The sequence below is a fragment of the Epinephelus fuscoguttatus genome, linkage group LG22 (genome assembly GCF_011397635.1).
Source record: "Epinephelus fuscoguttatus linkage group LG22, E.fuscoguttatus.final_Chr_v1".
Lineage (NCBI taxonomy): Eukaryota > Metazoa > Chordata > Actinopteri > Perciformes > Serranidae > Epinephelus > Epinephelus fuscoguttatus.
Genome location: NC_064773.1, coordinates 2282080 through 2424486, shown reverse-complemented (window position 1 = coordinate 2424486; position 142407 = coordinate 2282080). Strand labels below are relative to the sequence as shown.

At 41.5% G+C, this 142407-nt stretch overlaps 6 protein-coding genes, 1 long non-coding RNA gene and 1 pseudogene across 17 annotated transcripts; 6 read left to right on the top strand and 2 right to left on the bottom strand.

Annotated features, from left to right (window-relative positions):
- The first annotated feature begins 6261 nt into the window (after positions 1–6261).
- Positions 6262–16504, top strand: LOC125883231 (E3 ubiquitin-protein ligase TRIM21-like). 3 transcript variants are annotated; one of them, XM_049567466.1, is made up of 4 exons: positions 6262–6387; positions 9588–9668; positions 10861–11146; positions 12478–16504. In XM_049567466.1, the coding sequence occupies exons 3-4, from the start codon at positions 10870–10872 to the stop codon at positions 13566–13568; spliced, it is 1368 nt and encodes a 455-aa protein (XP_049423423.1). In that variant the 5' UTR covers positions 6262–6387; positions 9588–9668; positions 10861–10869; the 3' UTR covers positions 13569–16504. The 3 variants fall into 3 exon arrangements, with proteins under 3 accessions (XP_049423423.1, XP_049423424.1, XP_049423425.1); XM_049567467.1 differs by lacking the exon at positions 6262–6387 and adding an exon at positions 7890–8028; XM_049567468.1 differs by lacking the exons at positions 6262–6387; positions 9588–9668 and having other exon boundaries at positions 10982–11156.
- Positions 16505–17750: 1246 nt separating this feature from the next.
- LOC125883217 (uncharacterized) lies at positions 17751–27500 on the top strand. Of its 4 annotated transcripts, none has more exons than XM_049567434.1 (5): positions 17751–17905; positions 17984–18099; positions 19149–19296; positions 19477–19768; positions 21717–27500. In XM_049567434.1, exons 4-5 carry the CDS (start codon positions 19489–19491, stop codon positions 25406–25408), a joined length of 3972 nt encoding a protein of 1323 aa, XP_049423391.1. In that variant the 5' UTR covers positions 17751–17905; positions 17984–18099; positions 19149–19296; positions 19477–19488; the 3' UTR covers positions 25409–27500. The 4 variants fall into 4 exon arrangements, with proteins under 4 accessions (XP_049423391.1, XP_049423393.1, XP_049423392.1 ...); XM_049567435.1 differs by having other exon boundaries at positions 17752–17905; positions 18069–18099; XM_049567436.1 differs by lacking the exon at positions 17984–18099 and having other exon boundaries at positions 19480–19768.
- Positions 27501–31333: 3833 nt separating this feature from the next.
- LOC125883178 (uncharacterized) lies at positions 31334–38772 on the top strand (annotated as a pseudogene).
- Positions 38773–41896: 3124 nt separating this feature from the next.
- Positions 41897–53517, top strand: LOC125883223 (uncharacterized). Of its 4 annotated transcripts, none has more exons than XM_049567454.1 (5): positions 41897–42076; positions 44251–44291; positions 46386–46459; positions 47548–47836; positions 48347–53517. In XM_049567454.1, exons 4-5 carry the CDS (start codon positions 47557–47559, stop codon positions 51079–51081), a joined length of 3015 nt encoding a protein of 1004 aa, XP_049423411.1. In that variant the 5' UTR covers positions 41897–42076; positions 44251–44291; positions 46386–46459; positions 47548–47556; the 3' UTR covers positions 51082–53517. The 4 variants fall into 4 exon arrangements, with proteins under 4 accessions (XP_049423411.1, XP_049423410.1, XP_049423413.1 ...); XM_049567453.1 differs by having other exon boundaries at positions 47545–47836; XM_049567456.1 differs by lacking the exon at positions 44251–44291.
- A 3597-nt stretch (positions 53518–57114) lies between these two features.
- LOC125883248 (uncharacterized) lies at positions 57115–59486 on the bottom strand. Its single transcript, XR_007448476.1, has 4 exons — positions 59377–59486; positions 59042–59190; positions 58699–58943; positions 57115–58524 (listed from the first exon to the last, which is right to left on the bottom strand). It is a non-coding gene; the product is annotated as an uncharacterized LOC125883248 (long non-coding RNA).
- A 3371-nt stretch (positions 59487–62857) lies between these two features.
- Positions 62858–71479, top strand: LOC125883243 (uncharacterized). Of its 2 annotated transcripts, XM_049567493.1 has the most exons (3): positions 62858–63083; positions 65506–65773; positions 68934–71479. In XM_049567493.1, the coding sequence occupies exons 2-3, from the start codon at positions 65515–65517 to the stop codon at positions 69185–69187; spliced, it is 513 nt and encodes a 170-aa protein (XP_049423450.1). In that variant the 5' UTR covers positions 62858–63083; positions 65506–65514; the 3' UTR covers positions 69188–71479. The 2 variants fall into 2 exon arrangements, with proteins under 2 accessions (XP_049423450.1, XP_049423449.1); XM_049567492.1 differs by lacking the exon at positions 62858–63083 and having other exon boundaries at positions 64719–65773.
- Positions 71480–74577: 3098 nt separating this feature from the next.
- Positions 74578–89577, bottom strand: LOC125883230 (F-box only protein 15-like). Of its 2 annotated transcripts, XM_049567465.1 has the most exons (11): positions 89430–89577; positions 85874–85968; positions 83955–84038; positions 81165–81269; positions 80800–81027; positions 78343–78531; positions 78144–78267; positions 76975–77057; positions 76248–76393; positions 76030–76154; positions 74578–75672 (listed from the first exon to the last, which is right to left on the bottom strand). In XM_049567465.1, exons 2-11 carry the CDS (start codon positions 85876–85878, stop codon positions 75406–75408), a joined length of 1356 nt encoding a protein of 451 aa, XP_049423422.1. In that variant the 5' UTR covers positions 85879–85968; positions 89430–89577; the 3' UTR covers positions 74578–75405. The 2 variants fall into 2 exon arrangements, with proteins under 2 accessions (XP_049423422.1, XP_049423421.1); XM_049567464.1 differs by lacking the exons at positions 85874–85968; positions 89430–89577 and adding an exon at positions 84130–84566.
- Positions 89578–93742: 4165 nt separating this feature from the next.
- On the top strand, positions 93743–124904 carry dyrk2 (dual-specificity tyrosine-(Y)-phosphorylation regulated kinase 2). Its single transcript, XM_049567462.1, has 7 exons — positions 93743–93853; positions 108182–108285; positions 112829–113171; positions 113259–113422; positions 114514–114903; positions 115161–115251; positions 115799–124904. The coding sequence occupies exons 1-7, from the start codon at positions 93814–93816 to the stop codon at positions 116443–116445; spliced, it is 1779 nt and encodes a 592-aa protein (XP_049423419.1). The 5' UTR covers positions 93743–93813; the 3' UTR covers positions 116446–124904.
- The last annotated feature ends 17503 nt before the right edge of the window (positions 124905–142407 follow it).

The following is a 142407-nucleotide window of genomic DNA, read 5'->3' as shown; positions in this document are numbered from 1 at the left end:
GTCCAAAACACAAACTCAAAACAAAACCAGGGGGGTATTCCATCAAGCAGGCTGAAGGCAAATCCAGGCTTAAATGGCCAAGTCTGGTTAATGTGAGCCAGAGTTCTGTTCCATCAAAGTGGCTAAGATTAGCCTCACATCGGTAACCGTGGAAACCATGGTTCTGGCTAAGCCTGATACATCGAGCTAAACTCCGGTTTCCGTTCCATCAAGGTGGTTAACCTGAATCCCAGCCTAGTCACCATGGTAACTTATGCTGCCAGGCAATCCTGGTCTGTAGCAGGATAAAGGTGAGGATTAGCTCCATCTATGATCAACAAATGTTCAATAGACAAAAACAGACACCTAAAAGACGATAACATAATATGTAGATCATAAAATATGTAACATAATTAATAAAAAAAATTAACCATTAAAAAACAAATTAAAATGTAATAACAATAAGATAATTAAAAAAAACACACTTACAACAGTAAAGCCAAAATCAATTTAATAAAAACAAAACTATAATAAAATGAAACTGAGGCATTAAAAAAAAGATTGTACATGAACATGTGATTGCCCTCTATCCCCACCCCACTGTGTTTCCAACTGGCTAGCAAATGCACAGCCAATTAAGGTCAACTGACAACGGCCAGAGAAGGAGAGGGACACACCCAGAGAGACACAGAGAGAGTAAATTAGGAAATAATGGCATGCCCCTTCATCGAGGATCCTGTTGATGAGGAGGCCCACATTGTCCAGAGGGCCTTCCAACCACCACCAGCCCCAAGGGTCATCCAGGACAGGACCAGCCCACTGATACAGACAGACTCCTGTCTGTGGAGAGGTACCGGGTCAGCAGGCAGAGCATAGTGTATCTATGCAGTTTGCTGGAACCACAGTCAGTCTCTGACCACTGTGCAGTCAGTCTGTACTGCACTGAGGTTCTTTGCTAGCGGTACATTCCTGTGTAGTGTTGGTGTTGCTGAGAGGCTAAGTAAGGTAACTGTTTGCAGAGGTAAAAAGGGTGTATTTTCCAGGGCGTCGGTAGCGTAGTGGATAGTGCCAGCGCCCCATGTACAGAGGCATCGCCTCGCTGCAGCGGCTGCGGGTTCGGATCCGGCTTGCGGCCCTTTGCTGCATGTCAGTCCCCACTCTCTCTCTGTCTCCCCATTTCACTCTCTGTCCTGTCAATAAAGGCAAAAAGCCCATAAAAATAATCTTTAAAAAAGGGTGTATTTTCTATTCATTTTGATTATTTCTAGCATCACCATACATCATGCAAAGGGCTTGATTTGTCCACATTAACATATGGTTATCTTTTATATTAATGAATTAACCATGACACAAAGCAGCCACATTCAAATGGGACACACACCACTGAGGTCTGTCTGTTCCTCATCGTATAGCACATGCCATACATTTAAGGGGGTTTTCCTTATTTTGATATAATAAAGGATAGAGCTCACAGTTGACTCCCACATGATGAGGAATAGATCATTGATTCACTCTCACCTGCATTCACTTAATAGTTTTCCTCATCTCCACTGAACTGATGGATTTGCTAAATGGAATTTTCTACAATCAATAGATAAATGTCATGTGATTATTTCCTATAAACTGATCATTTCAGAAATGTCATAATCAACAATCAATTATATGATAAATGTGATGACTGACTTAAAACAGTTTGATTAAATGCATCAACTGAACTTTACATCAGTAGATAAATGTGATAAACAGTCTATCACTAATATTAATTTACACATTTGGTGAATTTCATTAGGCAGACTTGAATTGTTAGATTTAACAGGTGTTCTTATAGACATATATTTTGTGCCTTTGATGTGGGATTTATAGAACATGATATTATGCTGAAATGCTGAATTTTCTTTGTCACTTGCGCATTAAGCCTGTCGGCAATATTCCGCCACGCCACCTCCCTTGCTTTATTAATCGCTGTAGTATTGCCTTTTTCTTAATCATGTCCTTATAGTCCTCATACACTTCCATAAGGAGCGTTTGCTCTGCCGTAGAAAAAGCCTCAGCTCACTCCTTTCCTTTGCTTTTTGACATTTTGCAACATGTTCGGCACTCGACTAGTGTGGGCTTTTTATTTTCCCTGGGCGCGTGCATGAGTTGAGGCTTAACAGGTGAGGCTTGAATTAGCGTCAATTGGAGCCAGCTGATTTCACTTGATGGAACGGGTTGGAGCTAGACTGGGAGTTGGCGTTAAGTCAAACTTCAAGATTGCACCTTAGTCTGGATATTCTTAGCTACGTTGATGGAATACCCCCCAGGTCTCAGCTGCGCTCAGTAGAATTGTCCCTCCCGGCTGCCTACAGTCAAGATGGCGGCGAAAATTACAAAAAATTAGGACCTATTCGTCTCATATTGTACCTAACTTTAGTGCGTCATAACGTATCAGGTATGGAATTAATCTGCAGATGCCCCAGTTCAAAATGAGACCAAACTTTTCTGCAGATGTCAGCTTTTGAGCCACGACGGAGCCAAAATGTGTCCTGCAACAGACGGTAAGGCTCGTTGTTTCCAGCCAAAATGATTTCTGGAAAACTTGTCGCCCTGACCGGCGGGTTAAGAGGAGTGAGGAATCATCAGTCAGCGACGGTATCAAATAGTCAGTACAACATGTGTTTCAACAATTATGAATTGCAGGTGTCCCACTTATAAAGGCAGTGTCCTTGCTGCAGCAGCCGCGGATTCGATTCCAGCCGGTGGCCCTTTGCTGCACATCATCCCCTCTCTCTTTCCTCCTTTCACGCTTTGACTGTCTTCTCTAAAAAAGCCAATAAATAAATGAAAAATAGGAATCACCCCAACCATGACAGGTCCTTGAGCATACAGTCACATATGTGTACACAAAATATTAGGCTGACTGGTCCAGCAGTTTGCCAGATTAGCTACAAACACACAGATACACACACTCACAGCGATAATAATAAAGCAGGAAGGAGTCCACAGGCTTTAAAAACCAAATCTGCAAATCTCTCTTGTCTCTTCAAACAATCTATAGCTCATTGTCTTAAGTGCATTTAGCGAGTGTCACACTCCACTTTGCTAGCTCAACAGTCCATAATCTGAGTGCAGAGTAAAGTGCAAGCAGCTAAGGGGTTGTATTTAGTCCCTTAATTGATCGTAGGTATGTTTTGGGCGTCACATGAATTCAAACAATCAGTGTCATCTCCCATTTCCTTTAAAAGCGTGCTCTGCTATCTACACAGTGGGTTTGGCAAATATGTAGCAGCATGCAGCGCGTAATGCAGTCAGAGCAGTGATGTCTCTGCAGAACATATCGTGGGAAATTTAAGCAGCAAAACTAAAAACTAGTTTTAAACTTAACGGAAGAAACAGAACTAAACTTTTAGCTTCTGTAATGATTAATGAAGTGACGCTGCTCCTTGTGTGTAAATGTGCACAGCGTCTCTTAATGTGGAGTCTGACAGCGTCTCTGCAGCTCCTGCTGCCTCAAAATAGCAGTTTACCAACAATTAGACCGACAAGCACAGATGTGCTGCTTTGTGCCAGGTAAGAAATATGGCTCTTTATCTGTAAAGTTTTGTTTTAGCGAGACAACCCTACATATTTGATGTTATTGTCCAAATGGCTGTTGATTGGCTCAAGAGAATTGTCTTAGAGAAACACTTCACCCATCAAACTATTAAAATATCAGTTAGTGGTGTTACCTCGAACTCATCAGGAAAACTTTGTTTTTCTAGCATACCTGCATGGATAATGGCATACATATTAATTTACTGACTGATTATGTATCACGTTTAACAGCAAAAATATATCAAAACATCTGTTTACAAATGCAAAGTTTGGGAAGTACTAAGCTTATACGACTGGATAAATGAGACTTAGATTATTCGGCATGAGTCATGTGAGAGTTTGTTAACGGATGTTTTGGTATCGTTTTGCTGTTAATGAACGTGGACCCCAATTAATCAACAAATTAAAGTTCGCTGTTTTCTGTGGAGGCATGCGAAAAAAACAAACTAGCGCAATTTACAAACGGTCATTTTGAAGGTACTAGGAAGGAAGTATTCCTTTAAAAAAAATGGCAGAGCATGTAATCTGTTAAATTATTTCAAAACATAAAAATACTCAAAATACAACACAGAGGATATTTTCATCCTGAATGGTGGAGGAAGTGTTTTAGAGCAGTGGTTGGTCGTGGTCCAAAAGTGGCTCACTGGCCCATTCTGAATGGACTGCAAGTTTTCAAAAAACATTATTTATTTCTAAGTGAATTTCCACCTTTTTTTCCAGCTTTTATTTTAATGTTTTTTAGTGCTGTTTCCGGGTTAGGAGAGAGTGACTAAGAGACAGCTGCTTGACAGACACAGCCTGCTACGACATGTATGACGCTGATGTATCACATTTTGTGGATCTTGAACTAATGACTGAGGAGAAAACTGGACCGTACCGGCTGGACCAGTTGGGGACCACTGTTCTAGATCCTTTACTTGAGTAAAAGTACGAATACCACACAGTAACAATACTCTGTTACAAGTCCTGCATGGAAAATGTTCCTTAAGTAAATGTATGAGTATAATCAGTAAAGTGTAGTGATAGAAGTATCAAACTGTGACTGATATATTATTATATCTGGACACACATTCAAGTTCAAAACACTTTACTTGTTATTCAAAGTGAATTTTTTTTTTGTTCATGTTTCTTGAGTGTGAACAACTACAAACACGTCTGACATAATCTCACATGTCAGCATGTCTGTTAGCATGATATTAGCTCTGTTTTGCAGGGTGATGCACGTTTTTAAAAATGGCAGGAGTGGGGTGATTTGAGCCAAAAGGCACTTGTGATTTTTATCAAAGTATTATTTTACTGTAATATTACGTTGCATTCGTAACACTGAACTGATGTTATTTTATATAACGTTAATTTTAGACCTAAAATCATCACTCCACGTGTCTATAGAACAGTGACTATGATTGTTCAGAAGATGACCTGAGTGATGTGATGATGATGATGGTGACAAGAATCTGTCTGCTACAACTACACTGGATCTCTGAAGTCTGAGAGCTCTGAAGTCTTGGGGGGTACTGCAGATGGAAAGCCAGTCTTCACACTCAAAGACAATGGTGAAGGACTGAGAGCTGATGCGCTCAAGAGACTACTGAAACCGGAAAAACTCGGTGTTGCAGCCAGACGGGAGCAGATGTTCATATTCCCCTGCAGCACTGACAGGTGGGACGTTGAGTATGAGACCGGATTTGTGAGAATTACAGGAATTTGTTCTTCATTTTGAACACGTTTGGAAAATTTTGGCTTTGTTGAAGGAATCTGGCCTCTGAAGTTGGACTTTATCTTTAAATTAAAACTTCAAGAAGTTATTTAGTATTGGTTTCAGCTTGTTTTGTACGAGGTAAACAGGTTTCATTTTACCTTAACATAATCGGTGGAGAAGTTTACACCCTGGCAGAGTTGAGCCAAGACACCACTTTTCTGTGGGTAGTCATATTTTAAAAATGGTTTAGTTTAGATCCAAAGTGATTCCCAGGGATGGTGGAGTCATTACTGTCATACCCTCACTTAAAAATCACCAGAAGTAAAAACTGGCTCAACTCGCCCCGCTCTCCCCTCGGTTAAATATCAAACTGTAAGATAAGAATTACGACACTATGATCACTTTATGCTGATCACAGACTACGAATGTGCTCTCGTCACAGAAAACGTACATATCATATTTTAATGTGTCACATAAAAACATGCAGCGACGCTTCATATAAAACAGCATCAACACAGGAAGTGCTCTGAATCACATACTTCTTTTTACGTTCAGTACTGCAGCTGCCCTTAAAAAGTATGTACTGTTCCATGCAGTGTGTGCACAATCAGAGCACGCTACTGTCTCATAACATCACACCCTGAACTTTGACCCTCCTGCTTTCATATCCGTCACTTTGGAGATAAAACAAACAGCATGCACTTTCAAGTTCACCAGAGACGGAGTCAGTCAATGTGACGTATCATCCGCTGTGCAGAGGATTGTGGGTCAGAGGAGCCAGTAAAGCAGAACATGTAGAACATCCTGGTATTTTACTACACTGAACGCACAGTGTCCTCGCACACACTAAATCTTTTCCTAACAGACCCTACAGTATGTTGGTGTGGGGACAGGAATGCACAGATTATGTCATGGTCATTTAAGGTACAGTTAGTGAAATATCACCATCTTGTGGCAGCTGTACAAAACTACAACACAGTCAGAAGACACTCCTCTTCCTCCTCTTAATCCTCCTCCTTGACAGTCCCCTTCCTTATTTAATGAATTACAAATGTTTCTCCTCACCACCACTCAGCAAGCTGAGACTACATGAGGGCGATGTTCAGTGTTTCCACCCAACATCTCATCTGACACTGGTAAGCTCCCAGTCCAGCTGGGTAATACTTAACTTTTATTTCAGCTGAGTGTTTGTCCAGCTGCTGACTATCAAACAGCAGTTCTGTTTGCTCTTCTTCCACAACATTTTTGAGTTTGGAGTGGAGTTAGCTTATTATCAGTGTATTGCTTCAAATACGTCGGCTGATATTATTTGGATTTGAAAAGGAGAAAAGAAAAAAGAAGGTTTTATGTCAGTGTTGTTTGGAACAGCTGGAGACCACACATTGCTCGCTGTGCTTTCCCCGGGCATTGTGCCACAAAAAAATGTTATTTTAAGCCACAATGTGTTTTTTTTCCAAACCACGACCAAGTGTTTTTGTACCTAAACCCAAATCAAGTTAACCACAGTGTAACATATCTGCTACATAATAAGGTATGAATATAACGGATCCGTGGTTTGCAGAAACATACGACAAAAAACTAAAATATTCAATAAACAGCTGTTTTCTGTGGAGTGGTGGATGCTTATGTTGTTGAGTAACGTTGTGTTCAAGGCTTTTTTACTTACTGAGGTCAATGCAAACATCAGCATGACTTAGAATGGGCTATTCTCACTTCTGGAACAGGGCTGTCAGTTTTAGTTTCATTTCAGCTCTCTAATCCTCTCATTAAGGTTTTTGTTCTGTCTTGAATCAGCATTCAGGTGTTAGTATGTGCAGCGAAACTGGTTTTGCATGTTGAAATCATTCATGGTATTCACACTGGACCTGAAGAGATGCCAGTTTAAAGGTCAAGGTCACTGTGACCTTGTCTTTCTCATTCTCGTGAAATCTCATCAACGTCTTGAGGGAATTTCCTCAAATTTGACACAAACGTTCACATCAGCTCAACAATGAACTGACTGGAATTCAATGGTCAAAGGTCAAGGTCAGTGTGACCTTGCATCTGTCTCATTCTCTTTAACACGATATCTTAAGAACACCTGGTGGGAATTTCTTGAAATTTGACACAAACGTCCACGTGGATGGAACAATAAACTGATTAGAATTGTGTGGTCAAAGGTCACTGTGACCTCACTAAACTTGTTTTTGGCCAGAACCCAAGAATTCATTGGCTAATTATGACAGAACTTGACACAAATGACAAGATAAAAAAAAATGAAGGTGAAAAGGTCAAAGGTCAGCTTGACTGTGACATCATCATGTTTTAACGTCATATCTCAGGAACAGAAGGGGAGACATTTGGTCAGATACTGAATTGGTGACTCTAATCCTTATCAAGTATTTGTTGATGTTAATGACTGGTTTGTAAACTGTCTATGAGTATTAATAAAATTATAAAGTTGCAAGTGATGATTATAAGACTTTGTTAAATAGTTAATGAATACTGGGTAGTGCATTTACAAACATTGCAACTTTAAAATGACCATCTAAATACTGTTTATAGATGGTTTACATCCAAATTATGAACCATTAACAAATTCCTAATATAGTATTTAATGTTAACAATAAACTATTAAAGATGTGACGCTGTCCTTGAAGCTTTAAGCGCACTGTGTGTATCAGCCACTCTTCCTCTCCCCTGTGCGAGCTCTTGGATGTGATGTCATCAGAGGCTTCAAGTTATTGTGGCCAGTGTCCTCTTCCTGTTCCTGACTCTGCTCTGCAACCACGCAACAGGTAGTCTGCCACCTGCTTCCTGCCTGCTGGATTTGTTTATTTGGACTGATATCTAGTTACCACACTGTGAGCCTGTTCTGACCACACTCTCTTTACTTCCACCTGCTCTGCCTGCACACGTCACCTTCAGCTTGTTGTCTTTTGTGTCGGAGCTGTGACAGTTTGGGGTAAATTTTAAGTAAATCATACAGTTTATCATTATCAGATTATTTACTCTATCGGTAATGATATCAGCTTTGAAAATCTAACAACAGTCGGCTGTTGACTCCAAGGACAGTCATTACGTTTCCATGCACGGTGAAGTGGAGCTCCAGTCCCAGCTGGACGAGGACATCTAACTGGCCTACTGTCCTTGTCCCAGTATACAGGCACGGGAGGGGAATCCATTTATTGAGCCAAGTATGTGCGACTCCTCTACGATAGGTGGAGATATGCCCCCTTTCAGCTTGTTAGTATTGGACCTTTTTCCTGTTGACCTATTACGTCACAGACCAAACAATGGACAAACAAGTTAGCTACGGTTAGCTAGCAGCTAACTGCTACCATGGTGGACAACTTTACAGCTCTGTACATTTGGTCCGTCCAAAAAGTCACGGCTCTGGATGTAGATTTCTCCATGTTGTTACCGGCTTCTTCTTCTCTTACACATTTAATGCTATTGGACTTCTGGGTCAAAGCCCGGGGCGGAAACTGTGGAGCATGCTCAGAGCGCCTCGGCCAGTTTGGCTCTGATTGACTGTATACATGCAGGGGTCACATGATCTGGGTGTGTTAGTCCCACTGTGACAAATTCACTGCAGGACCATTTCACTCACACTAACACAATGAATTGATTTCCTCAATGTCATGTTAACGCACTGACTGTATTAACTACAGTAGATGGCGGTCGTCACGCCCCCAGTTTGGAGAAACAGGCAGGAGTACAGTCATGGAAGCTCAGCAATGTACTGCCATGGACGGGGTCAGCAACAAAATATATTTAGCCACCAAAAAAAAAATCAATATCAGTTAAAGTGTATGCTATATTAAGAATATTTTCACATCTCGCTGCAGACTGCATGTTACTATGGGGAAGCCTTTAACGGCCTCAGTTCCCAGTCACTGCTCTCGTCAAAGTCACCAGACTCTACTGAGAAAAACAGTAACTTTAGCCTGCTGGACACAGGAGCTGCTGGTCTACCACCTCTTAAATCAGTTGTTTAGTTTGTGTTATTGTGTGACTCTTATGAATCTGAACTAACCCCTTTAAACCCCAAAGTCACACAGTAACACGAACAGTTACTGATGGAGGCAGCGGTAGATCAGCAGCTCCTGTGATCACAGATGTTAAATTATTGTTTTTCTCAATGCAGTCTGACTCAAAAGCTACACAATTTTGGGATTTTCAGTGGGAACTGAAACTGTTACATCACCCTCTTTAAAGCCAGACTCCAGCCTGCCAACTGACATCAACTGTAAAAGATCTGAACTATCCCTTTAATGTCTCTATTAGTATGTAGCAGGAAGTACAGCTCATAGGTCAGTCTGCTCTGATGTCATATTGATGTTTTTTTCTTTAGGTTGGGAAGGTTTGAGGATTTGACTTTCAAACACGAGGGGTTGAGAAGGAGCAGCGTGTGTCATCTGGAAGAGTTTAACAGGTAAGATTACTTTCAGGAAACGTGAATAAAGAATTATGGTGTACTCGTGCAGAACATACCTAGACGTGATAAATGTGTTGAATTTTGAATATCCGTTAATGAATAAGTATGTGCAGTAGAGACGTGATCTGAACTGTTGTTAGATTTAATCACAAACATTTGTCCTGGGTGAGATAGGGCGTGTCTGGACTAGCCTCACGGTACTATTTTAAAGCAGGGAGGTTTTCTTTTCTTTTTATTCAGTCTTGGTGCAAAATCGCATGAACACTGGTAATTCGAAACAACTGAGATCGTTTTTAATCCCTCCAGAGACTTATTTTGTCAGTTAAAAGAGTATTTCAGTGCTGGAAAGACGGCCTTTTGATAAAACTAGGATGTCTCTGCAGCAGAAAGATCCTAATACTTCTGACACTGGTGCTACATGACCAGAGAAAACAGAGAAAATGGATGCGTCTGCTCAAGAGGGAGAAAACCTACAACTACCAGAATGCACTGCGCTGCACCAGACCAATAAATGCTCCTGCTGGTGGGCGATGTAATGAAAAAGCAATGCAGTCAATAATCTTGATATAAATTCGATCAACACTGCCTGGTTTTACTGTTTGATCAGTATTCAGTCTGAGTCTGAGAGAGACGGGGCGGGTCTGTCTCTTGATCCACTCCTATACTCTGTGTCCGTGGTGGCGGGCAATACAAGGATGTGGAAGTACAGGCTGTTATTCAAGCAACAGCCCAAGAACCAGGGATACATAATTCACGCCACTGACCATCATCCAGGCGAAGCTCCTTGACCAACTGGTGGTACTCCCTGTGATTACTCCTTTCTCTGAGGGTCTCATGTACCCACCAGATCTCTATTGTCCTTGTGTCCAATTTACTTTTTTGAAACAGCTTCTCACCTTCAATCAAGGCAAGCGCTCACTGCTTGTGCATTTTTTAATGCAGAGTTTAAGGTACAAATTTAGGAGTTTACTTCATAGCAATTAAGCTATAGGAACTGAGCTTAAGGGAAGGTGATTCAGTGGTTGCCAGCAACGACTTAAAAAATGTCAAATGTTCGGGGTTCTTTAGAACAGGAATGGCTCCTGGTTAAGTTCCTGTGACTCTGAGGTTAGTGGAGCTATTTGGTCAAAGACGGGTCTTTGATGATCCCATTAGAAAAATATAATATCTGTGTTCTCTGTTTCACCAGAAAACCACAATGGCAACCCCTGAAGATCTTTGGAACACTCTGCTGCACCTGAAAGGTGAAGAGTTCAAGCAGTTCAAGTGGCTCCTGAAGCAAGAGGACATCTGTAAAGGTTTCTCAGCCATCTTTGAGGCCAAGCTGGAAGAGGCAGACAGACAGGACGTGGTGGATCTGATGGTGCAAAAATATAAGATTCCTGGAGCTTTGGAGATAACCATGAAGATTTTAGAAAAGATCAGCAGGAATGACCTGGTTCAGCGTTTGTCACACACCAGCTCAAGACCAAAAGGTAGGCAGAGGTAAGGTAAAAACATAAAGATCTGAGAAGTTTCACATGTATCTTATCAATGATTATATTCATTAGATATTATGTATAGTTCTTAAACAGTAATCAAGTTTTAATTTAAATCAAAGATGGCCCAAACTGATCCAAAGCATTCACATATTTTAATGGGCTGAATCTGACAAAATATAACCGGGGAAAAACCTGATCCTTTTCTTTACTGAATGTACTGTGTTTTGTTCTCCTCAGCCCGCTCTCTGCAGCCAATGTCTTTACTCAGCCAAAGATAATTTCTGAGGGAAGAAGCTTCACTCTGTAACACCACTGAGTGTTTCTGTAGTTCCTCTCTTTAGCAGACTGTGTCACATCAATTTCATGAGTCATATTCATATTAAATCAATAACTGAAGCTCATGAACGTTTTGAACCATGACGAGTCAATCATTTTCCAAACCACTGTAGATGAAACCCCGCCCACTCCCACATGACAAAAGCAAGCTGCCAGACATCAAGGCCTGATGATTGGCTGCCAGCTTACTGCTAGCCGGCACCCTTGAAAGACAATGCTGCTAGCTAGCTAGCTAACCCTCCCGGGAGTCCCTCAGTCTCATTCCCTGCCAACAGGAGACCACAGGAGCTCTTATGGGCAGGGTGTGTTTGGCTTCCTCCGGTGCCGCAATAGCTCCACATGACGATAAGAGCTGGTTGAAAATTAGAAATAAATTTTCCTTTAACAGCTGAAACAACTCCAATACAGCTAGCTACCGCCAGTAAAAACACATAGACACAGCAGAGGTATACACATGTAGACAAGACATAATTCATAAGAGAGGTAGAGGGACGTCGAAACCAAACGTCATGCCTCTAAGGAGAGGAATGAAAGGGGTAAGATTTCCTCAGTGTTTTTTGGCAAAGGTGGTGTTCACAGCCACTGATGAACTCCAGCTGCTTCACAGGGCAGCCATTATATGCATGCCAAAGCAACAGGCTAACAAACAAAAATCAGTTGTGACATCTGGCAGCCTGCTTCTGTCATGCAGAAGTGGACGTGGTTTCATCAGACCATGGGTGGAGAAAACGATAGATGCCACAAGGACATCCAGTTTTTGGATTACCATGAAAAATAAGGCTGGCCAAATTTATTAGTCTTCAGCTGTTTTTTTATATTTTATCTACGTTTAAGTGAATACAAATATTGTATCAGACAATATTAAAAAATGACTTGGATCACAGCCGTAAGAAGTTGATTGGGACGTCCCGAATTAAAATACCAATTGACACAGTAAACAACAGTTCTGTAAGACTGACCAGATGTGTTTGTGTTCTTCCTTGTTTTAGACCTCAAGAACCACGACACTGTTCCTTTTAACTGTGATTATGAAAGGAAGAAGGCCAAGCTGAAGGCTGAAATTAAGCTGATGATCCAGGAGAGACAGATGAAGATCTTGGAGATCAATCGCTCAGCAGAGTTCAGCAGTCAATCTGCAGACAGTCATATTGAAGACAGTAAGCAGGTGTTTGCTGTTTTGCGGCAGTCTGTTGAGAGAAGTTTGGCTAATCTCATCAAGGCAATTGAAGAAAAGCGAGAAACGACACAGAAACAGGCCCAAGGATTCATCCGAGAGCTGGAGAAAGAAATCTCTGTGCTGACAAAGAAAGACGCCGAGATGGAGCAGCTCTCACACAATGAAGACCACCCTAACTTCCCGCAAAGCTTATCATCCCTGAATGCAATTCCAGCCACCAAGAGCTGGACAGAAGTCAGCGTCACTCCACCAACATATGGGGGAAGTGTGGGCACAGCTATGAATCAGCTGGAGGAAATACTAAAGAAAGAGAAGGAGAAATTGTTTGCCAAGGCCAAGCTGAAGAGGGTCCAGCAGTATGCAAAGGATGTGACTCTAGATCCTGATACAGCAAATTCCTACCTCATTTTGTCTGACGATGGGAAACAAGTTTATTGTGGTGATGTATCACAAAACCTTCCAGACAACCCAGAAAGATTTAATCCTGGTGTAAATGTCTTAGGAAAGCAAAGTTTCTCTTCAGGAAGACTTTACTACGAGGTGCAGGTTAAAGGTAAGACTTCCTGGGATTTAGGTGTCGTCAGAGAGTCGATCAACAGGAAGGGGTCGATCACAGCAAGCCCCAAAAACGGCTACTGGACAATATGTTTAAGGGAAGGAGATAAGTACATAGCCTCTGCTGTCCAGCTCAGTGTAAAACATCAGCCGAAGAAAGTGGGAGTGTTTGTGGATTATGAGAAGGGCTCAGTCTCGTTTTTTGATGTAGATTCTGCTGATCTTATCCACAGCATTACTGACTGTTCCTTCACTGAGAAACTCTTCCCATTCTTTAGTCCCAGTCGTCATTATGATGGCAAAAACGCCACCCCTCTGATCATCTGTCCTGTTAATTACACAGGTTAGATTTGATCAATCATCAGAGGGTTTCATCATAACCGTAGCCACAAAAAGTTACTCTGTGGCCAGCAAATATCCCCTGTGACCAATGAATGTAATCACGTCTCTCTTGAGAAAGAGTGTGTCTCAAATCGTAAATTTTTTTTCTTTTTTTTAAAAAGCGAATAGCAAATGGACGGTAGAGCATTATCGCCAATATTTGACTGTGACGATAAAGGCTTTGGGGGTGAGGACCAATATCTTTGGCAGACCTGGTGAAGCCAGCGGACATCTCAACCAAGTCTTTCTCTTCCGTGTGCCGGCCATTATGGTGAATCTCTGTTAGCACATATTGGAATATGAATGCTGATACATTTTTAAAAAGCTAACTCCACGATAGCTGATCAGTTCTGAGATTGCATTTCGGCCAATGTGTGCCTCTGGACTGTTTACCTGCCATTCAAATGTGATTGATCAATAATACTTGGAGTGCAAACGGACTACCGAGGCACCTTATGGAAACCAGAACACTTTCAATACTAAAATCTTGTTCAGTTGCCCACAGATCCCTTCTTAGGTTACAGTTTCACAAACATTGCGATTCATTTGCTCCTTTTAGATCAACATTCTACGAGAACAGCGAACAGTACTTGACGCCAGCTAGCCAGGACTCAAGACCAATGGCATCCTGTTGTCCCGCTGATGAGGGAGGGCGCATTTAAGTTGAACAGAAATCTTCCCTCGATCCAGGACAAAAGTACTTTCTGTATATATGTTTAAGGCTGCTGTGAAAGTGGCAACAAAAAAAATTTGCCTTGGGTGCATCGGTACAACAGGCAAACAAAAAAAGGACGGCAGAAGAGATACCCTCACACAAACTGGGCTAACTAACTGGGCTGGAGAGCCACAAAAAGGTCCACGGATCAATACAAAAATAGTACTGTTTATTTAAAACATCTGTGCACAAAAAAAGGTGCTCAAAGTGCAAAAAAGAAGATAAAAAGTGAGTAAAAACAGCAAACATTTCAGACTTTAAGCACCGATGATAGTGACGACTAAAACGTTTGCTGTTTTTACTCACTTTTTATCACTGTTTTTTCACTTTGAGCACCTTTTTTGTGCATAGATGTCTTAAATAAACAGAATATTTTTACATTGGTGTGCAGGAATCTCCTCTGCCGTCCTTTCTTGTATACATGTGTAATGATCGCTTAGCCAATGACAAACTGAGTGACTATAATGAAGCGTGTCTTCATGCTGTTATCACTGGGAGAAGAGTAGTTAGCTGTTAGCAGCAGATGGGCAGCAGGGTTTGGTGGTGTTTGGCTGAGCCAACAGCTAATGGGGCGAAACACAGCATGACTGAGAGCTTCTGGTCAGATGAAAGGGTTTATAATTATGATTTCTGCCTGGTTACTTTATTAACTTGTTTTTGTATATTACTGCTTTGCTTGATTTTTTTATGAATGGATACATCGTTCTTGTTTTTTTAGTAGCATATTTTAACAGTGTTTTGTAAGGTGTCCTTGGGTGCTCTGAAAAGCACCTATAAATAAAAAGCATTATTATTAATAAACAGTGAAGCTCAGTTTAATGTGACAGCAAGACAAGTTTACTGTAAATAAATGTTAATGTTAGTGAAGTACTTCAGCTGTGTGTAGTTTGGAGGCAACATTAAAGGTACTTTGAGTTTGCAGTTAGACACTTTGAGTTAGTGTATCTCACCAAACTTCTGCCAGAGATAAAAGTAACCAGATACATTTACTCGATTCTATACTTAAGTACACTGCGTGTATGTAGCTGTTATAGATTATTAATTGTTTTACCTAAAATCAATGCAAAACAATCAGAAAGAGAAGTTTAATTAAATATAATCAAAATCAATCCTGTATCTTTTTGCATGACTTTTTTTTTTTTTGAAAAGCTTGCAAAACAAACATGATTATCTATTTAGAAAAAGAGAGAGATGACTAGTCGCTCTGTGAAATCGAATGTAGATCAAAGTAGAAAACGAGGAAAGAAGAATTAAAAAGCTTTTATTGTAGCGGCTAAATCATTAAAAGAGCCAACATGTTTCAACCACTGCAGGTCTTCATCAGGGCTTTAAAACACTTTTTTTTATTTTATTTTATTAACTAGTTATTTTCTAATTATTTTGCATTTGTTTCACATGTCATGTCATTATCTGGGTCATGTGATGGGCTCCAATTGGTTCCTGATACAGGTGGGGCCACACCTGTATAGCAGCTTTTTAAGGCTAGGCTTTTTAATATTTCCTTCCTCATTTTTATATTTTTGGAGTATCTTACTTGTCTTACTGTGTATCCCTTATTAATCTATTTCCTTAACATTGTGTTTTTATTATGCAGCTAAAAGTAAAGATCATATTAATGAAGTGAAAGACTGAACTAAGAGACTGTGAGAAAACATAAGTTTACAACAATATTTTATTCTGTTGATGTCTTGTCGTTTATTGGAGTATCACAGTTAAGAAAGGCAGTGTTTAGTTGTGTTAAATTTCCTTTTCTGTAGGCTTTTAGATATGTTTACATTTAGGTAATCAAAAATGTTCTTTGGCCACCAAATTTAGGGGCTTGGTTGCCCGTGAGGCCAGTGCTTGAAGATATTGGCGTATATCCCTGATAATAATCTCAAAAATGACTCTACAATTTAAGAAACATCACAAATTGCAGCCTAAAGCAGTTGTGAGGTTCATTCAATTAGTTTATAATTTGATAATGTTAAACAAGAATGTAGGAGGTGAGGGAAACACCCTCAAACTGTCAGATAATGTATTAGGGTTTGGGTGTAGTACCAGTGTATGGCCACTACATGGTGCCACTCTTTTACAGGTGTGTGCGTGCTGCATTGATCAGCAGCTGGCTGCAGTTATTTCTCCAGAGGAAGGAGCTGATATGTGCATATGATGAATACTGTCAAATAAACAAACAATGTTAAAAGCTCTTCCTTTTTGTCTGTTGACTTTCCAAGTTAGCAAGTATTACAGAAACAATGCTCAACTTCAAAGGAACTAAAATCTTCATTCATGAGGACTACACTGACTCAGTCAGGCAAAAAAGGAAAGAACTCACGACAAAGTTGAGAGCAGCACGAGAGAGAGGAGACATTGCCTTCCTCAGACATGATAAACTGGTCATCCACCCTTACAGCAGCACTCCCAAGCCGTCTAGAGACACTTAATGGCATGACTGATCAGGGATTCTCTCTCAGATCTCTGTCTCACATCCTATGGCTGAAACCGGACAAAGGACTAAAAATTGCACATGTAAACATAAATAGCATCAGGAACAAATTACATGAAACAACTGAAATTCTCTATAATGATAATATACAAATACTAGCAATATCTGAAACACACTAAGACATTTGAAGACAGTGCTTCAAACATCAAGGGATACAACATATACAGAAGAGACAGGTGTCGCATTCTTCAATCAAGAATGCATACCTACAAAAATTAGATTAGAAAAATCAAAGATCCTGTCGCTGTCTGTCATTTGATGCATGTTTGGATATTAATTTTAACAAGTTTGTACATTTTTCATGGACAAGTCTAATAATTGTTTTGCAACCCTGACTGAACCTAAGTGTTTGCAAAACCTTGATAAATTAAATGTAATTGCTGTCATGTCCCATGAAATTTGTACATTACATTGAATCAAATATTCATGACATAATGACGATGTGCTTAATGTGCATCATGTGATTCGAGTGACGTTTTGATGGTCAGGCAGCTCAGCACCAGATTTTACACTAGTAAAACTATGAACGTGTTTCATGCAACATTGATACATGTTTTTTTTTAACATATTTTAAACAATAACCAAAACAATCTATTTTAAAAACTTTTCAAAATTATTTTCTTAATTCCAAATCCTGCCCAGGCCTGGACAACAAATTTTAGTTCAATAACTTTTCCAGTAATTTAACGACCATGGGAACCCCACCAATCTCTTTCTGTCGTGACGTCTGAAGAGAAGCTCTGCTGAAGTTAATTCCAGCTTGTTAAAAGTATTATTGTGCATCTGGAAGTGAAACAGGAACATTTTCCTCTTTTAATCTGCACACGTTTTGATGCTAAACTTTCAGTTTCCTGTACACATAACTGTGACAGATATAAGGAAACGTTTAACAGGGGGAGGAGGAGACCCACTCACTCGCTCTCCACCCCACTTCCTGTGACAGGGAGCGGAGTAGATAGGCCAAACAATAACTGCATCTCATCGACTACATGACGCAAACGCACAAGGCCATTTTAGCACGGTACACTAGAACCGTTAGAAAACTCTTCATCTGTTGTTCATCTTTCTGAATGTGACGGACTCTGTGCTGAATTCAGCTGGGTGAGTTTTTGATAACTACTTTTTTTTTGCCAAATTGTTTGAATGGATATTAGATGTTTACTTTCTGCTACGTTTCAGGTTGTATCTTTAGTCATCATCTCTACTGTTTACTTTGTATTTTGGGGAAATGACGGTCTCCACTTTATTTCTGCCCTACAATCAGCAGTGTAAAATCACCCCAGCCTAGACAACAGGTAATAATTTCATATTATTGTGAGCTTTAAACACCAACTCATCAGACAGTGGTGCTACAGACACAGAATTCAAGTTGTACAAGAGAATAATTCTGCATGAGTTGTTGAAACATTTTCACGTCGGCTGATTGTTTCCAGTAAATCAGATCATGTTGCAGTTTTAGTTGGTTACTTTCACGTTTAAACACACATTAAAATGTGACAAAAAAAGATGTTACATAATGTCTTGGCCTATCATTGGACCCTGCAGTAGGTATCAGACTGAGTCATAATTCATAACAGATTACAAAAAAGGTTGGGACGCTGTCGCTGTGCAAAACAAACAGAAACAATTAAATTATTAGCAAATCCTGCACTCAACTGAATACAGTCCAAAGACAAGACATGTATTGTGTAATTGTAAAAATACTTTATACACTCATTCTGAATTTGATGCCAGCAACATGTTATAATAAAGTTCGGGTTGGCACATGTTCACCACTGTGTCAATAAGCATTTGGGAACTGAGGACCCTCATTACTAAAGTTCTTTCAGCTGCCGACGGGCCAGGCAGCCCACAGGAACTGTAGAAACAGGAAGCAACTAGCGTTTCGAAAGTGGTCTCAGCCACTTCTGTGTGGGGCTGCAATGACAAGGAGAGGTCTCAGTGAAGTTCAGTGACATTACCAAAGATTTCAACATATTCAGACAATTTACCAGTGAAATGACTGGAGGCGTCGAGTTTCAGCTCAGGAGTGTAAAAACAGCTTTTCTCATTAATACGTTTCAATAAATTCTGTAAAGCATTTTATGTTTGAAATGTGCAATATAAATAAATTTGCACTGCCTGTCTGGTTTTATCAGATAGCTCAACCAGAGGAAACTGGATGCTCTTCTAATACTCATACTGAAAAACATCTTCTGTGCTGAATTGTCTTTACGAAAGACACTGAATACCTGATGCTCTCCTGATCAGCAGCTGACCTCTGTCCTCTGAATTTTATATCCAGGAGTGAAAATGTCATAGTGCATCATCTAACCATTATTACTTTCATGTCTGGTTTTCACAGGCTTAACTGTACCCCGCAGTGTCCAGTGTCATCAACTGGCCATTCATGACCTCCATTTTTTGATGACGTCTAGCTCTTGTTCCTTTGGAGTTTGAAGCCACGAACTGTAAATTGCTTTGGAAAAAAGTTTCTGCCAAATAAATTTAATGTAAGTAGGATGAACGTGTGGATTGGCACAAGTTTTACATCAGTAAAATGTAAAAAAAAACCAAACAAACAAACAAACAAAACCTAACCCTAACCCTGTGAAGTGAAATAAGATGGGATAAATAAATCATTCCCAAAAAACAGAACATATTCCTTTGATTGAAAATTTCCCTTTTTTCAGTAGGTAGCCATAATGGCGAAACTTAAAGAGGAGCTCTGGAAAACTCTGCATGATTTGAAGGAAGATGAGTTTGAGAATTTCAAGTGGTTCCTGAAGGAGGATGGCATCCTGGAGGGCTTGTCAGGCATTCCTGTGTATCAGCTGGAGAAGGCAAAAAGGCAGGACACGGTGGATCTCATGGTACAAAAATATCCAGGTTCTGGAGCTCTGAAGGTAACCTTGAAGATTTTAGGAAACATCGACAGGAATGATCTGGTGCAGCGCCTTCAAAACTTCCGCTTGGAGCCGAGAAGTGAGTTGGGGGAAGGTGAAAATAAGAACATCTGAAACACAGACATGTCAAATTCATCTAATAAATTTGATTACGGTGCTCTGATACCAAGTAGATTCATGAACTGCCTTATGAACAGTCAGTGTTTTTCATTAACTAGTCCGTGGCTTCCAAACAAGTCCAGTAACAAAGCGCTTCTCAGGTTTGGATTGCAAAAGCCGTTCCTCCCAGTCAACCAAACCACTAAGTTTCATTGTTGTCACCCACAGAAGTTTTAATTCCCTTGCAGGATATGTGTGCCTTACTCTGTCCAATGTAGCACCCTTTCCAAGGCAGAGTACTCTGAACTGTTGTACAATAAGTAGAGACATTTATCAGTATCTTTGCGCGTGACTTCCACTCAGAGAAAATCCTCTTGTTCAAAAACTTAATGATCTCCCACATAATACCTCCCATCGCAGGCAACTCGCTGGGCGCACCTGACTCCGTCTTAATTAGCACCTCTCTAAGGCTGTGTAATCTGAATTGCTGTCGGATGAACAGACAAACAGGCACAGATATCAGTGTCTTATTTCCTTCTCTTGCTCTCTGGGTAAAACTTAACCATCTCCCACCCAATACCTCCTACCTCAGGCAACTCCAGAGAGAAGAGTGTAGCCTCATCCAAACATTTATTTCCAGCACTGTGTGTAGAAGCCAGCCCATCCAGATCTAATTGCTGTCACTTTATCTCCAGCAACATGTCCGAGTCCTTTCCCACCAGAAAGGTTACATAACAAACACCAAAAGTGGTTTTCCAAAGCTGAACGTCTACATGCCAAGACCTCTACTTTTGTCTGGCAATGCACCAAACCCTTCACACCCTTCTTGTGAGTGGTGAGCCTGCAAAGCTGCGACCCCCAAGACCTGTCGATGCAGGTGCAGGTCCCGGTGCCCAGGCCTCTGCTAGTCCAGCACAAGCTTGTTTTGTCACTTACAAACCAATCAATAAAGGCTCTTGAATCACTCATGATCGGGCCCTTGAAAGTCCTTGAAAGACACAAAAACCCTACCACAACAATGTGGTGGTGATTCTCTGAGGTGACCCAAAGTGTGATTTATGATGAATAATTTCCAGCACCTTGAGCAGACGGAGTATTGCACATGATTATGCATCAATGGCAGCACCTCAAATTAAGAGTTAACCAAGCTTATCAGGCCTCTGTCGTCAGACTGATGGATGCTTTTAATGCTCAGGAATTTGGTTTGCCACAATGATAGGCACCAACAACCTCCTGCCCAAAGCTCCAAACAGCGGCCGCCAATGGAGGCTTTAAAGGGGGGGGCCACATGAGGTTTATGTCACCAACAGTCCATGAAAGCAGGAAAAGTTCCTGTGGAAATGGTTGTTTTAGTTTTTTGATGTGGGGTCTGGGTGTTTTTAAAACCTGCACCCACCCATTGGTGTGAGAGCCAATTCACACTGCACAACCCACAAAAATATGCATTGACCAAGACATCAGTCAGCCTCTAGAGTACTGTATATATACTTGGTAACACAAAACAAACAGGATAAAGGAGCCCACCAGCAGATGGAGACATGAATACCATTCAATGTATATAATATTCATTCATTGTGCAAAATAAGAAAAAACACATTGGCTAATTCTGATAGCTCATTTTAAAACCAATATCGGCCCATACCGATGACGTGCCGACATTATCATGCATCCGTAGCTTTTATACTACTGAAGTGTCCCATTTTCCTGGATTTGCTTTGTGGGGAAAAAAGAATATATACTCTTTTTGAGGCAGGAAAATCAACCACATTTTAGAGCAAGATAAATACATCTGTGTTTTCTTTTAAACTCTACAGTATATCCTTAGCATGTCTAGCCTACCATGAAAAGTGTACAAGATACAATTAGGTAAGAACTTTACATTTTATTAATAAGTCTGTGTGTCTGTTTGCTCTCTGTCTTTCTTTTAGATGTTGCTAAGAAAGAAGAGTATAAGGGAGAGAAGCCCAAGCTCCAGTGGGTGCAGCAGTTTGCAGTGGATGTGACTCTGGATCCTGATACAGCACATCCTCACCTCATCATGTCTGGTAACAGGAAACAAGTACACCATGGTGACGTGAGGAAGAAACTCCCAAACAACCCTGAGAGATTTACCAGATGTGTGAACATCTTAGGAAAGCAGAGTTTCTCTTCAGGAAAATTTTACTACGAGGTTCAGGTTAAAGGGAAGACTGCCTGGGCTTTGGGAGTGGCCAAAGAATCAATCAAGAGGAAAGTCCAGATCACAGCAAGTCCAGAGAATGGCTATTGGACCATAATGCTGACAAATGAAGATGTGTATGAAGCTAATGATGATGATCCTGTCTGTCTGTCTCTGACTCAGCCTCCTCAGAAGGTGGGAGTGTTTGTGGACATTGACGAGAGTCTGGTCTGCTTTTATGATGTAGATTCTGCAGATCTTATCTACTCCTTCACTGGCTGCTCCTTCACTGAGAAACTCTACCCATTCTTTACTCCTTTCACTAATGATGGTGGTGTAAACTCTGCCCCTCTGATCATCTCTCCTGTCAATCAGGAGACACATGACACTGGTGACCAAAAAGAACTTGAAAGAAAAGCGCCTGAGCTGAAGAGCGCCCAACAGTTTGCAGTGGACGTGACTCTGGATCCTGATACAGCCCATCCTCACCTCATCCTGTCTCGTGATGGGAAACAAGTGCGTCATGGTGATGTGAAGAAGAAACTACCAAACAACCCTGAGAGATTTAAGAAATGTGTGAGCATCTTAGGGAAGCAAGGTTTCGCTTCAGGAAAATTTTACTTTGAGGTTCAGGTTAAAGGGAAGACTGCCTGGACTTTGGGGGTGGCAGAGCAGTCAATCAAGAGGAAAGTCCAGATCACAACAAGCCCTCAGCATGGCTACTGGACTATCAGGCTGAGAAATGAAAATGACTATGAAGCTAATGATGATGATCCTGTCTGTCTGTCTCTGAATCAGCCTCCTCAGAAGGTGGGAGTGTTTGTGGACATTGACGAGGGTCTGGTCTGCTTTTATGATGTAGATTCTGCAGATCTCCTCCACTCCTTCACTGGCTGCTATTTTACTGAGAAACTCTACCCATACTTCAGTCCCTGTACTAATGATGGTGGTGTAAACTCTGCCCCTTTGATCATCTCTCCTGTCAATCAGGAGACACATGACACTGGTGACCAAAAGGAACTTGAAAGAAAAGCGCCCGAGCTGAAGAGCGTCCAACAGTTTGCAGTGGACGTGACTCTGGATCCTGATACAGCCCATCCTCACCTCATCCTGTCTCGTGATGGGAAACAAGTGCGTCATGGTGATGTGAAGAAGAAACTACCAAACAACCCTGAGAGATTTAAGAAATGTGTGAGCATCTTAGGGAAGCAAGGTTTCGCTTCAGGAAAATTTTACTTTGAGGTTCAGGTTAAAGGGAAGACTGCCTGGGATTTGGGGGTGGCAGAGCAGTCAATCAAGAGGAAAGTCCAGATCACAACAAGCCCTCAGCATGGCTACTGGACTATCAGGCTGAGAAATGAAAATGACTATGAAGTTAATGATGATGATCCTGTCTGTCTGTCTCTGAATCAGCCTCCTCAGAAGGTGGGAGTGTTTGTGGACATTGACGAGGGTCTGGTCTGCTTTTATGATGTAGATTCTGCAGATCTCCTCCACTCCTTCACTGGCTGCTATTTTACTGGGAAACTCTACCCATACTTCAGTCCCTGTACTAATGATGGTGGTGTAAACTCTGCCCCTTTGATCATCTCTCCTGTCAATCAGGAGACACATGACACTGGTGACCAAAAAGAACTTGAAAGAAAAGCGCCTGAGCTGAAGAGCGTCCAACAGTTTGCAGTGGATGTGACTCTGGATCCTGACACAGCAAATCCTCACCTCATCCTGTCTGATGATGGGAAACAAGTACACCACAGTGATGTGAAAAAGACATTACCAAACAACCCTGAGAGATTTTACAGTTTTGTGAACGTCTTAGGAAAGCAGAGTTTCTCTTCAGGAAAATTTTACTACGAGGTTCAGGTTAAAGGGAAGACTGCCTGGACTGTGGGAGTGGCCAAACAGTCGATCAAGAGGAAAATCAAGATCGCAGCATGCCCACAGAATGGTTTCTGGACCATAATGTTGACAAATGAAGATGTGTATGAAGCCAATGATGATGATCCTGTCTGTCTGTCTCTGAATCAGCCTCCTCAGAAGGTGGGAGTGTTTGTGGACTATGACGAAGACCTGGTCTGCTTTTATGATGTAGATTCTGCAGATCTTATCTACTCCTTCACTGGCTGCTATTTTACTGGGAAACTCTACCCATTCTTCAGCCCCTGTACTAATGATGGTGGTGTAAACTCTGCCCCTCTGATCATCTCTCCTGTCAATCACCCACTGAGCCATAAGACACATGACTTTGATTGTCAAACAGAAGAACATGAAAAAAAGAAGACTGAGCTGAAGAGCCTCCAGCGGTTTGCAGTGGACGTGACTCTGGATCCTGATACAGCACACCGTGCGCTCTTCTTATCTGCTGACGGGAAACAAGTGCATGATGGTGATGTATGGAAGGAATTGCCAGACAACCCAGAGAGATTTAACAGATGTGTGAACGTCTTAGGAAAGCAGAGTTTTTCATCTGGAAAATTTTACTTTGAGGTTCAGGTTAAAGGGAAGACTGCCTGGACTATAGGAGTCGCCAAGGAGTCGATCCAAAGGAAGGGACGCATCACACTGGATCCTAATAATGGTTTCTGGACTATTTGTCTGGAGGATAGAGATGATTACCAGGCTGTTGATGACCCTTTCGTTCATCTCTCTCTGAATCAGCCTCCTCAGAAGGTGGGAGTGTTTGTGAACTATGATGAGGGTCTGGTCTCCTTTTATGATGTAGATTCTGCAGATCTTCTCTACTGTTTTACCGGCTGCTCCTTCACTGAGAAACTCTACCCATTCTTCAGTCCCTGTACTGATGATGGTGGTATAAATTCTGCCCCCTTGATCATTTGTCCTGTCAATGACTTCAGTGATCAGGAAGAACATGAAAGAAAGAAGGCTGAGCTGATGAGCGTCCAACAGTTTGCAGTGGACGTGACTCTGGATCCTGATACAGCCCATCCTAATCTCATCCTGTCCGATGATGGGAAACAAGTACATCATGGTGATGTGAGGAAGAACCTACCAGACAACCCTAACAGATTTGACAAGCGTGTGAACGTCTTAGGAAAGCAGAGTTTCTCCTCAGGAAGATTTTACTACGAGGTTCAGGTTAAAGGGAAGACTGCCTGGACTGTGGGAGTCGCCAAGGAGTCCATGGAAAGGAAAGAAAGTATTACAGTGAGTCCTGAAGGCGGTTTCTGGACCATGTGGTTGAGGGATGGCAACAGGTATGAAGCTAATGATAACCCGTCAGTGCATCTCTCTCTGAAGTCTAATCCTCAGAAGGTGGGAGTGTTTGTAGATTATGACGAAGGTCTGGTCTCCTTCTATGATGTAGATGCTGCAGATCTTCTTTACTCCTTTACAAGCTGCTCCTTCACTGAGAAACTCCTTCCATACTTCAGTCCCTGTACTAATGACAATGGAACAAACTCTGCCCCTCTGATCATTTGTCCTGTTAGTCACAGTGATTAATCACACTTGCAGGTGTTTCAGTTATTCTAGTTGGAGTTCTGCTCAGCTTGGCCAGAGTTAAGCTGCAAATCACAGCAAGTCACTGAGCCGATCATACAGCAGATATAAGAATAATAAATGTCTACATTGTCTCATCTTAAAGCACATTGTAAAGGTTTTAAATTGTTTTGATACCACATTTTGAAGAGAAGGACTGACTTTGGAGTATCTTGTACTCCATTAGTACAAAGGCACAGATGGACGCACTAGACTGCAGCTCAGGCTGCAACCCCAACTGGACCCAAGTCAGAGAGAGTTGTAACCAAGCTTGACCTGAACGCGACAGGCGTTCTGTTTTCTGTGTCTGAACTGAACCTGAGTGGGACACAGTTACTGGAATGAATTTTCAAAACTTTTCCGTAATATTTGACCTCATTGCCATGACTCCATTAAAGTAGTTTAAAATGGATAAGCCTATATAGTGATACATCTTTTCCAGCTTTACCCACTTGTTAGACATTCCCGCTGCCAACTAGTTGCATTGCCTAAAGGCCAGACAGGCACATCAGGGTACACAGGAAGTCAATCCAGGCACTCAAAAAATATAGAAAACAAGGAAGGAAGTATTAAAAAGCCTTTATTATAGTGGCTAAATCATTGACAGAGTTCTTTAAATAATTTAGTCAGCACAATAAAAGCTTTTTAATACGTCTGGACTATCTTCTTGTGTATGCTGTTGATTTCCGCTCTCCATGAGCACCTGGCAGGTTTTGATCTCCGTTTGATCACACAGAGCAATCAGTCGTCTCTTTCTGATTCCAGACGCGTAAGGGTACAAAATGTCAAGGACATGTCCCTTTTTGGGAGACAGAAAACCAAAGATCCTGGAGCTGTCAATGTCATTTAACGTGTTTGGATTTTAATTTTGATAAGTATCTATGCTTTTATTCCTGTTAAACATTTGTTTGACGTACATGTCTAATAAATGTTTTGCAACCCTGCCGAAACCTGAGCGTTCGCAATACCTTATTTAATATGACTGCTCTCATGTTCCTTTAGTCTCACTACGTCCAAGTGGATCTATGACCTAACACTGTAGTCATAATGATGTGATCTGGACATTCACATACATGTTTGGATCATGATACCTGGTGATTCAATAATTTAATTAAATCAAATACGGCGATGACACAACACTGATGTGGTCTGTGTGTATCAAGTGATACTAGTGACGTTTCAGTGGTCGCAAAGCACAGCACTTGATTTTAAACTAGGAATGCTCAGATGTTGCATATTGTTAAGACGTTTTGGGATTTTTACTTCAAACAATTGCTAGAACAATGTATTTTCAAAACTATTTCCAGGCCTGGAAAACAGTTTTTTTAAATGTCATAACTTTAACAGAGGTTTCATGACCGGTGGAACCCTGAAAATCACTCTGGTCCTGCTGCTCTTTACACTGCAGAGTCCATTGTCTCGTGTCACTTTAACAAACTAAAAGCGACACAGCGAGGAAGCGGATATTCACTGGGAAGCGAAGCATGAAACACCATGTCAAGTAGGCCCAACCCAACTCGAACATCATTGGTAAACAGTTGTTTGAACTCGGCTCAACTGTCAGGTTCTGTCGCGTCATTCTAGTATGCACGCCATTTCTATCAACTGAAAAGGGAAATCCAGTATGACGTCCCTGGTCCACAGCTGGTGGCACTAATGTTTAAGGTAACATGGCAATGCACGATGAAAAATGCAGTCTATGTTTGAGAGAAACAGGTGCAACACAAGTGTGATGAAGATGTTCGCATTAACATGGAAACGATGTCTCATGTGGCAAATGTTAAGGTGAAAACACCTCTCGGAGTGTTTCATGGGTGTGAAGGGCCTTTAAAATAGAATCTATGGGAGGGAAAAAAACCTGTACAGCTCTTAATTATATATATATATATATATATCGTCCATATTTTTATATATATTTTTAACATTTAATTGTCATTTTTTTTCATGCTTCTGACTCCTGCTGTGCTTGATTTTATCTTTAATATTCTCTCACTATGTGTATTGTTTTGTACTAAACACCAAAGTGAATTCCCTGCATGTAAAAATCTACTTGGCAATAAACAAAATTCTGATTCTGAAGACTTCTATGTATTTCATTACATAATAAATCAAGTCTGGTGAATTTTTGTTTCTTCATTCATTTATTCTTAATTTTGATGTATTTAGCGAGCAGTATGTGCTCCAAATATAAACCACTGCTCCACTGTTGAACTGCGGAAACATTTAAACTGAATGTAAAATGTTGTCTTTAATTTAGCTCTCAGGCTTGTACATACAATGTACATGTAATTGTGTATTTAATCATTGAAACCTGAGCAAATTGGCTTAATGTCTTTCTAAAACATGGACAGAAGGCAGTGAGCAAATGAGAAACTGACCCAAATATTAGCAAGATATTTGTAAAAAGTTACCAAAAAAGTGATAATTAGCACAAAAAAAGTAAAACAAAACAAACAGCAAATGACCTGAAAAATGAGCTAAAATAAAATAACAATAACAAATAAACTCTACATGTATAATTATAATCATTATAAATATAATTTTGTGGGCATTTTCCCCTAATATTTTTGTTTTTAATTTTCTAATTCTCTCCCTCTCTTTCTTACTCACTCTGTTAGCTAATTTTCAGGTAATTTTCTTGTCACCTTTTAGTAATGTCTTGCAGTTTGCAAGACATTTTGCTGATTGTCTTTTTTTATTTAAAGTAATTAAACCAATTTGCTGCAGAATCAAAGGTTTAAATACTTGTGAAAAGTGTCTGAAAGCAGCACAAGAAAAGTGATGTGGCTCCAGGTTGAAAGGGTTAAATTAAACGAGGCTGACTGAATACAGGGACTGATGGTGATGTTTGTTTGGTAATAAATGCAGGAAAAGCAGGCTTCTGATTTCAACTGTATTAAGGAGAGTGTTCACATTTTGCAACGGAAACGTTTCATTTATGTGGATCCAGTTTTTCATTGTTATCTACTATGATCTATTATTATTGCTAGATATGGGATTGATATAAACAGTCTGTGCGGGCGAAATCATTTGATGTCCAATATTAACAAGCCTAAGCAGGTCACAGAGAACCATTGAAAAGAAGCTGCAGAGACGCCACGATTCAGTCAGGACTAACTGTGGTTTGTGTCTGAAGACAATTGAATTGAGGTGAGTACTTTTGGTTACACTTGTTGAGCAAGAGTAATATACAACAAGAGGTGGAAACAGCCAAAGTTTATACCTGTTCATTTCTGTTGTAATCACAATTTTGCATTTTCTGATTAGTGCAGGTGGGATAGGCCGATAGCATTCTGTTAAACATGTATAAAGCACAACTGGAATATTTACCTTAGAGTTTTTAAAGTAGTTTGTGACACAGGGTCTCTTGTCTGTTTTCAGTCAGCTCTGTGCAATGTCATGTACATGATGTACACAAACCAGCTCACCAACAGTTTGCAAGGCTGGGTCGGATATACACGCCAAAACAAAACAGACCGAACTGCCACTTTAAATATACTGAGTTAAAAATACTGACTAGAGTTGGGCGATATGTTAAAGTTTCCAACCGGCCGCCGTCAGCCCATCAACCGCCGGTTGCTGATATATTCGGCAGTTGTGTGTGTGGCGGAGAAAAAAAGAGGGGGATGTTGCATTCAAGTGATGTCGGAAAGAATCGAAAAATGACTTTCAGAATGAGATATTTCACATGAACGCCAACTCATGTCAGAAAAACAACTCGGCAACTCGGATCTCCTGACACCACATGAATGCAGCAAAAAATGCAGCGTGCTTTGCGAGCCCAATCATGTCCAACATGGCACGGAAATATCTGTGCATACCGGCAACAAGCACGCTGTCAGAGAGGGTGTTTAGCACGGCTGGTAACACTGTTAACCATATGCGCACTTTGCTTCAGCCAGATAAGGTTAGCATGCTCGTTTTCCTCTCCAAAAACATGTTAAACACTGTGTTTTTGAGTTAAAGACAGCGCAAAGGGATTTTATTATTTTATGTGATTTTTGCACTTTATTTTTACATTGTTCTTTGTTTAGCCTATATTTATTAGCCTATTATTTGTATTTATTTATTCAAGCATTAAGCCTACGAGAGGCTTTTACAACAGCTATAACAGCTTCAGTTTTTCTGCCACGTCCGCAAAGGCATTGTTATAAAGACGGAGTAGACATAATTATTTTATGTGATTGTGATTTTTGCACTTTATTTTTCCAGTGTCCTTCGTTTATATTTACTTAGCCTATTTGTTACCATAGGCTGCTGTTACTGTGTAACTTTTGTGGACCGACCAACTGTTTATTCTGTTTGAATCAATTTACCTGCGCCTTATCCTCTGACTGTGGTCTTTAATGTCAAAATTATTGAATTGAAATTTTACTGAAACATACAGCCTACAGGCTATACTCTGATTCATTTAAAAAATCACCTTGAGATCTCTGCTGAGTAATAAGCTGTAAAGACGACTGTCCGACACCATTTTAAAGAGTCTGACGGCTGCAGAAGGACGCATTCGCTCACAGCCTGTAAATGAGCAAACAGGTGGGAGACAGGCATAACACACCTGTCCTGCTATAACGATCAGGGTGCACAACTGCACATCTTTTCTGATGCAGTTCTCAAATATGGTTTATGAATTCACGTTACGGCCGGGATCCACCGGCTGCAAACCTAAGCGTCACGTCAAGCGTCTTGTTCACCGTTTGCTGAGCCATGATAGTTAAAGCATTTCCCACCTAAGTTATTACATATATTTGAGTCATCTACAAGTTTACTGTACTGTTTGTCATCTACTCGCTTTCAAATGTCCGCCACGGACATTTACACAATGTCACGGATAAACATGGGTAAATGCATGAGAACAAATCATCACATATCACCTCTGATAATGGTTTATTCATTTAAAAACACAGTGTGCTCGCTTAGCACACTACTTCATGTAGTTTTTATCTGCTGGAGGGTCGCGTAGGGGAGCGTAGCGCGACAAAAACAGAAGAGCCGCCTACAACAGAGGGTTGTCGCGCCGCTGCCGCTGCAGCCGCTGTAATTGATTAACGAGCTGCTACGGGACTCGCGCTGCAGACGTGCCCGTTGAACCCCGCCGTAACTTTCAGCTCCGCCATCACTGACGTGTTTTGTGAAAGACTTGTCGGAAATCAGTGTGAAGCTGCCAGTTCCAATATGCACACACTTTGAATTGTGCTCTACATAGTAGGCCTAATTATGGACTATATGCACCGAGTTGAATTCTGTGGAGACAGACCATTAATTTAGCAAAATAAAATGACAAAAATCGCCCAAAAAATCGTCAAAAATGAAACCAACCGTGATGGACTCAGCCGATGGGCGACTGGGGATATATTCGCCCAATCACCCAAGCCTAATACTGACTTAGTGCATTTTTCACTGGGCCCTCTGGTTAGATTGAATATGTTTGAACTATGATTTGTCAGCCCATATCATGTTCAGCTGATATTCCAACAGTGCTCATCCTGGACTAACCTGCTGTGTCTGTTGTGAAGTTTGAAGATCTATTTGTAAAGATGACTTTCTACAACCTAAAAGAATTAAAGACCACTCAAACACACAGAGTCGTCCTCTCCCTCCTCTGACTGGACCCAGTCCAGCTTTAGTGTCAGGAGAACCTTTGAGCAGTGGTGTTTGTTCAGATGGAGAAGTCAATGTCATTTTGAAATCCTGCTGTATTCTCTACACTGTGTGTTTGGCCTCCGTATCTTTTGGGAGCTGGTCTGACGCTGTGAGCATTGGGCCTCCTGTGTACAGTCAAAAGATAAAAAAAAGATCACATGTTGCTGATGTGAGCGAGCTCTTCAAGGGGGGATGTGGAGTCTCACTCACTCAGCTAAGCAACAAACAGGAAGTTGGGCTAAGAGAGCTGAGGCCCAGATGGTACCGCCCTCTCATAAACTGAGGCTTATAACCATATAAGGCCACTGTTTACTGAAAGTGTTAGAAGATTCTCGATGTGTTCATCTTTCTAAAGCTGAAGGATTCTGATGAATTCAGCTGGGTGAGTTTTTGATGAACTGTTTTCCTTTGCTACATTTTTTTAATAAATATTAGATGTCTAGTTTCTGGTGGGTTTTTTTTTTAGGTGTATACTTACTCATTGTCTCTGCCGTCTACGTCATATTTTGGGAAGATGACATTCTCTGGTTTATTTCTGCCCTACAATCAGCAGTGTAAAATCATCCCTGACCAAAAAACTTCTATAATATTGTTTAATATTATTGTTCTCATCAAACAGTGGTGCTATGACATGTTGAAAGGTTTACACATCAGCTGCTTGTTTCCAGTAAGTTAGAGCATGTTGTGGTTGTAGTTGGTTACTTTCACTTTTAAACACACATTAAAATGTGACAAAAGTTGTGTTAGTGTGTCAGTGGAAGCCCAGTTGTCATGATAAATATGGTCTTGACCTATCGTTCTGCCCTGCAGTAGGTATCAGACTGTGTCATCATACAAGTCTGATTCCAAAAAGTTGGGACGCTGTAAAAAACATAAAAGAAAACAATGCAATGATTTGTGAATGCTTTCAATTGAATAGAGCATCATCTGTGCCAAACTGTCTCTGAGGGAAACAGTGAATACAGAATGTGCTCTCTGACGGCCAGTTTAATATCCAGGGCCCAGTATTTCAAAGTGATCTGACAGGATTATCCTGGCCGGATTGGATTAAATCCTGATCTGATCTGAAAACTGGGTATTTCAACACAGATCAAAAGGATTCTGATCCTGAGGATCAGGATTCAGTTCTGGTAATCCAGTCCTCCCTTTAATCCAGATAAAGGCTGCATTTAGGTGTTTCAAAAGTTAAGGCAGAGATCTGGATCAATTTGATACCAAATTTCAGGATTATTTGGATCCCACCTCAGAGGTGGATTTGACAAAGCCTCAGCTCCACTTCTCCTAGATATTGTTACTCAAGTTGTTCATTACACTTAATCTGAATTTGTGTTTTAGTTTTAAGTAATTTCAAGCATAGAAAAATATTGTTTGGCTATACTTCCTGAAACTGCTGTAAATAAGAGGAACAAATACAGACCTATTTCTCAACGTCTAGTTTCACCTAACATTGTAACTAAATGCAATGCAAAGCAAATTTGTAAAGACATTCTTGTCTTTACACAGAGTGCAAGAAACAACACAGGGACTGACATAATAAACACATGGCTATTCAAACAAAGTATTAAAAAAGCAATTAGATTCATTCAATTCATACTAGTACTGTGTATTTTTCCTATACAGTCCGCTCTGTACACATGTAAAAAAATTTTTTTTAAAACAGTCCGCTGTGTTGGCAATAACATAATGTTAAACTTTGAACAGGTTGGCGTTTAAAGAGTTCATGTATGACGTACTTCAGATTTATTCCCTTTTAATTTAAACCATAGAGTGCAAAATACATCAACAAAGCCAGCTACCTCGCTAGCCTGCTAGCTACTTAACATGCAAGTGAATGGAGCCGCGCTAGCTACCGTTAGCATGACCTCGGCTCAATTAGAAATCGGTACGCCCACGTTTTAAATAGGTGACAATTCAAATAGCTGGCTCACATGAGATGGTGGGTGGCCTTTGTATGGTCTTAAAAACGCTACACATTAGGTAATGGTAAACTTACATTTTGATGTGAAAGCTGTGCTACCAACTGTTCCTTTCGTGAAGTATTTCATTATCCGGATTATTCTGATCCAGATTACAAGTTTTGAAATATTGGGCCCAGGAGTGAAAATAGTGGTGTGCAGTGCCTTATCATTATTACCTCATTTCTGCTTTTCAAAGGTTTACCTGCTCCCCTCAACGTCTGCCGTTATCAACTCATAATTCATGAGTTTTATTTTTTGATGATATGTAGCTCTTGTTTCTTTAGAGTTTGAATCCACTCATTGTACACTGCTTTAGACAAAATGTCTGCCAAATGAATTTAATGTACTTAACTTGAATGTGTAGATTATCACAAGTTTCACAACAGTAACCTCTCAGTTAAATATCCAGGGCCCAGTTGTGCGGAGGTAATCTGATCTGATTTCAATTATCGGATTGGTTCAGATCTCGGAAATCGATTGTTCAAAAGAAAAAAAGGATTCAGTCGTAATTCAGTCGTAGGACATGTTTACACGAAAAACCTAATCGTTTCTCATTTTTGTTTTCAAAAAAGGTCTGCATTCACACAACATTGATAACAATCACTGTGCACACGGATCCACAAAAATTACCAAAAACGCAGTAGTATACATGCCAGGCCAGTAGTTGGCGGTGTGACTTTGTAATGAAACAACACATGCGCTTCGTTGTTCTGCAGAGTGGTGATGTATAAACAAACAAAATGGCAACTGCACTAATGTTTGGATGGACGACGAGGTGGAGTTGCTACTAGGGATGCACCGAAATGAAAATTTGTGGCCGAAGCCGAATAATATTAAACGCTTGGCCGAATACCGAATACCAAATATCGTAGTTTAATTTTTCAGATTCCAGATTAGTGTTGTCACGGTACCAAAATTGGGACCCACAGTACGATACCAGTGAAATTATTGGAGCCGACTTTTCTGTCACCGGTAAACCGATGGCCGCCGTATTTGACAGGAATACATTACTGTCTGTGTCTGTGACCCCTGTTTAACCCACAATCGGTGGGATTCGCCTTTCGTTTCTGCTGCTGGTTGAAATCTGTAGGCTGCTCGCACAGCGTGCTGAATGATTTAAGCCTATTTTGCTTGCTCAAAACTATTTTTAGTCGCAAATGCGAGTGTGGTGACGGACAGATCGCCACACTGCCAACATTTTACTCCTCCCGTCACGGCACGTTGTTTGATTGCGTTATCAAAACACGCCGCTATTATTCGGCCTTGCTTTTAACTTATTCCACCAAATACCGAATGTGTGGGTTTTTTTGCAATATTTGGCCGAATATATTCGGTTACCGAATATTCAGTGCATCCCCAGTTGCTACAGTAAATCTACACTTTGCTGGAGAAGTGTTGATAAATTCAACAAGGTGAGCAGCACAAACAGAGCTCGGGAATCCGCCATTGTTGTTGTGATGGTCGACTACCCCGCACATGCCTCGTGACTGAAACCGTGATGCACATGTGCGAAAAGTCTCCGTTTTCAGAGGAACTGCATATTGTGAGTTTACATGACAACGGAAATGGTGCTGTTTCCAAAAACTGCACTCTGGAATGCATTCTCAAAACATTGCGTTCTCAGGCACCCAAAATGCCTCCATCATGTGAACGATCAGCCAAAACGCAACTTAAGTTCACCATTTTCGGTTGAAATCGTTGTCGTATAAACGGGACCTTAGATTTGATCTGAATCAAACATTTGGTATGTATTGTTCAAAACTTTGTGTAGGACTGGGATACCTTTGATCCCCCCCCCCCCCCCCCCCAAAAAATCAGGATTATCCTGATCCCAGCAGAGAGCTGGATTCAGGCTGGATTTCAGGGACAAAAAGTAATAAACTTTTTAAACTGGTCAAATACATATACATTTATTTATATTTTACACTTCATTTGTTGAACAGTTTCTTTGATAAAGTAGACAAAGTAGACATTAGGCTGCCTATTACTACTACTGTTAATTAGGAAAAAAGGATGTTGGCCCCATAAAATAACCAAATAACCATCAAAATAAAATCAAATCATTTAAACGTATAATCTCAAAGATCTCTGTTACCTTCTCTTTGGCGGCACCAGTGGCAATAAGTGATAATTGCATTGTGTTAGTTGGCAGACTGCCTACACAGTGATGTGTAGTCCCATTCAGAGTACTGGTTAACTGGATTTTGGTAATCTTTAAAAGTTCGTATCTGGATCAGGGTGATCCAGTCCAGTGTTGCTTTGAAAAACTGGCACATAAGTAAGATGGCCCATCTGATCCTGGACAGCAAAACATGGGATTTCCAGATCTGGATCAGATCCAGTTACAATTTTTTGAACAACTGGGCCCAGAAATGAAGATGGTAGTGTGCAGCATCTAATCATTATAACTTTCATGTTTTCACAGGCTTAGCTGCTCATCACAGCATCCAGTGTTATAGACTGACCATTCATGAACTCCATTTTTTATGACATCTGGCTCCGGCTCCTTTGAGCCCATGAACTGTAAGTTGCTTTGGACAAAAGTGTCTGATCAAATTTAATGTATTTAACTTGAATGTGTGGATTGTCACAAGTTAAAAAAAGACTGAATGGATGAAATAAATAAATAATTCCATAAAAAATAGTGTATACTCTCTGATATAAATTTTCTGTTTTATTTAAAGAGGAAGCCATAATGGCAAAACTGAAAGAAGAACTCTGGAAAACCCTGCGGGACCTGAAAGAAGAGGAGTTTGAGAATTTCAAGTGGTTTCTGAAGGACGATGGAATCTTGGAGGGCTTGTCAGGCATCCCAGTGGCTCAGCTGGAGAAGGCAAAAAGGCAGGACACGGTGGATCTAATGGTACAGAAATATCCAGGTTCTGGAGCTCTGAAGGTAACCTTGAAGATTTTAGGAAACATCCACAGGAATGATCTGGTGCAGCGCCTTCAAAACCTCCGCTTAGGACCAAAATGTAAGTTGGGGTAAAGTTCTGATATGCAGAAGTGTCACATTCATCTTATAAATTACTGCGTGAGTTATGAACATTCTGTCAGAAGAAATATATTAACAAAAAATGTAAAGATTAAGTTATCATTTATTATGGTATGCCACCATATGGTCATGACCATAGGTAACACGAGATGGCGATCACTCTGACAACTCTGCTCCTCTCTTCATCTGAGTGTTCAACAAACACCGATGAGCCACATCCTTAAAGGGATAGTGCACCCAAAAATGTAAATTCAGCCATTATCTACTCACCCATATACCGATGGAGGCCCTGGTGAAGTTTTAGAGTCCTCACATCCCTTGCGGAGATCGGTGGGGGCAGCGGCCAGCACACCTAATGGCATACGGCGCCCCACACTAACGTCCAAGAACACAAAACTGAATCCACAAAGTATCTCCATACGGCTCATCCGTAGTGATCCAAGTGTGTTGCAGCCCCGACATAAAAAGTTGTTTGGAAAACGTGATGTGAACTTTTTATCCTCACTGTAGCCTGTAGCTCTGACTGCCTCTGTGCTCCGCGTTGACATGTGCGCACTCAGGGTGATCGGTGATCTCTGAAGAGCAGCAGTCTCGTCAGTACTGATGTCCAGAGTGCAGGCATCACCAATTCCCAGCCTGAGCAGCAAAGACTTCCCTCATCCGAATAACTTTAATTATTTTGTTCCAATACAATGTTCTGCTGGGAAACCTTTGGTTCTGGCATTATTGTGGACGCCATCTGACATGTTCCACCCACTCAAACACTGTTGCAGACCAAGCATCCAAATTCCCCAGCTGTTGCATTTTGGTGTGAATTAACTGTAAATAGGTTTCACAAAAAATGATCCAAGACATGAGGTGACTGTTTTGCTTCTTTACCACAAGTATCGCATTTTCCTGAAGTTGCTTCAGCCCCCCCTTCCTTTTTTGAACTCTAAAATATATGCTTAGTGTTGTGGCTTACCATGACACGAGTATAAGGCCTGAGGTCAGACCTTTATTTAACATCTTATTAATAAGTCTGTGTGTCTGTTTGCTCTCTGTCTTGTTTTAGATGTTGCTAAGAAAGAAGAGTATAAGGGAGAGAAGCCCAAGCTCCAGTGGGTGCAGCAGTTTGCAGTGGATGTGACTCTGGATCCTGATACAGCACATCCTCACCTCATCCTGTCTGCTGATGGGAAAGAAGTACGTCACGGTGACGTGAGGAAGAAACTACCAAACAACCCTGAGAGATTTCACAGATGTGTGAACGTCTTAGGAAAGCAGAGTTTCTCTTCAGGAAAATTTTACTTTGAGGTTCAGGTTAAAGGGAAGACTGCCTGGACTATAGGAGTCGCCAAGGAGTCGATCGAAAGGAAGAGAGGTATCACACTGGATCCTAAATATGGTTTCTGGACTATTCATTTAGAGAATGAAGATGATTACATGGCGATTGATGACCCTTTAGTTGATCTCCCTCTGAATCACCATCCTCAGAAAGTGGGAGTGTTTGTGGACTATGACAAGGATCTGGTCTGCTTTTATGATGTAGACGCTGCAGATCTTCTCTACTCCTTCACTGGCTGCTCCTTTACTGAGAAACTCTACCCATTTTTCAGTCCCTGTACTAATGATGGTGGTGTAAACTCTGCCCCTTTGATCATCTCTCCTGTCAATCACCCACTGAGCCTTAAGACACATGACTTAAGTGATCAGAAGGTAGACTACGAAAGAAAGAAGGCTGAGCTGAAGAGCGTCCAACAGTTTGCAGTGGACGTGACTCTGGATCCTGATACAGCACATCCTGCTCTCATCCTCTGTCATGATAGAAAGCAAGTCAACTGTGGTGATGTATTTAAGAAACTCCCAAACAACCCTAAAAGGTTTACGAAATGTGTGAACATCTTAGGAAAGCAAAGTTTCTCATCTGGAAAATTTTACTACGAGGTTCAGGTTAAAGGGAAGACTGCCTGGGATTTGGGAGTGGCCAAAGAGTCGATCGAGAGGAAAGCCCACATCACAACAAGCCCAGAAAATGGTTTCTGGACTATAATGTTGAGAGATGGAGATGACTACGGAGCAATTGATGACGATCTTGTTTTCCTCTCTCTGAATCAGCCTCCTCAGAAGGTGGGAGTGTTTGTGAACTATGATGAGGGTCTGGTCTGCTTTTATGATGTAGATTCTGCAGATCTTCTCTACTGTTTTACCGGCTGCTCCTTCACTGAGAAACTCTACCCATTCTTCAGTCCCTGTACTGATGATGGTGGTATAAATTCTGCCCCCTTGATCATTTGTCCTGTCAGTGACTTCAGTGATCAGGAAGAACATGAAAGAAAGAAGGCTGAGCTGATGAGCGTCCAACAGTTTGCAGTGGACGTGACTCTGGATCCTGATACAGCCCATCCTAATCTCATCCTGTCCGATGATGGGAAACAAGTACATCATGGTGATGTGAGGAAGAACCTACCAGACAACCCTAACAGATTTGACAAGCGTGTGAACGTCTTAGGAAAGCAGAGTTTCTCCTCAGGAAGATTTTACTACGAGGTTCAGGTTAAAGGGAAGACTGCCTGGACTGTGGGAGTCGCCAAGGAGTCCATGGAAAGGAAAGAAAGTATTACAGTGAGTCCTGAAGGCGGTTTCTGGACCATGTGGTTGAGGATGGCAACAGGTATGAAGCTAATGATAACCCGTCAGTGCATCTCTCTCTGAAGTCTAATCCTCAGAAGGTGGGAGTGTTTGTAGATTAAGGTCTGGTCTCCTTCTATGATGTAGATGCTGCAGATCTTCTTTACTCCTTTACAAGCTGCTCCTTCACTGAGAAACTCCTTCCATACTTCAGTCCCTGTACTAATGACAATGGAACAAACTCTGCCCCTCTGATCATTTGTCCTGTTAGTCACAGTGATTAATCACACTTGCAGGTGTTTCAGTTATTCTAGTTGGAGTTCTGCTCAGCTTGGCCAGAGTTAAGCTGCAAATCACAGCAAGTCACTGAGCCGATCATACAGCAGATATAAGAATAATAAATGTCTACATTGTCTCATCTTAAAGCACATTGTAAAGGTTTTAAATTGTTTTGATACCACATTTTGAAGAGAAGGACTGACTTTGGAGTATCTTGTACTCCATTAGTACAAAGGCACAGATGGACGCACTAGACTGCAGCTCAGGCTGCAACCCCAACTGGACCCAAGTCAGAGAGAGTAGTAACCGAGCCTGACCTGAACGCGACAGGCGTTCTGTTTTCTATGTCCAAACCTCACTCGAGCCCCACACAGGTACTGTAAGGGAAAGGCTCCACTCTGGTGCTGCTGCTGAAACACACAGCCAGCTCTCCTTTCAGCGCTGTGTCCATTTTCTTGTGTCTCTTTTAAAACAAATGGAAAGACAACATAGTGAGGACGTCCAAATCCAGTCCAGCTGTCCCATTGGATCCCGTTGGGTGCCGATGGGTCCCGTCGGATCCCCTCAGGTGTGGGTATCCAAAGTTGAGTCTGCTTGCCATGTCTATCAAATGCAAAAGGGGCTATACAGTATGACATCCTTGGATTTCTGATGATTTCCCATATCCACAGTTGGTGGTAGTCATGTACGGTAACGAAGCAATGCTTCAAGAAAAACAGTTTTTCTTCTACTTCAATAGGTGCAACACGAGAGTAAGAAAGATGTTAATTAAATAAGAAAGACCTAAGACGAAGTCTCATATAGCAAAAGTTCAAATGATAACACCTCTTGGGATGTACCATGGCTGGGAGGGGCCTTATAAATTTAATCTGTGGTAAAAACTGTACAGCTCTTGATTTTTTAAAAACAGATACATTATATATTTTGGGTATTTTTTAAAAAATGTATTATTGTTTTATTTTTGATATTTTTCCAAATTTTATTATTTTTTCATGCTTCTGACTGCTGCAATGTTTGATTTTATCTTTTCTTTTCTCTTACTATGTTTATTGTTGCGTAGCAAACATCAAAGTGAATAAACACAATCCTGATGGTGATGACTTATTTTAATCACAAATTCTGGTTAATTTCTTTATTGCTTCACTTTCTTTTTATTTGCTCTGTATTCATTTACTACTTTTACTACTGGAGCACAACTTTGACCTGTCTACACGACCAGTATGTGCTCTAAATGTAAACCACTGTTCCCCTACCTACCAGTAAACTGAAATATAAAGTTGGACAGTGGAAACACCAAAAACTGAGTGAGAAATGTCGTCTTTATTTTAGCTTTCAGACTTGTACATGGATGTAAATGTGTATTAAATAAAATTAGGCTGATTGATGGATGGATTGATTAATTGATTGACTGATACAGGGGCTGATGGTGATGTTTGTTTGGTAATAAATGTACGCAGCAGGAAGACAGGCTTTTGATTTAAGTTGTGTTGAAAAACAAGAGAATTCATTTTGCAACTCCAACATGTCACTAATGTGGATCCAGTTTTGCATTGTGAACTAACATTATCAAATAATCAATCGAATATAATGTATTGGTTGTTTTTTTTGCCTGAGCATTGCTAAGTAAAAGAAATGTTGGACTGACATGACATTTTGCCTGCTCATTGTCATTTACACTGCAGTAATTCAGTGATCTCCATAGGACGTGGCTTTAGACCAGGGTATGATTCAAGCTGTGCCCATTATTAACCACAGCATCACAGTTAATAGATAACGTATACAATAAAAAAGGCGTAACAGCATTCATATTCAAGATCTTGACAAACACAATCATAAAATATTTATTGCTAGATATGGGATTGATATAAACAGTCTGTGCGGGCAAAATCATTTGATGTCCAATATTAACAAGCCTAAGCAGATTACAGAGAACCATTGAAAAGAAGCTGCAGAGAAAATGAAGACGAGAAAGTCATTCAGCGCCACGATTCTCAGACAAAGTAGCTCAGAGAGCTGGCAAAGCTTCAGTCAGGACTAACTGTGGTTTGTGTCTGAAGACAATTGAAACTTCTCTGATCTCTCTAAATAACCTCAGCATACACAGGTGAGTACTTTTGGTTACACTTGTTGAGCAAGTTTAAGAGTAATATACATCAAGAGGTGGAAACAGCCAAAGTTTATACCTGTTCATTTCTGTTGTAATCACAATTTTGCATTTTTTGATTAGTGCAGGTGGGATAGGCCGATAGCATTCTGTTAAACATGTATAAAGCACAACTGGAATATTTACCTAAATTAGAGTTTTTAAAGTAGTTTGTGACACAGGGTCTCTTGTCTGTTTTCAGTCAGCTCTGTGCAATGTCATGTACATGATGTACACAAACCAGCTCACCAACAGTTTGCAAGGCTGGGTCGGATATACACGCCAAAACAAAACAGACCGAACTGCCACTTTAAATATACTGAGTTAAAAATACTGACTTAGTGCATTTTTCACTGGGCCCTCTGGTTAGATTGAATATGTTTGAACTATGATTTGTCAGCCCATATCATGTTCAGCTGATATTCCAACAGTGCTCATCCTGGACTAACCTGCTGTCTCTGTTGTGAAGTTTGAAGATCTATTTGTAAAGATGACTTTCTACAACCTAAAAGAATTAAAGACCACTCAAACACACAGAGTCGTCCTCTCCCTCCTCTGACTGGACCCAGTCCAGCTTTAGTGTCAGGAGAACCTTTGAGCAGTGGTGTTTGTTCAGATGGAGAAGTCAATGTCATTTTGAAATCCTGCTGTATTCTCTACACTGTGTGTTTGGCCTCCGTATCTTTTGGGAGCTGGTCTGACGCTGTGAGCATTGGGCCTCCTGTGTACAGTCAAAAGATAAAAAAAAAAAAAAGGTCACGTGCAGCAGCTTTTCGGGGAGGATGGGGGGGATGGGTGGTTGGGTGGTTGGGTGGAGACTCACTCACTCACTCTGCTAAACAAGATGTTGAGCGGAGAGAGCCAAGACCAGGACGGTAACCATTGGCTGAAGCTCATGGCCTTATGAGGTCATTTTCGCATGAATCACCAAGACTGATAAAGAATAATTTACATGTGTTGATCATCTTTCTAAATCTGAAGAAATCTGTGCTGAATTCGGCTGGGTGAGTTTCTAACAACTGTTTTCTCTGTGGCACATTTTTGGAATGGATATTAGATGTCTAGTTTCTGGTGGGTTTTTAAGGGGTTTACCTCATCATTGTCTCTGTCGTCTACTTTGTATTTCGGGGAAATGGCGGTCTGTGTGGGGTCCTGCAGACCACCTTCTCGCCCCAGCCTGGAAAACTGGTTAATGATATACTACCGTGTGAGGTTTTATTGGTTGTCAGCAGAAGCTGTGCCACAGCAACAGACTTCAGGTTGAAGCAGAGAAAGAGTCTGCATGACATGTTAAAGCGTGTACACAGCAGCTGCTGGTTTTGTGTAGATAAGAGCAGGGTGTGGTTACAGTGGGTTACTTTTACTTTTCAACATACATGAAAATGTAAAAAAAAATAAAATAATAAAGTTTTTGTGGTAAATAATGTCTCGGCCTGTCATTAGGACCTGCACTATATCAGGCTATGCCATCATAAATCTCCTGAGCCCTCTGAGAGGCACCAACATTCTCCAGCTCTGACCTGACATGCCTTCCAGATGCCTTTAAAACTCCCACATAAGCAAAGCGCAGATACTCGGCAGCTTGACCCGGTCACATATCTACACTGTGTCTGTTTAAGTTAAACGACAGTGGTTGGTCCAACTGGCTTGTGTGGCAATGTTATGTGAATACTGTGGCCCTAAAAAAAGATAACTGAAAAACGAACTCTAATCACAACCAAGAAAACTTCCTCTTATATGCCTCCCTTCCTTTCTCTCTTCCTCTTAAATACTTCAACCGCAAAATAATCATCTGTACATGAATTTCTCAATGTGTTCATTCTTTTTTTATTGCACTTTCACACTTAAATAAACACAGCACTGCTTTCACTTTCATATTGCGCTACATTCCGGCTAATGTTCTAAATTTCACATCAACTAAGACTTCAAAATAACAGTCCTGTTCACCTGAATACACTGCATCTCCTATGGATCTATGATTACATCTGCTGCTATTTTTTTGTTTGTTTTATTTTTTAACAGCAGTCACAGTACCATGATGTATTGTGGCGTTGCTGACATGGACGTCTGATTTGACGCTGGACAAGCACAGACATTATTAAGACATTATTTGTCTCAGCCTTCATGCATTCATTGTACTGCAGATTGTGGGTTATTTTCAGGTGGTATAACAAGTGTCACGCACTCTCTGCATGTTATTTGTGTTCTCCTAATTCCAAAACTTCAAAGAATTTGCGTTGCCCGTCTGTGGTGGCAACATTTAGGAACGTTTGTCAGAGGCTGCTGCTGTAGAGTGCACTTGTAGCGCCATGACAGCTCTTCAAACGTGGAGGCTTGCCTTTAATGAAGTGCTCGTTTTTAACATGCGGAGGAGTTTCCTCTGAGTGGAGCAGCATTTTAAACTTCAATACCGCGGTCATTTAATTGTGGGAAGCCAAAATCTTGATCATGATTAATATTCGATAAAATGTTCAGCCCTAGCATGCGCATGCTCAGGCACGTTAAGGACGCACTACTCTTAAATGGAAGTGTTGTTTTAGCAAAAATGCATCTGTTTGGGATGCACTGAGCATTCGACTGGATAAATGAGACTTGGATTATACTGCATGAGTTTCGTGAGAGCTTGAAAACTTGCATCCATCCCCCTCTCCAGCAACGGCTCCTCCTGGAGGATCCCGAGGTGTTCCCAGGCCAGATGAGATATGTTCTGGGTCCATCCCGGGGCCTCCTACTAGCTGGACGTACCCGGGTCACCTCTAACAGGCTGTTTGTAAACGTTAAACGCAGTCCTCGCGTATTTGAATTCATAAACAATGTTCCCCTTTTTGGACTCACCATGGAGGCATGGTGGCATTCTCTTTCAATTTTGTGTATGTGTCCCAACAAGCCCTCTAAATAGGGGCTGGGCGATTCATCAACGTAATTGATGTCACTCACTCTCTACGGAAATACATTGATTTACAAAACGTGCCTTGGCATGTTGGAATACAGTAGACTGCACCCAGTCAAAGCACAGATTCATTCAGCTAACAAGCTGTGCCTGAAAACCTCTCCTACAAAGTAAAAATGACTTCTGACAGGAGTGTAACTGCAGCACTCAGAGTGAAAGCATCCCAGAGCTGTTTGTTAACACGGCAGCAAGACAATCCCATCCTGTTTGCTTTTTGTTCCCGCCCAGGTATGACATATCAGGACTATCAACACGTGGAACATCTCTCGGTTAGTAATACTACTGTTGTTATTCTGCTGTTTTATATTTCCTGTTTACTTTAACGGGCACGCACAAGCAAGAAAACGGATTAAACTACCAGACTGCTGTTAAGTTTATATGTAATAATAATAATAATAATAATAATAACTTTATTTATATGGCACCTTTAAAAACAAAAGTTTACAAAGTGCTTTGACAAACAAAGCAAATGCAGGATATCTATAGCAACAGAGAGTCAAAACAGTGAGGGCAAACAAAAGCAGGACAAAATTAAGCTAAAATTGAGGTGGAGTTAAGCAAAACACAGACAGAATGATAAAGACAGAATGTTAAAAGAGATAACAATAAAGGCAATAAAACTATTATTTCTAAATACTAGAAAGAAACGAACAGAAGGATAAAAAGACAACATTGCATAATGACAATAACAAAGAATAAACAATTAAAAGGAACAGAATATAATAAATAAAAAGAAACAAAGAATAAATAAAAAGATGACATCACATAAAGGCAAGTCTATAAAAATGGGTTTTAAGAAGAGATTTAAAAGATGTTACTGATGTTGCAAGCCTCATCTCTTCAGGCAGGTCGAGGGGCCCTGATGGAAAAAGCGCAGTTGCATTTTGATAGCCTGTTACTGTCCTCGTTCCACACTGATGCAACATATTTTGAGTGCAGACCTAGCTACTGCTGGTGTGCAGTGTCAACCAATCAGGGGTCACTAGGAAAATCTTAACATATTACACACAAACATCAGTTGAGCTAAGTGTCCTCTTTCGACTAAATAACACTAAATATCAAAAACTTCAGCCAACCATTGCTACTTTACACAAGACGAACAAAACACGTAATCAAATAAATGATGATGCACCCAGGTCACTTTTATTCCTACAGACCATTTCATTGCTACTCTGTTGCTAGGGCAACAGCTTTGGTCCCTGTTTACTTCCTGTCAGTGACTGCATTAAGAAAATAAAAGGAAATAAAAAAGGGACCTATTCACATTGTTCGTGTTGTCAAGTTTGAAACAGTTTGGCAAATAACCAAACTTACAGATGATGCCTTGTATAAACTGAAGGAGCGGGTGACATTAGATTGAAGCCAGCAGTAACATGTGGCTGCCTCAAGCAACACCTGCAAAGGAAGTGAAGCACTTCCTGTTTCCAGGGTAGACAAGATAAACCACACAGAATAACCACCAGGGGTGGGGTCAACGGTCAAGGGAAGATAGTGGCCGTGGCTAAAAGAAAACAACTGTAGGAAACGAGAAACACTGGTTGTTTGCTGGAACAACTCACTCTGCCCTCTGTGAACATTACACGTCTGTCAGTCTCCTTCATGATGGATTTAGCTTTCCTCATGAGCCACAACTTGGCCACAAAATGAGCAGCACTGGTGGCCCTACACACCCAAGAGCTTTCTCTGAGCCAAACAAAAGCCATGTCAAGAAATGAAGACGAGTAGTTTTCCAGTAGGTTTGTCAGAGCGCTTCATAAAAGAGCATGAAACCATGTGGAGCTGCCAGAGTGTGTTTTTGGCGGACAGCTGTTAGATAGCAGAAGCTTTGAAACAGGGTTTCAGAGTCCCATTAAATGTGCGTCGTTTTATTTATATTATATAATGTGCGTGTGACGTTTTTATGTTGTTTATGTTTTTGACAAGAAAATGTATTGTGGAGGATCAGAACAAGGAAAACAGTAAGAAGGGAATGCCTTAAAACAGTTCAGAGAGTTGCTGTGAAATGGAACCACAGTTGATTCCCTTCAGGAATGTTCAGCCTATAGGAAGAGGCCAAGCAAACTCCAGGAAGTGTGGAAACAGGAAGCAGCTATTGTGCTGTATTTCTGGTTTAACTATACATTACCTAAAGCACTTGTGTATGAAATGTGCAACATAAATAAACTTGCCTGGCTTTTAGCTCAACCAGAGGAAACAGTGCGAGTGCTCATCAACAACTGTAGCAGCAGATAGGTGATACAGGAGGCCGTTCTTCTGATCCTAATGTTGACAAGCATCTTCCCTGCAGAACTTAGCTGTCGGCTCCTGACCAGCAGCTGACCATGGTGAAGTGCAGTATCTAATCTTTATTACTTTCATCCCAGGTTTTCATTGGGAACTGCTCCGCTCCCTTCAGCATCCAGCGGTATCAACGGACTTGCCATGAACTCCTGCAGAGGTACGTAGGGAAAAAAAATCAAAATGTTTTTAATAGTTTATTGTTCACTGTAAAGCAGTGGTTCCCAACTGGTGGGTTGCGGTCTAAAAGTGGGTTGCGGGGTCATTCTGTCAAACATATAAAGTTTGTGAAAAAAAAAACCCCACACTTTTAAGTACAGTGAATTTCTGGCTATAGAGTGTGTGGTTAACCGACAGCTACTTGACAGAGTCAGCAAACTAGCTCAACGACATGGCCTAATGCAAGTATGATGCTGAATGTATTAAATTGTGGGACCTCAAACTAATGACCTGGACCAGCCAGGCACCACTGCTGTAAACTGTGCTGAAAGAGCCCGGACAAATCAAGCCGACATCAAATAACAGTGGCGGACTGTTGTGTCGCCTCACATCCCCTCTGCCAAAAAGTTGCACTTGAACAAACGCTAAAGAATCTCACTCCCTTTTGACTTCAGTAATTTGTTTGCTTACCTCACTTTTGTTTCTTAACTCGTGCACTGAGCGGTAAATAAGAATGTTTTTTTCCTCACTGACGGTCTCCGCTGCTGATTCAACATACTAAATCAGCTGAAAAGCCCCCAACAAGGACCGACGAGTGCGGAACACTCTGCAAAACCTAGGGTGACAGACGCTCACCTACAGCCTGACAGTCATAAAAACCTGGATCAGCACTGGAAATGTGAAACATGCTACTAAAGCCTCTATTCTGAATATCTGATACCTGTTAATGGCTATTTATTTGAAAGTTACACTTCCATTTTTTGATAACATCTATTTCTTGTTCGTTAGGAGTTTAAAATCCACTAACTGTAACAGTCAGTTACTTTGGACTTAAGTGTCGGTCAAATGAATTTAATATCATGTAATATATTAAGCTTGAATTCTTGTGTGGATTATCACAAGATTCACAACAGTTCAAAGGGTCAGAAAATAAAACTTGAACTTTGAAGTATTCAAATGTGTGTGATCGATTTGTCAAGTCGCAGATGATTTGAATTTAAGATGCACATTTAAAACAGTTGTACTGGTGTAGTGGAATGAGATTAGTCTATCATTCCCCCAGTTGAAAATGTCCCTTATTTCCAGCAGGGAGCCATAATGGCGAAACTTAAAGAGGAGCTCTGGAAAACTCTGCAGGACCTGAAAGAAGAGGAGTTTGAGAATTTCAAGTGGTTCTTGGAGCAGGATGGGCTCCTGGAGGGCTTGTCAGGCATCCCAGTGTCTCAGCTCGAGAAGGCAAAAAGGCAGCACACTGTCAATCTAATGGTACAGAAATATCCAGGTTCTGAAGCTCTGAAGGTAACCTTGAAGATTTTAGAAAACATCCACAGGAATGATCTGAAGCAGCATCTTCAAAACCTCCCCTTGGGACACAACAGTAAGTTGTGGAAAAGTAAAAATATGAACATGTTAAGTGTCACATTCATCTCATGAATTACTGCATGAATTATGAACATCGTATTAATAGAAATGTGCTTTAAAAAAAGGTAAAGACTAATTTACCATTTACTATGGTACACCACCATATGGGCAAGGCCATAGGCAAGATGAGATGGAGATCTGAGAACTTTGCTCAGCTATTAGTGGCTTAGTGGTTAGAGCAGGCACCCCATATACACTCAGTCCTTGCTGCAGTGGCCGTGGGTTTGCTTCCAACCTGTGGCCCTTTGCGCAAACAAACACATTGCAATCCTATTTTTCAGGGGAGGCCAACCAACTGAAATTCAGTGCAAGATAAATACATCTGTGTTCTCTTTTAAACTCTACAGTCCATGCTTAGCAGGTGTAACCTACCATGAAAGAAGGCAAGATATAATTAGGTTTAAACTTTTTTTAAGTTTCACATTATGACTTATGTCTGCATGTCTCTCTTGCTCTCTTGTTTTAGATGTTGCTAAGAAAGAAGAGTATAAGGGAGAGAAGCCCAAGCTCCAGTGGGTGCAGCAGTTTGCAGTGGATGTGACTCTGGATCCTGATACAGCAAATCCTCACCTCATCCTGTCTGGTAACAGGAAACAAGTACGCCATGGTGACGTGAGGAGGAATCTGCCAAACAACCCTGAGAGATTTTACAGATGTGTGAACGTTTTAGGAAAGCAGAGTTTCTCTTCAGGAAAATTTTACTTCCAGGTTCAGGTTGAGGGGAAGACTGCCTGGGATTTGGGAGTTGCCAAAGAGTCGATTGAGAGGAAAGTCCAGATTACAGCAAGCCCACAGAATGGCTACTGGGCTCTCATGATGAGGAATGGATGTGACTACGGGACGATGGATGGTGAGCCAGTCATTCTCTCTCTGACAAAGAATCCTAAAAAGGTGGGAGTGTTTGTGAACTATGACGAGGGTCTGGTCTTCTTCTATGACGTGGATACTGCAGATATTCTCTACTTCTTCAGCGGCTGTTCCTTCACTGAGAAACTCTACCCATTCTTCAGCCCCTGTACTAATGATGGTGGTACAAACTCTGCCCCTCTGATCATCTCTTCTGTCAATGACCCACTGAGCCTCGAGACACGTGACACTGGTGATCAAAAAGAAGAACATGAAAAAAAGAAGGCTGAGCTGAAGAGTGCCCAGCAGTTTGCAGTGGAGGTGACTCTGGATCCTGATACAGCAAATCCTCACCTCATCCTGTCTCGTGATGGGAAACAAGTGCGTCACGGTGATGTGAAGAAGAAACTACCGGACAACCCTGAGAGATTTAAGAAATGTGTGAGCATCTTAGGAAAGCAAGGTTTTGCTTCAGGAAAATTTTACTTTGAGGTTCAGGTTAAAGGGAAGACTGCCTGGGATTTGGGGGTGGCAGAGCAGTCAATCAAGAGGAAAGTCCAGATCACAACAAGCCCTCAGCATGGCTACTGGACTATCGTGCTGAGAAATGAAAATGACTATGAAGCTATTGATGATGATGATCCTGTCTGTCTGTCTCTGAATCAGCCTCCTCAAAAAGTGGGAGTGTTTGTGGACATTGACGAGGGTCTGGTCTGCTTTTATGATGTAGATTCTGCAGATCTCCTCCACTCCTTCACTGGCTGCTATTTTACTGAGAAACTCTACCCATACTTCAGTCCCTGTACTAATGATGGTGGTGTAAACTCTGCCCCTCTGATCATCTCTCCTGTCAATCAGGAGACACATGACACTGGTGACCAAAAAGAACTTGAAAGAAAAGCGCCCGAGCTGAAGAGCGTCCAACAGTTTGCAGTGGACGTGACTCTGGATCCTGATACAGCCCATCCTCACCTCATCCTGTCTGATGATGGGAAACAAGTACACCACAGTGATGTGAGGAACAAACTACCGGACAAGCCCCAGAGGTTTACCAAATATGAAAGCATTTTAGGAAAGCCGAGTCTCTCTTCAGGAAAATATTACTACGAGGTTCAGGTTAAAGGGAAGACTGCCTGGGATTTGGGAGTGGCCAATCAGGCAATCAAGAGGAAAGTCCAGATCTCAACAAACCCTGAGAATGGCTTCTGGACTATAAAGCTGAGAAATCAAAATGAGTATGAAGCTAATGATGATGATCCAGTCCAGCTGTCTCTGAAGTCACATCTTCAGATGGTGGGAGTGTTTGTGGACTATGATGAGGGTGTGGTCTGCTTTTATGATGTAGATTCTGCAGATCTTATCTACTCCTTCACTGGCTGCTATTTTACTGGGAAACTCTACCCATTCTTCAGTCCCTGTACTAATAATGGTGGTGTAAACTCTGCCCCTCTGATCATCTCTTCTGTCAATCACCCACTGAGCCATAAGACACATGACACCAGTGATGAGAAGGCAGAATACAAAAGAAAGAAGGCCGAGCTGAAAAGGATACAGCAGTTTGCAGTGGATGTGACTCTGGATCCTGACACAGCAAATCCTCACCTCATCCTGTCTGATGATGGGAAACAAGTATACCACAGTGATGTGAAAAAGACATTACCAAACAACCCTGAGAGATTTTACAGTTTTGTGAACGTCTTAGGAAAGCAGAGTTTCTCTTCAGGAAAATTTTACTACGAGGTTCAGGTTGAGGGAAAGACTGCCTGGGCTTTGGGAGTGGCCAAACAGTCGATCAAGAGGAAACTCCAGATCGCAGCATGCCCACAGAATGGTTTCTGGACCATAATGTTGACAAATGAAGATGTGTATGAAGCCAATGATGATGATCCTGTCCAACTGTCTCTGAACCATCCTCTTCAGAAGGTGGGAGTGTTTGTGGACTATGAAGAGGATCTGGTCTCCTTCTATAACGTAGATTCTGCAGATCTTCTCTACTCCTTCACTGGCTGCTCCTTCACTGAGAAGCTCTACCCATACTTCAGTCCTTTCACTAATGACGGAGGTGTAAACTCTGCCCCCCTCATTATCTCTCCTGTCAGTGAGCCACTGAGCCTTAACACATGTGACTTTGGTGGTGAGAAAGGAGAACCTGAGAAAAATAAGACTGAGCTGAAGAGTGTGGAGGAGCTCACAGTGGAAATAACGGCGGATCAAGATAGTGCACGTTCTAATCTCATCCTTTCTGGTGATGCGAAACAAGTACACAATGATGATGTGAGGGAGAAACTCCCAAGTAACTTTGTGAGGACCATATTTTGTTGCAAGTGTTGTCTCTCTCCAACAGACAAAGAGTAAAGTGTTAGTAGTAAAAAAGGTGTGTCCCGGGACGAGGAGGCACTTGGTTCACTAGTTATCTGTAAAATTATCAACTCCGTTTGGATTGGCCAAGATGTCGTTGGGTCTGCTCAGGGTGCAATACTCATCTCCTTTTTCTCCCAAACTGAGGCCCCACCTTCATCCTAACCTTGATAACATGCAGCCTTTGCCATGTCGATGTCTATGGTTTTTCTGGAGGTAATAGAGGTGGGCTGTCCACTTTTGTAAACATTGTTATGCCCTGTTTATCTCGGTTAGGGAAATCAGTGACTGTTATTTGGTTTCTCTTAATGTCTTCAGGTTATATGTTTTGCCGTTCTATTTAGTTTTGGTAAGTTTTGTTGGCCTTTGCCCACCATGAAGTTAAATCATGCTCATCAACAGTTATTTATACTGACTGAATGAATGAATGAACTTTATTCATATAGCACCTTTCATGCATAGAATGTAGCACAAAATGTTTTACAACTCAGCAGCAAATACAAGCAGCAAAGACATAAAACCATACAATTACACAACACCCATTCAAGGAGAAATTAGAAAAAATAATTCATGAATTAATCAATCAATTAAGAAAAATATACAAATATTAAAACAGATAACTTCTAGCTATAAGCTTTATTAAAATGATATGTTTTGAGTCCTCATTTAAAACTGTCCACTGAGCCAGCATGTCTTATATTTAAAGGTGGGGTGTATTTTGGGGGCGTAGTAGCTAAAAGAAGCATCCCCAAAGGTTTTTGTCATTTCTGACATTAGGAACAGTTAAAAGAGCAGCTGTCGAGAATCTCAGGGTTCGTTGTGGAGGGACATAAAATGATAGGGAGTCTGTGATATAGAAGGGGGCAAGGCCATTAAGAGCCTTAAAAACCAAAAAAAAAAAAAAAGATTTTAAAAATCAATTCTAAAAGATACTGGGAGCTGGTGATGGTCACGCAAAACAGGAGTTATATGGTCTCTCTTTTTAGTTTTTGTCAAAACCTGGCGGCAGCAGCAGCAGTCTGAATGCTCTGTGGTTTTGCAATGGCAGTTTTAAATAGGCCAGTGTAAAGAGTATCACAATAGTCAAGACAACTGGAAACAAGAGCATGAATAAGCTTCTCAGCATCTCACTGGCTCAGTAGAGGTCGTACCTTAGCTATATTGCATAAATGATAAAATACAGTTTTGGTTAATGAATTAAAATGAGCTTTAAAATCGAAATCAGAAGCTAAAATTATGCTGAGGTTTCTTACTTGAGGTCACCTCCGTGTGGCCAGATGACCCAGTTTAGTGAGAACCGGATCCCTTTTTATTTTTTGGGCCAACTAGGAGGATCTCAGTCTTATCTTCATTTAGCTTGAAGTTCTGGCTCATCCATTCATGAATGGCTAACACATGGTCAGAGTGTTTGGGTCATCTGGCTTAACATAGAGCTGTGGGCCATCAGCATAGCTGAGGAAACTCACACCAAACTGACGGATGATGGATCCCAATGACAAAACACAATGTGATTCGTTAATTTATTACAAATATTATTAAGATTAAAGAAAAACTTCAAAGTTGCAAATTTTATTATCAAAAATTAATTTGGTGAGTTGCCGGTTTACAAACAAACAGAAGCATGACAGCTTGTACCACAGTGATGGCTGAAATTAAAGGATTTGCTTTTAAAATGAAGCTTCTTTACATATCACACACAAAGTGTCCTTTCCTCTGGACACCAGGAGGCTTTAAATAAATATCACTTTGCATTTAGATAATCTCTTCAAAGAAACCTTAAACCATCTTTCAGATAAGATCAAAATGGATTTGTGCAAATGGTCTACTCTATTATTATCTCGATTAGGAAGAATAAATGTTTTAAGAGTAAATGTTCTCCTAATATTTAATTTTCATGTTATGTATCCGCAGCATTTTTAAAACTCTTAACAAATATATTTTAAGATATATGCCTTTGGACTCTCTTATATTTATAAAGCATCACTCAATACATGCAAATTAACAAACATGGTTATAAAACAATTCAAAGGTTTGCTTCACAAAAACATGCAGTTAAAGTTGTTCAATAATCTAATCTAGGTTGGTTTTAGATTTAAATACCTGGCAAAACATTTGTAGGTATACGTGGCTTATTTACAAGTAGCAAAATCAAAGAAATTCATTGTCGGGTTATCCCTAAACTATCTCACTCCTGTAAATATGCACACAATTCAAAGACTACTCACCAAACTGCCCTAACTAAAGACGGAAAATGTATGCATCTGTTTTAGCAGTGTGATCTGCTGGAAAGTTTCACTTAAAGCTTCACTAACTCAGCTTTTGCTACTAATTAAATGCCTGATTTTCAATTTGTTTAAAAAAAAAAATCTGAGTATTTTTGCAATAACATAATTTGCTAAGAAATGTATACTTTGGAAAATATGGAAAATAAATCTTAAACTTTTCAGCCATTTCTGGACCAAATATCACAATGTCCTCTCTTAAAAGACATGCCTGAGGTTATATTTATCTATAGTCCTTTGGTTTCTGTCATTTTTTTTGTTTGGAAAACTTCAAGAGGTGATCAATAATGTACTTGGAACTTCTGGCTGTGAGCCCTTATGAATATGAATGCCATAAATGAAGGACACACGGTGAGGTTTTTAACATTGTTGTTGCTTTTGTACATTTTTTTTGTTTGATGTTTGTCATGTTTTTTTTCCATTTATTTGTCTGCTTAATGATGACTGCCGATTATGTCAAATTTTATGAAATAAAAAGATGCAGAAAACAAAAGAGCTTCCAATCTTTCGATTAAATAATTAAAGATGTATAAATTATTTGATAACATTTATAATTTTAAGGTTTCTCTTCAAGGAAGGACTAATGCTAATGGAAAATATTTTTTTAAATGACTCATTGTTATCATTATGAAATTAAAAGTAACTGACTATTATTTTAAGTTGGGTAACAGAGTGATAACATTTCTGAATTTGAAACTAGAGATAAAGGGAAGTGGTCTGTGGACACTGTAAGATCTGTCTCAGGCATGTTGGTGCTGTACAAACTGTCTCCACACTTGGTTTATAGCAGAATCTAAACGAATATATATAATCTTTAAGGAATATTTGAGGTGACAAACTTTTCCAAAAGCATTTCCTGAAGAAGGGACTGATGCTAATGGAAATTTTTTTTAATGATTTATTACTATGATCATTATTATTGAATTAAAAGTATCTGACTTTGTTATGTTAAGCTGGGTAATAGAGTACTAAACTTGCAACTAGAGATAAAGGGATGTGGTCTGTAAGATCCAGGAACTTTCCAGGAGCCTTGGTGCTGTTCTTGCTTTATGTTGTTTCTGTCTCCACACTTGGTTTACAACAGAATCTGAGCGAGCATTCAGAGAAGATTAACGATAAAGCTAAAAAGGTTGAACAAACAGACGAGAGGTGGGGTTGGCTAGTACAGATATTGCTAACCAACAGGGTGTGAAGAGGGAACGTTAACTCTTGAAACGAGTGATAGTTTCCAACCGTCGTGAGGCGCGTCCTGCATCTGTGGATTGATCTGTTAACTTTGTGCATGTTCCACTCTTTATCCTCTGCAAATTTTATCCACATAAAGTTTGCCTTTGCATTTACAGGAATACAGTCTCAGTGCAATGCTGAGAAGGAGAGAGAGGAAGGATGACAGTGAAGTCACATTTCCTCACGAGTGGTCTCATGTTTAACCCTGCAGAAGGAAGTGAGACTTGTATCTGCACATAGTCAGCATCTGTTGTGCGGTTTTCAAAAAGCACTGTAGCAGACACTTTGACTTTATGACCTAGAGTGGCTTTGACCTTTTTCCTCTGAACTATAGAGTTATTATCGTTTTGTAATTTTTTAATTGTTTTAAATTTTATTTTATTTATTTATTTGTTCTTCAGTTTAGTTTCATTTAGTTTCCAGGGTGGGTTTGCTTGTTTCAGTTTAGGTTTCATCGCTGAAAAATGTTTATTTTAACTTTATTGGTTTTAGTGTTTTTGTGTGTAATATGGGGGTGGTATTTGTCAGAGGCAAGATTAAAGACATGTGTAACAGGTGTAACACCACAACACTTTGGAAAGCGATTGGCTCCTAGTCTTGCACAGTAGACATCCTAGGCTGCTTTCACACCTGCCCTGTTTGGTTCAGTTCAATCAAACTCAGTTGGTTTGCCCCCTCAGTGCGGTTGGTTTGGGCAGGTGTGAACACACCAAGGTCTCAGTCTGGTTCCAAAGGAACCCTAGTGCGGTTGGTTTGTGGTGAGAAGGTGTTCCGACCTGGATGTGAAGCAACTGCAGTCACATGACACATTGTTTGGGTTAAACATGAGCATGTTACAGTCCTGGAGGATTATTAATGTGCACCTCCTCCTGTACTGCCTTAATATGCACATTCAGCACATCCAATGCATCAAAACATTGTTTTCTAGTTGGAGCCGCGCCTCGTTTTCAAACTGTATGCTTTGACTAAAATGAGCAATGACAGCAATATAGTCCACGATGAGCAGCGCTAAAAAAGTAAAGAAAGTGTCACATTTATCTTGCAAGTGTACTCTTCAACGTTTTGTAACACTGTTTCAGATATATATTTTTTTTAATCTCAATTTCTTATTTTTATTTCAGAGAACTCAACCTAGTTTTATTTAACTAAAGTAACTTTAAAGCCTTTGGAAACACACCTTGAAATAGTAAAAATGCACATATCATATCAAAGTCGAGTGTCTCATTAATCATCCACAAATGTCTGAGTGAAAATAACCATTCATAACTATTAGAAAACCTGGTTTAAAAACAGCTCATTTTGCTGTTTAGACAACTTGCCAGGACAGAGTGGGCGTGGCAGATAACTCTGATTGACATCTCCCTGGCTCAGCAATGGCTGCCACAAATTTCATCCAGCCCTATATGTTTGAGCCCTCTGATGACTCAGAGGACGAAGCAGAAGCCCTGCCAGCTAAAAATGATTCTTTTCAGGTGGTCACTGAATGGTAAGTTTCAAAATGTTTTGTGATTCATATTAATGTTACTTCGTAGAACAGTTAGCATAACTTTTACATGCAATGTTAGCTGAGATGAATGACAACGTGAGGCTAGCGCTTTGCCTTTCTTCATTGAGATACGTTTTCATTGAAAACATAAATCTGCTCCGTTTTTCTGATAATGACCTTTTTCCATTCAGACACATCCAGTCTTAATAGATTAAATATGCATTTACTCTGACACACACACTGACCCTCAAAGTGGGAGAGACTGGTGCCGGCCGGCCGCCTCTCTGGCGTTGTGTAGAAGTATTTGCCCACCTCGAATAATGTTCCCCTCCGGCTAAAATTGTGTTGTTTCCCGCAGCATCACCTCTGCGATTGGGGATATGTTTATGCGTAGCAAAGCTAACTGCTTGGGGTTGGGGTTAGGGGTGAGGAAGGGTGCACATTACGTCCCCTCCCCGCGAGCCGGCACCGGGCCCGGTGTCCTGAGCTCTATAAAATCTGTCATCTGACGTCTTCATTCTGGTGAATAAAAGTTTTAGTTTAGATAATCAAGATATTTTTCTGTCATGTCACCTTGATTATTCCAGTGAGCTTTCAGTTTTGCCACTCAGTCAAGTCTCAAAATATTTGCAGGAGTCAGTTTTGCGCTTGGACGTGTATTCATACAATCAGCGTGTACTGTGTGTAGCCTACTGTAAAATGCTGATGTGCCCGGCTAAGTCTTACTTACCATGCTATTTGAGTTACAATTTAGATATTATCATTGATGACTGACTTAGGGTGAATATTGTGAAGTCAGTACTGACTAATCGAACCATATTTGTAATTGCAGGTGTTCGTGTGGAGAGTGCCAGATGATGCCGACAATGGCAGAAAACATTTGCTGCCAGGTGGTTACAGCGGTGTGTAGCATAATATAATACAATAAACAATAATAAACAAATTCATTCTTTATTTCATTCTCATTTCATTCATTCATTGTCAAATCTCATAGTCAATGTTCTGTTATAACTAACTCAAGTAATTGGGCATAGGGACAGAAAACATTTATACAGTGTTGAGGAAAAAACAGTAATAGTACAGTAATTAAACTAGTAGTTTAACTACATTTTGCAATTGATTGTTGGTAGTTCAACTACATTCATATATGCAGTGATTAAAGTAGTTAAATAACTTTTTTGTTGCTATTTTTGGTGTAGTTAATTACTGAAACCACTAACAGTTTTGGGCCTTAAGAGAAAAGGAATGATTTGGCTATACAGTAGTTTGAATCTGAATTTGTAAAACTAAACTTGACTATATAGATGTCAATTAGTCATGAATATTGATCATTTCTATTGTTCACAAAAAGTTGTGATATTTTAGAATTTCACTGGAAAACTGAGCAATCCTGCAAGGTGCAATAAATCCACCTGGATTCTAGTTTGTGGAAGGCAAGTGTCTGACTGGTGAACATTAATGTACACAAAACCAAAAGCTGAAATGTTTTACACTTAAGCATTTGGTTTTTTTGTTCATACCAAAACAATAAAGGTCAGGAATAGGTGTGAGGAGCTTCCAGAGCCTCCAAGATGCATGACCCTTCATCCAGGGCTTGAACCTGTGTGCCTCAACCCCTACACCCTACAAAATGCCCTAAATATGTATAGGGCAAATTATGGACCCCCACCCAATAGAGAGAGAGAGCAGCGTAAGTATTGGATAATTCAATGTCTGACATAATATAATACAGGAATTGATACTGCATTCACCTTGTTCATAACTCCTTATTAAAAAAAAAAATGCAAATACTGCTTTTATCATGTGTGCACAACTACACACACAGCATTAAACAGGGTTCCCACACATTTTTATCAGCGAATTTTCAAAACTTTTCCATATTGTTTCCATAATATTTTATCCCACTTCAATTACTTCATTTAAGTTGTATTAGTAGGGGAGGAGAGGAGGAGGACAAGAAACAGTAGCCCCAAAACAATGTATTCAAAACTTCCATTCAAAATTTCCTAAACATTCTGTTAATTCCAAACAATTTCCAGGCCCGGAAAACTGTTTTTCTGATTTCAACTTTTCGAGAAACATAAAAAATTAAGATAAAACAATAAAAACTAGAATCAGCTTTGTCTCCCTTAGTCTTCAGCTGAGAGTCTGCAACAGACAGAAGCCAGTGTAAAGAGGCTAAAACCGGGATGATGTGTTTTTTTCTGGTTAAAAGCCTGACCGCTGTGTTCTGTGCAGTCTGCAGCTGCTCTACAGTTTACAGCTTAATCAATTTGGCCAGTAGATGGCAGTATTTGAATGTTTGTATTGCTGGAGGTAGCAAGAGCTTGTTCATCCGGCTGCCATCTGGCAAAAATGATAAATAAATGTTATATCAACTAAGCAGCGAAGCAGCCAGGGCAGATAAGTAGTGGTCCATCCTCCAGCAGCCTAGGTGATGTCAGACTATGAGACAAAACAGAGAAGGAGGGAGGGAGAGGAGGTGGGTTACAATATGTTTTATGTTTTCTGATACAAGATTTATACTTGTTTATTACAGGCGAGCCCGCTACCTGGCCTACAGGCAGTTTGTGAGCTGGCGCTGGGGCTATTTAGGAAGACGGAATATGGTGGTCATACCTTCCTGTGTGGTGCTCAGAATCTACCGCGAGTACCCAGATGAGGAGGATGAATATGTGGGCTTCAGGCCATCCCTGGACAACTGAAGCGGGAGACATAGTTGGCGATAACTTCTCCCTTCTCTGGCCTCTCGTACTGGCTGCACAGGGGCTCTGGGACTGACACTGCCTTCAGTTGTTCCACGAAGGGAGCAGGGTCATGGAGCACTTCGTTGAACAGGAGGTTCAGGAGTTCATCAACACAGCCTAAATAAAATGATGTTTTTGTAAAATGTTCATGACAGTTATTTGTTATTATTATTTGATTGTTAATAAACATTTATTAATAAACATTTTCTACTCACGACAAGTTTGTGGCGTTTTCACTTGCTCAACGGAGGGTGCACCCTTCTTGGCCTTGGGAAAGAAGACTCTGTATCTAAGGTCTCCTTGAGCAGTCTTCGCCTGGCAGCGGCCAGCACTTTCATTAAAATGAAATGCAGTCAGGTAAAGCCTGAAATGAAGGCATTTTATTGAGTAGCTCACACAGCAGTGCAGTAGCTCCTAGCCCTTGTCCTTGTCCAATCAGGTGTGTTGGAAGAGGAACACATTTAAAACATGCAGGACAGTGGGTCCCCAAGTCTAGGATTAGGAACCACTGGCTTAGTGGACATTGTAACATTTGTATATTTATATCTACCTGCACAATGGTATGAAAAGGCCACATTCTTGGGTGCAAACTTCAGGATGACACTGTGGAACACCTCCAGGTTAGATGTCTGTTGCAGTGGGCTGAGCTTGGAGATGTCTTTGAGAAGACGCTTGTTCTCCAGCACTTTTTCTAGCCTGTAGTATGGTTTGGTGGCTAGATTTTTGTAAAGACATGAAAACAAGAGAAATATTGAAAACATGCATAGAAACACATAAAATATAAGCATGTGCTAAATACTTAATTTCTGAAGTGAATTGTCATTCAGTGCATACCCGGCTTTAGCCACTTTGAGGTGCTTGTGGTAGGTCCATGCAGGCAGGCAGGGAACAGAGGATCTTCATGCACGTGGATATTTTGGATGTGGTTCATCAGGGACGTCCACTTGGCCACAGTCTCTCCCCCACTTGAGGAGTTTGCAGCTGACCAGTAAAGGTGGTTCTTGATGCTTGCCTGCCATTTCTTTACTTTCTCACATCCATTCTCCTTCGCGACTCCCTCCACTTTTTTGTTAATGCCTGTGGGATGCATTCATGACACATGTAAAAATAAATTATGTAAACTATGATAAATATAAACCTATCAATAACAATTCTTTATTGTTTATGATACCTTTTGCAACGTGCCATACGTCATAATAGTGTATGATGTCTGGTCTCTGCTCCCTAAGGTACTTCTGAACTTGTGGGTGTCGGTCAGTCACAAGAGAAGCCGCCTTCACACCTTCCTTTTTTTCTCCAAGGTTCCTTTGGACAGCTGTGTGCTCACAGACTTGCTTCGCTGGGCTATATCAGTCTGGCATCCAATCTCCCGGCTAGTGATCCAAGGTTCAGGCTGAACCTCATACTGGCAGCCAACACTCATTTTGGTGCGGGGTGGTACGGCCGCAGAGGCAATCTGTGCAGGTGGAAGATAATTCTGAAATTAGGCTAACTTCAGTATACACAACATGCTTGACGTTATCATAGTTAACACAGACTACCTACAAAGTTAATTTCAGCTGAGATATGTGTAAAGTTGCATCAAAAATACCCAGAGGTAAAGAGGTAGCACACACAGAAAGTTAACAAATCTCCATTTCACCAATTTATTTCGGCCATGTCAAATAAACATGCTAACGTTTCGGGCCTAGTGGCCTTCATAAGAGCATGAAAGACAGTGGAGGTCATGTCATGCAAATAGGAGTTGACAGGTGTGTCCGATTAGTGTCACTGATTACTCAGAGTCACATGATTAACTTTCTAAGGTCTCACATCTTTAAACCAACATGAAAATGACAGCAAAAAGACGTGAAATGGCAACTTTGTCTGAAGATCTGTGTGTGCTACCTCCTTACTTCTGGGTATTTTTGATGCAATTACATGAAGTTTTTGTTTAGCACCATACACCAACATTGAGAGAGCGCATCTTACACTATATGTGTAATGTTATTATGACAGATTGTTATGTTAAGTACAAATCACTGGGGCTAAATGTTAATGCAATTTGTAATAATTGTGGAGGACGTCTGTGATCATCAGTAGCTTTGGTACATTTCTCAAATCATCCTTTTGCAAAACATCTGCAAAACACTAAGTGCATTTCTAACAACAATTTGCACAAACAGTACCAAAATTGATTACCTGCAAAAGCCTGTAACTTGCTCCAAATCATTAGTTTATCTCTCAAAAGTGATGTCAACTAGAGCCCTGCGTGGGACTGTTTTCTTCAACCCGCTCCTGCCGAATTTCTGACCATTACCGCCCGCAACCCCGTGTGTATTACACTCCCGCTGCACCAGCAATGTGTATGTCCACTCCTGCAAAACTCTGAGAATTTATGCCCGCACAATAATAAAGATCGATGATTTTGTGTTTTCTCCCGTCCCGCAGGAGAAAACACGTCATTTTATAGGCAATTAATAAAGAGATTCATGGGGTTGTTTGTTTCGTTTCCCTGGCCTGCATGTCTTTTGACGCACTGGTCAGGAATAGCACTCCTATTCGGTTGTTTTCATTTAGTTTTTAATGAAATAAAGGCTGTTTCATATTCTATTCTCCTCCTCTGTATTTATTTATTTACTTTTCTACCTTTATATAATCATGCAGTGATTGAGGTTAGGGCAAGCCCGGCGCCAGGATGAAGTTACTGAGGGGGCGGTTAAAAATTACGAGGGGGCAAATCTTTATTATGCAACATAGGTTCACAGTGAGTTATAAAGAGCGCGCAGCCGTGCGTAATAGTCGCCCATAATGACAGCTCGTCGCCGGTGAAACACAATAAACTGCACGTCTTCTTTCATGTTTGTCTCATGACAGATGGAGCTTACAGACAGACAGGTGGAGCAAGCGGCAAATTGGTATGAAAGCTGGTTCAGGGTATATTTGTCCATTTATGAATAAATATAGAGTGGAAACGCCCATGCACGTGCACCAAGATCCCGCAGTGGGTTTTTTTTAGCCGCCCGTTCTCGCCCACAGCAAAGTCCAAACTGCCCGCTCCCGCAATATTTGTCCCAATGCAGCCCTCTAAAATGACCATGTCAGTGTCATCAGAATAACAAGTCCTTGTGTTATTGTTTACAGACAAGATAGGCAAGATGCTTAACCATGTTGTCAGTATAACAGTGTACTTAGAGACTTACCTTATCAGTCTCCATGTTCGCCGCATGTGATGTCTGTGGCGGCAGAGAGGGTACAGCTCCAGGTGCCAGACGCAGCCTTTTTGCAAAACCCATAGTTTTCTGGGTGAAATTATCGAACCGGTCTTGGGTAAAATGAGCGCTGCATATGCGGGAGTTTTGTTGGACGACTCCACCACGGCTCACTAAAAACGCGGTCCAGTTTCCCCCTAACTCCTCCTCGGTTGGAAAATAAAAAAATGACCTGTCCTCACCAGAGGGTGTGCATCCGGGGACGGCAGAAACGGGTATGATTGATCAATAGATAGATCGATGGATAGCTAGATGGAAAGATAGATAACGTTAGCTAGTTAGATCGCTAACGATAGCTAGCTAGCTAGCTAGATACGCTATATAAAGTTAGTTGGGTAGCTAATCGCAAAGGCTATGTAGAGACGAGTTGGCTCAGACTCAAAGAAGCAGATTTAGCTGGAGCAGAAAGGTTTTGTTGCGCTGCCACTGGGGGGCGGGATGAGACAACTGACAGATGATTTATGATTGGTTTGGAATTTATTGCGTAATAAATCTGAGAAATAACCACTGCCCAATCAAACCCAATTTCAAGAATGTACAAAAACGTAAAAGACAGATATTTCGAATTTGGATGGAAACTGATTTCTAATTGTTTTACATGTTTAATATTATGTAAATAAGACCCTAAATTACATAGTTAGAAGGCTATTGTGGATTTGGGTTTCCAGAGGCTTTAAACTATCGTAGTAAGTTAGTTGACGAAGGTATAATTCTATTAAAGAAGAGGAAGAATATCTTCCAGCAAGTCTTATTCATGAGCTGGTCTGATGACTTGTGTATGAGCTCACGTGGAGTCCACCTCAATGAGGAACCAGAGAAAAACAGTGCAAAACCAAAAGATGATGAGAAGCTTGTGAGAAAAGCAAATCAGAGTTTTTAAGTGGAGGCAGACTGAAAGTTCCACAGGAAGAAGAGGAAGTGAAGGAAAAGACAACTTTCACTTCTCCCTGACTGAGGATCACAAACTCATTGTTCTGCACTTGAAGAACTCGGTGCTGAATTCTTGGTGAGTTGTATCAGTGTTTCTTTATTAAAGAGAGAGAACAGAAGTTTACTCAGGACTGCTGGTCTTAGGTGTAGACGTGTTCTGACAGGTGTAGACGTGTTCTGACAGGTGTAGATGTGGTCCTCTTTGACTCTTAATTTTGGAGGAGTATTTTTTTCTAGTTTTGTCTCCTTAAATAATAAAAATAACTATTAATATTATGACAACTGCTACTACCCACAAGGTTTCTTATATTTTCAGTGTTTAAATCTAAAATCTAACAGTACAACACAATGAATGTAAAGAGGGAGGGTGCATTAAACTAAAGCTTCAACCTGCACCTTTTTGTCTCTGCTTTACAAGTTATGACTTAATATTGTTTGTTTTGTTTTCCTTGTGTGTATTTGAGTTGTTGAATTTAGAAAAAGACTAAATTAAAACTAAACTAAAACTAAATGAGATGTTTACATCTTAAGAAGAAAACTTTATTGATAAAAAGAAATCAGAAGATCGAAAAAATGGTAGATAACTTATAATTTCACTGGGATAATCAGACCATCATTACACTGTAAAGAGCAGTAAAGATAGTAAAGATTTAACTGTTGAGAGACATCTCCCTTTCTCTTAATAAGCATTCTAACAAGTATCAAAACAGTGAAAATTAGGGGTGTAACTGTTCACACAGTTCAGTTTCATATGACACAGTGGTGTCACGGTTCAGTAGGAATTTCACTGATTTCTAAAATTTTTAATTTAAAGATTTTTTTGGGGCATTTTTAAGCCTTTATTTGATAGGACAGACAAGTGTGAAAGGGGGAGAGAGAGAGGGAGTGACATGCAGCAAAGGGCCACAGGCTGGAGTCGAACCCGGGCCGCTGCGGCAACAGCCTTGTACATGGGGCGCCTGCTCTACCACTAAGCCACCAACGCCCCTAAAATTTTTAATTTATAAAAACTACCATCATTAAATATGATGTTTTTGACTTTAGCAATGATGGAGCTGTACCTGAGTGACACATCCTCTGATGAGCTCCTTTAAAAATATTAAAGTTAGTAAAATAGTTATAAACAAATTCAAACAAAGAAACAGTTCTGGTTCTGAAATGAAAGAAAGATTTACTTCTTTTTTCAGTTTCTAAATGTGTAAGAACCATTACACTTAGGTGGAATCATGGTATTACGATATACCGGGGTTTTTAGAAATCCCAATGGCATGATTTTAAATAGTGTCACAGAAACAGGTGCTCCTCCTTCTGTTAAAGGGGAACTAATGTTTTTTTCAACCTGGGCCCTATTTTCCAATCTACTTTTGTCTAAATGAGTGATAGGATGTTCAATATGTGACATTTCTCCAGTATGAAGCTCGGGCTGACCTGCCTGCAGCCCGTGAGCACATGCTATATTAAATAATAGGGCACTCAGACAGCGTCAAACAACGTCAAAATACGTCCACTAAAGTGCTTTTTTTTCCCACACAGATAGGCTCGGATTGTTAGTATAATTATCCGATGACATAACGGAAAGGAGAAATGAACGTCCGTCTTTACCTTAAGCTGGATTCAGACATGTTTCTCTGCCTGTTGCTGCTCCCTCTCTCTCCTCGTCTGCTCCTCAGTTACAATGAGCTCTGCGTCCATGTACGTCCGTGTACTCCGTGTTCACATAAATACGGGCAGTCATTCAAATGGCTCATCCAGATCCAGTTGGTCAAAATCGGGTAAAAATTCGGACATGTTTGTTGTGGCGAGTCAAAACACACTGAAATCTCACGTCTTGCGAGATTTGAGTTGTTGCAGAAAGTTACCGCTGGAGTGACCTCACAAACGCGAGGAGTTACTCTGTTTGGAGTAGTTATGGCTGAATTTTTGGTGTGCACATATAACCAAACAGAGTTAAGCCTCGCTATAACTGCTGGTGAGCAACCCTTGGAAACTGTGTTGTGTGGTCAATAATGAGGAGGCTCGTTGTCCTTTTACACCGCCATTTATTCTCTGAACCGGAACAGGATATGTAGTGGTCAGTCATACATTTGGCTCATTACAGGCAGCTCACAGAACAGCATGTTATGTTAGCATAAAGCTAGCTGTTTCACAAAGTGCATAGAGTCGATATCTGGACACTCTATCCCTCAAAGTCGTAACACATAAACTCGTAACTCACTGCAGTTACATTTTCATAATACAGTCCATATATGTTCATTAATGTCTGTATGTGTTCACAGTCCACATACAGACATTAATACACGATATTTGTTCACAGTCTTGTAAAAAGCCAATGTACATGACCTGATCTGCACAAAACAGCAGACAGACACAGTTAGAGACTTACTGGTGAACACAGTGGAGCATATAAGGTAATGATGTATCAGTGTTGTGTCCGCAGCTTGTTGGGCCAACAGACATTAACGACCTCAAGACTGAACATTTCACTGAATTTTTATCAGGGAGCCAAAATGGCGAATTTTCCAGTGAAGCTCTGGAAAGCTCTAGAGGAATTAAAAGACGATGAGTTCAAGAAATTCAAGTGGTTCCTGAAGCAGGATAACATCTCAGCGGCTCAGCTGGAGAAGGCGGACAGGCAGGACACAGTGGATCTGATGGCACAAAAATATGGCGGCAATGGAGCCGTGAAGGAAACCATGACGGTCTTAGAGAAGATCAGCAGGATTGATCTGGTGCAGGGTTTGAAAAACTCCTGCCTGAGCTCAAAAGGTAAGCTGGGGGAAGGTAAAGAGATGAAAATCTATAAAATACAACTATCAGGAGGTAATGGTCCACAAACTGTGACAAAGGTGACAAAGACTGACAGCACCGAGACAATAATTTGGACGTTCCAGGAGAGGTTCGTCCCAAACGGACACCTCCAGTGTTGCAAAATGAAGCTGAAGTGCCAAAAACTGCAGTTCCTCTAATGTCCACTTGAGGCTGGCTCAGAAAGTGAGTCAGTCCCCACAGACCTCCATGTTAACATGCCAAACTTTACAGCAGAAATAAGCATGTTCACAGCCCGGAACAAGAAACTGTTTTGATCTCTTTAACATATTTGTGAAAACTGTATGGGTGATTAATGTTTATATAACTCACCCGTTTACATTTTAGTAAGGCTTACACATAATTTACATCCTGGCCGCTTTGAGTGACAGGTGAGTGCAGTCTGTTGACAAGTCACTACGACTGCAATAACAGTGGTTAGGTGCCGTAACCATGACGTAACCCCATATTCACAGATTATAAGCGTAGCTGTCACTATTTCAGCGTGTTTTCAGTTCATTAAAGTTAATTCTAACTTTCTGGTTGTCTGAATAAGTCTTGTTCAGTGTTCAGTTTGGTTGTACTAAAATACCCTCTAAGGCAGTGGTTCTCAACCAGGGGTCCAGAAACCCTCTGGGGTTCTTGAGGTAGATCCAGGGGGTCCCCAGAAAAATGGGGAATGGTTTATTTTCACAATTTGATTCAGCACAGTATCAAAGTAGGGGTCTACTACATGAAAACGTTGACAACCACTGCTCTCAAGAGTCAGATGTTCAGTTTACCGGTACGAAGTAGGGCTGCAACTAACGATTATTTTCACTGTCGACTAATCTGTTGATTATTTTGTCGATTAGTCCACTAATCATTTTATCAAAAAATGTTAAAATGTTGAAAAATGTTGGTCTGTCTCTCCCAAACCCCAAAATTATGCCATCTAATGTCTTGTTTCGTACTCATGCCAAAGGGTTTTAGTTTACCGTCATAGAAGAGTGTGTAAAGCTGCCAGTATTTGAACTTAAGAAGCTTCAATAAGAGTATTTTGGGTACTTTTGTAGTACTTTTCTATGAAAAGACTCAAACGGATTAGTCGACTACTAAAAGAGTCACCGATTATTTTAAAAGCCAATTAGTCACCGATTAGTCGACTAATCATTACAGCCCTAGTATGAAGACTGTTTTAATGTTTTTTTGCTAACAAAAATTAGCATTAGCATGATCACAGTAAACCATAGGGTGTAAATGCACCAAGTTAACAAAGTTAACAGCTAGCAGTAGGGTTAGCTCCAACCTCACTTACAAATATGTTCAAATCTAGCTCCAAAAATCCAAGATGGTGATCTCCTAAATGCCAAACTCTTCAAAACAAAAGTTGGCCACACCCATTATTTTATACAGTTTATGGTTTCTTCAAATGCAAAGATGTAATCAGTGGAAAAAATTGGCTTATGGGGGAGTTAAGCTTTGAGGTCAAAGGTCAAACCACAGGCAGAGTTTGAGATTCGTGCAAAAAAAAAATAAATAAATCCAACTATAGGCCTAGACAGTTTCGAGGTCTGACCCTACCACACTGGGTGAAGCATAACAATTTTACATACAACGGTGCATTACGACTCATAAATACTAAATAAACACCACAGGCCTTAAATTGCAAAGCAGATTTTAACTTACATTGCGAAATGTCCTAGTGGAGAAGTAAACGTCTGTTTTCGCCCTGCGTATACGTCCACTATGGTCTCAGGTGACAGCTGCGCTGTGATGTCGCTCTCAATGTGAAGTAGCGCAAGGGACGAAAATCTTGTCGCCCCCATAGTTGATCGCTACTCTTCAGTAGAGTGACGCTGCTCCAGAGCTGCTCGAAGTTGGCTGCGAGCTTGCTGCTGTCTCTGTTGGCCTGTCATTGAGGGTGTTCGTTGTTACAGTGTTGGATCCTGATTGCTGTCCGTCTGTGTCCTTTGGAACGTTTAAAAACCTCCTAATGTCCATATTTTTACATTTATGTCACGACTAGCTTCCCATCACACTATGACTAGCAGAATTGCTGCAGGAAGATGGAAACGGAAGAAGACTTGTCACATGACTAAGTAAAAATATCTATTATTTTTTGGCGCTCCAGTCACATGAATTCAGGGATATTATCTGCCGTCACTGTATATGCTTTGTGTCACTTAAAATATTTAACTCCAAGGGTCAAACCCTTCTTTACATCGTAGGAAGAGTTTGTTCAATCTGTACAAAAACACTGAACCACTGGTTGCCTGGCAACCTCACCCAGACAACAAGATTCCAGGAAGTTGCTGTACGCAGGCCAAGCCCCCCAAAAACAGCGCTGAGCTTTGAGGCCAATTTGACATAGTGGCAAAACCGTGGAAATACAACTTCCAGGTCCATCAGGTGATACCATGGGGCCCAAAAAGACAGTTTCTCATAGACATACATTGTAAAAGAGACGTCTGTATATCAGCGGAGCATCTCAACCCTCACTATTGGGATTTGATCCATTCAACCCGATATCATTTAAAAAGTCTAGGAGAGCCAATTTAATCATTTTATCCCAATTCAAGTTAGCAGAGGGCTAAACCTGGATGTCAGACACTCGGCCAGCAAAAGTCTCTACACCTGCTCTATGGCCCCGACAATGCAGAAGCAAGGTGGAAGATCGGGTAATTTTACACAAAGAAGTCAGACTTTTTGGCGTCACGCATCACTGAGCAACTTTTATAAGACTGAACAGGGCTCCGCCTCCAACGCTGTGTCCAGTTCTCTTTATACATTCATGACCAGGGCCAAGAAGTCCTGAACATAACCCCCAGTTCCCTTCGGACATAGCCAGGCCACTGTTTAGTTTGTAATGCTAAGCTAAGCTAAGGCTGCTGACTGTAGCGTTATATTTAAGACAGGTATGAAAGTGGTGTTGATCTCATCTAACTCTCAGCAAGAAAGAAAGTCCCCAAAATGTCAAACTATTGCTTTAAGCTTACAAATGATACAATTATAACCTCTGCTGAAGTTATAAACACACAAAACTAACCTAAAACTTGAGATTTCTTTTAGATAAAGCTTTAACATTTAACTTTATTATATTTATCATCGTGTGTGTGTGTCTCTGTGTGCCTTGTTTTAGACCTCAGGCCGACAGATTTTGGTGCTCTCAAAGACGATCATGAAAGAAAGCAAGCCGAGCTGAAGGGTGCCCAGCAGTTTGCAGTGGACGTGACTCTGGATCCTAACTTCACCCGGCCTGGTGATCGAGAACACGTCCGCTGTGGTGATGTGAGAAGGACGCTACTACTCAACCCTGAGATAATTTACAGATGTGTGTGTTGGAATGGCCAAAGAGTTGATCAAAAGGAAGAGACCAATCACAACAAGTCCTGAGAATCACTACTGGACTTCATGGTTGAGGGACGGAGATGAGCATAGTGCCAATGATAAAAACCCTGTCTAGGGATGCACAATAATATCAGCACGTCATTGGTTATCAGTCGATATTGGCTTTATAATGAACTATCAGAATCAGCCAACATGATTTTTCCTATTTTGCACAATGAATGAATATTACGTTCACTGAAAAGTATTTCATGTCGCCATCTGCTGGAGGGCCGTCATGTCAAGAGTATGTCTGTATAACATGATGTTAATGCCACTACAGAAGAGACTTGATGATCCCTGAAATTAGGTGGGGAAAAAGTGGATATATCGATATAGGTATCAGTAAATGAGTTGTCACATATCGCCATATTGAGTATCTGCAAAAAATCCAATATCATGCATCCCTGGTGTGATCCGTCCCAACTGGCGCCCTCAGAAGGTGGGACTGTTTGTGGAGTACGACAAGGGAGTGGTCTCCTTTCATGCTCCTCTGATTATTGCTCATATTAAACACACTGATTAGATTCATCCTTTGTTTTCCCAGAATAAATGATAATGCATGACTGAAATTCTACTTTATTCTGTTTCCTTAAAGTCAGTGGTGGAAATGGACAGTTTTTACTAGTGGAACCCTTGGATGTGGGTGGATGGGCTCCGGACAACGGACGCGGACCCCACCTGCATCCCCATGTTCGGAAAATTAAGATAATCATTAGAGATATAAACAAATGATGCTTTTCTGCATTGCACAATAATGTAGGATACACTTTGTTCAGATTAACTCAGTTGATTTTACGCATTACCATGAAAGCTACACTAAAAAAAAGATTACCAAGATCTACTGATTATGTACTAAACACGTTTTCCAAGCAAATACAACATGCTAACGTTATTAGCGCCAGCCTATGGCATTTTACATTGTATACATTAGCCTAGCGATGAGCGGAGATTTCCTCTGCTCACATGAAACCAGGATAAATCCCAAAGTATAAATCCCTGAAGGATAAATCACACACAAGACTTAAAATGCTATCTATTTTAGTGGAGGCTTTATTGTCTTCACAATTTAATGTTACTTATCTGTGAAATTAAAGTAAATACAAGATTCATTTCCACTGAGGGAAATGGTCTCAGCTTACAGAAACTGACAGGAGGTCTGCGTCACCGCAACGCTGAGCGTGAGGGTGGGCGAGTTCAACTTTCTGTCAACAAAGGGGGTGTTTTCACAGGTAACTTAGCCACAGCGATTATTCGACTAATGAAAATTTGGTCAGACGAGAGCATAGCAACCAAATAATTGACGAGTCGACCAGGAGACTACAGCCATACAACTGTGAAGCTATTCCTGTAATTATCCGCAGCATTCTCTATTCACTATAATAGACTGTGCATACAGACATGAGAACAAGCTAGCTAATGAAAATAACACTAGGTAGCGTTAGCTAGTCTAAAGCTTTCAATCCTCTGTCAGAAGTTAGTTCATCTCATGTAAAACCTTCACATAGAGTAACTGGCTAATATCTCTGACTAAATTAAACCAGCAAGGCTTGCTAATCTATGTCTATAACGGCTAGCTAACACCTTGGCTGGTATACTAGCTACCATATCAGGCTGTTACCAAGGCTAGCTGGTAAGCTAACATTAACATTACTAACAAGCTAGCAAGCGTGTTAGCTAGCTAGCTTTAACACACAGTACACAATGCTATAATAAACACAAAATCATCAAACAATCAAGATTAATGTTATTTTAACAAGACTAGATATGTCAAAGACACCACCAATGTTTGAGGAAATTCAAGCGAACTGAACTCCCACCATCAACAGCTTCATAACTTAGCAGCTACCGTTGCTGTTCGTGTGTCAGTCTTTCAAGTTCTCCTCAGACAACGCACTTTGGCAAAAAATGTAGCTGTCTCGAGCTGGCAGGGATGAATTCCCATTGGCTGTTGGGGCTGCAGATGGATTCAGTGCGCTTAGGTGCTTTCGGCAAAAGGAGCGTGCAGTTTAGAAACACTGTAAAACCTAGAGTTGTACCGATACCAGTATCGAAGATGCCTCTGATACTGCCTAAAATGTGGTATTGGATATCGGCGAGTACAGCCTATGACCAATCCGATATCACGTAATGCCTCACGTCATTACGCATACGCACGCTACAGGCAAACACAACAGAAACGGAGTGGAGTTTAAAAAGCATTCTACTGTAGCCTTTAAAATGTCTTTTTTACTAAATTGTGTGGCTGCACTTTAACCTGTGTCTTGATCTGTGTCAACACTGGATAATAATAAAATAAAAAGTTTTATGGCATTCTTTCTACTATTATGTATTTATTTCTTAATATTTTACACAGAGTTTTAGGAGTTGAGACATACAACAGTTCATATCTTATCCATTTTTTTTTATGTGCTGATATCGGATCGGTACTCAGTATCGGCAGAGACCTAAGGTTCAGGGATCGGAATTGGTATCGGGAAGGAAAAAGTGGTATTGGTACATCTCTGGTAAAACCCTTATATAAAACATTGAATACTCTGTATTTTCTAAATCTACTGAGAGGGGACAGGCTTTCCCTCTTGACTTTTACTCCTGAAACTCCGTTACAGTACGTATTTTTTACACTTTAAACCACATCTCAAGCGAGAAAAGTGTCTCCTTTGGATAAAGTTGTGTGGTAACGTTAGACCACAACATCAACTCAACGTGAATAAGATTAACAATGATGTCTACATCTGTTCTAAGGTAAGTCAACATTGTGTTTGAGGCAACATATTGTCACTTTGCTGGAAAGAAATATAAAGTTATCTTTAACATCTCTAGCTAACGTTAGCTAAAGTTAGCCTAACGTTAGCTCCTAGCTGCGTTGTTCATCATGTCACCTTGTTTGCTGTTAGCTGTTGTCCAAAGGGCTCTAGTTAAGCTAACGTTAACTTCTGGAGCTTAGCTTCATTAACTTATCTGTAATGGCAGAGATAACAAAGGTTGGCAAACGTTATGCTGAATGATTCAGTGTAAATACTGTAGCACCAAACTAACGGAGAGACACTCTTGGTAAAGATGGTAAAAAGGCCGTTATCCTTTTCTCATATTCTGAGCCAAAAACCTTAACTTCAGTGGCACTTTAACTTGTTGTCTTTGATGGTGACAGCAACCAGATGCGGTTCACAAGCGTACACTGTGACCTGTAAATGTTGGCTTGTAATTTAAGCTTTTCATCGACCTTCTCAACAATAAAATGATGAATATATCCCTCCAATGCGTAGTTTAGGCCCTTTTGGGTACTTCTCAATGACATCTGATCGTTATGTCCCCAAAAATCATCAGTTGCCTACTGTGAAATGCCGTGTACTGTGACACCTGCCATAGCGCCGGGCACTGAATGCTGATAGTTTGTCTGAGTGAGTGGAGGGGGCGTGGCTTAGCCATAGGTCAATTCCGCCTAGCAACACCATAGGAGCGGACCATAGTCTGTCTGTAAAAATACGTACAATGTCCGCAGTTTGAGGATTTCTTTAAGATAAATGTAAAACTATGCTCTGCTAAACTGTCAAGAGGAGGGACAACACTCCGTCAACACAAGTGATCTGACAAAGGATCTGAAGAACCAACACCACAACAAGTTCAAGGAGTTTGCTAATGCTAACGCTAACACTAGCAGCGGGAAACAGCAACAGCCCACTTTGCATCAGATGCTGGGAAGTGGGAGAAAATGTCCAGAGACAGTAACAGAGGCACTCACCCAGTGCTTGACCAGCCATTGTCAGTTGATGATGATACGGGATGTCGAGGTCTTCTCAGTGTGCTGAAGCCCAGGTATGAGACTCCCAGCCGTCACCATGTCACAGACACCGTGTTACCAAAGTTGCACCACTTTGTGGAAAAAGCACATCAGCAGCCTGTTGCAGGACATTTGGGCCATCAGCTTCACCACTGATACTTAGACCAGCAGTGTCAGCCCAGTGTCTCTCATCAGCTGAACTGCACAGTGGATCCAAGAGCAGACAGTGGTCCTACATGCATAACAGTTTCAGGTTCACACACTAGCCAAGCCATCGCAGGTGTGTTTGGGCATGTGCTTCAAACGTGGGGCATCCCCAAAACTAATTCACTAATTCACCATAAGTGATTAGGAGGTAAAGTACTCACACTCACTATAATAATTTAAGACGAGCTCATGTTCTACCAGTGTAAGATTATTGTTTTCACTGTTTAAGGTATAAAGATTGTTTTGTCTCGCACATCACTGCTGCAGAGACCGAGAACATGGTGATGATGGAGCTGCAGGAGGTGTTTAGAGGAGAGGCAGACAAGCAGGAGGATCTGGGGGAGCCACCTGCCAGAAAGCTACACAAGGTCCAGGGACAAACCTTGGAGAGCTGACAACTGCGCGGGAAGACAACCCGGTGTAATACTGGGGGGTTAACAAAGTGTGCTTTCCCACTCAGATGTCACACAGATGCCTGTCGTGATGACATCATTTCAGTTGTTCTGCTACAGTTGTGTGTTGTATGTTGGTACTGAAATCCACTGAATGAGTTACATTTAATAAGGTGTGTGGCAAGGCCATGATTGTTAAGAAAGACATACCGTGCAATGTTAAAATCTCAGTACTGACAATTTATTTCAGTCAAAAGGGAAGTAACATCGTAGTGAAATATGTGGCAGTGGCACACAGCTAAAAGGTTAGTCAATAACCACAATCTCTGACAGTCAGAAACTCAACATCTCACGAAAATCAGACATTTTTTCAAAGTAAATTAAGAAGAACCCCAACAGCAATTTAAGAACTCAGATCTGTGCTCAAAATAGAAAAATATTGTTCATAAAATAATCGAAAAATGATCAATAAAATGTCTGAAAAAATTAATAAAATGTCTGAAAAAATATTAAATATCCGAAAAATTCTCAATTAAATGTTCCAACATATTTATAAAATGTCCTGAAATATTATCAATAATATGTCTGACAGATATAAAATGTCCAACTGACCGAAATATTGGTAAAATCTCCAAAAAAATGTTGATAAATAATTCGACAATCATTCATAAAATGTCCAACCAATGAATATAAATTGTCTGAAATTATTTTGATAAAATTTCCCAAATATCATTAATAAAATGTCCAAAGAATTATTTCTATGTCTGAAAAGTTTTTATAAAATGACATTTTTAACAATATATTTTCGAATATTTAATTGTTATCTGTCGTACATTTAATTAATATAATTTCGGACATTTTATTTATATTTTTTCCGACATTTTATTAATATTTGTCGGACATTTTTAATAATATATTTTCGGATATTTTACTTATAAATTTTCCCACATTTTATTGTTATTTGTCAGACATTTTAATAATATATTTTTGGACATTTTATTTATATTTTTCCCAACATTTTATCAATATTTGTCCAACATTTAACATAATTTTGGACATTCTATTTATTTTTTTCCAAAATTTTATTAATATTTGTCAGACATTTTTAACAATATATTTTCGATTATGTTACTAATATTTCTTCCCACATTTTATTAATATTTGTCGGACATTTTAACAATATATTTTCGGATATTTAATTGTTATTTGTCGTACATTTTATTAATATAATTTCGGACATTTTATTTATAATTTTTCCGAAATTTTATTAATATTTGTCGGACATTTTTAATAATGTATTTTCGGTCATTTTATTTATATTTTTACGACATTTTATGAACATAATTTTGGACATTTTAATAACATTTAAGTTTTGAAATTGCTGTGGTGATTTCTTCTGCTGTAATTTCTGCTGTCAAGGCCGTGTTTTGTCTTTCTACTCTCACAGAAGGCTCGCTTAATTGACTTAATGAAATTCAGATGTTCTCAGTAAATACTGAAATTTAAGGTGAACTTGAAGTTTTATGTTTTTTCAGGATCTTGTCACTAATGTATTTACATACTACATTTTGTATTTTACTCTACAAATGTAACAGAAACAGTGACACTTTCTGTATTATGAACAAAATTCAAATAAAGAATTTTAAAAGCCTTTCTTCTGAAATTAAATCTAATTATTTTTTTTCTCCTGAAACTCGTCAGACAAACATGAGGCTGACAATTCTTTTTTTTTTTTTTTTTTTACTCAATATTTTTATAAAATAAACACATGAACAAACAACTGATGGAACGCTGATTGAAACCAAGGAAACTGAATTAGAAATAAACACGTGAACTCAAACTGAACTTCAGAAGGCAGAGCTGAAACGTTTGTTAACTCTATGAACAGGAATAAAAAGGTTGAAGCCAATAAGAAAAAACTGCCTCTTCTCCTTTAACCACACCAGCTTTAACTCCACCCTGCCGTCTGTGCGGTAGAGCACCATCACAAAGTGCTCACCATCGTAGTCAAACGACAGCCGCCTCTCTGCCGGCGTGATGACGATGGGCGAGCTGAGGCACCAGAAGGGTTTCTGGAACTCGTCCAGCAGAGTCAACGTCATGATGCAGCATTTCTATACGGCGTAAGAAAGAACCATCAGAGCTCACGTAAAAAGGTGCGAGGTGCGACTGTTCATATCGCGATAAACAACACGTGTCTTGATATTCTAAAGTGCCATCGATCTTCTCGTCTGACTCGGCAGGAAAGTAAACAGGCCAAAAAACTGTTCTTTAAGTTTCAATGTAAATATCTGTAGTTTTGATGGTCAGCTGGTTCATGTAGATGTTTCACCTCGCTCAGGGCTGAGCAGACGATGGGTTGTGGCAGTAAACCGGATTATTTTTTAAATAAAGGGCAGCAATTCAAACACACTGCCTGGTCTGGTTATGTGTGTTCCTCCTCATGTCTGTATAGTGTTGAGCAGATGTACCTCCACTGAGCCCTCCACTGTGCCGCTCACCCAGGGCAGTGTGATGTTTCCAGACAGCGGCCTGTGATGGAACAAGTCAGTAGTGTTGATGACCCTCATCTCCAACAGTCCACGCTGGAGACGACCTGCTCGCAGCAACACACTTTTAGTCTTAACAACTTTATCAGGACAGTCATCACAGTGCCTGTTAATCAGACTGCATTTTGTAATCACATTACCCGCGTTAAAGGACAGATTGCCAAAGTTTTCTGACATGATCTCAGCGCCGGGTTTGTGCAGGAGGACGTGCAGACTGTAGCCGTGCAGACCAAACTCAGGGTCGGAGTTATCCACATGTGGAGGGTCGTCAGGCTCAGAGAACGGGCTGCAGGAAGGACAGGATAAAGACATGAAGCAAAAATAATTCATCATTCTGTTTTTATAGAAGTGTTTGTGACATCTCAAATGTGTCTTTGACTTGAAACTGAACATGTAGAAAGTACACAGATACAGAGAGTGTCAGGTGGACAAACCACCATTTTTTTTTAATTCACAATGAAAATAAATTGATTTACACTGGGAATTGTGTGTACTTTGTGTGTAGATGAGGAGCTAGAGTGCATAAAAAAAGCATCGATGTGTGTTTATGAACTGGCCCCCAGCCTCCTGTCACTTTGTAAAAGTGGCCCCAAGGAAAACAAACTGAGTATCCCTGCGTTGACTTACACACTGATTATTTCCATTATTGCTATTTTTATAGAAATAACCAAACACTTGAAAATGTTGCTCACATGTGATCAGCTGGTTAATGAAGCTGCAGTGGTGACTCGTGACCAGCAGAGGGAGCGCTCAACTTGCTGGATAAAATTCAGCAGTTTGAGTTCACATCTGGATACACATCTAGACGTCTGTCAGTTTAAGCAGCAGCAGCAGCAGCAGCAGAGAGTTAATGACAGCTGAACGTACCAGACTGGAGATCCCAGCAGACTCCTCTCCACCAGCCTGTGGAGGTGCAGGCTGACCATGATGAAGGCCACACCGCCGTCAACCTACACACACACACACTTATATTTATCTCTGTTTGTGTTCACATTAAAGAAACATGGGAAACTGGAGGTTTGTTCAGGGTAAAAAACAAACACAACACTTTCTTTTACACACAACTATCCTGTGATGCTGAGGCCGTCTGCACAAAGCACCTTAACTTTGCTCCTTAACGTTTAGTTTTTCCTTAGCTGAGGAAATTACTTAAGGGTGTTGCACAGAATCTCTTAAAAGACTTCCTTAGTCAAGGTCAGACATTAAAGCCCTGTTTCCATCGAGCAGTTCAGTTCAGTTTATTGTTTCTGTTTCCACAGTGAAAATATTTATTTTGACAGCCCTAGTTTATTTGTCCTTGTTTCCTAAGGTCCTCTGTGCATCGCTTCAATAAACTGAGCAATTCCCAAAGTATAAGACCAAGATAAGGACAGAAACTTTAGGCCACCTTAAAGGGATATTGCACCCAAAAATGTAAATTCAGCCATTATCTACTCACCCATATGCCGAGGGAGGCTCAGGTGAAGTTTTAGAGTCCTCACATCACTTGCAGAGATCCAAGGGGAGAGGAGGTAGCAACACAACTCCACCTAATGGAGGCTGACGGCGCCCCAGATTCAAACGTCCAAAAACACATCATTGAAACCACAAAATATCTCCATACTGCTCGTCTGCAGTGACCCAAGTGTCCTGAAGACACTTGCGTGCGAGACCAGCGAAAGCACGTGAACACACGTGAAGGCGGTGCCCATGTCTCATGGTGAGTAGATAATGGCTGAATTTTCATTTTTGGGTGCACTATCCCTTTAAGGAGAAGACTTAATGTTTTGTGTGACTGAAACCTTAACTGGGTTTTAAGGAAAACCTTAAAGTGCTTTATACACCTGGCCTCTGGTCGTCTTCTGCACATTAACACATCAGTATGTGTGCACAACCCTCAGTCTCACGACCTCTTCAACTATTTGCACTTTAACGTGCATGTGACTAATGTTAGGTTCAGAACACAGATATGTCACGCTGACTTTTTATGAGTGTGAATAAAATGCTGAATATTTCCATTTGTGTTGCAGCCATTCAAACATGTGCTCAACACTCACCCTCCAGACGCCTACGATGAAGCCTGGCTGGTGATGCATCACTTTGACTGCTTTGTCTCTGTCAATGAACCGAGGGGGCCGAGTCCTCATGTCGAGCTTTAAGATCAGAGAGCGCCAGCCGGGCCTGATGGAGAGGAAGAGGAGGGAGTGGTGAAGGAAGGGATGAGGCCTTGTACAAGAGGAAAGAAGTGTATCTCACCTGGTCTTCAGCGTCTCCTTCCTGACTCCGTACAGCTTCATGTCTCTGATGTGATGGTATTTGGGGAACCTTCCTTCACTCCAGCGGACGATCACGGAGGACTGGAAGAACAACGCTTTGCTCTGCTTCATCGTGACCTCCTGCCCCCGCCAATCACACACCGTCAGTTCCCAGCTCACACGCAGTTCCCTGGAAAAACACACAACATAAGATGTGAGTGAGATGTATTGTTTCCCAAGTTCTCATGTGTTTTAGGGAGCTACTTGGATTTACAGCCCTGAGAAGCCAAATGTAGATGTGACAGTCTGTTCCTTTATCATGAGCACTCGTCTAAAGCAGGTGAGAGTGGCTTTAGAAAAAGAAGAGCTGTGGTAACACACAATCTGACTAAAGTTACTGAGGTCTGTGAATTAACCTGTGACCTTTCAGATGTGGCTGCTGGACAAACTTTTAAACACACACAAAAACAACAAACAAACACACTGTTCTTTTCCCAACATCCACACTGGCTTAACGTGGGCTTCAAAAATTATTATTTTTTAATCATCATCATCAATCTGCCTTATTTTAATTAATCGTTTGGTCAATAAATGTCAGATAGTAGCTGCTGATGTCTTCACAAACCATTTACAAAGATATAAAACATTTATATCCCACGTCACTGACATTTTACTGTCTCATTGTTTCATCTCATATGATATAAAGCAGCCTACTTTATTAATGGTTCTGATGATGTCACTCATTATTAACAGCCTGCCTCTTTCACATGAACACGCTGGTGGCTGGACATGAAAACCCAGAGTTGACTCAACTAGTTGACAACCAGCTTTGTAGAATCTGTTATCAGACGGCCAATGTGACGGGTTAGTCAGGCCAGATAATGAGATGATATCCCGGGTAAGTTGAACTGGCTTCATAGTACAGGCCTCAGCTCTGATCAGATCTACTGATCAATTGACCTATAGCTAAGCCACGCCCCCTCCACTCACTCGGACAAACTATCAACATTCAGTGCCCGGCGCTATGGCAGGTGTCACAGTACACGGCATTTCACAGGAGGCAACTGATGATTTTTGGGGACATAACGATCAGATGTCATTGAGAAGTAACCAAAAGGGCCTAAACTACGCATTGGAGGGATATATTCATCATTTTATTGTTGAGAAGGTCGATGAAAAGCTTAAATTACAAGCCAAAATTTACAGGTCACAGTGTACGCTTGTGAACCGCATCTGGTTGCCGTCACCATCAAAGACAACAAGTTAAAGTGCCACTGAAGTTAAGGTTTTTGGCTCAGAATATGAGAAAAGGATAACGGCCTTTTTACCATCTTTACCAAGAGTGTCTCTCCGTTAGTTTGGTGCTACAGTATTTACACTGAATCATTCAGCATAACGTTTGCCAACCTTTGTTATCTCTGCCATTACAGATAAGTTAATGAAGCTAAGCTCCAGAAGTTAACGTTAGCTTAACTAGAGCCCTTTGGACAACAGCTAACAATGATGTACCATCACCAAAGTACAAAACTAGAACAAAATAGGCTAATGAACTCCCAGCAAACAAGGTGACATGATGAACAACGCAGCTAGGAGCTAACGTTAGGCTAACTTTAGCTAACGTTAGCTAGAGATGTTAAAGATAACTTTATATTTCTTTCCAGCAAAGTGACAATATGTTGCCTCAAATACAATGTTGACTTACCTTAGAACAGATGTAGACATCATTGTTAATCTTATTCACGTTGAGTTGATGTTGTGGTCTAACGTTACCACACAACTTTATCCAAAGGAGACACTTTTCTCGCTTGAGATGTGGTTTAAAGTGTAAAAATACACCTGGTCGCCCAGCCTCTCAGGATACCTTGTGTCAGGGTTGCATGTACCCCATGCACACCGTTTGACCATTTTTAAACTTCAAATCTCAGAAAAAGCTCATAAAACCCAACAAACTGACTTTCTGTAATGCATTTCAATGGACGTCCAGGCAGAGAATGTCCCAGTGTATGGGAATGGCTATACGCACTGTGATTGGCTCATCGCGTTTGAGGGCGGGACATAGCCATAGGTCAATTATCCGCCCCACAACTCAAACCCCACAAACTGCTGCTGAGGGAAGAACTCATGAAGAGTTCTGCCTGTGCTGCGTTCACTGACCTACAAAACCTCTGAATTTAGAGAGGGAACACAGAGTGATAAAAACAACAACAAAATGATAAGTTTGCTGACAGCCTGAACACACCACACAGAGGAACATTTCAGGGTCAGGAAAAACAGAAACACAAAAAAAGGGGCCCTAAATGTGATTATGATGGATAATCTATCTACAGATAGTTTCTAGTCTGTGATATTTTTCACAGAAATGAACTCAAACAAATAAAAATCTGCAAAAAGGAAATAAATCAAAAAGTAAACAAAACCTTAAAAAGGAAAAACTGATCAACCGGACGACCTCACGTACCTGAGGAACCCGTCTGTCCTCCACGGTAACCCAGTGAAGGGCCGAACATTTATCATCTCTCTCCTCCACATGTTAATTTCCGTCGCATTCACAGTCCTGAAGTATTTCTCCTTCCAGTGGCCCATCGAGCAACCCTCCACCTCCGCTGGGTCCACCCTTGGTGCTGCTGGCTTCAGATTCCACATTCGACACCCAAACTCTGACATGTAAATCCCACGCCATATGACACTGCGATGACAGAAGGTAGAAACAAAGTCAAGTGCTACTTACAGCGTACTAGAAACATTCGAGCACTGTGTGGGGCAGTTATGACTTCAAATACTGAACTACTGAATGTTGGGCTGTGTTGACTCTGTCAGACTTACTCATCCTTGGAGAGCTCGGAGAACAGCTTGTTGACGTGGCTGATGTAAGACAGTGAGGTGGCATCCAGGTACGAGAAAATCTTCACCAGGATCTCATGTGGCAGCCTGTGAAGGAAGTAACCCGGTGTTACTGCGAAGAACTGATGCCACTGTTTTCATTCCACCTGCAGCTGAGTGCTGAAGCGAGTGCGCCTGCAGCTCCACTAAATGTGAGCTCAAAGATGCTGAAGGCAAAGTGGAGAGAGTCAAGATGCAGTGGCCAGGATGTGCAGGTAGCCACACCTGTAGCCACCATGTTTCAGATGATTACTATAAGTTGGGGTGGGGGAAAACATCCATGCAGCATAGCATCACGATATTTTGCGAGACTATATTGGATCAATCCTTTATTATATGAATCATTCATTTTTCCTAATACACATAATACAACTTTTGGTCCTATAATAATAAAATCAGTTGCTTTATTAGTCCTGGTGAGGTCAGCAGAGGTCTCAGTCAGCAGCATTTGGCAGGAAGTTCATCAAAACAAAGATGGAGACAGAAATCAGAAATGTGCCGTCAGCGTTTAAATCAAACATCTGGACTCATTTTGGATTTTCTAACACAGAAGGAAAGGAGGACTTGGGTATGACACGTGTGATTTACAGGTGTGTCATAAGAATAAAATACTCTGGGAATACTAAAACATGAGGGCTCACCTCACGCCACCATCCAGAGATAGCGTTAGCTCCTGACGGCCAAGCTAATGCAAAAAATCAACACAGGACACACTGAGCTCGATGAAATTACCATCAACTGTGAGAAAGAAAGAAAATAACACAGTCCATCACCTACTTCATGTGCGAAGATCTGCGTCCATACAGCTGCTGAAACCAAGGCTTTTGTTACACGCTAAAACATGTGAACCCAGGTATGTGACTCCGCCCCCATGTTTTGTCACCATCACATCTGTTGTGCCAGGTGAACTGGTGGCTGGATTAACTGGTGAGAGAGACAGATGTGTGGTAGGCGTGGCCTTTGAGAACCCGTTGTCAGCGAAACAGGAAATGACATTTTGATCGCATCACACCTCTTTTACATTCATTTAGCGCTGTCATTTGAAACATGATGATAAGAACGGTTTGCTGGACATTCATTTTATTAATGGCTCAACTGATCCACTGATGCCCTCCAAAGTAACGTTGAGCCACGGCGATATCAAGCCAAGTCTACAGAGAAGTGAAGCATAAAGGTTCATTCTCACTGCCGCGATGCAGAAATGCGGGACAGATTTGCGGAATATTTGCACAGTGCTTTTGATTTTAAACCATACACACAGTCACGGTACAGACGCAGTGTGGAATTTCGCGTTGTTGTGTTCCAAGTCCACACAGTGTGGGTGAACATGGACGAGAGTAGCAGCAGCGACGATGACATTATTGTCATTTACATTAACTTAGCTAGCACTAGCTAGCAAGCTAAGGTTTAACAAGTGTCAACATCAACTTTCTTTAGCACTTACCACTCTCACCGCAGCCACCAAGCTGGACGATGGACTGCCAGACGTTGTCCTTTAATTGATTGTTCAAAAAATCATCCCGTCTTTTATCAAAAATGACGGGGTGCTGTGAAATGAGGTTTATCAACCTCTCTCTCATTCTGTCCTGCCTGACCGGATTTTGGACTCTCCCGGGTCTGTGCGACGTCACTATTAACAAACAATTTCATTGGCCCAGCTGTGTAGTTCTGCCTGCGAATTCCGCAGGGGTCAAAGTCTGGGCGGAAACTTTTTTCACCGCACGAAAGTTCCGTCCCAGTATGCAAACTTCCATAAGAACCCATGAAATCAGCTTTTATATTTTTCCACAAGAATAATCCGCGCAGATATTCACCCTCAGTGAGAATGGACTTTAAAGCTGAGAAATCTTTGAGTACAGCAGGAAGGGTGACGTTAACCTATGACTTCAAGGTCAGTGATTCATATGTGACCCTCACATCATCTGACAGAGGACTGGAGGCTGAGATTATTATTTAGAGTATATTACCAAGAACTTACATTTACTTATTTAACCTTTATTTAACCAGGAAGCAGTGACACTGTTCAACAATGGTAGATTTTAAGAGCTTTTTAAATATGTTGAAAGGTGGTAGTGACTCCAGATTTGAGGTGTTTTGGAGTCCACTCCAGGCGTATGGTGCATATGAAGAGAAAGCTGTTTTACAAAGTCCTGTTCTTGTTGAAGGAGTGGTTAATAGTATTTTTTTCTGATGAACGTGTGCTGTAAACACTAGTATGATATGTGAGCAGATTTAAAATGTGAAAACGACTCTCGCAGCTCGACAGTAAACTCCATGCATGTGAATGTTGGACAGTTAGGTATCTTAACAGCCTGTCACAGGTTACAGCGTGATGACAGAGGAGGATAGTTTGGCACCAACAACCATGCCACGTTCAAAGTCACTTTAATCACCTTTCTTCATCATGACTACATGCACTGAGTTGCTACCACGTGATTGTCAACTAGCTATTTGCGCTGAGGAGCCGTTGAACAGGTGTACCTAATAATGTGGACGGTGAGTGTAGTTGCAGATCAGTTGGCTAACCAGGTGACACAATCAGTCAGTGAATGAATTAATTACCAATAAACATAAAATTAAAGAATTTAAATTAAATGTATTAATTGTTTTTAGTCAATTAAATGTTATAAATAAGAAATATAAAATATAATCTGCAGTGTCCTTTAACTTTGTCTCTGTAAGGAACAATAAAGTTATAATTTGACACTCAGAGACGAGCTAACATTAGCTTACCTTTCTATGAAGTTGTTCCTGGGTGGAGACGTTTTAATGTGGGGGAAATGTGATTTATTTCCCTCTGCTCTCGGGTCCGGGCGGCTGAGACACAAAATAAAAACAGATAATGTTAACATTTAATCTCCTCGACGTGAATCTTCGGTGTTGTCCCCGCTGCTATCCGCCATGTTACCTGAGGCTGTTCCCGCTAACCGAGCTCGGTGCTGCCTGCCGTTGTCTCCTCCTCTGTCCTGTACCCGGACCCGACCGTCCTCCGGCCGTACCCGGCTTTCCTCTCCCACGACCCCGCTGTTGTCCAACCGGAGCCGGCTGGACGGGTTTCCTCTCTAAACCCTCAATTAAACTCCGAAAAAACTCCCCTCGTCCCGCCGCCATCTTGGCTCTTCTCGAAGCTGCTGTCGCCAATCACGCAGCCGAGATGACTTCCGGCCACCTTGACTTTATTTGGTCAATAGCGCAGCCACACCGCTAGAGGGCAGTGTAGTTTTATGATTCTGGATTTATTGATTAATGAAGGCGCCAGTGAATGAGGGATTTTTCTGTCCTTTATGGTTTGCAGAGTGGTTAATTGATCTCTGATAGATATCTGACATAATGTAAAACTATCCCATTCTGTGTACTAGAGAAGGCTTACATACAGTAACTCTCTGTATACAGTGTATAAGACAGCCACATTACCCATGATGCAGTGGGAACTGCAGCTTTTTACTGTCACAACAGATTACAGTATCTTACTGTGTGGTGGTAAATAACTGTAGAAATTACACAAATGTTCTGATGAAGGTTTAATAGACCTACTTGTGCTAAATTTGAGGAATTCTTTTAAAGTAGTCCATACCCATTGAGTACAGCATACCATACCATGACTTAGTCATACCAAACATTAGAAACAACACCAACATTGGTCCACAGGGGGAGCCACAGCGATCGGTCGCATTTTAGCCATTTTGAAGCATTTTTCTGTTGTTATAGCGCCACCCAGTTGCCAATTAGAGTTAAATTTCTCCAGTCACCTTGAGGCGTCCTGTTCTACATATCTACCAAGTTTAGTAAAAATCCATATGGCGGTTAGGCCTAGATAAGAAATGAGCTCTCTAGCGCCCCCATTTTGTTTGATGGGCTCAATAATGGAGGGGTCCCCTCAGATTATGTGTGGTCATATGCCTACAAAGTTGCGTGGTGATGGGTGAAACCCTTGAGATGTTCTACACCTTTATGTGATGAGCCACGCCCTCCGCAATATTCATTGCCTTATAGAAGCTCAGTTTTAGGAAGTTTTCCAACTTTTGCCAAGAGGGAACTTTAGATATTGGTCCCTAGATTATGTTCACCCAGTTTCATGCAGATCGCTCAAACTTCCTAGGAAGAGATCCATTTGAAGTGTTTTTCAAACAATTCAAAATGGCGGAAAATCTCTATAAGCGGAAGTTATGGGTTCTTGAGGCAAATGTGTTCCTCATGAGGAGAGGCATCTCTGTGCAAAGTTTCATGTCTCTACCACATACGGGGCATGAGATATGCCCATTCAAAGTTTGACATTTCAATGGGTTGCTATAGCGCCCCCCTTTGGCCAATTGATGTAATATTGCTTCATTGGCATCCTCCCATGACCCTCTACCACTGTGCCAAATTTCACATGGATTGACCAAGTCAGTGAGGAGAAAAACATGGAACACACACACAGAGTTTTCCTCATTATACAGTAAGATAAATAACGAAAAATAACATTGGGGGAGGAACATGATCAATAATGCGAGACAATTAGAGGAATTATTTTATATCTGACTAATCCTGCACACATATCATTCTATTCTATGGTAGAAGTGGGTTAACTGTGTTCGACAAGCTTTTAGAAAGAAGTGAGAGCCCATTTTACACACACTATACCACATTATGTCATGGAGACTCAAACCCACCTCATTTTTAATGTGCAGTTGAACTCTTTCAACAGCGGGCTGTTCGTTACTTCACGCCCCCCTTCACACCAAACTTCACATTTCAGCTGTTTCACCTGGAAAACATTAAATTAAACAAAAACATTTACAAAGAAGGAGTGGTGATGTCTTCATTCTTAATTCTTCTTCTGTGGTGGTCATGACAACAAGTTTACAGTTGGTAACCAATGGAGGAGAAACTGGTGGTAGTGGTTGCTGGATACCCAGAGCTATACGGCCTGATGATAGACAGCAGGTTGTCAAACTGCCCCTGAGTCATCCTAAAATCTGCCTGTAAACGTCCATGATGGAGGAGAAGCTCCTGGACCAACTGGTGGTACTCCCCATGATCCAGCCTCTTTTTTAGGGTCTCATGTACCCACACAGATCTCTGTTTATCTGCTGACAGCCTCTCACCCTCAACCAGAGCTACAGACAGCACCCTCTGCCTCAACATGGCAGCAGCTACACACTCATTACTGCAGGATACATAAACTGTAGATTGATCACACAGGAAGGTTAGGGTACAGAGATGAGTCTGTGGTTGCCTGGCAACAATAAAAAGGTGGAACAAGTCTTTTTTTTTCACTGGTGTCATTTAATTAAAAGAATGCAGTGTGGCGCAACTCACGGTTTGCAACCTGCAAAATGCTGTCTGTGTGACCAGGGCCTTAGTTGGTTCTGCTGGTGCGTGTGTTACGCAAGTCCCTCTGTAATTCAACTAAAAGCTGTGAAACCTGAGACCACACACACACACACACACACACACACACGCTGATTGAAACTTTACTGTCAACACGACACTGCCAGGAAGCGACAGTGAGCGCGCTCTCCTGTGTCTCTGATGTAAACGTGTTGTTGGTCTCCAAGCAGCCAAATAAACAATCACACACAGTGTAGGTGATGATGTCCTCTTATGGAGAACAGTGGACGAGGCAGAGATGAAGAACATCGCTCTGCTCTGCTTCACCTTCAGCATCATCCTCTGTTTTCTGGGACTCTGTGGTTTAACTCTCTCCTGGTGAGTATCTTTGGTTTCATCATTACTTCAATCAATCAGTCCATCAGATTTTATTTATAAAGCTCATTTCATACAAAGTAAGCTCAATAATAAATGTGCTGTGAAAACTGACAACATGGAAACAGATTCCGTCCCCTAAGCAGAGGGGGGAGCAGGGCTACAGTCTCAGCCCCACTGTTTAACTAGAACAGTCAGATATCGCTGGTTTCAGCCTTTCCGACGCAGAAATTAAATGCCTACTGTTTTGCAGATGTTCTTGATCACTACAGATGAGCAGTATGGAGATATTTTGTGGTTTCAATGATGTGTTTTTGGACGTTTGAATCTGGGGCGCCGTCAGCCTCCATTAGGTGGAGTTGTGTTGCTACCTCCTCTCCCCTTGGATCTCTGCAAGTGATGTGAGGACTCTAAAACTTCACCTGAGCCTCCCTCGGCATATGGGTGAGTAGATAATGGCTGAATTTACATTTTTGGGTGCACTATCCCTTTAAGATTTAAAATAATAATAATAATAACTTAAAGGACACAGAGAAAGGTCCATAGCATACCACATAAAAAACACACAATCATCCATGTACAAAACTACGACATAATAAATCCAATATATGAAAAAAATATTTTAAAAGACAGGAAATACCATCACTATATTATGCAAGTTCATAAAAATGGACAAAATTCATTAAACTGCATCCACACACACGCTGGAGAGCCAGTGGCCCCACAGTCTGGATGAAAACCTGACTGAGATATAGTCATATGTAAGATTATGTAATAAAGCAGAACATAGGCATCAACACTTAGAAACATCTGTCTGGCACTGCACCATCGTGGAAGTTTAAGAAGCAGTCTCATTCCATCATCACAGGCCACATTAAGTCTCTGCATGTTGCTCTTCCCACAGGAGCACCACAAGTGGGCAGTATACAGCAGAGTGCAAAAATACAAAGAGCTCTCTTCACACTAACTGAACATAAACTGAATTTGCAAGCAGCATATTAGAGCTTGTGCATACAACTTGTGACACTGCCTGTCTTTGTCATCGGATAAGTCATTGACACTATGATGGCCGAGATATTTAATCTCATTACACACTTTAAGAGCAACACCAGATAAACATCATTCAGGAAATACTAGTTTATTGTCTTTAAATGTTTATGCATTTGTAATAATACATTTTTTTCTTTAAAAATTTTCACGGTCTTGAATTGTAAAGCTTATTAAATTGAACTGGGGGGTGGAGACAAATAGACAGAGAGAGAACAGGTAGGTCTAAGCTTGACTTTAAAGGATGACACAGTAACGGAGACTGTTCCACAGAGTGGGGCCGTAATGACTGAATGCACCTTCGACAAATTTATTCAGGATCATGGGTACTTTTATAAAAACAGACTGTGATTAAAATAACACGCAAAGTTTGAGTATAAACAGCTGCACAACATGTGAATGAAAAATGACATCAATAAACAGCAGGAGTGTACGTTAACTTTGTGCACACAGCAGTGGAGCTGCAGAGGTTTAAAGGTTTGCAGCTCAGGACACTGAACTATAACATGACTATAAATGTCGTTTTGCATCTGTCTGTCTTTCGAATGAATCTACTGCTGGAAAATGATGTAAATCTTTTTATCTATTCAGGCTATTGATCTTGTTTCCCCCCAGAATAGGCCTTATATATCTGTATATCTCTGTATCTATCGCTGTCTACATGTTCTGAGGGTGACAATGACAGGGATGGGGAGGTAGTAAGAGCATTTTTGGCCCACCTGGTCTTCCATACATGGGGTGCTCACTGTACATACAGCAGGTAAAAGAGTGGGGTAGGTGGGGTATTTTCCTGCAGATCAGGACATGGAAGTCTGTCTTTATCTTTAACAGTGTCAGACAGTAAGAGTGAGTAGATGGCAGAAGAAACTGGAGGCCAAGTTTGATTCCCTTATTGTTCAGATGTAGGTGATCACAGGTCAGACTGTTTCCACAACGAGTCAAAGTGGTTCATAAAGCCATAACGACTGGTCAGCACTGTGGAGATGGAAGGGATCTGGGAAAGAGAGTTCCCCCTTGACCCGGGGGGAGGAGGGGACCGCCGACGACTTGGAGGGAGGAGGGAGTCAGAGGTCATCAGCTAACTCCACATCAGCTAGTCAGGACACGATCTGAGACTAAAAGTTTGTGAAAGAGCTTCTCCAGGGACAAAAGTTAAGATTTAAAGAAGGACAGTTGAGCAGGAGCCACGCTAGCACCGACAGCTAGCAAGTGTTAGCAGTCCGGTCTCTCAAGTGAAGAACCCACGAGTGGACAGGCTGAGTAAGTTACTGTCCGTACACCCAGCAGAGAGCTCAGCTTCTGCACCCACTCAGATGAGAATGTCAGAGTAAAATACAGAAGCAGAATTCATTAGAAACCTGAGTAGAGACGCAGCTAGCCTAGCCACCAGGCTAAAAACAAAGCTAGGCTAAGCTAGCTAAGCTAGCAGCGGGAGGCAGTCCGGTATCAGCTGACAAGTGAATAAAATATTACCTTGTTAAAACAGGTGCAGGACAGGCAGGGTCTAAAAGTGTGGCGTTAAATTCTGGATTAAAAACTGGATAAAACAGTAAAAAATGTCAATTTTCAGTGGAGCTGTAGACAGACGTACACAACGCAAGCGCATGCGCAGAAGAGAAATCGGTATGCTACTCAGTATGACGCGTCAGTGTTGTTGCCATGGTTTCCTGCCGTTTGATAACTGCTGTCAGTAAAGATGTGTTCACTGGCCTGCTGGTTGAGAGCTCTGATCTTCGACAGTAAGTAGACCTTGAGTTAAGATTGAATTTGTTAGTTTTAGTCAAACCGCTTTTTCCAAGGTCAAAAATTAACTCTTTAAATGCTCTCAGTACTAGTGAATGACTTCATTAGGTCTCTGGACAAAACCTTTTGATTTGCTGCTCGATTGTAACTCAAGGCCCTGATCACACAGGATGTGTTCTGCAGGCTGCAAAAGTTAGTTAAAAAAAGTTTATTGTTACCAGGCAACCACACCATCATGTCTTCACCCCAACCTTCCCTTGCTATCACTCTACTGTTTATTATTGTATGTATCCTGCAGTAATGAGTGTGTAGCTGCTGCCATGTTGAGGCAGAGGGTGCTGTCTGTAGCTCTGGCTGAGGGTGAGAGGCTGTCAGCAGATAAACAGAGATCTGTGTGGGTACATGAGACCCTAAAAAAGAGGCTGGATCATGGGGAGTACCACCAGTTGGTCCAGGAGCTTCTCCTCCATCATGGACGTTCACAGGCAGATTTCAGGATGACTCAGGGGCAGTTTGACAACCTGCTGTCTATCATCAGGCCGTATAGCTCTGGGTATCCAGCAACCACTACCACCAGTTTCTCCTCCATTGTTTACCACCTGTACACTTGTTGTCATGACCACCACAGAAGGCCCGCCTCTCAAATCATCCCATTGGACAATGGGGAACTGGCAGAGATGACATGGAGCGTTTTTCTGCTCTGAGTTGAAGTTTTTTTCAGCTCCAGCAAACACACTAGGCACCCAGACTGCAGAAACGCGAGGCGCATAGCAACACAAAAGCTTCATTCTCATTAAAATCAATGTCAAGAAGGCGCCTCCAGCTGCTAAAACGCGTCCTGTGTGATCAGGGTCTTAAGGAGTAGTGTGTGGGATTCAGTGACATCTAGTGGAGAGGACTGCAGGTTGCAACCAGCTGAAACTTCTCCCATGTGTTCAGGAGGTTTTTACCAAAAGCTGAATCATCCACAGAGGTCGCTTCCTCTACTGTAGAAACAAAGTGGACTGATTGGTCAGAATTTCCATGTGGGAAAAATCCAGGAAGTAAAGCAAACGTTGAAGAAGAGTACACAACGCAGGTTGATTTTAGCGCTGCTCATCGTGGACTATATTGCTGTCATTGTTCATTTTAGTCAAAGCATACAACAGTTTGAAAACGAGGCAAATGCGGCTCCAACTAGAAAACAATGTTTTGATGCATTGGATGTGCTGAATGTGCATATTAAGGCAGTACAGGAGGAGGTGCACATTAATAATCCTCCAGGACTGTAACATGCTCATGTTTAACCCAAACAATGTGTCATGTGACTGCAGTTGCTTCACATCCAGGTCGGAACACCTTCTCACCACAAACCAACCGCACCAGAGTTCCTTTGGAGCCGGACCGAGACGTCCTTGCTGTGTTCACACCTGCCCAAACGAACTGCATTTAAGCCCTGTTCGGACGGGATTAGTTTAACGTGGAGACGTGGGGTAAAGTAAGTATTACCAGGGATTTTAGTCTCGTCCGAACGAGGCATGTCTGTAATCATTATGGATAATGTCAGTAAAAATTACAGCGACTTTTATCTTCTGTAAAACGGTCCGGAGAAGATACCTCGGGTAATATTAATCCCGTGTGAACATGATCCTCTGTGTTTTTCCGATGATGGAGGAGCTTGAAGAAGCATTCAGTGTTGTTGGCAGTCATGATAGTGGACATTCTTCTAATGATGGCATAGGCCTACGTGGGAGACCAATTAAGAAGGTCAAGAAGAAAGCACTTTCCAGAGCCATGAGACTTCTGGTTGTGTTAGATCGGCCTAATATAAATCCATATTGCTAATCGTTGTGTACACACAATCCTGATCACGGGCAGTACTTCATATTGGGCTGATCATGGATTATTATTATCCTTCAGCTGATGCTTACAGGAAGCAACGTGCGACATGGGAGGTGACACCAGGGTGCAAACCGAGGTACCACTCCCACCTCTCGTAGAATTACGGAGTTTTATTGTCCCGTGTGAAGTGGACTTTTATATTTCAGACATCCTGTGGTAAACTGACATTAGTACGGAAGTGTACTGCATTCACTTGACAAATAAAAAAAGTCCTGTTTTTCTGAGTAATTTTTTTCTGTTTTTTTGAGTAATTTGTTTATTTTTCTGTTTTTCATGGTAATTTTTTTTCCTGAACGAGGAGTCGAGACACTTCAAAATCTCGCGAGAAGCTCCCACCTGGCACCTGCAAGTGAGTGATCCCTGCATCCATGGTGACACCTTGGATGCAGGGGTCACTTGCAGGTGCCAGGTGGGAGCTTCTCGCGAGATTTTGAAGTGTCTCGACTCCTCGTTCAGGAAAAAAAAGAATACCCCGAAAAACAGAAAAAATTACCCCGAAAACAGAAAAAATTACCCCGAAAAACAGAAAAAAATTACCCCGGAAAACAGAAAAAAATACTCAGAAAAGCAGAAAAAAATACTCAGAAAAACAGAAAAAAATTACCCCGAAAAACAGAAAAAAATTACTCAGAAAAACAGAAAAAATTACCCCGAAACACAGAAAAAAATTACCCCAAAAAACAGAAATAATTACTCTGAAAAACAGAAAAAAAATTACCCTGAAAAACAGAAAAAAATTACCCTGAAAAACAGAAATAATTACCCTGAAAAACAGAAAAAATTACTCTGAAAAACAGAAAAAAAATTACCCTGAAAAACAGGAAAAAAATTACCCTGAAAAACAGAAATAATCACTCAGAAAAACAGAAAAAATACTCTGAAAACCAGAAATAATTACTCCGAAAAACAGAAAAAATTACTCAGAAAAACAGAAAAAAATTACTCTGAAAAACAGAAAAAATTACTCTGAAAAACAGAAAAAAATACCCTGAAAAACAGAAAAAATACTCTGAAAAACAGAAAAAAAAATTACTCTGAAAAACAGAAAAAAATTACCCTGAAAAACAGAAAAAATTACTCTGAAAAACAGAAAAAATTACTCTGAAAAACAGGAAAAAAAATTACCCTGAAAAACAGAAATAATCACTCAGAAAAACAGAAAAAATACTCTGAAAACCAGAAAAAATTACTCCGAAAAACAGAAAAAATTACTCAGAAAAACAGAAAAAAATTACTCTGAAAAACAGAAAAAATTACTCTGAAAAACAGAAAAAAATACCCTGAAAAACAGAAAAAAATACTCTGAAAAACAGAAAAAAATTACTCTGAAAAACAGAAAAAATTACTCTGAAAAACAGAAAAAATTACTCTGAAAAACAGAAAAAAATTACCCTGAAAAACAGAAAAAATTACTCTGAAAAACAGAAAAAATTACTCTGAAAAACAGAAAAAATTACTCTGAAAAACAGAAAAAATTACTCTGAAAAACAGAAAAAAATTACCCTGAAAAACAGAAAAAATTACTCTGAAAAACAGAAAAAATTACTCTGAAAAACAGAAAAAATTACCCTGAAAAACAGAAAAAATACCCTGAAAACAGAAAAAAAATACCCTGAAAAACAGAAAAATAAATAAATTACTCAGAAAAACAGGGCTTTTTTTATTTGTCAAGTGAATGCAATACGCTTCCGTACATTAGTCCACATCCCTATGTAAAACTAATCCCGTCTGAATAGTACTCAAGGGAGCAAACAGACTTTGGCTGAACCGAACCGAAGTGAACAGGGCAGGCGTGAGAGCAGCCTGAAACTGTGGCTCTGCAGGTCGATGCCTCTCCCCTACTCTGATAAGGTGAGAACAGTCCCTAATATAATTGAATTTAATTAAATAATTTCTTGTGCTGTAACTACACGGCAGCTAGGCCTGCTATTATTGGCATAACAAGTTATATTAGTATTATTTTTTATCTGTGAATAAGGTTTATTTGAGAGTAAAAAGTGTTTTTGATGATAAGACTGAGTGAGTTGTGGATACACAGAGGAGGAGGAGGAAGGTTGATAACAGTTTATTTAGGGAGGAGGAGGAGGAGGAGGAGGAGGAGTGTGAGGGAGTTAGTGACCTGCGGGATTAGATTAGAAAGAAGGAGGAGTAGGGAGGAGGAAGAGGAGGAGCTGCAGATGGAGGAAGAGGAGGCGTCCTGTCCGTCTGTGTCCAGAGGAGAGGAGCGGCCGCCATGTTAACCAAGAAGCCCGGAACCTCGGTCCTCCCGACGGGTGAGCACAGCCTCTGTATCCGGCCTGAGGGCGCCTGAGCCCGGCCACTGTGGCGGGGACACTCCGCTGATCCTCCGCTTCTCATTAGCTCCGTTTGATTTAGCGTGAATTTGAGCGCAGTCAGTCGGAAGCGGATAAAAACAGTTGAGGGAAGGGCTGAGAGCTGTGCTAGCTAACTGAGCAGAAACAGCCTTTATGTGTCTGCTCCTCAAATAACGTGTGTTTATATGAGTTAAAATGGCAGACAGAGATGAAGCCGTTAATGTCAGGCGATATAAAGCAGAAATAATGTCAGCAGGTCCAGACGTCTTCCTGCCCTGTCCGTCTGTCAGGTTTATTTTTAGCTAGCTAGCTAACAGATGAGAAGTGACAGCAGCAGCACAAACAGCTTCCCTCTGTGTTTACTGCCTCTGTATCTAACGACTTTATCACAGTCTAACAGCGTGTGTGCTGCCTGCAATCTGGCTCTGTGTTTTTAGGCTCTGTGTTTAATGCTAGCTGTCATATTTGGTGGTGTTTCCTGCTGTTTAGTGTGTGTGTGTGTGTGTGTGTGTGTGTGTGTGTGTTATCGGTTGCTGGGTAATTCTTGGCCTCCAGCTCGGCAGACAGAAATAAAGCTTCGGTTCAGTTCAGTCAGAGGTCAGCTGGTTTCTCTTTTAGTCATTTAAAAGTCAGCAAAAACGTCATTTTACAGCTGTCAGCTCTTTAAAACATCTTATTTTATTGCAGCAGTTTGACAAACACACGTGAATGTTGTAACAGAGGTGTTGTAATGTGTTAATATTCAGCCTGAAACTGTGTCACAGCTTTAAACGCTGCTGCTGTCTCCACTTAACCCATCACATTATATTAGATTGCCCAAATATATCGGTATGTTCAATATTATTGGCTAGCTTGGTATCACCATATCAGGCAGTGAGTAACAATCAGTTGCAGTACAAAGATATTTCTGTGGTAACATGATAGTATACTTTCTACTGTAAAATGTCCCGTTCAGTACCCACTAGGGTTGCAGGGGACAGGGGTGGAGGGGTTTCAAGGTGTACAGTGGTATTACAGTGTACTTTACATTTACGCTACTGAAAAGAAAATACAAACACAACTGGACGGTGAATCTCACCTTTGTTTGAGCTATTTTCGAAAGGGGAGACCTTTCACACATACTTCCATTTCAAAAAAATGGTTTACAGTTTCAGTTGTAGTAATAAAACTCTTGTGCGACCATAAAAATACTTTGTTTCCATACCTTTAAGGGCACAAGTATACTGGCTGCGTGGCCAAACGTAGCGTACATAGTGTGCTGCGCCTGTGTGTATACTTGCTGCAGCACGGTCGTTCGTCGACACAGCCAAAGGCGAAAGAAGGTGGTGACACTGTATTTCCAGTGTAGTAGGAGGTAGGGGTGAGTTTGTGTAACTGATAATAATCCTGTGATAACCACGATGTTTTCTAAAATGGGTATCGTACCATAAAACTCTAATACTGTTGCAACCTTGGTACAAACCAGGGTTCATGTCTGTAATAACCAAATTATAGGGATGCTTGAAAAAAGGTTTGCTTACGTTTCATGTGTGTACAAATAACGGTCGATATGTTTGCTCAGAATTTTAAATCAGTCCTAAAATCTAGTAGCAGTGGAGATAATAACATGTGTAATAACAGGAAGTAGTATGCACTAAAGTATTTTAGATATCGGCATGCCTCATGTTATCGGCTAGTTTTTGGTATTGATGTATATATCAGGTGATAATTGTGATTATTCTGGATCATAGTTTCTCCACCACACTTAACGTTTCTACTACAAAATTTCCTGTTCAGTACAAACCAGGGTTCATATCTGTAATAACCAAATTTAAGTGATGCTTTTCAAAATTGTTTGTGAAAGTTATATGTTTACAAACATGGGCGATATATTATTACAGAACTTTAACTGCGGTAACAGTCTTAAAATCCAGTTTCAGTCGGGCTAACAACATGTCTAATAACAGGAAGTGTAGAAGATATTCCGTGATACCCATATGTAACAATTGATAATTGATTGGTAACTACGGCTGCAACGATATAAGTCGACTAATCGATGACTGATCAACTACTAAAATAATCTGTGATCAACTAATCGGTTTGAGTCATTTTTCACGTAAAAGTACTATAAAGTACCTAAAATACTCTTATTGCAGCTTCTTACGTTCAGATATTGGCAGCTTTACACACTCTCCCGTGGCGGTGCACTAAAACACTTTGGCGTGAGTACGAAACAAGACATTAGATGACATCGTTTTTGGTTTTGGGAGAGACAGACCGACATTTTTCAACATTTTAACACATTTTTCGATAAAATGACTAGTCGACTAATCGAAGAAATAATCGACAGGTTATTCGACAATGAAAATAATCGTTAGTTGCAGCCCTGCTGATAACCGTTACCAATATCGATATATCCACTCTCCCCCACCTGATTTCAGTGATCACTAGCCTTTAAAACCAGGAAAAGACAACACCATATCATAATATCCAAAATCCAAGATGATATCAAGTCTCATATCACGATATCAATATAAAATCGATATATTGCCCAGCCCTAGTCCTCAGCAAATTTCTGGAGGAAACCGTAGGGAGCAAGACAGGAAATGTTAAGGCAAAGAAAGAAGGGGATGGCAAGCAAGAAATTTGAATCAGTGACATTACGGTCTTAGGTGTCTGTGAAACTGCCAGGCCACCACGTCTTAACTTTTAAGAATAAACCCTGTGAGGTGCATGTAAAAGAATCAGTATTATAGTAATAACGTATTTTTTATGTTACGTCATTAGGTAGCCATGTTACCACAGCTAGGCCGGTGTTCCTCAAGTAGCCACTGGGCTGTTATTAGTAAATATAATGTGAGTGTTCTCCAGTAGCAATGTGACCACCACTAGCCCGCTGCATGCTAATGTCAGTGTTACTGTAGTTTGGAAAGAGATGATCGTAATGTAAAGACGAGACCCTCAGGAAGCCTCGTGGGTACCAGTCCAGTGTTTGCTCAGTTTGTCTGTGTACATAGAGACAAAAACACAGACAGCTCGTTCACAAACATGACATCACAGGTTAGTTTGTCATGTCTGGGTTTTAATTAGTGATGTCATTATCAGTTAATTTAGCTTTCGATAGCCTGGCCTGCATTAACAGCTGACTCTGTCATTGAGAGCATTTATAGGCTACCTGTGTCACTGTGCAGTTACACCTCCAAAACACCAGTGGGCGGTGGAGTTTCTGTTGAGTGCTGTAAAGTTTGATTCAAAACACACATTAAACACACATTAAACATGGCTTAATAGAGACAGTTTCAAACACAAATCAGCTTCACTATAACTCGCAGCATTCACAAACACTTGTCTCATACTAAACACGTTTTCCAAACAAATACAACATGCTAACGTTATTAGCACAAGCCTATGGCATTTACATTGTATAAATTAGCCTTGCAGAAATTTTTCTACTAAAAGACAAATCACACACAGGACTTAAAATGCTGTTTTGTGGAGGCTTTATTGTCTTTTAAGTAACGCCGCAGAAGTAAGCCCGAGGGAGCAAACACCCTCATTTTAAGCAGCAAAACCCTTTTAGCATTGATAACTATTTCAGCACCACTGGCCGTGCTGATGCTGCTGATAGAGCTAGCGTATGCTAAAAGGATTCTGCAGCTCAAAACTGAGCCATACTCAGCAGGCACCCTGGGGAGAGACCGGATGGTTAGTGCAATGTTTCTGCAGCAGCGCCATCCCCAGGGTCCAAAATTAACACCTGCCAAGTGCTAAACATGAGTAGGTTTTCTGTTTGGAAAGTAATTTCAGAAGGCTATCTGCCACATTGGAGGATAAATGAAAAGACTGTGCAGCGGCGTTTTTGTGTCATTTATTGTCGCTTTGCTTCTGACCTTTGTTTCAGTGATGAGTTTCACTGTCACTCAGCAGCAGGACTTCATGGTGCATTCAGGTACACCTTGTAAACGCTGAAATCTACATTGCTTTGTGTGGCAAAGCATGTGGACCCAACCATGGTGCATTCACGTGCACCACGTAAACTCAGGAATCTACACACAAATAGCTGTTTAAAAAGTCGTCTTGTTGAACATTTGTCATGACGTATTAATGCAGCAATTAACTCATGTACATACAACGTGGCCAGTAAAAATATACGTCTTCAAAATAATCTTAATTATCACTTGCTGCCGGTCTGCTGCTCCCGCTCACTACTGTTATTTTTGCGGCTAGAAAATATCTTTGGCCTAATTGTAATTGTTGTCTAATTGCATAGCAGTGTCACAGCATAGTCGTAGTACCACTACTACACTGACAAGTACCAAACTTAACCTTTCGACCAACATGCATAACCTGTAAAAAAATATTTTTTGGCAGTTGAACGAGTAACAACTTATTGTTCTGAGGCATTAATGTAGCTCACAGATTATTTATTGTTATACAGAGTCTTCTAGAGCTGCAGATTGGCAAGGATCAGGCGACAGTCAGTCTGATTGTACATTTATGGATTGAAGTCTTTACCAGACTGAATGTGATTTTAGGGTTGTTTCTGGATCGTGTTTCAGTTGCTGGATTTTCATACAGGTCTGTGTGTGTAATCTGTGTCTGTCATCTTTCTGTTGACCACATGTGTTCACCGTATTGCTGGTTTTATAATCAGTTCATTAGTGGTTTGAATTTGTAGCCAGTGTTTCTGCTGGATGCTGCAGTTTTCTGTTTTGATCCATTTCGCTCCCAGTTTCATACGATATACATTCACACAGTAAAGATGAACTTTTATAATGAACTAATCCTGACAATACACTGTGAATGACCAGCCATCAGCTAACGACCAAATACAGCCAAGTTCAAATGTGAAAACTTTACGAGCAGATGTTTTTGTCCCCTTCCCTCCACAGACCGACCATTTTTGACTTTTGTCCGGCTGTAAGCGGCTTCTCCATTTCTGTAGAGGTGTAGGAATAGTGTCCAATACTTCATAATCCCTCAGTATGCTTCACATGAACTAGTCTGTACCTTAGACTGTAGAAAATAATGGACGTAAATGGTACACTTTTCTAGTCACTGCTTTCACACACACTCACACACCGATCAAACAGCCATCAGGAGCAATTTGTGTTCCAGTATTTTGCCAAATGATACTTCGACATGTGGACGTGAGGAACCCGGGGATCAAACCTCCAATTGTCCAATTAGTGGACGACCCGCTCTTTCCCCATGAGCCACCATGACGTCACCCATTGGTTTTCAGTCTCCCATTTCGAAGCCTTGAGTTCAGCATTTTGTTTGTCATCTTGGATTCCTGAAGTCAGAAGTGACCATATTTGTACAGGAGGGTGGGGCTAACCCTAACGCTAGCTGCTAGCTTGGTTAGCACGGTGCATTTACAGCTATGATTAACTGTGATAATACTTAAGCTAATGCTAATTTTTGCTAGCAAGTTGTCAAGTCTGACGAGTCTCGACTTCTTGAATCGTACAATTGGGAGATAATGGAGCAAACTTTCGACAGCCTCTTCTGAACAATTGAGAGATTTTCAACTGTAATTGCTCAGACTTAACTTAAAAAAGGCGTAGCGCTCTGAGAACAGATGCTGGGTGGGCGCTGTTTCTCCAGGTGGCCGCATATGCGCGCTCTACATTAGGATAAATTGATAAAAGATGCCGGCGCTAACAGAAGAAAGTGTTGGATTGTGTCACAAAACTGCAAATATAGTTGTAGTCATTCTCCGTCGACAGAGTTTAGAGGGTTTTGTCTTTATTTAGTCTTTCCAAAACCAAAACTTGAGCTCAGGTGTGAGGAGCAGATTGGTCTATGTCTTTGTCTGCTGTAGGATATCATACTATAAAAATATCCCCAAAGTAGTGATTACACTCCAGAAACCCCAGCCAGAAGCCCTTTTTAGACAGGAATTGTGCAAATTTGCAGGAAAGCCCAATCAGTCTTCTTTCAGCATTGGCAGTATAAAAACAAAATCAGGGAGTGCAGCAAAATGCCGCCTACCTACTTTTGTTTATACAGAATGTGCCTTTTTCGGGGCAATGGGGGGCGTGAGCAAGTAACAAAACGTGTAGCTCAGCGTGTGACGTAAACAGTGACATGGGAGGGAAGCCACAGCTGGTCAGTCCTTCGGCGATTCTCTCGTAAGTCGGCCCGTTCTTCACCATCCCGTCATCTGACGGTTAATGGCCTCTTCGTTTGCGAGGACAAGGAGGGCGCGCAATTCCTTGTCTCCCCAGTTGCTCATCTTTACAGTGTCTGTCAGGTTTGTGTTTCCCTCTTGCTACTAGCTGCTCGCTAATTCCTGCTATCAGCTGTTTCCTGTTTATCCACCGCCAGTGGATCGCACGTGCGGCGTCATCAACAGCTCCTCCCACAAGTCTTCAACAGCCCCTCCCACAAGTCATCAACAGCCCCTCCCACAAGTCATCAACAGCCCCTCCCGTCGTAGAAGGCCGCCTCTGTCTTTTTAAACCAAAAAAAGGTTCCACCAATATGTCTACCCTACGAGGAGGAAAATTGGGCACCTCGGATCAACTCGTCAATCTGGGTCTGCGTCTAAACGCTCGCAGCTTGCTGGCAAAACGGGCCAACATTCGCGGAAAATCTGGCAGCGTAAAAGGCCAATGTTTCGTGAGGAGTAGTTATATTTGGCCTTTTCTCTTGTAAAGCTAACAGTTTCAGCGTGGTTGTTTGCCATGTATTGTAAAGAGGGGAGTGAGGTTAAGCTACAGCTGATAAAACCTGACGTCTATTGTTCGTGTTTCAGCTGTGATGAATCTGAGAAATCAAGTATCGTTGTCTGTTGTGCTGCGAACTTTGTTGTTAAATCTGCACATGTACCAGACACTATCTGATGATCTCACAGGCACCTAATCTGAAGCGAACTGAGGCCTTTAGACTTGTGATACACTAAGTGTTGTTGTTTACAGTGAAGACATGCTGCAGACTGTAAATGTCGTCAGACCCAGCAGAAAGTTTTTAACAGGAATCCTAAAAACCCTCCAGATATTCAGTTATCAGCAGCTTGAGATGAAAAACGAGGTTTTTGTTTAAAACTTCCAGGTGACTTTGTGGATTTGTAGGTTAGTGTTTTTTTGTACTCATCACGTCTGTGAGTTTGGGAACCAGCTGAGCATTACCCAGCTGCATGTGTGCGGTCACGTTGCTGCAGATTTTTTCCCACTCGTCCTGTCGAGCAGCATGCCGGGCGTGCTCGCCGGCGCTCTGGCATTTCCAGCTCGGTGTCAAATTCACATTCAGCACGCTGCTTTTCCACTCTGTTAGCGTGCATCTGTCAGGCTGGCAGCAGGGGAGACTGTATGTGCTGTCCAGTATAGACCCCTGTTACGTTACCAGTATGTGCTGTACGGGCCAGCAGAGCACTGTACTGTGATATACTGCAGAGAGAACGGTCTGAAATAGAGCCTGAGAGATACGGGATTATTTCAGGCTGATGTTCATGTTACTGTGTCACATTAACGCCACAATGATGCTTCATTAGTTGATACAAAAAAAATCTATTTTTAAGTTCCTTCAAGTTTGTTGTTTTGTTGAGTTGTGAAAAAAAGTTCAAAGCAGGATGTATACACGTGGTGACGAAATATTATACGTACATCTGTTCCGCACACTGTGATTGGTCGAGGAAAATCTGTCTTGCGCCGCAAACAAAACGTACCTCACTTTTTCGCCGTGTAATATTTGTGTTCTGTTTGAATGAGTCGCGACAAAGATAACAGTTTGAAAAATACATTGACGTGCAAATTTATCACGTGGGAAAAAATGTGTAATAAGCTAAAGCTTTGGCTGACACCTTCAGCCCTGTTTTGTCAATCTTTTTTGTTTTTAATGCTAAAAAGCATCAACGTAAAGTTTGTTTATTGTCCATCTGCCAGCGCATCTGAGTTTTATAAGTTGAAAATGACCGAAATAAACTAAACTAAGCAACTGAGTCATGTTTTAGGATGATTTAAGGTCGTGTGTCCACCGAGCATTGTTTTTCTTTTTCAGCAGAGAAGTGGTGGCAGGGTGTTGAGAAGCGCACAGATCAAGACACAGGTTAAAGTGCAGCCACACAATTTGGTAAAAAAGACATTTGACGTGAATGCTTTTTAAACTCCGCTCCGTTTCCATTTTGTTTGCCTGTAGCGTGCGTATGCGTAATGACGTGAGGCATTATGTGGTATCGGACTGGTCATAGGCTGTACTCGCCGATACCCGATACCGCATTTTAGGCAGTATCGGAGGCATTTCCGATACTGGTATCGATATCGGTACAACTCTAGTAGCAGAGGGTTGTCACAGTTAACGTCAAGCTTACAAAGCTAACGGTGATAAAAGCTCAACACTCATTAGCGACATCCAGCGTCTGCCGACCGATCGGCTGCCAAAACATGAGCTCTTCTGTCTTTGTTGTGTAGAAAGTAGCCAAGCTTCCGACGCGGAAGTGATGCCATCGGGCCCTTTCTGAAAAGTTCAGAGATTTTCAACGTAAAGCGTTCGGAGCGGCTGCACAAAAAAGGCAGAGCGCTCTGGAAAAATACGCTGGGCTTCTCTTTAAAAAGAACTAAAAAGATACTGGCACTGAGAGATAACGCTGCGTGGACACAGGCCCGAACAGAGTGAGAGAAAAGATTTCAATTGGGGCTGCAGGATCATTTTCACCGTCATGATTCTAACTTTTAAGTTAGATACGTTATCATTTAGTTTATAAAATAGTGGGAAAAAAAACAAGATGATTTCTGCAAATGTCACCAACAGTCCAAATCCAGATATATTCCATTTACAACAATACAGAATTTTGCTGAAATAAATGACTGAAACATTTAATTCATGACCCAAACTGGTGACTGATATTGTTGTTGATCAATTAATAGATTAACTGACTCTTTGTTCAGAGGATTTAACTCATATTATTCACTTTAACGTGCAGCTTATAACAACTGTGAGAGCTGAGAGAGACAACGTCTGCAGTGAGGCTGCAACCAATGATTATTTTCATTATTAAAAAATCTGACACTTGTTGTCCTGGTAAAGAAACGAATAGCGTCAGTTTTGTCAGACCAAAGATATTCTATTTAAAACAATATACAACAGCAGGAAGTCTAAATGAGCTGTAAGCAGAGAATAATATTCCTCACATTTGTTTGATGAATAATAAATCAATCTACGATCAGTTTCTGTGTTGGTCTGCAGCAGAGATTCAGGATCAGATCAGACTGAAGCTGGTGTGTATTAATAACGATCAGATCATATTGTCATGTATTGATTGATTGTCTCAGCCTTCAGTCATCAGCAGGATCACAGAGCAGACGCATCAGAGAGGCCGTATTGTTTCACCGCAGCTGCAGCTTCTGTTCGCTACACATTAGAGGCCGTATTGTCTGCATGTTCTCGTTCATGTTTTACAGCGTGTTGGCAGTCTGCAGCGTGGATCTGAGTCGTCGTCCTCATTAGCAGGATTACAGCGAGCGTTGAGATTAGAGGCAGAGAGCAGCAGCAGAGACCATCTGTCTGCTTTAACCTGCACGAGATCTGTTCGCAGACCCACTGTCACATCACAGAATGTTTCTGTGATCTCCATCACTGATCTGAATGCTACATCACAGCTCAAACAATCCGTCAAGCAGTTAGTCGACTGAATCAGTTTAGAAGAAAAACCTTCAAACGCTGGCTCTGAAATAGGAAGATTTAAATAATCAGCAACTATTTAAATAATCAGTTCAGTTCATGTTTTGAGATGGTAAACTGAGTTAAAAGGGGGTTCAGTGGGACGTTCAGGGTAACAGGAGGGTTGGAAATTAACTTTCTGTCCACATGCATGTCAGAGCAGTTAGAGTGTCCTCAGCTTTTATAATGCAGTGTGTTTGTTTTCGAGTCAAACATAATACATTTAACATTTAAAGGAAGGAAACGGCATTTTGATGTGTAAATTCTGCCAAATTTTATGAGATTATGTTAAAAAAAAAAGTGTACCTGACAGTGGGCAAATTTGTGCTTGAAATGTTTTAAATTTTGAATTCAGTTCAACAGAATTTTAACAGGGTGAAGCTGAAATGGTTAGGATTTTGTTTCTCAGTTGTGAGGATTTGCTGTCTCTTTTTTTTGTGCATTATGGGGAAGGAATCACCACAGGACCCACGATACAGTATTTTTTTTTTTTTTTTTTACAATGATTAGGTCACGATATGATATTTTGTGATATTAAATGTATTGCGATAAAATATATTGCGATATATCACGATTTATTACCTGTTTTTCCAACTGCAAATTATTTCAACAAAGGAAAACTTTGTCAACATCAGTTTGACCTCCTCAGATGAAGTTTTCAGTCTGTTCATCGACTTTAATCATTTTTATTGCAGCTAAATGTGACACAGAGCAGACAGACTGACCAGCACCGTTATAACACCTGTCAGACGGAACTGTGGGCAGATTTAACGCCCTCTGAGAGGACAGATTTTGTTTTTTAAATATCGTAGATAAGCAAATGTACACAGTGTGATAACTGTCAGTTTTTATATCATGTTATACCTTGAAACGAGTCTTTTGCTGCAACCTTGAATATTAGACTGATTAAATTCCAGTTTGAAGGCGTCACTTTGGGCTCTGAGAAGTTGGGATTGTTCGCACAGTTTCAAATGAATTAATCATAATAATAATTGGCAGGTTATGTGATAATGAACAAAGTGTTAGTTGCTGCCGATGTCACACGTATGAAGAGGTAACACAAGAATTAACACTGCAATGTCAGAAAAGAACTGGGAGCAATGCACTCTTTGGTTTAAACCTGCAAAACATTTTGTTAAGTGGAGCATGTTGTCCGTTAAATATCGCTGAGTCATGCTTTGTCCTCCTGATAAGTCAAACTCGATTGTTTAGTTGTGGCACTGCGTCTGACTGAAGTAGATGCCGACACAGCATTGGAAGGAAAAGTCCAACACTTAGTATCAGTCACTGCTCAGATAGCTGTCCGCCATGACCTCTGACCTTTGCCCCTGCTGTGTTGTTGCTGATGTCATGTTGCCATGAAAGGAGGTGAAGCTGCAGAGAGACAGAGACAGAGGTGGAGACACTGAGGATTACCATCAGTCTATATTAAAACCTTCATCCTCCTTAAACTGAGTCAACCTGCAGGACCTGCGGCCTCCAGACTGGAACACTGTGGCCTGGATCAGTCCGCTCAGACGCTGTTTCAGTGCAGACGTACGCTCTGTGGCCACTTTATTAGGTACACCTGTACAATCTAATGCAGCCCCAAAGCTCAGCAATAAATCCTCCTGTTTTTTAAAGATATTTTTTGATAGGACAGACACAGCATGAAGGGGGACAGCATGCAGCAAAGGGCTGTGGGCTGGAATCAAACCTGCAGCCGCTGTGGCAAGGACACAGCCTTTATACACGGGGCACACCAGCAATAAATTCTGTAGCATTGTCAGAGAGGTCTTAATTTAACTACATGTGTACTACAGAGGTCGTAGTTAGCAGTGCATCACACTGAGAGGTGCGTGAGGAGGGAAGAATATTAGAATATTAGCACTCAGACCTGTGCAGGAAACATGTATTTGATTCAACACCTCTCAGAAACAAACACAGCTCATTATAAACTTCATAAAGAGAGAATATGAGGCAGAGCTGGATCAGATCATACAGATGTACCTGTCAGAGTTTCTCAGACGTGAGGACTTGTTTGCTTCTCTCCTGATTAAACTGTTTGAGTTCTTGGTTTGTTGGTTGTTTAAAGACGTCGTCATGCGATGGGCGTCGACAGATTAGAGCTGCATTGATCATTCAACGAATGAGAGAGATGCACAATATTGGACTTTTTTGCTGATATCCAGTAACTAACAACTGATTTGGCCGATAACCAATATCAATATACCAATTTTTTCCTCACCTATTTTCAGTGATCATCAGGTTTCTTCTGTAGATGAATTAACTTTATATTATACATCCACACTCTGATGGTGACGGCCCACCAGCAGATGGAGACATGAAATACTTTTCGGGGAATGTAATATTCAGTCATTGTGCAAAATAGAAACAGCAAGTTGGCCGATTCTGATTTGGTTCATTTTAAAGCTGATATCTAGCCTGGAAATCCAGACTCAAATCTAGAAAGATTTTGAGTCTGGCCCTCACCGATACACCCTTCCTACCCAAGGGGCGGCACTAACTGAGGCATATTAAATGCCGCTGCACGCAATTGGATAGCACGATGGCCAATCACCAGCTGCCATCTTGGCTGTTTACTTTCCGCCTTCTACAGCGCAGCACTGTCTTCATCATGTTACGCCCGCCCAGAGCCCGCCTCTGTCAGATGGACTGATCTGATTGGTCCGATAGGTGATTCAACGGGCTCTGGTCATCTGGGCCAGATGCCTCTGCAGAGCAAATTAGAATTTGCTAGGGGCGGGGCATCTCCAGGTTTCCAGGTTAGCCGATATCGGCCAATACCAGTGACGCACCAATATTATCGTGCATCCCTAATCCACAGAACGTTAATTAAAACTTATCAATTATTCATTTCAGTCATTTTCCAAGCAAAAATTGCCGAACATTATCTGGTTCCCGCTTCTCAAATGTGAGACTTGGCTGTTAGCTGAATATATTCACGTCTGGACTGTAAAAAAAAAAACAAAGCAAAATGAGGCATCGCTGTGGACTTTTTCCACATATTTCACAGACGAAATGAGAAAAGCATCTGCAGATTCATCAGTAAAGAAAATAATTGTTCATTTTAAGTAGGTGACTAAATCCCAAGATTCATCACGATACAATATTATATTGATTCTTTGGATATGATATCTGCTGATGTCACAAAGTCGGCCATGATAAAATTTTGATTTGATTCAGTACAGACTCAGGACTACGGTCAGTATGAGACAATATCAATAAATATCCTCGCTGTCTTTTTTCGCGTCTGCACTGGTGATATCTCAAGCACGCCCCAAGGGAATGTCTAAAATTTGGCACAAACATCCACTTGGACTGACGAATAAACTGATTAGAGTTATGTGGTCAAAGGACAGTGACCTCACTAATTATGACAGAACTTCATACAAATGTTTCACAGGATAAAAGAAAGACGCGATGACATTTAATATCTAAAAGGTCGAGGGGTTAACTTCACTGTGACGTCATAATGTTCTTCATAAAACACTTTCCTGTCCATTATTCGACGTCATGTCTCTGTTGAAAATTTGACAATAAAATTATAAGAACTAGGTACAGTATATCTGACTTTAAATTGAAGAACTGAACGGTTTTGTGCAGGAATGTACAAAATAAATAAATAGTTAGTTGCAGCCTCAGTTCTCAAAGATAGCACTGATGTGCTCTGACTGTAGGTCACAGCTTAACCCACTCTGATTATTTAAATAGATTATTTTAAGCTTGTAGAAATAGATAATCAATTGCTTGATCAGTGTGAGCGCTGCTGCTGGATGTGGAGAAGTGTCAGCCGGAGCACTGGAGGTTGTCCGAGTTCATGATTAACTGTGATTGATGCTTTCAGGGATTTAAGATGTGGTGCGCTGGCACATCTTTAAAATAACTGTTATATATGGAGGGCGATAAAGGCCACAAGCGTCCGTCTCTGTTGAGTCTAAACATATCTAATCTAACTCTGATCTCTCTGTGAAAACACTTGAGTCCGTCGGAGGGATTCAGACCACTTTCGAGTATTTTGGGAGCTTGACAAGCATCCTGATATGTGCGTTATGTAACGAGCTCTTTTGGTGGTGGTCGTGTCATGTGATATTTGATCTGCTGAGGGGAGGCATCGACACATCTTGTACTCTGAAAGGTTGATACTCTATCATGTTGTCAAACCTGGCAACCTCGCTGTGAGGACAAGACTTGAGCAGATAACTCCGGCGCTAACGGCTGCTGAGACCACAGTGTCTCTTGTTTTACTGTAAATGACGCAGCCAGGCTAAGAGCTTCCCCCTGCCTCCAGTCTTTGTGCTAAGCTAGGCTAAACACTGGGTTTAAGGAGCTGAAGAGTGAGAGGCTGAACAATACACACAGAGACAAGATATGTAAAAACATTCACAGTTGCAGCTTCTCACATGTGATTATTTACTCCTTTTCTGTTTTATATAATAATACAATTGAACATCTTTGGATTTTCACTGTTGATGACAGAAACAAACTGCAGACGCCATGTTGGGCTGCACGCTGTAACTTGTGATGCTGGATTTTTCTCAGTACTGGACACATGGAAATTAAACTGATGTTCATCTTTTCACCTGAATAAAAATAATCAGAAAAATGAAACTTAACTTCCGTCTCTCTTTCATTCATTTTCAGGCAAAGCGGTCGAGCAGGTTTACTCTCCAGGTCACAGTGGCTCTCAGACAACGTCGCCTGTCGCACTGCCGCGACTTCGCAACAACAACCACCATCCCCTGACGGTACGCACACTCACTCACACCTTTCTTTCTAATTTACCGCATTAATGATGTCATTGGCGGCTTTACAACCCCCCAAATGTGGCGGTAACAGTGTGAACTCTAATCATTAAAAGAACACACACACAGTAACAGATTTGGTGGTGATCAACACTTTGTGTTGAACCTTGATACCTTTACTGCGAGCGCAGGCTGACATGTGTCAGCAGCATCACGTATGAACAATTGTCCAATTAGTCGGTATATTTTTAAGTTCTTGGTTTGACATGACAAAAAAGTACATTAAAACATTCTTATATTTCCTCCAAACCTTGAGAACAACAGTACTGTTTTGTAATTTATACCACTATGGAAAGATTTCACGCCCGAGGCATCACTGCAATAATTATGCAACACAGAGCGGAAATCACACACACAGTGAAGTGGAGCTCCAGTCCCAGCTGGACGAGGACATCTAACTGGCCTACTGTCCTTGTCCCAGTATACAAGCACGGGAGGGGAATCCATTTATTGAGCCAAGTATGTGCGACTCCTCTACGATAGGTGGAGATATGCCCCCTTTCAGCTTGTTAGTATTGGACCTTTTTCCTGTTGACCTATTACGTCACAGACCAAACAATGGACAAACAAGTTAGCTACGGTTAGCTAGCAGCTAACTGCTACCATTGTGGACAACTTTACAGCTCTGTACATTTGGTGCGTCCAAAAAGTCACGGCTCTGGATGTAGATTTCTCCATGTTGTTACCGGCTTCTTCTTCTCTTACACATTTAATGCTATTGGACTTCCGGGTCAAAGCCCGGGGCGGAAACTGTGGAGCATGCTCAGAGCGCCTCGGCCAGTTTGGGTCTGATTGACTGTATACATGCAGGAGTCACATGATCTGGGTGTGTTAGTCCCACTGTGACACATTCACTGCATGCGTGCATTCACTAAACATGTTAGTCGCATAAACATGTTTACGTGTATTTTGAAAGTCTGACACAATAAATCCATTTTCTCTGTCGTCAGACTGAGTGTCGTATTTTCAAATCAACAAAACTTTTGCAAAGCTGCTCACAGGACAGTCAAGCATCATCGGGTCAACATCAACAGTCAGTACAGTAGGTTACTGATCAGAGGCCCGATCGCATCATCACAGTGTAGCTTTATCAGGAGAGATAACATGGTGCGTTTTAGCGAATGAAGAAATGAGGAGTTTGTACATAAAATCTACTGAAGTAAGAACGTAGGAACAGAGAACCTTCAGCACTTTTATATAAAACACAAGCACTTCTCTTTGAAACCTAAAGGAACATCAGCGACATGTATGGAAACATGTGCCAGAGCGTCCTGGTTGAACTGCGTCTATTTTTGGGGTCATGAGCAGATAAATCACAGACGAGGTTCATCAGACGTGCGGCTGCTTGTTCTTTTGTTCTCTACATACACACAGAAATGCCATTTAAATCCATCAACCACCAGCTCTCTCAGCTGGAGTCAGCCCGTTGCTATAGTTACAGTTTGGCTTCTGAAGGTCGACGGCGACCACGTGAAGCCGTCCATTCCCCGACACGGACCTGCTGCCTCAGAGCCGTGCTGGCTTCAGAGGGCGAGCTGCAGTTAACGAGTTAGCATGTGGTTAGCTTTGCGAGGCAACGAGCCGAGCAGCAGTTCTCTGAAACAGTCAGCTGCAGCCACGCGGCTAATTATAGCCCTCTGCTCCAGGATGCTTTAAACAGCTGATTGGTTTATAGGCTGGTGTGAAGGACGGACACACACACACACACACAACACAATACACACACACACACACACACACACACTCACTCTAATGGTATAAAGATACAGCATTACCTTCAGAGTGGCTGTTAGCTTTAGCAGGGTTTTCCCGTGAGATGTTATAGTGAAGGTTTTTATTTATTCATGCTAACATTAAGCTTCAAGGAGACGATCAGAACGTCCTTATCAGTTATCAGTCACCACATATTTAATGAGCGAGGCATCTACAAAGTGGCCAGAGCACATTTACAACCTTTTATAACCGAGAAATATCAGCAGTTTACCAGTGATATCAGTGATACTGTCGTAGCACTGACACTTTCACCGTCAACAGCTCAGGGCTGCCTTCTGGGAAATTCGTCAGTGTATGATTGTTTACTGTGAAGAGAAAAATGCCTCGAGGATTCTGTGCTTCGATCACTTTTCTAAAAACTTAATATTTTATAAATTGGTGGATGAATCGATCAGAAAAGTATCTGTAAGCTGCAGCGTGTGTCACAGCAAAATAAAACATCGCTGGTTTATTGTGTGTGTGTGTGTGTGTGTGTGTGTGTGTGAAGGTGTTGTCAGGTAAAGAAGGAGTCAGCACTTAGTTCTCATGTGGTGTTTGTTATTGTTTTGGTTTCGTCTCTTGAGTCACTTCCTTTTTTTGACACTTTAATCCACTGATTGGACGGATTACAACACACACACTCAAACAGTAGGCCTTTGAACTGAGCTGCGTGTGTGTGTGTGTGTGTGTGTGTGTGTGTGTGTGTGTGTGTGTGTGTGTGTGTGTGAACCTCTGTTATCTGAAAGGACCCAGGTGTGCTGGTCACCACGGCAACAAGGGGTGAGTCACTGAGTGAGAGACAATAACAGAGACAGACAGCTGTCCCTCTGTCATCAGTGATGAGACTGTTGGAGGGAACTGATGATTAATTAATGGACGTTATTGATCTGAGATCGTCCAGCAGAGGACAGGCTCTGTGTTGTGTTCAAGAACATCCCGACATCTGAGGATTAACAGTTATTGTTTTGTCAACATCAGTCAGGAAAGGGTTAACTGGTTGTCTTCTGGAGGTTTGATTCTCATGTCTTTGTCTCGTGTGTCGTCCTCTTGTCCTCTTCTGTCAGTCCTCCTGTCCTCTTCTGTCAGTCCTCCTCCTCCTCCTGTCCTCTTCTGTCAGTCCTCCTCCTCCTCCTGTCCTCTTCTGTCAGTCCTCCTCCTCCTCCTGTCCTCTTCTGTCAGTCCTCCTCCTCCTGTCCTCTTCTGTCAGTCCTCCTCTTCCTCCTGTCCTCTTCTGTCAGTCCTCCTGTCCTCTTCCTCCTGTCCTCCTCCTCCTCCTGTCCTCTTCCTCCTGTCCTCCTCTTCCTCCTGTCCTCTTCTGTCAGTCCTCCTCCTCCTGACCTCTTCTGTCAGTCCTCCTCCTCCTCCTCCTCCTCCTCCTCGTGTCCTCTTCTGTCAATCCTCCTGTCCTCTTCTGTCAATCCTCCTCCTCCTCCTCCTCCTCCTGTCCTCTTCTGTCAGTCCTCCTCCTCCTCCTGACCTCTTCTGTCAGTCCTCCTCCTCCTGTCCTCTTCTGTCAGTCCTCCTCTTCCTCCTGTCCTCTTCTGTCAGTCCTCCTGTCCTCTTCTGTCAGTCCTCCTCTTCCTCCTGTCCTCTTCTGTCAGTCCTCCTCTTCCTCCTGTCCTCTTCTGTCAGTCCTCCTGTCCTCTTCTGTCAGTCCTCCTCCTCTTCCTGACCTCTTCTGTCAGTCCTCCTCCTCCTCCTGTCCTCTTCTATCAGTCCTCCTGTCCTCTTCTTTCAGTCCTCTTCCTCCTCCTGTCAGTCCTCCTCCTGTCCTCTTCTGTCAGTCCTCCTCCTCCTGTCCTCTTCTATCAGTCCTCCTGTCCTCTTCTTTCAGTCCTCTTCCTCCTGTCCTCTTCTGTCAGTCCTCCTCCTCCTGTCCTCTTCTGTCAGTCCTCCTCCTCTTCCTGACCTCTTCTGTCAGTCCTCCTCCTCCTCCTCCTCCTGTCCTCTTCTGTCAGTCCTCCTCCTCCTGTCCTCTTCTATCAGTCCTCCTGTCCTCTTCTTTCAGTCCTCTTCCTCCTGTCCTCTTCTGTCAGTCCTCCTCCTCTTCCTGACCTCTTCTGTCAGTCCTCCTCCTCCTGTCCTCTTCTATCAGTCCTCCTGTCCTCTTCTTTCAGTCCTCTTCCTCCTCCTGTCAGTCCTACTCCTGTCCTCTTCTATCAGTCCTCCTCCTCCTCCTGACCTCTTCTGTCAGTCCTCCTCCTCCTCCTGTCCTCTTCTATCAGTCCTCCTGTCCTCTTCTTTCAGTCCTCTTCCTCCTCCTGTCAGTCCTCCTCCTGTCCTCTTCTGTCAGTCCTCCTCCTCCTGTCCTCTTCTATCAGTCCTCCTGTCCTCTTCTTTCAGTCCTCTTCCTCCTCCTGTCAGTCCTACTCCTGTCCTATTCTATCAGTCCTCTTCCTCCTGTCCTCTTCTATCAGTCCTCCTCCTCCTCCTGACCTCTTCTGTCAGTCCTCCTCCTCCTCCTGTCCTGCTCCTTCCTTCCCCTCTTCTCCACCTCCCCCTCCTCTGCTCATCTCTTCTTCTGTTGACCTTTCATTTGTCCACCCTCCTCTTCCTATCCTCTCCTTCCAGTCCTCCTCCTCCTGTCTTCTCCCTCCAGTCCTCCTCCTCCTCCTGTCTTCTCCTTCCAGTCCTCCTCCTCCTGTCCTTTCCTGTCAGTCCTCGTCAACAGCAGTAATCATACGTTGCTGTCCCACAGCTGATATGACGTCTCTCTCCCTGCGTTTCTCCTCAGGGAGGCTCTAAAGCCGTCATGTCGGACGCCGTCCAGCTGCAGTCTCAGTCGCAGGTCCAGATCACCCAGCTGTACGAGGAGAACACCAACAAGCGTCCTGTCCTGACCTCCCAGCCCAACGGCCTGGCTCCTCTCAGCTCCGCCCGGCCGGGTCTGCCGCTGCCGGACCGCCAGACCTCGACCTCAGAGCCCCCCCACCACTGCCGGCAGAGCAGCGCCGCCTCCACCAAGTCGACGGACAGCAAGCCAAAGCCCACGCCGCTGACCCCGGAGCAGGCCATGAAGCAGTTCATGTCCAAGATGTCATCGTTCGAACACCAAGAGGTCTTCAGCTTCCCTGAAGGTGTGCGGCTTTAGACTGTGATAACAAACCAATAAACTGATCCATCAACTGATCAATGAAAATAATCACGTACTTCTTCCCTCTCAGTGTATTTCGTTGGTCCGAATGCTAAGAAGAGGTCAGGGGTCATGGGAGGAGCCAACAACGGCGGCTACGACGATGATCAGGGATCCTACATCCACGTTCCACACGACCAAATCTCCTACCGCTACGAAGTCCTGAAGGTCATCGGCAAGGGCAGCTTCGGACAGGTACGACGAATAACAGCACTACTGATGTACTACGAGTACGACTAATGAAGGTTGATCCTACGATGTACGATGCATGTTGCAGTGTGTATAGTATAGATTTATGCCTTTGTGGGGGCATTTTGTTTTCGGGTTGTCCGTCCGTATGTCTGCAAGTCCGTCCCATCCTTGTGAACATGATATCTCAAGAACACCTCAAGGGAATTTCTATCCAATTTGGCACAAACGTCCACTTTGACTCAACGATGCACTGATTCGATTTTGGTGGTTGTAGGTCAAAGGTCAAGGCCTCATCTGTGTTATTCTTGTGAATGTGATATCTCTAGAACAGTGTGAGGGAATTTCTTTTTAAATTTGACACAAACGTCCACTTTGACTGAAGAATAGGCGGATTAGAATTTGGTGGTCGAGGGTCAAAGGTCAGTGTGATCTCACAAAACATGTTTTTGTCCATAACTGAAGAATTCATTCATTAATTCTGACCAAACTTGACACAAATGTCTAACACGATAAAATAATGAAGGTCAAAAGGTCAAAGGTCAGCTTGACTGTGACATCATCATGTTTTAACGTCATATCTCATGAACAGAAGGGGAGACATTTGGTCAGATACTGAATTGGTGACTCTAATCTTGAAACTGTGCTGATTGTATAGATCTTCTGTGTGTGAAGCATCCATGTTTTCACTGACATGGATGGAGACTGTCAGAGACACTGGACTGGTGGGCGGAGTCATACAACCACAGGGTGGACTGGTGGGCGGAGTCATACAACCACAGGGTGGACTGGTGGGCGGAGTCATACAACCACAGGGTGGGGATTATAGTTGTCATTGGAGTCTGGTGGCTTTAATGAGAGCATAGAAAGGCAATTGAATCATTGTACAACCCCACGTCAAAAAATCTGAACTCTCCCTTTACAGGGTAAAAGTGGATTTAAAGACGTTAAGCCAGCTGGAAGGAAACAGATGTGTGATGTTTGTCCAGAAACACAAAAAATATTCCATCATAAGTTTTGTTTTCATCTGATCATGATAAGAACCACCTGGTCTTGAAGGGTTTGAGACGAACAAAGTGTTTCTCGTCCTGCTGCAGGTGGTGAAGGCCTTCGACCACAAGTCTCAGACCCACGTGGCTCTGAAGATGGTCCGCAACGAGAAGCGCTTCCACCGGCAGGCAGCAGAGGAGATCCGCATCCTGGAGCACCTGAGGAAGCAGGACAAGGACTCCAGCATGAACGTCATCCACATGCTGGAGAACTTCACCTTCAGGAACCACATCTGCATGACCTTTGAGCTGCTCAGCATGAACCTGTACGAGCTCATCAAGAAGAACAAGTTCCAGGGCTTCAGCCTCCCGCTGGTCAGGAAGTTCGCCCACTCCATCCTGCAGTGTCTCGACTCGCTGCACAAGAACCGCATCATCCACTGCGACCTCAAGCCTGAGAACATTTTACTCAAGCAGCAGGGACGCAGCGGCATCAAGGTGAGACCCAAAAATGATTTTTGCTTTCAAGAAGGAACCACCAACTCAACTGTTCAAAAGTTTGTAGTTTATATTGATGATGGTCTTCTTTCCTTCAATAACAACTTTTTTAACAGTGATAAAAACAATTTAATCCATGTGTTATTTACCTTTCTTATAGTTTTGGCCCCCAAAAGATGAGATTCCAAACTTTCTAACAGTTTTGTATGCTTGTGTTTTCCATCCATAAAACATTCTGTTTCTCCATCTCCTGCCAGGTCATAGATTTTGGTTCGAGCTGTTATGAACATCAGAGAGTTTACACCTACATCCAGTCCAGATTCTACCGAGCGCCAGAGGTCATTCTAGGTAAGACGGACCAACTGAAAGCAGCCTTTGGTCGACACTGAGTCAACACATGTTAATGAGCTGCTCCTTCAGCTTTTCACTTCATTTTTGGCCACTAGTCTCAGTTCATACCAGCCACAAGAATCAAACTTTCTGAAACTCTGCAGAGTCGACATTTTCTCAGCTTTACACAGACTTAACATTACAGCTAAAGCCGGGTTCACACAACACAACATGTTTGTCTGTTCCGACAGTCACTAGTGATTGCCAGTTCACACCGATGCTACTCTAAAACGGTTTCATCTCGTCGCCGATCTTTGCTCTGAACTGGGCTTTGGATCAGTTCACACATGCTAAAGCTCTGCTCTTGTGAGCACTGCGCTAACGCCGATGTGCCTCTGATGTGGGCTTTTGTCAGGGAGCTCCAAAACTGGTCAGCTAGTTGAAGTCTTAGGTTGTGTAGTGTGAACCAGGCATATACGTATGTAATGGATTATCCATGAAAATGATCAAACAATTAATGAGCAGATCATTTTGATGACTCCAGGTTTTGATCTGTGTCTTCCAGGTGCCAGGTACGGGATGCCAATCGACATGTGGTCTCTTGGCTGCATCCTGGCAGAGCTGCTGACCGGTTACCCACTGTTGCCGGGCGAAGACGAAGCAGACCAGCTGGCCTGCATCATCGAACTTTTGGGCATGCCAAGCCAGAAGCTCCTCGACGCCTCCAAGAGAGCCAAGAACTTTGTGTCATCTAAAGGATACCCCCGGTACTGCACCGTCACCACGCTGCCTGACGGCACCACCGTGCTGAACGGTGGCCGCTCACGGCGAGGGAAGGTACGCGGCCCACCGGGCAGCAAGGAATGGAGCACGGCACTGAAGGGCTGCGACGACCCGCTGTTCCTGGACTTCCTCAAACAATGTCTGGAGTGGGACCCTGCGCTCAGGATGACGCCCAGCCAGGCGCTGCGCCACCCGTGGCTGAGGAGACGACTTCCCAAGCCGCCGACAGGAACCACCACAGAGAAGACCTCCTCCTCTAAACGGGGCACCACCACCACCGACGGCGCCATCACCTCCATCTCCAAGCTCGCCACCACCTCCTCAACCACCACGTCCTCCTCCTCCAAAACCAGGACTAACTTGGCAGCGATCACCGATGCCAATGGAAACATCCAGCCTCGGACGGTGCTGCCCAAACTAGTCAGCTGAGAGTGAACGCACCCCGCTCGCTGCAGTGGGAGTTGCCGCTCGTGAGCAAACCAGCTGGAACTAAAATAAAACTGGTTTTGTCCAGTTTTGAAAAGCATTTGTTTTATTTCACGCTGGCTTTCACAGCGTTGTTGGGAGTGCATTCAGGACAAACGCAGTGAGCTTCGGGGTGTTAAGATGTGCAACAAACAGCCGGGCTGCGATGTTCGCCGCACTGAAGGATACTTTATAGATAAACCTGGGTGCGTTCAGACTCCTCAAATTCTTAGAAACGGACACATTGTGAGCAGGAAGTGACAACACGTTTAGGATGATGGCGGGGCTGCTCAGACAATCATCACTCTGTAGCTCCAAACACTCAGACACATCCACAAACATGGTGCTGACGGAGGGAACAAGGCTTTTTTATGTTTCTACCACAGAATCTTTTTAGCTGAGCTGATTAATCGACACCAAAAACGACTTTGTATGACGTTAGTCTTACAGGGTTATATCTGTGGACAGTCGTTGGGTCAGATACAGTCAGATATGTCCTTGTAACACTAAAAAAAAAAAAACAATTAGCTTTCTAATCTGTGTTTCATATCACTATGAAACAATCCTGTTTTATGTTTTAGTTTTGGGATCATTGGGGAGCATTTCGTTGTTACTTTTGACTTAAATTATCACACGATTAATCAGAAAAACTAATCCTAGCGACCCTGACTGAAGCATCTACCTGTTAGCTTTGTGCCTGTCAGCTGGCTAACTGTTAACTGGCTAATAACCACTGGTTAGTTGTGTTTAGGTGTCACTTTGCTACCTTTTAACCGGCTAGCAGTTAGCCTAGCAAACTTTAAATCAGTCAGCTCGCTACAGCTGGCTCACTATTTGCCTTTTTTTGGCAGTCTGGTGGCTAGCGTTAGCCTTTTCTTAGCCATAGCCTGTTAGCTCTCCACTGCCCAGCCTTACGAAGCACAGACTTAGACTTTATAAGTGTTTATAGTTGTCTGAAGGTTCGTAGAGAAGAGGAGGGAGTCAAAACAAGTATGTTTGGGTAAAGTCACACCATTTTGTTCCCTATTATTTAACCATATCTGATTATTCAGGATGCAAGATGGCCGAGGGAACGTAGAGAAAAGAAGAAGGTAGAGTGAAGGCAGTTCAACAGACAGGTCATAAAATTAAAGGGCTCTAATATTTAAAAAAAATGTTGGCAAGCAAAGTCTGAAAAATGAACAGTATGAACTGAAACAGCAGGTTAGCATTTAATTAGTCAAACTAAGTTCTGATCCAATGAAATATTAATATATTTGACAAGTCATGAATGCAAAAAAAAAATTTAATAGTGCGGTAGTTGTCTGTGTACTTGACACACTACAACCATTTTAAATTATTGCTTTTATGAATTAATGTTAACTGAAAGAAGAGTAAATAACTATCAAGGCTAATTCATGTTTTAGAATTATGCTAAATTTATGCTAAAATTCATGCTAATAAAACCCCAGGCTTTGGGAAAACACTTAGACACACAAAAATCACATGTCACAGCAGAGAGCAGCGTTTGTTTAGCTGTAAAATGTGGAGGAAGAGGCGACCCAGCATACAGAGCTGAAAGTCACAGTGGCTCCATTTCACAGCTTTAAATCACAGATGAACTCAGCCTACATGGAGTCTCTGTGTCTGAATAATAAAGATCTTTTATGACCTTTAGTAAACTTTATGGAACATGAGCTCAGTGTCACATACAGCCTGAGGGCACCTAACATAAAGGACAACAAGAAGAGGTGTGCTGTTTGTATCCGGATACATCAGTCTGGGTTAAACTGCAGCGTTTTGTCTCGCATGTCAAACAGAGAGCCAAGATTTAAATTCCTACACCAATTGAACGCCTCCTGAAGACGTGGCTTAAACTGAAGGTGAAGACTCAGACAAGGAAGTGTAATTTTATTTGGAAGAAAAACCTCCTGAGCAACATATTTACAGTCTGCTGTCTCTGAGAGGAAGAATCAGTCGTGTGACGGTGCTCCGGCTTTAATTCAGGGTTTCTTCTCAAGTAATAAACAATTTAGACACTAAACATATCCACTAAAACACATAATCATTAAAACGGGTCCAGTCACATCGGTATGTGTCGCGGTCAGTTGTGATACATGTGTGCTTAAATGTTTCAACTGACATTAGCAAAAGAAAAAGCGAATAAATGCGCGTCTCCATCCACTACCTTTATGCTAATATTACAGCTAATAATATTACGCTAATGGCAGTGGATGCCGCTGTTTCTGCAGTCAGGCGTCATTAAACTGGTGAAAAGAGATGACGCAAATTAAAGCGGTCCAATACAGTGACAAACGAATGTAAACAATGTGGAAAACACAAATGTTTACGATGCATGAAAATCAATTCCAGTAGCATGACATGTGATAAAGAGATAATTTAAGTAAAATCAGAATGAACGTTCTGATAAAAGATTTAAAAACAACCATTATTGTCATGTCCTACTCCTGCAGGTGCTGTAGCCTGCATCTTGCTCAATGCATGCTGGGAACTGGTTAATCCAGTGTACCCAGTTTCACCACTCGCTCCTGAAACAGCCTGTAATCTCATCATCACATGAAGGTATCACTCTGGTGCCACTTCCTGGTGTGACTTGGCCCTGATGTTAGCAGAAAACCTTGTTTCACGCAACAGATACTGGCATTACAAGTACACGTGTGTGCAACAGAGTTACAGGGGAAAGATGGAAAGAAATAGATTAAATGAAATAAAACAAATTTTTAAAAAAACAACCTAGTTACAGTAATGTGTAGACAGTGAGCCCTTTAAACATTTAATCAGTAGTGGTAATAATGACAGATATCAGCAACCACTTTGTGACCAGTTAGAATTACTGGCCAACACATCCATAATGTAAAATTAAGATACCTATAACTTAATTACAAGTCGTCAGCTTTAACCATTGATTTCTATTAAAATTCAGTTACAGATATCTCAGGTTCAGTTTTGATGTTATAATTCCAGATCGACATATCCATAATGTGACTTTGACTAGCTACAAATCCAGTTAAGGATATTAACAGTTCATTTATTATGAGTGGAAATATTTATCAGGATATTTGTAACTTGATTACAATTTGTCAACTTTTACCATTGACATCTGTAACCGATCCCAAATCCAAAATCGATAATGTAATTTAAATTGTTGCCATTATGACGAAGAATATCAACAGTTTATTTCTCGCTATAGGAAAAGTTCATGGTGAATATCTGTAACTTCATTACCACCAGTCAACTTTCACCATTGACTTCTATTCAGAATCAGTTGCAGATATCTATAATTAAATTTTGACACGTCGTAATTCCAAATTAACACATCCAAAATGTAATTTTGAATAGTTGCAATTCTGACTAGTGAAAATGTTCTTTGTAGATATCAGTAACTTAAATACAACTAGTCAACTTTTACCATTGACTTCTTTTCAAACTCAATTACAGATGTAATTCCAAATTGACGTATCCATAATGTAAATTTGACTAGCTGTAATTCTTGTTAAGGATATAAACAACTACTTTAACACCAGAGGAAATGGTTACTGTAGATGTCTGTAACCAGTCAACTTTTACCATTGACTTCTATCTCTTCTGAACTCAATTACAGATATCTGTGAGTCAGTTTTGACGTGTTATAAATCTAAATCGACATATCCGTGGTGTAGTTTTGAATTGAATTTTATATATCGAGAATTCCATTTGTAATATCTGTATTTTAAGCTCAGTGGTAGAAGTCAACAGTTGCCATAACAACCACTAAAAAAATTACAAAATTACATTATGGATATGTCAACTTTGAATTATAACAAGTCAACATTGAATTACAGATATCTGGAACTGACATAGAATACTGTGATAGAACTGTGATAGAAGTCAATGGTAAAAATTGACTAGTTGTAATTTAGTTAGACACATCTATAAAGAACATTTCTACTAGTAACAGTTGAATTGTAGATGTCTTTAATTAAAATTGCTCAAAATAAAATTATTGATATGCCGGCTTGGAACTGTAAATATTAAGAATAAATACAGTCGTAACTTTTTCCACAAGTGGAAATTAAATATTATATATAATAATATTATATTAAATGTTTTTGTCAGTGAAAAAGGATCTAAACTAATCTTAAACAAAATTAACGATATCTTTAAACTAGTTTTGACAAGTAATGTAAAAATATATTTGTAATGTGTTACATTTGATTGACAGATGTCTTAGATTAACACGACAAAAATCATTTTCACTTTTCAGCCCGACTGATTAAATGTTAAAAAGGTTTGCTGCCGTAGACAAGCGTTAACTCTGATCAGTCGTATTGACTGGTAAAATATTGATTAGAGGTCAAACTGATTTATCAATGTGATCTCGTTGGGGGGGGGGGGGGGGGTATTTATTTACTACACTTTAATTAATATTTATTAATCCAATCTTCATATTTACTACGATGTGGAGTTCATACTGTATACTTGAACGTGTGTGTGTGTGTGTCTGTGTGTTGTATGTAGCAGTGTGTGTGTGCGTGTATGTGTGTAGACGTTACGAGAGGTTGTCTTAAAGCTTGTTCCCTCACATACAAAAACACACACACACACACACACATATATATATAAATAAATATCAATGTAAACACAACTGTACCTGAACGCACCCACAGGAAGTCGAGTCATATGGAGACGAGGATGAAGAGGAGGAGGCGGAGGGGGAGGACGTGCCGTCGGCTTGGCAACCGTGATGCACTGTAGCACATGGGACGACAATGAGGTGATGCACAGAAGGACCTGATGATGTAAAACACACAGACACTACCTGCTCCGCCCATCTCAGGGGGGCGGTCCTCTCTGATGTTTATTTGTTTGTTTTCTAAAGATTTGATTGGTTGGTTGGTTGATTGTGTTTTTTAATTTTTTAAATTTTTTTAGAGAGTGCTGAGTCGTAACTTTGTGCCTTCAGTATCTCATCGCCATGACCACGCCCACCCAGCAAGCACGCGCACACACACACACACATTTACAGTGGCGATGTCATGGCAACAATATATTTAACAAAAAAATGATTTAGTATCTTTTTGGTGCGACTCACGATGATGTCATGACAACTCATGTCAAAGTGAGTTTCGGCGGCCAAAGTCTGCGTGCTGATTGGCTCCTGGTTTGTTTCAGCAAAGTCCAAAGACACCATGTGAACCCCCCATGACCTCTGACCTCTCCCACACCCTCGAGAAAAGTGTGACCATGCAGTGATAAGTGAACAGCTGTAAAGAAGTAACAAAGATTAATCAGATTCATTAGTTTAACAGTAACGAAGATGCTACAGAAGTATGAGGAGAATATTCGACTTTGATTGGCTGAAGGTTGTTTGAAGGTGGCATCCTGAATCTGGACTTTAAAAAAAAGATGAAACATTTGAAGAATTGAGTTACAGAGAAATGGTAACGATAATCCGCAGGTTGGTTGTGCCAACACTTTGTGTCTGTTGATATTATATGAATTAAACTGGCCATGGCGTAAACCTCAGTCCAGTCTGTCTGCAAGACGACATCATCAAATAGAAACTAGTGGAACAATGTTTTAATGCTCTTGTCGCACCTTTTATCAACAGGAGGCTGGATACTTGATTATCCCAGTTGTCTTGAATGCAGCGTGAATAGCAGCTGGTAAAGGGAGTGTTGTATGGAAGTCCATTACTGCCAGGAAAAGAAAAAAATTAGTGACGTTAGGAAGGATAAAAAATAAACACTCAACTTAAATCAAAATGACATGATGTAACAAGGTTCGTTTGTCATTTTACAACACAACGTCAACGTGACATCAGAAAGACGCTGGACTCTTAAGTCAGACAGACATTAAATTTTGGTCAGAGTGATACCAGTGTGACGATATTTTAATTTTTTAACATTTGAATTTCACATGTTGTGGATGTTCACACATTCAGACATTTTTTTTCTCCATACCTTTCGACCAAATGTGATAATTCTATGTCAAGATGGCGTTAGCATTAGATGTTTAGTAGACGTTGGATTTTGTTACTTAACAACACAACTTAAAATCAACAAAGTAACGTAATCTATCAGTTGACATTGGCATTAGACATCCTGACTTTGAATTTTTGTCATCTGATGTCACAACCAAATTATTTTGATTACTATCATAATTTTCAGCCAGAAATTTAAAAATCACAACTATCTCATTTATACTTAGAAAATCAAAATATTGTCTCAGTAACTCATAATTTTGACTGATGCATTTTTTATCGTCACTCCTAACAGTTTGTTATTTTTAACATTTTTTGGTAGAAATGAGCTTCTGTATTGTTTACAGAGCCAGCAGAGCAGGCCAACGCACCAACCACCAATTGTAGCTTTAAACTGATGAACACCGACATCAAGTGTTTATGTGTGTGTGTTTGTGTGTGTGTGTGTGTGTGTGTGTGTGTGTGTTGAGGTGAAGGGGGGGGTGTAAAACATGGCTGCACAATGTACAGACACATATCAGGCAACTGTCGCCTCGGGGACAGACGGGCGACGACGCCTGCTGACGACAGGGCTAAGCTAACACTAGCCGATCGCCCACTAGCGTCCAGCCGCTAGCTGCTGCACTGACGTTTGTTTTCTCTACAGTGAAGCTAACACTAGCCTACTGCTAACTGACTGCTAGTAGCACATAGCAAGTTTATCCCTGCTAGCTGTTAGCATTAATGTGGTTTTAAAGTTTTTTTTTTCATGTTGGTACCTCAGACTGCTCAGTTATCATTGTTATTATTATGATTATTACTGTTGTCATTGTTGTGACTAACACCCAGGGCATTTGGTTGAATCTACCAAAGTGCATTCCTTTACAAAGCTAGCTGAGAGCTAGCCGCTCAAACAGACAGGTGGAAGGTAAGACAGGAAGCAAAAAGTACGTGAGTAGAGGGGCAACAAGAGGAGAAGCTGCCTTTCAGATCATAAGGCCCTGTCCACGTGAATACAGACATGTTTGAAAATGGATATTTTCTCCGTCTGTCCACGTGACTTTGTTTTTAGAAAATATCTCCGTCCACCCTAGAACACCAAACAACTCCAAAGTCCCAGATAAAGGCAATGTCAACGATGCATCAAATACCAGAGAAGAAGATCTGGAGCATGTGTAGTGGTAGATGATAGAATGTGGTCACCGAGCATCAAGCCACCAGGAACCACAGACCTTAACCAAAAACCCATTGATTTGAAGACGAGGGCACCACGAGTGCTAACATGCTAAGTCATTTCTGGGTGTTAAGGACTCATTTCCTAAGCACTCTCTATAGTTACCCTACAATAACACGGGCAAACTGCGCTAGCATCAACACAGACTGTTATTCAAACCCGCTAAAAAGTGACATTGTAGTGAATGAATAAATATTAAGCCAACGCAGCAATAATCTATTTAATAATCCATCATATGTGAAGACGTGACTCATCTCATAAGATACAAGAAATAACCCCAACCCTCACTTTTAACTTAACCCTTCAGAGCTAGTTCCGTAGCTTCGAAGAAGGCTAGCTAGCTACCTAAGCCAGCTACATGCTAGCTTAAGTGTTGATGCTTGTGAGGTATGCTAGTTTTGTTCAGTGACTACATTCTAGCATCTACCTTTTGACACCTATTTTGGTCAACATCTTTCTGATACACGGCCCAAGAGGCTACAGCGAAACAAAACGTGTGAACAGACAACATGGTGGAGTTGTCGTCAACAATCTGATAGTCTGCTATTGTTGTTTGCAAATAAAGGAGAGGATGTTATCAACGCTCTGTATCCAGTTTTGCAAAGTCTTAGAAGGCATTTTCAAAAATCTCTGTTTTAGTGACATTAAACTGTTTGTGTGGACGTAGAGGAAAATATCTGTTGTCAGGACTATTTGTAAACGTGTCGACGGGGCCTCAGGATGAAAGGAGAACATGTGATAGTGTTTTGTTTTTTAAAAAGTTTATTATTAACAGGCTGCATTCACACAGGAACATGAAGTCTGGTTGAACTGACCTCTTGGTAGCATTCAGAGAAAAATAATTTTTCTGCTCACGTGTGAAAGCACCTGTAGCCTAACTAGCCTGCTAGCTTGTTACCATGCTAGCCAGGTAGCCTACTAGCTTGTTAGCCATTTTCGCTTCTATCGGGAGGTCTCCGTTAGCCGCTGTTAGCGTGAAGCTGCGCTGTATTTCTGTGACGTTTGCCAGCTGGGTTTTATTGTGGATTTTATCTGTAAATAATGTGGAGAAAAATGTTTGAATAATGAATTTTTTGGGGTTGAATGCGCTGCTGTGCCACGCCGCGGTCAGTTTTACAACGTACTGTATCTACTGTACAGAACACAGAAGTCAACACTTTTCTAGTGAACCTTTGTTAAATTTTATTGTGGTGGAAAAAAATATTATTATTATTATTATTATTATTAATAAAACAATTTTATTGTTTATTTTCCTGTGTTGTTTCTTTTTGTGAGTCAGTGTGTGAAATAAATGCAAAACAGTGCAAGTTACAAAAGAGTACAAAACAAAACAGTATAAAATTGGGAATTTTAAACTGTTAGGTTTTTAGATTTGATCAAAAACTCCATATTCTGAATTTTGTCATGTTTTTTGGCTACTAAGCTAACGTTACATTTTTAGATTGTAAGATTGATTAGCTGATAGAAAATCAGTGTAGAACTGTTTTGATCATTGAAATCATTTTTCATATAAAAAGCTTCACAAACTTTTCCTAATGAGATCGATACAAAAGTCACATTATTTTTTGGGGTTGTCTATCGATCTGTCTGTCCATGTATCCCATTCTTGTAAACACAATATATCAAGAACGCTTTAAGGAAACTTCTTCAAATTTGGCACAAATGTCCACTTGGACTTCACGATGAACTGATGAGACTAAAGTAGTCAAAGATTAATGGTCACTATGACCTCGTCTGTCTCATTCTCATGATTGCCTTCTGGGATTTTTTAATTTAAAATTTGCCACAAACGACTTACCAACAAACTGATTAGATTTTGGTGCTTAAAGGTCAATAGTAAAGGTCACAGTGACCTTACATACATCTCATTTTCGTGAATGGGATATCTCAAAACACCGTTTTGGTATTTCTTTAACTTTGGCACAAACGTCACCTTTCAGAGAGGGATGAACTGATTAGAATTTGTTGGTCATGGGTCAAAGTCACTGTGACCTCATCCATTGGATTCTTGTGAACATTGTATCTTAACACCTTGAAGAATTTTTTTCAGGTTTGGCACAAACATCAACTTAAATTCAAGGGTGAAGTGATTAGAATTTGGTGGTCAAAGGTCAAGGTCCCTGTGACCTTGCATCCATCTGATTCCCATCGAGGCAGTATCTCAAGAACATTTTGAGAGAATTTCCTTAAATTTGGCACTAACGTCCACTTGGACTCAAGAATGAACTAATTGGAATTCGATGGTCAAAGGTCAGTGTGACCTCACAAAACACGTTTTTGGCCATAACTGAATAATTCATTCACTAATTCTGACAAAACTTGACACAAATGTCTAACAGGATAAAATAATGAAGGTCAAAGGTCAGCTTGACTGTGACATCATCATGTTGTAACGTCATATCTCAGGAACAGAAGGGGAGACATTTGGTCAGATACTGAATTGGTGACTCTAATCTTGAAACTGTGCTGATTGTATAGATCTTCTGTGTGTGAAGCATCCATGTTTTCACTGACATGGATGGAGACTGTCAGAGACACTGGACTGGTGGGCGGAGTCATACAACCACAGAGTGGACTGGTGGGCGGAGTCATACAACCACAGGGTGGACTGGTGGGCGGAGTCATACAGCCAGAGGGTGGTGATTCTACTACTACAATTGAAAGAACTTTGGACTGTATTTCTCCTGTGGTATAAGGATCTGAATACTTCCTCGTCTGCATACCAGAGCTGCTGAGACAGATTTTTATTCCTCACCAAACTATTTTAAAAACATAGAATTTATTAACTTAATCCCACATCATTTCAGAAGGTGGAGGACATTTTGGTGAATCCTTGGAAGGTGGAGGCTCCTCTCCATCACACATCTCCACATACAAAGAGGGGGACTCCTAAATTAAAGTCCTGCTGGATTAGACCGGGGTTACCATGACAACACACCACTCACTCACAGGTGCTAATGAATGCGGCGTTGTCATGGAGGAGGAGGATGTGACATCACGGCTCATTGCAGGGCACGTTGTCATGACAACCAGTGATTACCAGTGTGATGCAAATAGCACTGTTTAGATCAGTGCACACAACAGACGACACACACACACACACACACACACACAGAGGAAGTCAAAGTGTCATCAGTAAAAATAGCCTTTATTTGCAAAGAATGACAAAAAACGACTTTAAATGTGATCCTCTGATATTTCCTGTAGCGCCCCCATGAGGCTGACGTGTGTGGTTGTGAGTTAAATGTCTCTTAACTTTTCATGTAAAGTTTCCAAAACTCTGGTTTCTGACTGAATACCTGCAAAACTAGGGATGTTCCAATGAGCCTCAAATGTGCTTTGTGTTTACGGCTAATTATGGGATGTTAACATGCTAACATGCTTCATAAGGAAGCTAAACATCAAGAATGTTAGCGCTGTCATTAGCACGTTGACGTTAGCATTTAGCCTGTGTTAAAGTCTCAGGGTTTTGTTGGGGTTTAGTCTTTTTCACTGCAAAACATTTTTTTATTTGTATTTTTAGATTTTATGTTTTTATGTATTTTATTATATATTTTACATTTATTTACTTTTTTTCCCCTCAACATTGTTGCATAATAGCCAGTAGGGAAGAGGGGGATTTTTAGGATTGAGATAATTTATTAAGTTGTGTATTCAGTTTCTTCTTTTGGCCAAATCGTAAAGTTCCTTCACAGCCTGATGCACTGGGATTGGAACCACTGACTCTTCAACAAGATACGAAGCACATCAAAACACCAGATCCATTGTTTTTTTATGTAACTGTGACATTACCTTTATTTAGCTTCAGTTTTTATTTAAAGCGTCTGGATCTATCAGATATATGAATGTGCATCAAAAAGGTGTGCAAAGTATTTAGAATATTTACATTTGATGGGGAAAAAGACATGACAAAAATAATCTCACTTCGAGGTTCATTTAGTGGATGATTTGGAGCTTTCAGTCACATCACATGGTCTGCATCGAGGTGAAAAAGACACTGTAAAATTTGCCCAACATGTCAAAGAAATCTTTCATAAAAGAACTTGTTAAAAATGTGAATTTAAACATTTACAACTGGGCTTTTCATACACTGATGATGACCATGAGTTATGATCAAAATTGTTTTCTCAGGCCAGCGGTTCAAGAGAGAATTAACGTATAAAGATATAAAACAGAGCAAAGTAACATTTGCGTTGCTGGAAAACAATTGAACAATTAAATGATGATCAAAATCGCTGCACATTCAAATTCAGCTGATTAATGAACTGACTAAGTTAGTGGATCTCACAGCCCGACACACACACACCTCCTCCTCCACACACTCTTCCTCCCCTGTCATTGATGAGATAATTAGCTCGCCGTGGTAACGAGGAGCCGCCATGTGATTGGAGCAGCTGTGTTCCATATTAGGCAGCAGGAGATTAGCAGGAAGGACACGGCTGCTAATTATAGGAGCTAGCATGAAGCTAACGGGCTAACTGGTGAGAGCAGCTGCTGCCTGGCTCATGGGCGGGTCGGTGGAGGATTCTACCCATAATGCTGATTGAGAGCTGATCATTTAAAGAAAACATGAACTGAAACCTAATTTAATTAATGAATGGGGCCTTTTTTGATTCTGTACATCAAGTATTTAAGAGAAGTATTTAAATAATTCACGGAAGTAAAAACACCAAATATTTCATTATTGTCAGAAATCACTGAAAATGTTTGTGATAAATCTGCCACTGTTTTCACAGCGTACCAGCGTAACACCAGCACCCTGTGGTGGAATATAACCGAGTGCATTTACCGACAAAACTGGGTGTTTATTTATTTAGACACTGGGACATTTCCAGACACGTTTGTGGCAACAAAACGATATTTAAAAGCCAAACATGATCTTTTTCTAAACTTTCTAACAAAGTGAGTTTTTTGCCTGACGTCACCACGTTACCCTCAGTGTCGTCACAGCATACAACTGAAAATTAAATTGTTCAAAAACATTACGTTTACAAATATCTGCTATTTGACATTTTATTTTATTTGTTTTTTTTGTTACATGTTCGTGGTTTCCAGAAACTTAAAATGCCAACATATGTTCTGTTTATGGGGCTGATATGTCAGAGCTGTTTCTGCACAGTTTGGATGCATGAATGATGAGTCACAGTTTCTCCTGAGCTGTTGCTGAGTCAGTGAACGTCTCTTCTGATGAACGGTGACGGAGGTTAATCTGGATTCTATTCTGCTGCAGCTCTGATGAGATTCAACTGGTGTGTGTGTGTGTGTGTGTGTGTGTGTGTGTGTGTGTGTGTGTGTCCATCTAAAACTGGATGTAGCTCAGAGCTCAGCAGGAGATCATGATGGTCTCTCACACACACACACACACACACACACACATACACAGGTAACCTGAGAGAGTGTGACCTCCTGTAAAGGATTATGGGTCCACATTAATATCCACTTACTGTTCAAATGTTAACCCACCCTCTGTGTGTGCATCCTGTGTGTATGATAACAGAGCAGCTGCGACATTTATTGTTCGTCATAAATTCAGACACACTGAAACCTGTCTGTTGTCTGTTGGACGCCTGCTGCTCACAGTTGTTGACACTTGGTTTATACCTTTAATTTAAGCTGCTCCCTCACCATTATCTATCCATTATCGCTATTATCTACTCACCCATATGCCGAGGGAGGCTCAGGTGAAGTTTTAGAGTGCTCACATCACTTGCAGAGATCCAAGGGGAGAGGAGGTAGCAACACAACTCCACCTAATGGAGGCTGACGGCGCCCCAGATTCAAACGTCCAAAAACACATCATTGAAACCACAAAATATCTCCATACTGCTCGTCCGTAGTGATCCAAGTGTCCTGAAGCCCCGACATAAAAAGTTGTTTGGAAAAACCTCATTTGAACTCTGTTTGTAGCCTCATTGTAGCCTGTAGCTCTGACTGCCTCTCTGGGCACCACGCTCATGCAACGTTTTTCCAAACAACTTTTTATGTCGGGGCTTCAGGACACTTGGATCACTACGGACGAGCAGTATGGAGATATTTTGTGGTTTCAATGATGTGTTTTTGGACGTTTGAATCTGGGGCGCCGTCAGCCTCCATTAGGTGGAGTTGTGTTGCTACCTCCTCTCCCCTTGGATCTCTGCAAGTGATGTGAGGACTCTAAAACTTCACCTGAGCCTCCCTCGGCATATGGGTGAGTAGATAATGGCTGAATTTTCATTTTTGGGTGCACTATCCCTTTAACTCTCATCGTTGTCCCGCCACATTTCAGACAGCTTTTTTTTTTGTCTGTGTCTGATGCAAGTCACCGGCCAAGCGGCGGTATTCGACAACCTCTGAGTGAGACCAGGTCGATCTCATGTTTTAGACTATCTTTGATTATATCTGAACATTTGAATAATTATTATTAATTAAATGTCTCCATATTTGTGGCTAAATAAAAACATATATGTGGTGTTTACACACAGACTTTAACATTTTCATTTACAAGCTGAAAAGCTAATTTGTGGTTTAGCGAGCAAATGATTTTGCATCCAGGAGGCGTTTAGCTTAGCTTAGCACAAAGACCGGAAGCAGGGGGAAACTGCTAGCCTAGCTCCATCTAAAAGATGCTTCTCTTATTTAAAAACGCAGGAACGCCTGAGAGACCAAACTGTGGGACAAGAGAGCCCGTAATGTGAAGGAGGTCAGCTGACAGATCCTTTCTCTATGTCAGGGAGATGACTCTGTGCCCCCTGCCAGCTGTCCCAGCATGCACTGGGCTGTCACCTGAGCAGGTTGAGGGGGGTGGGGGGGTCAGAGGGGGGGATGACCTACAGACCCAGATAATGAAGAGAAAGCAGAGCTGATGAGAGCAGAGATGAATGGACAGCAGGTGTCACACTCGTCACCGGCCGCCATGTTGGCTCCCATCGTCCAGGCTGGGAGGCCGTTGCCGAGGTAACTGGCGGCTGGTGTTTTGTTTATGTTGCCATGGTGATGTTTGACCAAACTGTGTCTGTGTGGCCCCTTGTTTGTTACATTTTAGTATTGTTTTCATTCGCACCTGCTCTCATTTGCACACATTCATTCATTCATCTGTTCATTCATATTAAACATGTTTCAGTTTCAGCACCAGCTGTGAATCCACTCTTATTCATTCTGAACCTTTACTGACCCTCTGCTCACTGGTCCAAACTGTCCTCAAACCCACAGCCCTCTCCAAACCCTTAACCGTAACTCTAAAACCATTTGATCATCATCAACACGTGCTGACCCTGTTAAACACCTTAAACCCACCTTAAACATTCTTACTGTTATATCTTCCATAAAACATCTCATCCTTCAAACATCCTTCACCTGAGCTAAAGACATGGACACCGCCTTCATGTATGTTCACACTGAATTTAAAAAAAAGTTTCAACATTTCTGCAACTAAAACATCGGCCAGTCGTCTTCAGCGCGGCGTCTTCTCTACATATTGCCAGGTCTCTATAGTGGTAGCTACAGCGGTCTTGAGTCTCCCTAGTGAGGCTGTGGATTCAAGAGAAGGAAAAGTTTTGATAGAAAACAGAATTTAATTGTGCGTGAAGAGATTTTTTTTTTTTGCTTTTACCACCAACTCTGCAAAGTTAAAGTTCTTTAATAATCATAAATATCCCACTGCAGCGCCCCCTGGAGGCTACATGAAACTGCAACAACAAGCTCTGTGGCTTATCTTCTGGAAACAGACGTTAATGTTGAGTTTTTTAAATGTTATTTTTTTGGCACTTTGAACACTCGACAGCTCACACCAAAACTATCCAGACTCATGAACAGCTCCACAGGTGAGAGGAAGAATATGTGTTTCTGATTTTGGGGTGAACTGTCCCTTTAAGTCTCGTCTGTCCTGACTGGTTGAATGAGTCTGACACTGGAACCAGTTTGTTCTTTGTTCCAGTCCAATGTTTCACATTCTGCAGACAGTCTGACCCTAAATATAAAACCAGACATGATGGAAACTGTCTGTCTGTCTGTCTGTCTGTCTACCTGTCTAATTGAATATAGACTCCAGCAGCTCTCTGATCTGCTCTGAGGGTCTTTGAGTTCAGGACAAATGGAAAACCCTGTGTGTGTGTGTGTGTGTGTGTGTGTGTGTGTTCAGATGGTGTCAGATTTGTCGGGCCAGAGGTCAGTTTATTTCCAGCGTCTCTCTTCATCGCACAACTGTCTCTCACACACACACACACACACACTCGGTCTGCTCCGCCCGTCACTCGCTGCCTGACGTGAACATTAATGAGCAGTAATTATTCATGATGATGTCACAGATATAAACATATCAGCGATGTGATGAACCCAACAGAGGTCGACTCAGACTGTCGCCTCTCTGCAGGAAACACATGCTGTTTTCTACCACCTTTACTGTGACTGTGTGGTTCATCCATTCACAGACGGTGTGTGTGTGTAGTATAAAAGTGTGCGTTAATGTACTGCAGCACAGGTCAGGGGTCAAAGTGTCAAAGTTCAAGTTCAGATATTTAGAGTAATACTCTGCTGCCACCCAGTGGTTAACAGCTGCCACTACACCCAGTCTGATCATCTGTTCTTACTATATAATGAGGAAAGCTCTGTGTGTGTGTGTGTGTCTGTTCCATGTTTTTCTCCTCACTGACTTGGTCAATCCATGTGAAATTTGGCACAGTGGTAGAGGGTCATGGGAGGATGCCAATGAAGCAATATTACATCAATTGGCCAAAGGGGGGCGCTATAGCAACCCATTGAAATGTCAAACTTTGAATGGGCATATCTCATGCCCCGTATGTGGTAGAGACATGAAACTTTGCACAGAGATGCCTCTCCTCATGAGGAACACATTTGCCTCAAGAACCCATAACTTCCGCTTATATAGATTTTCCGCCATTTTGAATGTTTTGAAAAACACCTCAAATGGATCTCTTCCTAGGAAGTTTGAGCGATCTGCATGAAACTGGGTGAACATAATCTAGGGAGCAATATCTAAAGTTCCCTCTTGGCAAAAGTTGGAAAACTTCCTAAAACTGAGCTTCTATAAGGCAATGAATATTGCGGAGGGCGTGGCTCATCACATAAAGGTGTAGAACATCTCAAGGGTTTCACCCATCACCACGCAACTTTGTAGGCATATGACCACACATAATCTGAGGGGACCCCTCCATTATTGACCCCATCAAACAAAATGGGGGCGCTAGAGAGCTCATTTCTTATCTAGGCCTAACTGCCATATGGATTTTTACTAAACTTGGTAGATATGTAGAACAGGACGCCTCAAGGTGACTGGAGAAATTTAACTCTAATTGGCAACTGGGTGGCGCTATAACAACAGAAAAATGCTTCAAAATGGCTAAAATGTGACCGATCGCTGTGGCTCCCCCTGTGGACCAATGTTGGTGTTGTTTCTAATGTTTGGTATGACTAAGTCATGGTATGGTATGCTGTACATAATCATGGAAACTGTCAGTGTGTCATTCTGTCAGTCAGTCATTCTGTCTGTCCCACGTTTTTCTACTCACTGACGTGGTCAATCTATGTGAAACTGCACATAGGCATTTCAAATAATTTCAATTTCAAATAACTGATTTGTTTAAGAAGGGACAGTGTACATCAATGAACATTCCTTTTAAAGAAAAAAAAGAAAATGTAGACGCACCCAATTGCAGCCGAGGACTGATTTACATTGGTAGCCAGATGTTTGTCAGCATAGTTCCTAAAAAATAATAAAAAAAATCAATACAGTGCACATATAATATGCAATTACAATATAAAATACATTAAAACACATAACAATCTTATCGTCACAGTATAAAGTCGCCCAGCAACACAACAGTAACATTGCACACATCGTGTTGCCTCCAGTGCCTTAAGTATGTGTAAGCTTTACACCTTGTTTCTGGATGCAACCAAGTAACAAGCAGACGGGGGGGAAGGGGCTGTGTGGGCTGTGTGGATAGAGTGTGAGCCTGTAGCAACGCAGAGTCCAGTACATAGATCTTGTCGTAGTTGTGATCAAATTTGATGGATAACAGTAGTAGATGTAAGGATTGGCATAGGTAGAAGGTGACAAAGCTACTAATGAGTATGGACTAGTTATTATTATTGAAACAGTTTAACAGGTGAAACAGGTGGAGTACAATGGCTCCATCTGCCTGTGCTCTGGTTGTAGTTGCACAGTTTGTCAACCAGGTGTCAGCAGAGACTTTGGATTCCTACATGAACACCACAGAGTTCAACCAGTTCAAAGATGGTTAACTTCTCACTGGAATGAGTTTTCTCACCAGGCAGAGAGTTATTGTGATCATTATATTGAGATAATATACCTGTTGATTATAACATGTGATTTATCTGATAGTATCTTATTTAAATCTTAAAGCTCTGGACACATCAAACACACAAAGTCTGTGAGGATTTTTAAGGAGGTTTTGATGCCAGCAGTGTTATTAACTGAAGCCAGAAAATTCTATGTGAAGTTACCAAGATACCAGTTTTCTTGGAGCGACATCTAGTGGCCATTAGAGGAACTGCAGCGTAACTTTAATTTCACACTGTGTTGGCTGCTGATTGACTCTTCGCATGTTTTATTGGAGAAGCATCCCCAAAAACTGACCCAATCAGATCACAGCAGAGGCGGGTCTGACACTCATTAGCTTATTAACAAAGAAGAAAGAACATTTCAGGCCCTCAGGAGCGCTGCTCGGCCTCCCCAGTGGCTGTTCATGGTATTGCAGGAAAAAATCCCCCGCAGCCCAGAAACCATTTCCCCAAAACCATCACTGTGAAAGACACGTCTGTAAACCTGCTGACACCTCCACCTGCAAGCAAGGTCAATTATGACTCTTCATAATATGACTGTTTTTCAGCCATGGTGGTTTTATATTTATTAAAACATCAAAACAACATTACTGAGCACATTCAGTGGGTCACATACTGCTGCAGTAAACCCAGAAGCTAAAAACTTGTTTTGGCGTACATGCACCAGGCGAGTAACTCTGAAAGGAATCGGCACCATCGTGGTGTCCAATTTATCCATGGAAAATGTATTAACAGGAGGCAGCAGAGATGGGACCAAGTCCAAAATTAGTCTCAAGTCTTTGCACTCAAGTCCCAAGTCAAGACAGGCAAGTCCCGAGTCCTAAACTTTAAGTTTCAATTCCTAAACAAGTCACAATGCATCCATCTCCACATGTGCCGCCATTTTAACAGTAAGAGTAGTAATATATTAAATTTACAGAAGTCATGAGTGCTTTTTAAAACATGCATTTATTGTTCAAACAAATTTGAAATAGTTTTTCAGCTAACGTTAGCTTAGCATCAACTTGCAAACTAAGGCCTAGTCCACACAGACCCATGTACTTCTGACACTGTATTATTCTATGCGATTTGGCTGTCGGAGTCCAGGTTGAAGTTTTTGGAAGACTCCGGTGCCAGCGGTTGCGTGTAGATAGGATAAGCGCAGTATTTTATTACCTGTCTCTATTGTTTGACGTCAGAGCAACGGTAAATAGCTAGTGAAATGGCAGACCAAACAAACATGCTGGTGCTAACTTTATTTGTGAGCGTGCTCTCTGCTCTCTTTGGATGGCGTATATCAAGCTGCTCGACCTAACGACCAACGAAGGAGGCTGCTCCTGTTGCTAGCTACCCCAACTACACTACCATGAAAGCAGCGACGGGCCTGCCAACGGAGGTTCTGGATCCAGCCGGGTCGGACCTCTGTTGGCAGGTCCGTCGCTGCTTTCGTGGCAAATGGTGGTCACACCAGATACTGACTGGTTTTCTGACCCCTCCAGATCCCCCCAATAAAGCAAAACTGCACATTTCAGAGTGGCCTTTTATTGTGGCCAGCCTAAGGCACACCTGTGCAATATTCATGCTGTCTAATCAGCATCTTGATATGCCACACCTGTGAGGTGGGATGGATTATCTCGGCAAAGGAGAAGTGCTCACTAACACAGATTTAGACAGATTTGTGAACAATATTTGAGGGAAATGGTCTTTTGTGTGTATAGAAAATGTTTTAGATCTTTGAGTTCAGCTCATGAAAAATGGGAGCAAAAACAAAAGTGTTGCGTTTATATTTTTGTTCAGTGTATTTTAGTATTCCTAACACATACATGACATTACATGACACACACACACACACACTTGTGGCTGACACCTACAGACATGGTGCAACTCAGTATCAAGCTTCACACATTATCACTGGGGGCACGCTGTGGTTCAGTGTGTTGCCCAAGGGTAAGTTGCAATGCGGACTGGAGGAGCGAACTGCCAACCTTTGGATTTATTTTTGCTTTCTACTCTGACTAACTCTGTGTGTGTGTGTGTGTGTGTGTGTGTGTGTGTGTGTGTGTGTGTGTGTGTGGTTGCTGTGAACCCACTCAGAACTTCCTTTGCAACAGGAAACAACACATAACTTCATGGAAATGCCACAGTGCATCTCTGTCTGATATGTTAATGAGCTGCGTGTGTGTGTGTGTGTGTGTGTGTGTGTGTGTGTGCGCGCGTGCGTGCGTGTGTGTTTCACTAAGCTATAGTCAGCAGATTCACTGAAACTATGAAACAAATGCACCTGAAAAAAAAAACCATCTCAGAGAGAAAAAAAACCTGAATCATCTATTTCTTCACATGATGTCTGAGCTCTTAAAGGGCCGGCTCAACATGTCACCCTAAAAGTATTTAACCATGCTGTATATTTTATTTCATCTGCTGATATTTATTATGATGCAGGAAAATTTAATTTCATTTACTGAACTCGATGCTTAAAAAAGTTTCTGAGGAACCTTCCACACCTGCTGTTCTCCACCTGTCCACTAGATGCCCTCAGACCACCAGGCCTGGTCACCTGTTCACACTACCAGTTCCAGTATTCACATTCTTCACTGCAGTACAAGCACTAAAACCACAGTGTAAGTTAAAGTCCTGCACTCACAGTGTTATCTGATCAATGTCACTGCTGCCTTAAAGGGATAGTGCAGCCAAAAATGTAAATTCAGCCATTATCTACTCACCCATATGCCGAGGGAGGCTCAGGTGAAGTTTTAGAGTCCTCACATCACTTGCAGAGATCCAAGGGGAGAGGAGGTAGCAACACAACTCCACCTAATGGAGGCTGACGGCGCCCCAGATTCAAACGTCCAAAAACACATCATTGAAACCACAAAATATCTCCATACTGCTCGTCCGTAGTGATCCAAGTGTCCTGAAGCCCCGACATAAAAAGTTGGATCACTACGGACGAGCAGTATGGAGATATTTTGTGGTTTCAATGATGTGTTTTTGGACGTTTGAATCTGGGGCGCCGTCAGCCTCCATTAGGTGGAGTTGTGTTGCTACCTCCTCTCCCCTTGGATCTCTGCAAGTGATGTGAGGACTCTAAAACTTCACCTGAGCCTCCCTCGGCATATGGGTGAGTAGATAATGGCTGAATTTTCAGTTTTGGGTGCACTATCCCTTTAAGATTAAAAAGTTTAACTCCTCAGTTCCACTTTGTTTGAATCGACCTGACAGCATCCAGTCAGGCTGCAAGAGAAAACCATGAAGTGTAACATTTCATTATTCTGTTGTTTTAATGGCGTTACAGGTTGTGAAGAGTTCAGCATGACTTGTTTAGGACTCTAAACTCAAAGTTTAAGACTTCAGACTTGACTCGGGACCTGGGTGCAAAGACCTGAGACTTACTCGTGACTTGCAAAACGTCACCCACCTCTGAGACGTTTCTATGTGTTTTTATATCAACCTGTTTGTTCTGTGCAACTTCAGTGTAATTTCTCAAGTATGTCTTATCTCCTCATCAGTTTATCTGCTTTCAGTGGTTAGATAACCATCTGTGTGTGTGTGTGTGTGTGTGTGTGTGTGTGTGTGTGTTGAACCTCCTGCTGACAATATGAACAACAATACAGAAACGCTCGCTCATCTGAAGCCGTATGAGTTCATTCTGATTTATCTGTTTGATTTTTTCAATAAAAATCAAACTGTGAATTAAACTAAAGTCTCTGTCGATCACATGACCTCAATTTGTGACTGACATGTTGGTCCTCACACCTTCATCTGTTTAAAGTCACACAGACAAACACCACCACGCCACATAGCGCTCAGATCAGAGGGCGCCAGCAGCAGGTTTTATCCTGCACATTGTGCACACTGTGCCGGGAGGTTTCTATCTGCCAGCAGCAGAGGCCTTGATACATACAGAACATTAGTGCACAGTAACAAGCAGGGAGACATCTGACCAGCTGGCAAAAATCTAAATATTTATCTCCAAATAAATATCTTGAAGTATTCTCGATGAAGGGCCAAAAGCTTGTTGAGCTTTTCGCTGTCTTGTACAAACACATATTATAATAACTAAAGTATAAATGTTTGCTGGTGTTGTCCATCGTGACGCTCTGCAGCCTGTTTGCAGCAGCAGCCGTGCAGAGCTTTATCATTTATAGACATGCAAAACTCATTTCCTTTCTCCTGCAACAGCATCTGCAACATGCTGATTCACACTGAAACCACACACACACACACACACACACACACACAGAAACAGAGGTGGGGGTGTCTCAGTGTCATCAAGGTTTCCATCTCTGTCCTGTTGCAGTGCCCTTTACCACCGCAGCAGTCTGCCTCCTCGATGCCCCTCGACACAGCACAAACATGAAGTGCAGACAAAGTGCAGACAGAGAATCAGTTTCATTATCGACTCCAAGTTCTCACGTCAACTGCCAACAGCCTCGACTATCATCTGCCCGTCAGTCTGCCACATGAAAACCTCCTCGCTGACAAGAGTCATGTTCAGTGTGTATCTGCAGCCTGATGGATCTTCTTCTGACATCATTGTTTAAAACACATCAGTGAACCACACTGTGACCGGCAGCCATCTTCCTTCATCGCCATGAACACACACACACTGTGGTTCATTCAGAGTTAATCCCACACGCACACCGTCCTGCCGACACAAACACCAGCAGAGGAACAGAATTACATGGAGTATTTCCATCTCGTCACCTTTACTGCTCTTCCACTACATTCAAGAACATATTGACATTTTCTCTCCACTACTACTACCATTTGACACGCACAGTTTCCAGCTACTTTTTACATCACTAGAAAAAATGTTGGCGTCTTCGTTTCTACAAAACCTTGATATGTAATATTTGTGCGTTATTGTGCATCAGATATGTTGAAACTTTACGTTACTAACAATGCTGTAGTTATCGTGTGGTTATGTTCAGGCACAAGAACACTTGGTTATGGTCAGGAAAAGACTGGGATTTGTCTTAAAACACACACATTCAGTGGCACAAACGCAACTGGAGATGCAGCCAACGGTCACTAAGAAACATGTGCATTCAGTGGCACAAACGCAACTGGAGATGGAGCCAATGATCGCTTAAAAACGATTTGTCTTAAAATACCCACATTCAGTGGCACAAACGCAACTGGAGATGCAGCCAGCTGTCACTAAAAACACACACATTCAGTGGCACAAACACAACTGGAGATGCAGCCAACTGTCACTTAAAAACAAACACATTTAGTGGCACAAACGCAACTGGAGATGCAGCCAACTGTCACTTAAAAACACACACATTCAGTGGCACAAACGCAACTGGAGATGCAGCCAACTGTCACTAGTTATTCATGTGCATTCAGCTGGCACAAGAACACTTCAGTGGTTATGGTCAACTGGAGATGCAGCCAACTGTCACTTAAAAACACACACATTCAGTGGCACAAACACAACTGGAGATGCAGCCAACTGTCACTTAAAAACACACACATTTAGTGGCACAAACGCAACTGGAGATGCAGCCAGCTGTCACTAAAAACACGCACATTCAGTGGCACAAACGCAACTGGAGATGCAGCCAACTGTCACTAAGAAACATGTGCATTCAGTGGCACAAACGCAACTGGAGATGGAGCCAACGGTCACTTAAAAACACACACATTCAGTGGCACAAACACAACTGGAGATGCAGCCAACAGTCACTAAAAAACACACATTCAGTGGCACAAACGCAACTGGAGATGCAGCCAACTGTCACTAAAAAACACACACATTTAGTGGCACAAACGCCAGCAGAAATGCAGCCAACAGTCACTAAAAAACACACATTCAGTGGCACAAACGCAACTGGAGATGCAGCCAACTGTCACTAAAAACACACACATTCAGTGGCACAAACACAACTGGAGATGCAGCCAACTGTCACTTAAAAACACACACATTCAGTGGCACAAATGCAACTGGAGATGCAGCCAATGGTCACTAAAAACACACACATTCAGTGGCACAAACGCAACTGGAGATGCAGCCAACTGTCACTAAAAACACACACATTCAGTGGCACAAACGCAACTGGAGATGCAGCCAACTGTCACTAAAAACACGTACATTCAGTGGCACAAACGCAACTGGAGATGCAGCCAACGGTCACTTAAAAACACACACATTCAGTGGCACAAACGCAACTGGAGATGCAGCCAACTGTCACTAAAAACACACACATTCAGTGGCACAAACGCAACTGGAGATGCAGCCAATTGTCACTTAAAAACACACACATTTAGTGGCACAAACGCAACTGGAGATGCAGCCAACTGTCACTAAAAACACACACATTTAGTGGCACAAACGCAACTGGAGATGCAGCCAGCTGTCACTAAAAACACACACATTCAGTGGCACAAACGCAACTGGAGATGCAGCCAACTGTCACTTAAAAACACACACATTCAGTGGCACAAATGCAACTGGAGATGCAGCCAACTGTCACTTAAAAACAAACACATTTAGTGGCACAAACACAACTGGAGATGCAGCCAACTGTCACTTAAAAACAAACACATTTAGTGGCACAAACACAACTGGAGATGCAGCCAACTGTCACTTAAAAACAAACACATTTAGTGGCACAAACGCAACTGGAGATGCAGCCAGCTGTCACTAAAAACACGCACATTCAGTGGCACAAACGCAACTGGAGATGGAGCCAACGGTCACTTAAAAACACACACATTCAGTGGCACAAACACAACTGGAGATGCAGCCAACTGTCACTTAAAAACACACACATTTAGTGGCACAAACGCAACTGGAGATGCAGCCAACGGTCACTTAAAAACACACACATTTAGTGGCACAAACGCCAGCAGAAATGCAGCCAACAGTCACTAAAAAACACACATTCAGTGGCACAAACGCAACTGGAGATGCAGCCAACAGTCACTAAAAAACACACATTCAGTGGCACAAACGCAACTGGAGATGCAGCCAACAGTCACTAAAAAACACACATTCAGTGGCACAAACACAACTGGAGATGCAGCCAACTGTCACTAAAAAACACACATTCAGTGGCACAAACGCAACTGGAGATGCAGCCAACAGTCACTAAAAAACACACATTCAGTGGCACAAACGCAACTGGAGATGCAGCCAACAGTCACTAAAAAACACACATTCAGTGGCACAAACGCAACTGGAGATGCAGCCAATGGTCACTAAAAACACACACATTCAGTGGCACAAACGCAACTGGAGATGCAGCCAACTGTCACTAAAAACACACACATTCAGTGGCACAAACGCAACTGGAGATGCAGCCAACTGTCACTAAAAACACACACATTCAGTGGCACAAACGCAACTGGAGATGCAGCCAACGGTCACTTAAAAACACACACATTCAGTGGCACAAACGCAACTGGAGATGCAGCCAATTGTCACTTAAAAACACACACATTTAGTGGCACAAACGCAACTGGAGATGCAGCCAACTGTCACTAAAAACACACACATTCAGTGGCACAAACGCAACTGGAGATGCAGCCAACTGTCACTAAAAACACACACATTTAGTGGCACAAACACAACTGGAGATGCAGCCAACTGTCACTAAAACACGAACATTCTGTGGCACGAATCCACCATTAGAAATATGCACTATTTCCTCCTGTTTGCATGATTAAAGTCGGTGTTTAACTGACTGACATTATTGGTTTTGGTTTTGTAATGAGAGTTGACAATCATAAAGGTGCAGAATGACACTTGATGTTGGCTCCACTCTCTCTCTCTCTCTGAGGAAGTCTCACAAACCTACACAAAACCAAGTGACAACAACAAACAATTTCCTTTTTTTAGAAATGATTTCCAAACCAATAAATCTTTGAGTTTGTGATCTATAAGTGTGTGTGACGGTCATGAGGTCGCTCTCACACTGTTTATTGACCACACACACAAACACACAGCTCTGCTCTCAAGCTGCTGTGGAAAATAACAGCTCGGGTTCTTAGAAGTCACAACCTCACAGAGCGATGCATTGTGGGTAAAGGGGCTGCACAGTTACAGTAAAAGAAGGCTACCTGCCATTTACCAGAAGTGATGTCACAGGAAGTGACATCACAGCCGTGGGTTGGAGGGAGGGTGGTGGTCTGAGTTTTTGCAGCTGCAGAAATACCCCGACCTGCCCGCCTGCCTGCAGAGGATCAACGTCTCTGAGCCTCTGCAGTCTGTCTGGGGATGTTTCGTCTTCTCTGTGTTACAGTTTTAATATCTGTCATTTTATTTATACGTCAGTTTGTGACGCTTTAACGCCAGTGGAGAATGACTCAGCACATTTACTCAAATATTATACTTCACTTAAGTATTTCTATTTCCCTTCTACTTCCTTCTTCTCCACTACATCTCAGAGGGGAAATACTTCACTTTTTACTGCACTACTTTTTCTAATACATTTAGTTACGTTAAAGATTCAGGTTATTAATACAA

Bases quoted from the DNA above. Each gene is read 5' to 3' on its own strand.
- LOC125883231 (XM_049567466.1), top strand. From the start codon at position 10,870: ATGGCAACCCCTGAAGATCTTTGGAACACTCTGCTGCACCTGAAAGGT. The intron at 11,147-12,477 runs GTAGGCAGAGGT...TCCTTGTTTTAG, and splicing joins CACCAGCTCAAGACCAAAAG to ACCTCAAGAACCACGACACT.
- LOC125883230 (XM_049567464.1), bottom strand. From the start codon at position 84,332: ATGGCGGCGGGACGAGGGGAGTTTTTTCGGAGTTTAATTGAGGGTTTA. The intron at 81,028-81,164 runs GTAAGTCTGACA...CTGTCATCGCAG, and splicing joins TCCGAGCTCTCCAAGGATGA to TGTCATATGGCGTGGGATTT. The intron at 76,394-76,974 runs GTACGTTCAGCT...TCCTTCCTGCAG, and splicing joins CTGCTGGGATCTCCAGTCTG to CCCGTTCTCTGAGCCTGACG.
- LOC125883217 (XM_049567436.1), top strand. From the start codon at position 19,489: ATGGCGAAACTTAAAGAGGAGCTCTGGAAAACTCTGCATGATTTGAAG. The intron at 19,769-21,716 runs GTGAGTTGGGGG...TCTTTCTTTTAG, and splicing joins CTTCCGCTTGGAGCCGAGAA to ATGTTGCTAAGAAAGAAGAG.
- LOC125883243 (XM_049567492.1), top strand. From the start codon at position 65,419: ATGATGTATCAGTGTTGTGTCCGCAGCTTGTTGGGCCAACAGACATTA. The intron at 65,774-68,933 runs GTAAGCTGGGGG...GCCTTGTTTTAG, and splicing joins CTCCTGCCTGAGCTCAAAAG to ACCTCAGGCCGACAGATTTT.
- dyrk2 (XM_049567462.1), top strand. From the start codon at position 93,814: ATGTTAACCAAGAAGCCCGGAACCTCGGTCCTCCCGACGG. The intron at 113,172-113,258 runs GTGTGCGGCTTT...CTTCCCTCTCAG, and splicing joins GGTCTTCAGCTTCCCTGAAG to TGTATTTCGTTGGTCCGAAT. The intron at 113,423-114,513 runs GTACGACGAATA...GTCCTGCTGCAG, and splicing joins GCAAGGGCAGCTTCGGACAG to GTGGTGAAGGCCTTCGACCA.
- LOC125883223 (XM_049567456.1), top strand. From the start codon at position 47,557: ATGGCGAAACTTAAAGAGGAGCTCTGGAAAACTCTGCAGGACCTGAAA. The intron at 47,837-48,346 runs GTAAGTTGTGGA...CTCTTGTTTTAG, and splicing joins CCTCCCCTTGGGACACAACA to ATGTTGCTAAGAAAGAAGAG.